The 109,800-nt window shown below is 56.0% G+C and overlaps 10 protein-coding genes across 26 annotated transcripts; 5 read left to right on the plus strand and 5 right to left on the minus strand.

Moving 5' to 3' along the window:
* Nucleotides 1-4,406: 4,406 nt before the first annotated feature.
* LOC106701534 (tigger transposable element-derived protein 1-like) lies at nt 4,407-10,505 on the minus strand. 5 transcript variants are annotated; one of them, XM_070386894.1, is made up of 5 exons: nt 9,913-10,505; nt 9,542-9,662; nt 8,582-9,038; nt 6,706-6,785; nt 4,407-6,335 (listed from the first exon to the last, which is right to left on the minus strand). In XM_070386894.1, exons 3-5 carry the CDS (start codon nt 8,979-8,981, stop codon nt 4,590-4,592), a joined length of 2,226 nt encoding a protein of 741 aa, XP_070242995.1. In that variant the 5' UTR covers nt 8,982-9,038; nt 9,542-9,662; nt 9,913-10,505; the 3' UTR covers nt 4,407-4,589. The 5 variants fall into 5 exon arrangements, with proteins under 5 accessions (XP_070242995.1, XP_070242994.1, XP_070242998.1 ...); XM_070386893.1 differs by having other exon boundaries at nt 9,519-9,662; XM_070386897.1 differs by having other exon boundaries at nt 4,407-6,320; nt 9,519-9,662; nt 9,913-10,500.
* Nucleotides 10,506-11,370: 865 nt separating this feature from the next.
* Nucleotides 11,371-23,156, minus strand: LOC102267942 (tigger transposable element-derived protein 1-like). Of its 5 annotated transcripts, XM_070386911.1 has the most exons (4): nt 23,019-23,155; nt 20,734-21,104; nt 17,235-17,439; nt 11,371-14,938 (listed from the first exon to the last, which is right to left on the minus strand). In XM_070386911.1, exons 3-4 carry the CDS (start codon nt 17,295-17,297, stop codon nt 13,103-13,105), a joined length of 1,899 nt encoding a protein of 632 aa, XP_070243012.1. In that variant the 5' UTR covers nt 17,298-17,439; nt 20,734-21,104; nt 23,019-23,155; the 3' UTR covers nt 11,371-13,102. The 5 variants fall into 5 exon arrangements, with proteins under 5 accessions (XP_070243012.1, XP_070243009.1, XP_070243010.1 ...); XM_070386908.1 differs by lacking the exon at nt 23,019-23,155 and having other exon boundaries at nt 20,734-22,631; XM_070386909.1 differs by lacking the exon at nt 23,019-23,155 and having other exon boundaries at nt 17,235-17,442; nt 20,734-22,631.
* A 622-nt stretch (nt 23,157-23,778) lies between these two features.
* Nucleotides 23,779-31,854, plus strand: MZF1 (myeloid zinc finger 1). The gene is made up of 5 exons (XM_070386899.1): nt 23,779-24,171; nt 24,515-24,698; nt 25,154-25,224; nt 25,323-25,443; nt 30,247-31,854. Exons 1-5 carry the CDS (start codon nt 23,779-23,781, stop codon nt 31,680-31,682), a joined length of 2,205 nt encoding a protein of 734 aa, XP_070243000.1. The 3' UTR covers nt 31,683-31,854.
* A 4,504-nt stretch (nt 31,855-36,358) lies between these two features.
* UBE2M (ubiquitin conjugating enzyme E2 M) lies at nt 36,359-39,173 on the plus strand. Its single transcript, XM_014480337.2, has 6 exons — nt 36,359-36,610; nt 37,715-37,809; nt 37,927-37,965; nt 38,078-38,181; nt 38,486-38,549; nt 38,651-39,173. The coding sequence occupies exons 1-6, from the start codon at nt 36,502-36,504 to the stop codon at nt 38,789-38,791; spliced, it is 552 nt and encodes a 183-aa protein (XP_014335823.2). The 5' UTR covers nt 36,359-36,501; the 3' UTR covers nt 38,792-39,173.
* Nucleotides 39,174-39,735: 562 nt separating this feature from the next.
* CHMP2A (charged multivesicular body protein 2A) lies at nt 39,736-42,467 on the plus strand. Of its 2 annotated transcripts, XM_014480342.2 has the most exons (7): nt 39,767-39,894; nt 40,375-40,434; nt 40,600-40,813; nt 41,627-41,806; nt 41,877-42,007; nt 42,087-42,148; nt 42,260-42,467. In XM_014480342.2, the coding sequence occupies exons 3-7, from the start codon at nt 40,646-40,648 to the stop codon at nt 42,385-42,387; spliced, it is 669 nt and encodes a 222-aa protein (XP_014335828.1). In that variant the 5' UTR covers nt 39,767-39,894; nt 40,375-40,434; nt 40,600-40,645; the 3' UTR covers nt 42,388-42,467. The 2 variants fall into 2 exon arrangements, with proteins under 2 accessions (XP_005902481.1, XP_014335828.1); XM_005902419.3 differs by lacking the exon at nt 40,375-40,434 and having other exon boundaries at nt 39,736-39,894.
* A 532-nt stretch (nt 42,468-42,999) lies between these two features.
* On the minus strand, nt 43,000-49,323 carry TRIM28 (tripartite motif containing 28). Its single transcript, XM_014480338.2, has 17 exons — nt 48,677-49,323; nt 48,232-48,344; nt 47,889-48,021; nt 46,115-46,250; nt 45,921-46,037; nt 45,724-45,838; nt 45,416-45,562; nt 45,200-45,314; nt 45,015-45,121; nt 44,890-44,926; nt 44,763-44,808; nt 44,428-44,680; nt 44,019-44,338; nt 43,818-43,941; nt 43,651-43,737; nt 43,435-43,572; nt 43,000-43,349 (listed from the first exon to the last, which is right to left on the minus strand). The coding sequence occupies exons 1-17, from the start codon at nt 49,023-49,025 to the stop codon at nt 43,173-43,175; spliced, it is 2,514 nt and encodes an 837-aa protein (XP_014335824.2). The 5' UTR covers nt 49,026-49,323; the 3' UTR covers nt 43,000-43,172.
* Nucleotides 49,324-70,576: 21,253 nt separating this feature from the next.
* Nucleotides 70,577-76,137, plus strand: ZBTB45 (zinc finger and BTB domain containing 45). Its single transcript, XM_070386923.1, is given in 5 exon segments — nt 70,577-70,736; nt 72,880-73,284; nt 73,287-73,385; nt 73,388-74,159; nt 74,756-76,137. Coding segments are annotated over 4 exon segments (1,533 nt in total). The 5' UTR covers nt 70,577-70,736; the 3' UTR covers nt 75,013-76,137.
* Nucleotides 76,138-76,199: 62 nt separating this feature from the next.
* Nucleotides 76,200-85,544, plus strand: SLC27A5 (solute carrier family 27 member 5). Of its 2 annotated transcripts, none has more exons than XM_070386900.1 (10): nt 76,200-77,446; nt 77,792-78,001; nt 78,325-78,483; nt 82,219-82,343; nt 83,391-83,585; nt 83,666-83,756; nt 84,330-84,528; nt 84,782-84,879; nt 84,991-85,121; nt 85,202-85,544. In XM_070386900.1, exons 1-10 carry the CDS (start codon nt 76,759-76,761, stop codon nt 85,376-85,378), a joined length of 2,073 nt encoding a protein of 690 aa, XP_070243001.1. In that variant the 5' UTR covers nt 76,200-76,758; the 3' UTR covers nt 85,379-85,544. The 2 variants fall into 2 exon arrangements, with proteins under 2 accessions (XP_070243001.1, XP_070243002.1); XM_070386901.1 differs by having other exon boundaries at nt 84,782-84,851; nt 85,202-85,372.
* Nucleotides 85,545-87,936: 2,392 nt separating this feature from the next.
* ZNF446 (zinc finger protein 446) lies at nt 87,937-97,898 on the minus strand. Of its 5 annotated transcripts, XR_011467567.1 has the most exons (8): nt 97,479-97,780; nt 96,169-96,536; nt 95,892-96,093; nt 95,489-95,583; nt 94,333-94,414; nt 94,112-94,204; nt 93,502-93,957; nt 87,937-93,273 (listed from the first exon to the last, which is right to left on the minus strand). XR_011467567.1 is itself a non-coding variant. In XM_070386928.1 (7 exons), the coding sequence occupies exons 1-7, from the start codon at nt 97,480-97,482 to the stop codon at nt 93,578-93,580; spliced, it is 1,224 nt and encodes a 407-aa protein (XP_070243029.1). In that variant the 5' UTR covers nt 97,483-97,780; the 3' UTR covers nt 87,937-93,577. The 5 variants fall into 5 exon arrangements, 4 of the variants coding, with proteins under 4 accessions (XP_070243029.1, XP_070243032.1, XP_070243031.1 ...); XM_070386928.1 differs by having other exon boundaries at nt 87,937-93,957; XM_070386931.1 differs by lacking the exon at nt 97,479-97,780 and adding an exon at nt 96,832-97,401 and having other exon boundaries at nt 87,937-93,957.
* Nucleotides 97,899-99,844: 1,946 nt separating this feature from the next.
* Nucleotides 99,845-105,563, minus strand: ZNF324 (zinc finger protein 324). 3 transcript variants are annotated; one of them, XM_070386914.1, is made up of 5 exons: nt 105,184-105,563; nt 105,011-105,073; nt 103,554-103,680; nt 103,153-103,269; nt 99,845-102,561 (listed from the first exon to the last, which is right to left on the minus strand). In XM_070386914.1, the coding sequence occupies exons 1-5, from the start codon at nt 105,217-105,219 to the stop codon at nt 101,168-101,170; spliced, it is 1,737 nt and encodes a 578-aa protein (XP_070243015.1). In that variant the 5' UTR covers nt 105,220-105,563; the 3' UTR covers nt 99,845-101,167. The 3 variants fall into 3 exon arrangements, with proteins under 3 accessions (XP_070243015.1, XP_070243017.1, XP_070243016.1); XM_070386916.1 differs by having other exon boundaries at nt 105,006-105,073; XM_070386915.1 differs by lacking the exon at nt 105,011-105,073 and having other exon boundaries at nt 105,184-105,562.
* Nucleotides 105,564-109,800: the final 4,237 nt, after the last annotated feature.

Raw genomic sequence — 109,800 nt, forward strand, 5'->3', positions numbered from 1 at the left:
AACCTCACCCTCACCCTAACCTCTTAACAGTACCCTGTCCTCTATGAACATCTGTAATCACAGAGTCCCTCACAGGTCTTTCTTTAAAGATTGAGATGGCAAATGCCGGTAAGTTTCCTGGCTCAAATCTAGGATTTGCCGTGAGCCACAATTACTTTCCTCTGCAGCCCGCGTGCTGCAACCACGGAAACCCGGGCGCCTGGGGCTTGCGCTCTGCAGGAACAGAAGCCGCCTCACCGAGAAACCTGTGCACGCAACTGAAGAGTGGCCCCTGCTCCCTGCAAATAAAGAAAGCCCGTGTACAGCAACAAAGACACACAGCACAGCCAGAAAAATAAATGAATACAATGTTTGCAAAGCTTCAAATTTTATGTAAGGTACTTTTATTCATCTCCTACTCACTGTATGAGGATGGCCGTTAGAACATACTTACTTTGCCTGCAGATAAGCAGAAAAACGATGGAATCTGACAATATTCTTTTTCCCACATGATTTCCAAAACCAAGAGGTAGGTGAGGACAGACCCAGTCCCTGTTTCTGGACGAGAGAGTGGTTTGTGGGAATTGTGGAGGAAGGGGCAATCGCTCCTCGTTTGGGACTATTTCTTCCAGGGCATTGGAAGCCATGGGATTTCAGGACGTCTAACCTCAGCAAATAAGGGCGAGGTGACCTGAGTCTGAATCCCCCCACTGGAAGCCCAGGCTCTGGGCGCTCCCTGGACAGAGGAGGCGGCATCTCCGCTGCCTGAGGGCCCAGCGAAGGCTCTCACGGCGCTGACACAAGGGAAGCACCAGGTCTGCGTGCCCTTCAAGGTCCACGTACCACGCCAAGCCCCTCTGTGACCCAGGGGCGGTGACGAGACAGCTGGGACCGTAAACATTGACGGAAGATCGTCCCTGTTGCCTCATTTTCTGAAAATTGTACCTTTAAGAAACACTTTTAGAAATGATGCAGGGAAGGACATGATTTCCTGAAAATGATGCAGTGTAACTCAGATTGAAGATGTGAGAGACACATCCAACCACAAGGAAGAGAGAAATAATAAGGAAATAAATACAAACACTCAGGCAGGCAAGTGTGCACACAGGACGTCATTCAGGGCCGGGCAGACGCTGGGGCTGTGCTCTGCCTGGGGGTCGTTGTCCCCGATGCCCCACAGACCAGAGTCCACCTGTGCTCGGGCCTTGACCAGGTGCCTGGAGAGCTGTCCTCGCCCTCCCCCGGCTGCCGCTGCCGCTCCAGCCCCGCCAGCTCCTCGCTGGACGGCTCTGCGCCCCTGGTCCTCGCCCGCGGGGCACGGAAGACCCTCCGCAGAGAGCAGGCCTTGAACGTGGCGAGCAAGCCGTGGGTGGGTGGCTGGCTGGCTGAGGGCTGGGGCATCCGTGGGCAGGTCCTCCACTCGCACGTCGTCGGAGAGGTCGTCCAGGTTGCCAGGGCGGCGGGGAGCGCGGTCCAGAACGAGCAGCGCTTTGAACGGGGGCGCGTGTGTGGCGCAGTACCTCTCCACCGGGGCAGGACAAGTCCCCGAGCCGCTCCTGGAAGAAGCTCCTGGTGACCCGGGCCCCCTGTGCGAGCGCCACAGCGCGGGCATGTTGGGCTTGGAGAAGCCCCCTGAGCGCACCCGGGTTCTCCGCGAGAAACACCAGCAGCGGCAGGGTCAGGAGATCGCGGGCGCCTGTGAGCCCAGCGTCCGGCGTCTCTGCCGCGGAAGGGCCCGTCCTGCTGGGCAGCCGCCTCCAGAACAACCGGGTCTCCTCCCCACGGAACACCTGCCGGGCCGCGTCGCCGCCGTCCGGGATCAGTCTCTGCAGCGGCGCCAGGCATCTGCGCGCAGTCGGTGCAGCGCCTTCAAGCGCGCGAACCAGCCGCAGCTGGTCTTGAAGGTCTCAGGCCCAGCCCCGCGCCTTGCGCCCGCTTGAGCTCCGCGAGCAGGCTGCGGGCCTTCTCCTGGCCCAGCACCGCGCTGCCGGGCGCCGCGCACCTCCTCGGGTCCTCGATCCACACGCTCAGCAGCCACTCCATGATCTCCATCACCAGGCTGCGGCCGTGCGTCAGCCTGGCGGTGGCGCGCGGTGTGGATGCTTGCGAACTCGCTCGGATCTTGTCCTTGTCGCGGATAGTAGCCACGGGGGTGGCGGACAGCCCTTGAGTCCTCCTGATCCCGCTGAACTTCTCTCCGGCTCCAAGAGCCGCAGCACCTCGAGCTTCACCTGCAGGTCAATGGCCTTGCAGTCCCCCTTCGCGCTCTGGCGCTGGCGCGCACGCGGCGGCCTCTCCAGGGCGGGCTTCAGGCCCACACCGCTCTCTCCAGCATATTTCTGCTCCCACCTTGTGGCTGCCGATTTCAGGACCGCTGCCGCCCCTGCCCCGGCCCGCTGCAAAACGGGTGACGGCATTTACTGGTGCTAAGTGCCCACGGGCCTGGGGGAAACCATCAGAGGTCACCAGCTGGTGTCTCGCTCTAGGTGGGAGATTTCAGGCCATATCTGGCCAGAGCTCGCTGCTCACTGGATGGATTTTTGCCCAACGGACCACAGAAACTTCACCAAAAACCCACTGCCACCTGCCCGGGCTCCCAGTACTCGCAGGCCTCAGTGAAGCCTCCAGGGTGGCAGGACACACCGCAAACTGATGTCAGACCAACCACAGAAATTACCAGAGGTCAGAGCTTGGCCCCAGGGACGGCAGCCACGGTGCACGACCCCAGCTCCCCGTTAGGCAGTGGCCAGGCAAAGGAGAGGAGCCAGCCAGCCAGCGGCGGCTGCCACGTCAGGGCCCTGACTTACCAGACGTGAGCCGTGTCGCTAAGGGTGTCAGGACTCAGGGATTTTGTTTCTGGGTGTGTTGTGGGTTTTTTTTTAATTCACTTATTTTGGGGCCATGCCACAGGGCATGTGGGATCTTAGTTTCCCCAACCAAGGTGGAACCCGAGCTCCCCGCTGTGGAAGAGCGGAGTCCTAGCCCCTGTACCACCATGGACATCCTGTGTTTGTTTCTATGGAGGCAATGTTTGTGCAGAGGAAAGCCGCCCAGACGGCGTACTGCAGGCCCTGCGTCCTTCCACAGCCCAGTGCTCAGAGGCAGCCCCGCAGTCAGGACGGGTGATGGGAGCCTGACCCGGGAGCACCCCAATTGGTCTCAGAGTTGCCGGCAGGACACCAACTGAGCCCGACTCGGGCAGGTCTGGCAAGGCTGCTGCAGATGCTCCCAGGCCCGGCAGTGTCTCAGGAACACCCAGGAATGGCAGTCGGCAGTGGGGAGGGCCGGGGTGGGTTCCCCTCTCCCCGCTCATCAGGCCACGCTCCTGGGCTGGTCTGCTCTCCTTCCTGCATGTGAACAGGTTCCTCTCATCATGGGGCAGACCCTGGGTTACCCACCAGGATCACAAACATGCAGGAGCCCCTGACAGAGAGAGATGTTCTGGTCCCATCCAGAGGACAGGCAGACCCGGAGTGAAGAAGAGCCCAAGAAGGCAGAGCCAAGATAATGGTGTGTGTCTCAGAATGACAGGCGAACAGCAGCCCTCGTGCCCCATCAGCCTGGGCAGACGACTCCAACAGAGCCACTAAAGGCTGGGGCTGCCTGCACCACTGGAGGGGAGCCCGGCACGAATGAAGTGACAGCAGTGGGCTGCAGAGTGTGGATGGGGCTTTCTTTTGAAACATCTATGTGGCCCACGTTCACGCACACATCCATGTGTGCACTGCCCGTGTGTACATGAGGGACGAAGGACACACAGTGGGTGACAGTGACCATCTCCAGGGAGGCAGACTGAGTGTGAGGCATAAACTTTATACACTTCTGCTGAGGTCTGAATTACTATAGAATGCACCTACATTTTACATTTTTCTTTAGAATCGGAAGACGTAAATAATCAGCACTGTATTTCTATCTTTGTCCAACAAAAACTGCTAAACTATAGTAAGTCCCCTACATAAGAACAAGTTCTATTCCAAAAGCACATCTGTAGGTCCAACAAAGTTAGCCTAGGGACCTAACTAACACAACTGGCTACACAGTACTGCAACAGTACTGTATTTAGTACGGCTACATAATACTATAATAGCACTGTATATAGTACTGGCTACAAAGCACTGCCATAGTACTGTATATAGTACTGGATACATAGTACTGCCATAGTACTGTATATAGTACTGGCTACACAGTACTGTGATAGTACTGATATAGTACTGGCTACATAGTACTGTGATAGTACTGTATATAGTACTGCCTACATAGTACTGTGATAGTACTGAATATAATACTGGCTACACAGTACTGCATAGCACTGTATACAGTACTGGTTACATAATACTACAATAGTACTGTATGTAGTATTGGCTACAGAGTACTATAATAGGTTTATAATACTTTTCACATAAATAATACATAAGAAACACATAAAATAAAGAAAGCATCTTTAATCTTACAGAATAATACCTTAGAAAGTATAGGAGTATAGCACAACACCTGATTAGAGGGACTGGCATGGGTGAACAGGCAAGAAGTTACTGGTGGAGCTGGGCGAGGAGGGGGAGCTGGCAGAGAGAAGGACCATCAGCAACGGAGACGGCGGGTGGGCTGTGACGTCACTCAGGCCTGACTTCGAGGCACAGGTTCTGGCTCCTTGCTGGATTCAATTCCATCTCCCTCTTTAAAAGCCGATCCAGGGATGTCTGGGCAGTGGCTCTTTTCTTCTCATCATAGATGACACGGTAGCACTGGATTGCGTTCTGAATGGCTGCCTCAACCTTCATGTACCGTTCTACATTTGGGTCCTGGGCCTCAAAAACGAACAGTGCCTCCTCAAACAGAGCGAACCCCCTGGCCATGTCCTGCATGGTGAATCTCTTCAGCTCTTCACCTCGTTCTTCCTCCTCCTGTCTCTCTTCGTCCTTTCTCTGGGCCTCAAGTTCCATCAGGTCTTCATTTGTGAGCTCCTCGTGTTGCACGGCAAGGAGTTCAATGAAGTCATCCTCCTGCAGATCCAGCTCCAGCTTCTCACTGAGGGTCACTAAGTTGCTGAAGACCTCTCTGGACTCCTCATCCACCTTCTCGAATTCACGAAAATCATGAACAAACTGTGGGCAAAGGTTCTTCCATACACCATTCATGGTGCCGGCTGTAACCTCACGCCAAGCAAAATCAATGTTTTTTATGGCTTTGTAGATGTTATAGTCCTTCCAAAATTGTCGCAAGGTTGTTCCTGACTCATCACTCGCCTTTACTGCCTGACGAAAAGTGTGACGTAAATAATATTTCTTGAAAGTTGATATAACTCCCTGGTCCATGGGTTGGATAAGGGGTGCAGTATCCGGTGGGAGACGCACTACTTTGACGTTGGGATGAAAATCGTCCATGAACGGGGGGTGGCCTGGAGCACTGTCAAGCAACAAAAGAATGTTGAATGGGATGTCCTTCTCCAAGCAGTATATCTCTACCTCTGGAATAAAGTGGTGGAAAAACCAGTCCTGGAAAATGGCCTGTGTAACCCAGGCTTTGGGGTTACTCTTCCACACAACAGGAAGAGAGCCCTTGGCTATATTTCTAAGGGCTTTTGGGCTCTCTGAATGGTAAACCAAGAGAGGCTTCAGCTTCATATCTCCAGAAGCATTGCCACCAAACAGCAGAGTCAGCCTGTCCTTTGCTGCTTTATAACCTGGCATCAACTTTTCCTCCTTACTGATGTAACTTCGGTCTGGCATTCTCTTCCAGTACAGTCCTGTCTCATCCACATTAAAAACCTGCTCTGGTAAATATGCCCCTTCATCAATAATTTCTCGAAGGATCTCAGGAAATTCCCGGGCAGCAGCCACATCTGCACTCACTGCCTCGTCACTTACTTTTACACTGTGAAGATTGGCTCTGGCCTTGAACCGATAAAACCAACCACAGCTGGCATTAAAAGATGGGCCGTCTGATTCTTCGCCGTATTTCTTCTTCAGGTCTTCATACAGGCTTTTAGCTTTCTCTTGAATCAGCATTATGTTGAGCGGGGCTCGACGCTGATGCTGGTCCTGCAACCACACACTGAGAAGTTTCTCCATCTCCTCCATCGCTTTCCCACGCCGCTTGGATATGATCGTCGACATCATCGACACAGCAGACTTCACGTGTTCCAGGATCTTGTCCTTGTTCTTGACAATCGTGCCAATGGTTGAACGGTTCAAGTTAAACGAACGAGCTACGTCTGTCATCTTCTCACCTCGCTCCACTCTCTCAATTATCTTCACTTTCGTTTCCATCGTTATCGCATGGCGCTTCTTAGCAGTACCAGCTACATCACCGCTGCTCTTACGCTTGCTTCCAGACATCCTGGGCTTGAAATAAAGATACTGTACTACTGTACTGTGAAGTACACAAAACACACAACCCCATGTAGAGGCTGCACACATGTGACAATGTACCCCAGACACATGAACTAACTTACGTGACGGGACATGCAAACACATGTTCACATCTTTAAAAGTCTGCAACTGGCAAATTCACATACAAGGGACTTACTGAACTCTGTATATGATGGTGTGAGCCTGGACCAGGGTGCCAGGCAGGGGCCAACCCAAGGGTGAGGGACCAGGGGCGGGGGGCCAGGGGGTGCTGGGCATAGCTGCTTACGGTGACCTTTCCAGGGCTGGGGTGAAGAAGGGTGGGGGGCAGAGTTCAGCAGGATATGGCATCTCTGACTGTGGAGGACTCACAGCTCACCTGAGCTCCATCCGAGAAGGGCTTAGCTGGCTCTGCGAGGTCTCCAGGCTGTTGGTCCTCAGGAGGGGCCTGGACCAGGGCTGAGGGGGAAGGGGAGTATTAGTGTCTGCAGCCCCGCCCCGCGGACACAGGGGTCGGACACCCAGAGGTCAATGTGCAGCTGGACACTGGCCGGGAACTCAAAGTTGGATGAGACCTCGCTGCCCTCAGACTCACAGAGGGTGGCAGCCCCTTCTGACCCGCACACGTGTGATCTCGAGAGCACACCCAAGGCCTTTGAAACCCAAGTCACTGAAATGCCAAAGAAACAGTCATCAGATGCTTCCTTCGGCTACAGCTGGGTAGTCGGTAAAGAGCTGTGTCAGCAGGCCTGAGCTGTCCAAGCCCTGCACACTCCCGGCAAAAGTCTGGCCCTTGATCTGCTCCCAGTAGGGGACCTCAAAGCCCTTGGAAGATTCTGCCTGGTAACATCAGGCAAGACCCCCGGGGGACAGCACCCTAGGCATGCTGCTGCACATGACTGCCTGGGGAACTAAGCATGACCCACACAGCTCCCACAGGACAGGACTCTGGAATCTCATGCCTGGTGTCTCACAGACTGGGCACCTGTTCCCATTGCTGACTTTAATCTGCATCCTTTCACTGTAATAAACGACAACCAAGACTATAACAGTCTTGTCGATTCCTGCAGCTCCTAGCAAATCACGAAGCCTAAGGGGTGGTCTTGGGGACCCTGAATAAAAACATCTGTCTGCACAAACAAAGTATACATAAGTTCACATGAGCATTAACCCTAATAGCCAAAAGGTACCAACAACCCAAACATCCATTAACAGTTAAAACAAAAACAGACTGTGCTATAACCATACAATTGGATATGACAAGGCATAAGAACGAATGAGATACTGACATACCATACCATGAACGCTGAAAACATTACGCTCAATGAAAGAAGCCCATCCTCTAAGCCACATACTGTATGACTCCATTTACTAAGACATCCAGAGTAAGAAAATACACAGAGACACCAAGCACGTTAGCGGCTGCCAAGGCACTGGGAGAGGGCAGAACAGGGAGTGACCGCTGCTGGGCACAGAGTTCATTTGAAGGTGATTACACTATGGTGTTAGACACGGGTAGTGGCTGTACAACCTCGTGAATGTACCAAAACCCATGAACTAGACGATTTTTTGACATGTGTGTTACAGCTTACTAAAGATGGGTTTTTGTTTGTTTGTTGAAGTGCTATGGTTTCCACCCCTTGATACAAGGGGCCAAGCAGGCAAAGGAGCTGCACAGACACTGAGTGAATGAGTACACAAAGCCCACGGGGACCTGATGGCTGTCACCAGCCATCTCTCCCGCCTGCTTCGTGGCTATCACCTCCTCAGGTGTGTAAGTGCACATCCAGACCAAGATGAAGACATTGTACAGCACAAACCGCAAAGCCACCCTTGGCCGGGCTTTCCCCACTCCCTCCAGAGAAACGAGGACACCCTACTTGTGACTGGAGGGTCTCATCATCCAACTCTCAAACCAGACTGGACTCCACCAGGCCAAGGACCTTGCTCTCTCCCTTCCCCACTGGACCCACAGGGCTGGCACATGCCATGCACTCAGTGAATTTTCCAGGAAGAAAAAGAAGAAGGCTCAGAGTACCCTCAGAGGGGGGAAATGCCACGGCAACTGCAGGCTCGCACCTCTGGGAGGCTCACAGGCTAGGAAAGTCTTCAAACAGGTCATGGCTTCTGAGCCTTCTTCCCAGCAATGAGGACACAGAGGGCCGGGGCACAGTGAGCAGGCACTCAGGACCTACAGTCATGGGCTGGGTCCCCCTGCACATTCCCCTGCCCCAAGCCCAGTCCCTGGGGCTCACCAGTCTCCTGAAACATCTGAGCGAGGTCCTCCACGAGCGCCACAGCCTCCTCGCCGCTCTCGGGGCACTGGGACTCCACCCAGACCCGGGTGTCGGGGGGCAGCACGCCCAGGAACTGCTCCAGCACCAGCAGCTCCAGCATCTGCTCCTTGGAGTGCACCTCGGGCCTCAGCCACTGGCGGCAGAGCTCCCGGAGCTGGATCAGCGCCTCGCGGGGCCCCGCGGCCTCCTCATAGCGGAAGCTGCGGAAGCACAGCCGGGGGTCCCAACCGAGAGCAGGCAGGGGGGTGTGGGGCTGAGGCTTGGAGAACGGTTCCGGATCCCACGGGACGTCCTCGTCCTCCTCCACCTTGATGATCACGAGCTCCTCCTGACCGAAGGGTGCCGGGTCAGCTGCCATGGTGAGGCGTGGGGAAGCTGGCCTCCCCGTCTTCACTCAGCCACACGCACCGTCTTCCTGGGAAACACACACACACACCCAATCAGGGCTGTGGACCACCCACACCCCTCCACCCACTTACACCCTGCAAGGCCACTTGCCGTGAGGGAGAGCATCCCCAAACCCGGCCACCTGGGCAGCTGGTGGAGGACACCTTGTACTGAGAACCTGGTTAGGACAGTGAGGGAGAGGGTCCTGGAGGGAAGCCTTCAGGAGTTCAGGCCAGACTGGGCCAAGGAGGAGGGCTGCTCCTGGGGAGGGAGCGTGGACATGTCCAGTGTCTCAGTGACAGAAAACCCGGTCAGCAGCCAGGCAGAGGTGTTAGCGGGAACTAGCGGAGGCCCAGTGACCAGGGAGGGTCCCAACCCAGGGACCAAGCGCACAAGTGCAGGATGCAGTCTGCGGGGCGCTGGAAGGAGTGACAGAAAGGAGAAGTCCACGACGGCAGCTGGGGACAATGAGAGCAGCCACACAGGCAGAGCAAGAGCGGGCGCCTACCCTGAGGGCCTTCCTTCCTTCACCTTAGGCTCCTTTGGGGCCCGGTCCTGTTGAATGGTAAAATTTCCAAACAGCAAACAGGAGCTACTGCTGTAAGTGTTCACCAAAAGATCCTGAAAACCAGCAATTCCTCAGCTGGCAACTCTGGGGAAAGGAATTGGAGGAAGACATCTGCTTTTCCTTTTGTAACGTCTGCAAAGCATCTGAATTTCTATCTTTCCACCGGTCATTTGCTACCACTGTAACTTAAGAACATAGATCATTTTCCGTGCCAACGCATGGCTTTAACAGGGTTTGTCAGGGATCCCCTGAGCCAGGCCGCTCAGTCCAACAACGCCCAAACACCCGGGTTCTGACCCCCGAGTACCCTGCCTAGACCCGCCTGCACTCTCACCTCAGGGGGGCACGCGCGCAGGTGCAGTGGGAGCAGGGAGGTGCCCTGAGCTGCAGAAATCCAGGAAGACTTCTCAGGAGAGGTGCGTTTAGGGGGAGCTAGGCGGAAAAGCTGACCCAGTGTGTCCACAGAACTGGGAACCGCCGGCCGGAGGCCCAGAAACTCCGCCAAGAAAGCGACCACCGCGGATGCACAAGAACTGACCCTGAAGCGCGGCGAGAGCCCAGCTCCTCGCGGATCACTTCCGGCCCGCGACTCGCTTCCGGGACAGGCCCAGTCCCACCGGACTCCATGTCCCAGCAGCCCCCGCGCTGCCGATCCGGGGAAATCGCTGAGGGACTCAGGAAGCGGGTGGTGCTCCTCCGCCCTCTTGTCCCGCGCCCTCTGGCCAGCTGCATACCCTGCCTCGGGCTTTTCCCCACGCGCCTGCTGTCTCCCGCGGACTCACTGCCCTCGGGAGCTACGCCGGCTGGCGTGGAACAACGTCACCGTGCAGAAAAGACGACCAAACACCCTGGGGTCCCAGGACCAGTTTTCTGGCTGCCCCACGGACTATTTCCGAAGCCTTGTTCCCACCCCCCCCTCGCCCCCTCTCCCGAGTCCCCAGCCACCTCCCCACGACGCTGCACGCTAGCCAGCGGAGGTGAGTTGAGGTAACCCGACGCTTCTGCAGCTCTGTGACAACCTCCCGCGCCGGGAAGTGGAATTGGCGCGAGTCCCGCTCCGCCTCTGAGGCCCGCTGGGAAATGTAGTCCTTGGCTTGTCACAAGACCCTCCCAGCCCAGCTGCGGATACTACATTTCCCAGGGGGCAGCTGGGGAATGCAGTTCTTCAGGGCCCCGAGACCGGTGCTCCACTGCTCTTTGGCTGAGGTCCGGTCCTGTCCCTGGTTCTGAGGAAAGGAGCCGATGGGTCGACGCGCGCACGGCCTGTCCACCATGGCCTGCCTCACGACCTCACCTGCGTCTCTACCCCTCCCTCCGTTAGGATGTGGCATCTCCTCGCACTGGGTCCTGTCTCTTCCAGCCGCTGGGCCACACTCTGGCTCCACCGGGGCTGCTTCTGCCTCCCCGTCCACAGGCATTTACCAGCCACACAATGCTGGGCCGCCTCAACACGTCCCTGTCTGATGCCTGGCATTTTGAAATGACCGGCTTCCAAAAGCTGGGCACCACCTCCCAGAAAACCTCCCCTATCGGTCCCGCTGGATTTGGGTCCCTCCCCGGTCACCCATCGTAGCCATTGTCACACAGAACGTAACCGCCTCTGGACTGGCAGCTCTGAAACCAATCTCTCCCACCCAGGTCTCCCCACACCCAACATGTTACAAATGCCCATAATTTGTGTAATTTATTAATATAGTCAGTCACCAGGCTCTTCAGCAAAGCGCCTTCTCTTCTTGCCATCCCTTTTGCTGCTCTTGCCAGGAAAGCAGGCCAGGGGCCACATCTGACCTTTCTCCCTGGAAGGCTGGACCCCTGCCGTGGCTCAGGCTGCTTTTATGTGCTGACAGCATGCCCACCACTGCAAGTGCTAGCTGAGTGACAGGAATGCTCTCTCCCAACTTCACTCTTGGTGTGTCTGCGTGTGCATGTGCACATGTGTGTACAAGTAGGTGTGTGAGCATGCACGTGCACCCACACAGGCACATGCAGATACCTGTGTTGAAAGGAGGCCAGACAGCCATGTCTCACCACCTGGGGCTCATCTAGTTGGGGTACAAGAACACCTTCCCTTGCAGACTTTGTGTTGATAATCCACATGGTATGTCTTCAGACTCAGGCGGATACCCCAGTGTCCGTCAGACATCACTTTGCTGATAAAGGTCCGTATGTCCATCTAGTCAAATTATCATCTTTTCATCTTTTCGGATGTGAGAGTTGGACCATAAAGAAGGCTGAGCGCCCAAGAATTGATGCTTTCGAATTGTGGTGCTGGAACAGACTCTTGAGAGTCCCTGGGACTGCAAGATCAAACCAGCCAATCCTAAAGGAAATCAACCCTGAATATTCATTGGAAGGACTGATGCCGAAGCTGAAGCTCCAATACTTTGGCCATCTGATGCAAAGAGCCGACACACTTGAAAATGACTGATGCTGGGAAAGACTGAAGGCAGGAGAAAGGGGGTGACAGAGGATGAGATGGTTGGATGGCATCACCGACTCAATGGACATGACTTTATGCAGACTCCAGGAGATAAAGGCATAGCAACCCACTCCAGTATTCTTGCCTGGAGAATCCCGTGGACAGAGGATGCCGGTGGGCTATAATCCATAGGCTGGCAAAGAGTCAGACATGACTGAAGTGACTTAGCATGCACAGCACCAGGAGATGATGGACAGAGAAGCCTGGTGTGCTGCAGCCCATGGGGTTGCAAAGAGTCAGACACAACAGAGACTGAACAGCAACAAGGGGACAGAACAACAAGCTGAACGTTGAGGCCACTGAACCCCCAGGAATGACTGAGTTTTTACAAAGAGCTCTAGATCTGGAAGACCATCAGAGTGACAAAAGTTCGGCCTCAGAGGCTAGAGGGAAGCCAAGATAACCACAGCACAGAAACCCAGGGAAGAAAAGATCTCCAAAGCAAGGAATGGTGCCTGGTATCAAAAGCCACACATGCCCATAGGCTCTGGCACAGTGCAGGCTCAGACAACACAAGTCATAGAAGCCCAAAGGGGTGAGGATGGCATGGAAGGTGAGCCAGAACAGTAGGAAACCCCCATCCAGAACTGGTGGGAAGTCACAATAGGGCACGGACAGTCAGGGCTCGCAAACAGGAGAGGCTCGTCTCAACCATGGCCCCTCACCACAAGGAAGGCTGCTCTGGTGGGCTGTACTTGGCAACTGCTGTTCTATAGGGTGTGTCTCTGACATGGATGGGCACTCCTGGGTCCCGCAGCTCATCTGCCAATCAGAAAACACTGCCCTCAAGCCTAGTGTTCTGTGTGCCACTGTACAAAGTTGGCCGTGCATGAGGTACGAAAACCATGAGTCAGACGTGGCAGGGTCTACCCTCCAGAAACAAAACTCATCAGACAAAGCACATCTGCAATCAGGCCCAAGCCTCAAATCACACAGGTCATTTAAAGAGGTCTGTCCTTCAGAGTCTGTGCCGTGGCCACTCACCCACCCTCTGTGGGCCCCACCTGGGCTGAGTGCAGGCTTCCTGACGCTTTTGTTGCCACCATCAGGGGGCCTCTGGAGGCCCTGCAGCAGCCCGAGCCTGTCGCCTCCTTTCCCGGAGCAGCTCCCGGAGGTGGGCAAGGGCACAGTGGACAGCCCGGGCCACCCACAGGCTGCGCTCCCGGTTGGGATCGTTCTCTGAGAGGACCTGCAGGCCAGCAGCGAAGTGGGACAAGGCCCGGGCCAGGTGCTCTGAGCACAACGCAACCACAAGTGTGTCCTCGGCCTCTGCACCCGCTGTGGCCTCTGACTCCGGTCTTCTAGAGGCCAGGCCCTTCCCACACTGGCAGGGCAGCCGAGGGCCACAGGCGTGCCCACCGTTCATGCCCAGGGGGGTGGGCATGGGCTCCCCGCGGGCCTGCAGCAGATGGCTAACATCGGCCTCAGCCACGTCGCCCAGGCCTATGCGGCTGGCTAGTGTCTCGATGCTGCGGGGGAGCTGGGGCACGGCGCTGGGCTCGGGAGCACCAGCCAGCACGCACTCGGGCCAGAGCTTCCTCCAGGCACTGTTCATGGCAGCGGGCTGCAACTCCGCCCAGGCCTCAGCGATGTTGTCCACAGCAGTCATGACAGTGTAGCTGCGCCAGAACTCCCAGATGGAGGGCCGGTCTGCACCGCCCATCTCCTGGGCCAGCTGGCTGAGCGTGCGGCGCAGATACTGGGCCTTGAAAGCAGTGATGACACCCTGGTTCATGGGCTGGATCAGGGTGGACGTGTTCTTGGGTAGGAACTCGACCCGCACATGGGCTGAGAGGCCACCCAAGTGGGCAGGGTGGCAGGGCGCACTGTCCAGCAGCAGCAGGGCACGGTGTGGGAGGCCATGGCTGGCACAGTAGCTTTCCACAGCAGGGCAGAAGCAGCTAGTAAACCACTCCTGGAAGATGACAGGCGTCAACCAGTCGTTGCGGTTGGAGCGCCAGACCACAGGCAGGCTGGCCTTGGAGCAGCCCCTGAGGGCACGCGGGTTCTCCGAGGGGTACACCAGCAGGGGCTTCAGCTTGAAGTCACCAGCCGCATTGCCACCGAGCAGCAGGGTCAGGTGGTCCTTAGAGGCCTTGGGCCCGGGCCCAGCTGTCCCCTCCAGCGCCAGAAGCATGCGCTCAGGGAGCCGCTTCCAGAACAGGCCCGTCTCGTCCACGTTGAAGACCTGCCGCGGTGAGTAGCAGCCCTCCTCCAGGATGGCGCGCAGCACTGCTGGGTAGCGAGCGGCAGCCTGGGCGTCGGCCACAGCGGGCTCCTCCGTCAGCAGCACGTTGTGGCGCACCTTAAACCGGGCAAACCAGCCGTTGCTGGCCCCAAAGGTCTTGGCCCGGCTGCCGCCGCCCTGCTCGTGCTGCAGCTGGGCGAAGAGCCGGCGTGCCTGGTCCTGGATGAGCAGTGTGCTGACCGGCAGGTTCTGCCGCTTCTGCTCCTCGATCCACAGGCTCAGCAGGCGCTCCATGTGGCCCATCAGTGCACCCCGGCAACGCGTGAGCTGCGTGGTGCAGACGGGCGTGGCTGCCTGAGAGCTGGCCCGGATCCTGTCCTTGTTGACACGGATGGAGGCGACCGTGGAGGTGGCCAGCCCCAGGGCCCGGGCAATCTGTGTCAGCTTCTCCCCCTCCTCAAAGCGCCGAAGTACCTCCAGCTTCACGTGCAGGGTGATGGATTTCCGGTCCCGCTTGGCACTGTGGCGGAGGCCAACCCCGAGGGGTGCCTTCCCCAACCTTTGCGGCTGGGGGGGCTTCAGGCTGCCTCCCTGAGCCATGCATCTCAACACACTCTCTTCCCTCTGCCCGTCGGCGGTACCCAGCGTCGTGCCACAGTGGCCCCTGGGCCTCTCCTGCCACTCCATCTCTGCCTGAAGAGGGGAACACACGGGAGTTACTGTGAGTCCGAGAGAGCCGAGACCAGCACCTGGCCCTCCCGTGCTATGACCTAGAGCCCACAGCCCTGTGGCCCACTGCCTTGAAGGCAGGTCCAGTCCCTTCTCTCCCTAATGCGAACCAAACTGCATACACACTTCTGAGCATTCTTTGCAACCAGAGAAGCATTTCACTTAGTTTTCGTTTATGAGGTCAAAAAGGTCTGCTGGAGGGCAGCAAAGGTGACACAGACATAAAGAACAGACTTTTGGACACAGTGGAGGAAGGAGAGAGTGGGATGATTTAAGAGAATAGCACTAAAGTATATACATTACCATACATAAAATGGATAGCCAGTGGGAGTTTGATGTAGACACAGGGAACCCAAAGCCAGTGCTTGGTGACAACCTAGAGGGATGTGATGGGGAGGGCATTCAAGAAGGAGGGGACATATGTATACCTATGGCCAATTCATGTTGCTGTTCAGCAAAAGCCATCACAATATTTAATTGTCCAGTAATTAAAAAATAAATGAAGAGGCTGAACACATCAAAAAAACAAAAACATCTGTCAGGTGACTTTGCTCTTCCCCCAGCAAAACTCTTGAAACCATAAGGGAATGCGAAGAGAGTCTAGAAATTCTGATCCACCTCCAAAACACTGATGAGCAGAAGCATCTCCATGCTTCTCTTGGTATGAGAAACTGAATAATGCCTCCTAAACACATCCACATTCTAATCCCAGGAAACAATGAGTAAATGACCTTTCAAGGCAAAAGGGACAGGTGTGATTAAGATAATAATCTTAAGAGGCAGAGATTATCCTGGGTCATCCAAGTGGGCCCTACACAAATCAGGGATCCGTGTAAGAGGACGCAAAAAATTTCACTCACTCAGAAGACAATGTGAGAAAAAAAAGAAAAGGCAATGTGACCACTGAAAACTAGAGCTTCAGAAGGAACCAGCCCTGCCAATACCCTGATGTTAGCCCTGAATCTGAATACTGCAGATTTCAGAGCTCCAAACTCTTAATAAACTTGTGTTGTTTGAAACCACCAAGTCTGTAGTAATATGGTACAGCCATGACTGGAAACTAACACAGAAGGGAACTTCCTTAAATCATGCCACCACTGTGGAGCACGTGGGGACAGAGAAGGTGGTTCTCCACACAGCAGCCAACTTCTCCACACAAGTCAGGGGGGAATTACCTGGCGGTCCAGTGGTTAAGACTCCACGCTTTCACTTCAGGAGGCACAGGTTTGATCCCTGGCTGGAGAACTAGGATCCCCACAAGTTGCAAAGTGCTGCCCTCCCCACCAAAAAACCAATGGCGCCTCTGCTCAGGGTCCTCCCAGGCCTCCCACCCCGAGTCAAAGCCACAATCATCACCAGCTGTGTCAAGGGCCTCTAAGCCTCCTTCTCTCCTTTGCTTACTCTGACCACATCCTTAGGGCAGGCTAAGGGCACCCCCAGCCCAGGGCCTTGGCTACTGTGGCTCTGGTGCACAGCAGGGCGCCCTTCCCTCTAATAGGCAGGGCTTATTCCCTCTTCTGCAGGCCTTTGCTCAAATGTAACCTGATCAGAGAAGCCCTCCCCACCTTTATCATGCATCCATCACACACTGCCTCAGGGCAGGAGCTGTACCTACAGAGTACTCCAGCTGAGTCCCCAGCGGGAGAGCCTGGCACTCTGGTGGCATTCTATGGTCATGTGCTAACTTATCAAATGAAGCACCCTGAAGGGATGCTTTGTCCCTTTTGCATTTCTCAGTTTGTCCCTTTTGCATTTCAAACCATGTGAAAGTAGCACCTGGTCAAAACAGTAAAAGTTTTTTGAAGGAAAACTTGTGAAAAACAAGGACAGGTACCTGACAGGTCTTTGTGTTTTGGAGAGTGCCTATGGCACCCACGAAGAGTACTTCCAGGGACCCAAAGGTTGCACCTGGGGTACAGAAGCGTAGGCACGGGGAAGGCTTCCAGGAAAAAGGCACCGAATTCCGAACAAGTCACGCGCCCATCCCTCTCTCTCCATATCGATGCCTTCGCCTCCTCACCCACAATTTTACACTCCTCCGTATATTCACACATTCTCTCCCTCGCCCTCTACAAAGTCCCCAAGCCCGCCGTGGAGGGAGGCGCGAGACTACATTTCCCAGAAGGCGGCGGGGCCGCCTAAGACTCCCATTGGCCCCTTTCCCGCGCGTCCGTTCCCTTCTCCCCACGAGAGCTGAGTGTATGGGCGCCTCGGCCCCTTGCCACGGAGCCCCGGCTTCCGCGCGGCCGACGGCCCTCACCTCCGGACCGCGACATGGGCCGGCTGCCTCAAATGGGCCGGCGGGGCTGCAGAGCCTCCTCATCTCCTGCCTAATTCGCCGCTTTCCAGAGGCGGACGAGCCCAACCTTCATCTTTAGCGGCGGAGGCGGAGGTTGCCGGGCGACGACCAGGATTGGAGGGGGCCGCGTTGGTCCCGCCTGCTGCTGTGTCCGGTCGCCCAGGGCCTGCTGGGAAATGTAGTTCTATGAGGAGCCCGCCCAGACCTAAGTCCGAGCGGGGGAGCTCAAAGCCCTGTCTATACAAGGGTGACTTTCTTGCCTATTAATTTCCTTCTCCTGTCTTTTCTGCCGTCTGCTTTCCATCACTTTCTTTTTTCCTTCCTCTTTCATGAAATTTTTAATAATCTACTTTTCTTATATGTATGCTAGTAACCTGTGAAATGCCAGGCTGGATAAATCATAAGTTGGAGTCAAGATTGCCTGGAGAAATATTAATAACTTCAGATATGCCAATGATACTACTGTAATGACAGAAAGCAAAGAGGAACTAAAGAGCTTCTTGATGAAAGTGAAAGAGGAGAGTGAAAAGCCTGTTTAAAATTTGACAAAGATCCGTATAGTCAAAGCTATGTTTTTTCCAGTATTCATGTATGGATGTGAACGTAGGACTATAAAGAAGGCTGAGCAACGAAGAATCGATACTTTCGAGTTCTGGTGTGGGAGAAGACTTGAAACGGAGCAGGATATGGTCCTTGCCCCACCACCACCACCACCACCAAGTCCTGTGCCTGCCTTTTTTTCTGTGGAAAACTTTAGTCAAAGAATAAGTTTAATCAGAGATGAGAGAAATGCTGAAACAAAACAAAGGAGACTAAATAATAATAATGTAGTCATTAAGCATAGTCATGGAGAAGGCAACGGCGACCCACTCCAGTACTCTTGCCTGGAAAATCCCATGGACGGGGGAGCCTGGTGGGCTGTGGTCCATGGGGTCGCTAAAAGTCGGACACGACTGAGTGACTTCACTTTCACTTTTCACTTTCATGCATTGGAGAAGGAAATGGCAACCCACTCCAGTGTTCTTGCCTGGAGAATCCCAGGGACGGAGGAGCCTGGTGGGCTGCCGTCTATGGGGTCGCACAGAGTCGGACATGACTGAAGCGACTTAGCAGCAGCAGCAGCAAGCATAGTCAAGGACCTTTAGTTTTTCCTCAAGGGCTATAGATAATATTCTGAGCCATATCCTGTGAGATGTCTTATAGATATCAAAACACCAGGTGGGAGAACTACATGATGACCAGACTACACCAATGATATGAGCTGCCACAGTTCCAAGAACTGGCTGCAAAGAAATGGGAACAAATGGACCCTAGAACTGAAGATTCACTATACCTAAAATAACCAAGATCATGTTGGTCAGACCACTGATAACCAATTTGAAGATCACTGTTAGAGGTGACCGGAGAAGGCAATGGCACCCCACTCCAGTACTCTTGCCTGGAAAATCCCATGGACGGAGGAACCTGGTGGGCTGCAGTTCATGGGGTCGCTAAGAGTCGGACACGACTGAGCGACTTCACTTTCACTTTTCACTTTCATGCATTGGAGAAGGAAATGGCAATCCACTCCAGTGTTCTTGCCTGGAGAATCCCAGGGACGGGGGAGCCTGGTGGGCTGCTGTCCATGAGGTCGCACAGAGTCGGACACGACTGAAGCGACTTAGCAGCAGCAGCAGTTAGAAATGACTGTGCCATTTCTGCATGTAGCCACCCCCCTCCTCTGTCTATAAAAGCTCTTGCCCCCTGCTTGTTGGGGGTGAGGGTGGGGGTGGGAGTCCGCCTTTGGACAGATGTCTGACACCCTCCACCCCCAGTTGCCAGCATCTGATATGAAGCAAACGTTCCTTTCAACCAAGCTGGCCTGTTTATTGGCTTTTGAGCGGTAAGGAGATGGACCCACCACACATTCTTCAGTAACAGATTTTTGAGAGTCCCTAGGACTGCAAGGAGATCAAACCAGTCAATTCTAAAGGAAATCGACCCTGAATATTAACTGGAAGGATTCATGCTGAAGCCGAAGCTCCAATACTTTGACCACCAGATGCAAAAACCCGACTCACTGGAAAAGACCCTGAGGCTGGGTAAGATTGAGAGCAGGAGAAAGGGGCGATAGAGGATGAGATGTTTGGCTGGCATCACTGACTCAGTGGATATGAGTTTGCACAAACTTCAGGAGACCACTTTGGGTTCCCCACCAACATCAACTTCCAAAGTTGATACATATTTTCAGCGCTTTGAAGTTCCAACTCTACTTCCTCATGGGACTCAACATCTTGTTTAATTTCTTCCCATTCTCCATATGGGTTTGATTTTTTTTTAAATTGTATTTATTTGGGCTGTGCTGGGTCTTCATTGCTGCACAGGCTTTTCTCTAGTTGCAGAGAACAGAGCCTACTTTCTAGTTGCAGTGCGTGGGCTTCTCGTTGAGGTGACTTCTGTTGTGGAGCATGGACTCCAGGGCTGTGGGCTTCAGTAGGTTTCCCAGGCTCTAGAGCACAGCCTCTATAGTTGCGGTGCATGGGCGTACCTGCTCTGTAGCATACGAGATCTTCCCAGACCAGGAATCGAACCCAGTCTTCTGCACTGGCAGGCAGATTATTTACCACTGATCCACTATATATTTTTTTTTCTTTTTTTTAATGAGTTTTGGATTTTCCTTCATTTGGACCTGATGAACTCTTCCTTTAGGTATTTGTTTTCTTTCTGGTTCAGTACCTTTATCACTATTTTTAGTTTCTTCTTTAAACTTTATTTTTAGCTTCTTCCTTAAACTATTTTTAGCTTTTACATTGCTATAGAGACCTTTCCTTCCCCTCTCCCTTTTTTGCTTCCTGTTCCACCATCAGTAACTATGTGACTCTGATAGTTTGGACTCTTCCAGGGTACCAAGAAACTTTTAATTGACTTTACTAGATAAGAGATCACCAGACTGTGGAATGAAATCTTCAGGATTTTTCCATCTGGATTCCCCTGATGGTTATAATAATATGTATAACCATCTTCACTTAATCCTTCTACCCAGTCTTCACTGCTGCTTTTTTAAGTTTCCTTGAAATCCTTCAGGTTTTTCCCACTGAGGTCCTCCTGTGATAAGATCATGATAGAAATGGTAACCCTCAGAGATAACTCATTCTGCCCATCTGGCCTTTGAAGGGTCTTTGTCCTCCTGCTGATTTTGATGCAGAGATGAATGGAATAGCACTGGTCACTAACGATATGCTTGGCTCTGAAATTTCTGACTCTGAGCCAAACCTTTTCAAATCCTGTTAGTATCCCTGCAGGGCAGCTACCTCCACTGCAGCAAACTCCTCTGATCCTTTTTCTTCTTCCTTTCCCTTCTCCAGGCTTTCCTGTTTAATCTCACATATCCTCCTTGACACATTTTCTTTATGATTCTTTCCTCTTTCAAGAAAGTAAACACTAGGCCTATTGTACACTATCAAGCACCTGCAGTACTCACAGAATTTCTTTGGTTGTGACTCCCAGTAGTCTTCCATGGACTGGACCAGCCGCTCTGAGGGTCATCCCCAAGCCTGGGTGAGGCTCACATTCCCTATGCGGGATGAGTTGGGGCCCAGCTCACCGAGAGGCCCACTGGAGCCTCTGAGCCGGGACCGGGTCTCTTTCTTTCCATCATCCTTCGTACCGCCTTCCTTCCCTGGGTCTTTCTCACTGTTTTCTTTCTTCCTATCTGTTCCACATTCGGGGAGAAATGGTTGCCTTCAGACTGTCAAAATTTTAATTTTTGAAACCGCTAAAAACAAACTCAGTGAGCACGTGTCAAAGAGGTATTTACCGCCGGTAGGAACTAGCAGGATGACACAGGTAGTTCTGGGAAGGTGAGAGAGAAGAAACAACAGAGAAGGTGAAAGAACAATCAAACACTGAAATAATAGCGCAAAGTCGGATTGTCGGTGTCCCACACAGGAGTGGGCAGGCATCTTAGTGTCCTACAGGGTGGTTAAAAAAAAAAAAAAAAAACTTGGGGTACCCTTCTCTCCTGGTCAGAAAGCATTTACAACCTATCAACCTTTTACAAGTTAGCATCTAACGTCACAGTATCTGAACTCTGATCAAAAGAGTTGCTTCGCTTAGGGAATCAGACAACCTGAAGCAGTCTTACTAGAGACGGTGCTAGGACTTCGAGCCATTTTTTCTCTTATCGGCAAGTTTTGGGTAAGTTTCCTTAACAAGTGTCCCTCCTGCTCCGTCTGTCTCTCTTCTTGCTGTCACCCTTCTCTGAGCCCTTGAAAACTCTCGACCCATTTCACTCTATCTCCAATTTCTGTCCACATCTTTCCTCTTCCTTCTGTACTCCTGATCCTCGTCTGTCCCTTGAATCTCGCGATCTGCACGTCTCGCTGTAAATTGATTCTCCCTTTGTCTCTCCTTTCCCTCACCATCCCGGCCCTGATTTCTCTACCTCTTGTTAACTGTTCTGACACACGTCTGACCAGCCCTGACTCTCTGATCTAGGTCTCTGAGAATAGAAAGCCCTCTCCGCTGTCTGTCCTGCCTGTGTCTCTGTCACTATGTGTTCACTTACTTTCACTCTCTCCTCGCTATCTCGCTCGCTCAACATCTCTACCCTCACCCCACCTCTCCCATCCTCTCAGACACCAGCCGGTACACGGGATTGCCCTGGAAACCACCTGCTCAGCCCACCGGTTACCGTGGAGACGCCTGGGGCCCGCCTACCGCCGATGACAACAAAAGAGCGTCAAGGGGCCGCGCACGCGCGCGGAAGGCCAACCGACCACACCGCTCGGGCCCGAGGCCCCTGCTCTCTGTAGGGCGGATGGAGGGATGGGGGGATGGGGGGATGGGGGGGGAGGGGGAAGCGAAAATGGCAGGCTCGCTTGCGGTCCCCAGGGCGGAGGAAGGGGTGACCCAGTCTCGGCAGGGAGTCTCCATGGAGACGGGGGCTGAGGGCGTCCTAGCGAGGGCCGTGATTGGTGCAGAGCCCTAACTCCCGGAAGCCCCGTAGAGAATTCGGGAAGCTTGCTGGGGAGCATGCGCTGCCCGGAAGGCGGTGCTGGGCGCATTTCCCCGAGAAGCTTGCTCGCGTCGACGGGTGCCGGGACGCCTGGAAGTGAGGCTGGGAGAGCGGGGAGACAGGGCCCCGAGAGTGGCCCAACCGTCCGGAAAAACACTGCCCGGCACCATAGCGGGAAGAGGGTGGAAACTGAGGCGAGCGTGAAAACAGGCGGGGGGCGGGGGCGCGAGGCGGCGCTGGCGCTGCTGCGCGGAGCACTCTGGGAGCTATAGTCTGGCCCGGAGGGGAGGTCGGCGAGTGCGCACGCTCGGGAGCGCGGTGCGGCCAGCTGAGCGCCAAGGTGAAGGCGGGGGCCCCTGGGCCGGGAAGGTTTGGACAGGGACCCGGACGGCAGCCCTGCGGGGCGCGGGCCACGGGGCAGGGGCCTGGCGCTCCCTGCGGACGGGCCCGGGGTTGTCGCGCGCCGAGCAGCAATCACCGCGGGTTGCCACGGCGACAGAGCCTGGAGTCCCCGCCCCGTTTCCATGGCGGCTCCGGGATCTGCCCCGGCTCCTTGAGGCAAGCGCCGCCCGCCCGGGCTGCTATTTGATGTAGTTCGGGAAGCTCGGCAGGGTCGCGGAGGCCCAGCCTTCCCCTGGGGTTTCAGGCCGACTTGGAGCCTTGAGGAGCCAAGGTCAGACTCACGGGATCAGGCGGCCTCGAAATCGAACGTAATAAACGCCGGTTTCTTCCCAAAGCTCGCACCGTACCTCCAGCTGCAGGAGCAACGCGAGTGGAGCGGGGGTCGCCCCGTTTGCAGACGGGGGAGCGGAGATTCACAGTGGCACAGCGACATGGCAGGATTACGTGGCAAATAGGCTGGGTCGGGATCTCCGGCTCTCCTCGCAGGCTCCGAGGCCAGCGGTCTCGGGCCCCTGACACCCCTCTCTGAAACGCCATCACCCGCTAGCCCCACCTGAGTCAGGAGGTCGAGGAGATAATGGGGCTCATAAAAGGGGGCTGGATAGGGGGAGGATGGCGTCAGAGTGCTGTGCCCTACAGTGGGCCTCGCACAGGTGTGGGCTGGGGCCGCTGGACGGGGGCTGCCCTGTGAAACCACGCTAGGGGGCAACAGTTGGAGAAACGGTTTACGCAGGAGAGTGGATGGCAGTGATGGGCCGGCGCTGGCTGGGGCGAGGTGGCGGTGGTGCGGACGCCCGGCGGTGGGGGTCGTAGGTGTAGGTTCCTCTCTTGCCGGCAGAGGGCTGAGGGCAGGGCTCAGGCGATGCGTGTAGACGGGTGGGATTTAGCGGGCAGAGGAGGTGCCTTCTGGGCCTGAGAACCAGCCCCGAAACAGGGGGTTACCAGAGACTGCACACGCCCAGCTAGAGGGGTTCAGCGAGGGCTGGCCGGCCCCACGCGCCAGCCTCTGGCCTGAGCGGCACGCCACTGTCCCCATCGCAGCGGCCTCCGTGCGCTCCTCCCTGGGGGTGGACACTGACCTCAAGAGCCCCAAGCCTGGTCTTTCCGATGAGGCCGGCGGCTTTGGGCTCCCCGGGCCGCGCATCCCTAGAAGATGAGGGGCCCGTCACGGTGAAGCTGGAGGACTCTGAGGAGGACGAACCCGCTGCCTGGGATCTGGGCCCAGAGGCGGCAAGGCAACGCTTCCGGCGCTTCCGCTATGAGGAGGCCGCGGGGCCTGGCCAGGCGCTGGCCCAGCTCCGGGAGCTCTGCCGCCAGTGGCTGCGGCCCGAGGCGCACTCCAAGGAGCAGATGCTGGAGCTGCTGGTGCTGGAGCAGTTCCTGGGCGTGCTGCCCCCCGAGATCCAGGCCCGCGTGCGGGGACAACAGCCAGGCAGCCCTGAGGAGGCCGCGGCCCTGGTGGAGGGCTTCCGCCGGGAGCCAGGAGGGCCCCGCAGATGGGTGAGTCAGCCAGAGGCCTGGGGTCTCTGCCTCATCCTGGGGGCGCCCTGCTCAGCAGGACGCTAGTCCCCCACGGTCTGGAAGGGGTCACCTATAGCAGAGCCTGTGCCAGGGCAGCCGCGGTTCCGACTCTAGCCCTCCATCAGCTGGAGTCAGGACTCATGGTGTGAGGGCGGGGTGGGCGATGTCGGCAGAGGAGAGCAACTGTAGGGCGTCCCTGCCCTCCTTGTCAGTCCCTGGGGACCGTGGGTCCTCAGAGGCCGAGTCAGGACCCCTGGGATCCCGAGAGGGTGGAGGCCAGGGAGCTCCCTTCCTGAGCTCCTGATGGGGGGCACCTACCCAGGTCACGGTCCAGGTGCAAGGTCAGGAGGTGCTCTCGGAGAGGACGGAGCCCCCCGACTTCCAGGCCCTCCCTCAGCCCATACCTGAGACTCCAGAACCTGGGCTGGAGATGCTCCCTGGGGCTACGGAGCAGTCAACACTGGGCCTGCGGGTGAAAGAAGAGTCCGAGGTTACCGAGGAGCCAGGTAAGGGCAGGCGGTGTGCCTCTGTTTCAGCGGCCCCCACATCCCGCCCAGCCAGTGGTGGCCATTCTCCCCTGTGGGCCAAGCCTGCCACAGCTGTGGTTCCTTCCATGTCCTCAGTCAGCATGGCGCTGGCTCCTGGGGTTTCCGTGTGTAGGAGACAGGAGTCCTCTCCCCGAGGACATCTGCAACAGTGGGGGCATTAGCCAACTGCTGCAGACCAGACAGCAGACCGTTGCGTGGGGGGGGGCCCCTAAGTGCTGGGGGGTGCCCTTCTCTCCTCCACCTCCCAGGCAGGTGCCAGACGCCCCCACACCGCGTTCCTGTGTGACCCCGAGAGCCCCCTGCCACGCCAGCTCCAGGTCCCACCCCACTGGATCCCAGCACCAGGCACAGCACTGAGGAGGGCGGCGGGGTGGAGTGCCCTGGAGCTTCCTGATCCCACCCTCCTTCTCCAGAGCCACTGCATCCTCGGCCTCTAAGCAGCCTGCAGGGGACCCCTTTCACTCTGCTCTCCGACCAGGCCCGGGTGAGTCCCTGCTCTGGGAGCCTCAGAAGGTGGGGCTGGGTGGGTCCCTCCTGGCTGGGCCTGGTCACACAGACCAGCAGTGACCGCTGTGGTTTCAGGACTGTGTCGTGGTGCTGGACCAGGCCTCCCCCCATAGTGAGCCTGGGCCTGAGGTTTCCTCCTGGAGGCAGCACCGTGGGGCCCTGTGGCAGGAGGAAGCTGGGGGCATCTTCTCCCCAGGTGAGTAACACAGGGCCCCCTTTCCTCCAGCGCCACCTACGCGCCCGCATTGCCTGGGCGGCCCCTGCAGTGTTCAGCCTGCTTCAACATCTGCCCTTCAAAGCCAGGCCCTCCATTAACCTCCCAGCCCCGTAAACCCTCCTGAGAGGAGGACTCATGTTCCTCACCTCCTCTCCCAGCCATCCTCGATGGCCCCCAGCTTCCAGGCCTTAGTCCCACCAACTGGACAGCAGGTCAGCAGGGTGGACAGACAGGAGGGACCTTCACACCTTCACACAGGTGGGGACTGGGCGGGACAATGCAGTGTCCCACCCAACCGCCCAGGTTCTCAAGCCAGACGCCTTGTGCGGTCCACCTCGGTCACATGCCTGCAATGGCCCACCATCGTCCAGGCCCCATCTCATCTTCATCACCATTCCCTGGGCCCCTCCACTTCTGGGTTTACTCCCATGTTCTGGTGGACATTCCTGTGAACTCTGGAGCGGGAGGTAAAGTTCTGAGAGGTGTTACATATCTAAAACACATTCGTCTAACACTCCCTGTTACACTGAATTTTGGCTGAGTGAAGAGTTCTTTTTATTGACTCAGTCTCCAAACATTTTTTTCTTAACTGCTGTAAAACTGGGTCAAAACATTTTTTATCATCACTGTTGGTGAGCCTCTTTAACTTTAAATTCAATTTCTCAATTGTGGGAAGCTGGCCTGAATTGTTTCTTTGAGTTCCTTCCCCTGCATTGTTCTATTCTCTTTCTAGAATGCCCGTTACTCGGTTACTGGACTCTAGGGCAAATGCTCCAGTGTTCTGTTCTCTGCAACTTCCCATCCCTTTCTTTCTGCTCTACCTTTCAGAAAATTTCTTCATATATCCTCCAGATTCTCCTTTTGAGATTTTCACATCTGCTAGTACAGTTTCAGTTCCCACCAGTGTCTTCTTTCCCTGAATACTTATTTAAGCCACTTTCTGTTCTTACAGTTGTAACATCTTTCCTTATTTCTCTGAGGATAATAATTTGTTGTTGTTCAATCGCTAAGTTGTGTCTGACTCTTCTCAACCCCATGGACTGCAGAACCCCAGGCTTTCCTGTCCTTCACTATCTCCAGGAGTTTTCACAAATTCATGTCCATTCAGTCAGTGATGCCATCCAACCATCTCATCCTCTGTCCTCCCCTTCTCTTCCCACCTTCCGTCTTTCCCAGCATCGGGGTCTTTTCCAGTGAGTCAGTTCTTCACATCAGGTGGCCAAAGTATTGGAACTTCAGTTTCAGCATCAGTCCTTCCAATGAATATTCAGGACCGATTTCCTTTAGGATGGACTGGTTTGATCTCCTTGCAGTCCCAGGGACTCGCCAAGAGTCTTCTCCAACACCACAGTTCAAAAGCATCAATTGTTCAGTGCTCAGCCTTCTTTACATTCCAACTCTCACATCCATACATGACTACTGGAAAAACCATAGCTTTGACTATATGGACCTTTGTCAGCAAAGTGGTTATCTCTGCTTTTTAATACGCTGCCTAGGTTGGTCATAACTTTCCTTCCAAGGAGCAAGTGTCTGTTAATTTCACAGCTGCAGTCACCATCCACGGTGATTTTGGAGCCCAACAAATGATGACTTGTCTTCAAGCTTTCTCCCAGTGTGCTCTCTGATGTCTCTGGCAGGTGAGAGAGGGCGGCTGGGAGAGATGAAGAGTTTGCTCCCCACAGAGACCCACTTCTTGGGAGACATGAGTGGGTGGGTGGAGCAACCATGGATGCCACTGAAGAAGTCATAGGGCACCCTGGCTGGGCTGCGTGGAAGCAGGCGCCCTTGCTGTGAGGGTCTTCAGTTCTTCGCTCTGAGTGTCCTAAGAAGGCATGTCTAGCCTCTTGCCTGCATCCTGGCTGGGAGACAGGTTGGCATCTCAGTCCCCTGGGTGGCTTCACTTACCCCTCGACTTCCTCAGTGTTGGTGCACACCCTCAACCCAGCCTTTTGCCAGGATGGGAGAAGAGATCCAGAAATCAGAGCTACTGCAGTGCCCACCCACATCCTCCATTTCCTCAGAATTGTGTGCAGAGAGGGCCCAGTGCTGTTCCCTGAGGTAGCCCAGCTTCAGCTTGAGTCAGCTTCCCCCGCCCGCCTGGTGTCCCTGCCCCTTTACCTGCATGGCCAGAGGGACCTGTTCCTTCCAAACCCTGAACTTTTCCAGCCTTTGAGATCAAACAGGTTGATTTCTTTCCATTTTCCCCACTGCTGCACAGTTACTGTTTGCTCGGTCTGCCATCCAGAGTAGAAATATCAGGGGTTGCTTTATTTCCTTTCCTCTTCATCTTTGTGGATTTTATACCTTGAAGAAAACCAAACAAAACCTTTATGGTGGTTTTTACTGCTGTTTCACAATGAAACCAATTTAAACAGATACTATTATTACCCAGAAGTCCCCATTTGCTGTTTTTATCAATAAAGGGCCCAAACTCATTCTTTCTTCATGGATGCTGACCCATCCTTTGAAAACCTGGACATACCTGATGTTATTTCTGGACTTGTTAGCTAGCTTGGTTTCCTGAGGTGCAAGTGCTCTCGCTGGTTGCACTGCGAAGAGCCTGCCCTTCACGGCTCGGGGACCTCCTCGTCTGTCCCTACACTAAGCATCATCCTGGGTGACAGGCTGCCACAGAGTCCATCATGACTCTAAACTGGAAGACTCACCTGGGCCCCCAGCCATTCAGTGGAGATCCCTCTGCAGGCTCACACACCAAAGGTGTGTGGGTGGACTGGGCTCACCCAGGCCAAGTCCTCAACGCCCTGCTTCACGGCAGAACCTGGCCTCGGCCACCTGGTCTTTACAGCCTTAGTACTTGCAAGCACAGTGCACAAGCTCTGGACAGTCCTTTCTTACTTTGGAGCTGCCCCAGGTATTTTTAAGGTTCTTCTCTTATGCTCTGTCAGTGCTGCATACTGAAGCTGAGAGGAGGTCTGGCAGCCACCCCTTCCGCTGTCCCAGCTTTCAGCTAGTGCCCTGCCTCTCTCAGCACAGTGCAGTCTCTGCTCTCTCCAGCCACACTGGCGCCTCTGCCTACGGCTCCTCGGCGGGTCTTTTCTCTGCAGCCCTGGTCTTTCCTTGGGCTGCACTCGCCCACAGACAACCACAGCCCCCGCTTCAAATACCGGTTCCCTCAGCCACCGTGGGCTCCACACCACAGGGTGTCCTGGCTGCTCCCTTTGCCCTCCACGGAACGTCTGTGCAGCCAGTGTTTTCATCAGGAGAACATTCTGAATAGGTAGCATTCATGTTAGAAAATTCAGAAGGCCCGAGGGCCTATACAGCAGAGCACCCCTCCCCTGCCTGAGTCACACGGTCCTGCACCCCAACAGCCAGCAGCACTGGTCTTTTGTGTGGACTTACAGAAAGATTCTGTGTGCAGGAAAGCAAATACAAATGTGGATGCATACTCATTTGCCGTCTTTAAAACACACGTCGAAGCTTAATTGTCACCCTGTTCCCCGCCTGACATTTTTCATGCATCTTCCCACTTGAACACACAGCAGCAAGCGCCCTCCTCTTTGGACAGCTCCCCACGACACACCTGTTTACCCATCCAGGCTCCCACTAACACTCTTGAGTTACTTTTTAGTGAGAACTGAGAACCCTCCTATAACAGTCATTTCACACAGGGAGGAACACAACTGGTGGAGAAGTACTTAGAAGTGGAATGGTTGGATTAGCCTACGGGAAATTTATCGTTTGATGTACTTGGCGACGCCAGCTTCTATCTGTGCTCACCAGCAATGCACACAGACACTTGGGTTCTGGAGTAAGATGTGGAACGGCAGATGAGTATGGCCCTAATGTGCAGTTTTCTTATGGGGGGAACTAAGCATGTTTTAGGGAATTTAAGCAACAGTGACATTTCCTTTCCTTTTCTAGTCTTCTGCCCACAATCTTTCCTGTTCACTGATTGCTGCTCTTATTTTGGTTAATTAGACCCTTGACTCTGGAGGGTTTCTCAGTTTGTCATTCATCTTTTGACTCTTCAGGGTTTTTGCTGAGCACAAATGATTTCCTTTGATGCAGTATAATTTATCTGCGTTTTCCATGGCAACTTAAAGATTTTCTGTCATCTCTGAAGCCCCTGCTCCTCTCTCTCTCCCTGATGTAACTCCCTCCTCCTCTGTGCCGGGCTCATATCTCCTCCCTCCTCCAGCATCTAAGGATGGAGTGCTCACAGCCTGGCTGGAACCTGCTCCTTTGAGCCAGACGCCCAGCCCTGTCCAATCGCAGGCAGGCCCAGGGCCCCGTGTGCCCTGTAAATGCCACGGCACTACATCCACATTTCCCTGCAGATGGGGCCAGACTCTCCAGTGGCTGCACAAGGTCTCAGTGGTGCCTCAGGAGCCGCGCGGTCATCACAGGCCTGGCACAGCAGACAAAAGTCCTGGTGCCTGCATTTCCCGCCTGTTCGCTCCACTTCCAGCCTCCCTCAAACCCACCCACTTCTCTGCATCTGTGGGAACCAACATCACCCACCTGCCCAGTGCAAGGGCCACTTTTGCACTACAGCCCTTCCAGAAAGGCGGTTTTGCAAACTTAAGCCACACATGAAAAGCCCATCGCCCGTTTTTAGTCTTCCACCTGTCTGTCCCATCCTTACCGCCTTCGGAAGCTTGCTCAGAAAGAACCCCTGCCCCTGCCCAGATGACTTCTGTCTGCCTCCTTGGGCAGTTTTAGGTCGCTCCATTTCACACCCTTTCCCCAGGGCTGGAGAGTCTCTGGGCACCAGCGGGTTCTCTGTCATGAATGAGTGGATCCCCTTGTGCCATGCAGGGTTTACACTCCAGATGGACAACGTCTCTGTGGACCCTGACATCATGAGTCCCCACGTCCACCTGCCCTGGGACCTCGGCGAGGCCAGCCTCACAGGCCGAGTCGAGTCAGCCTCCAGCGAAGGTGGCTTTTCACAAGCGCTAGTGCCCTCCAGCGACCTGGGAGGTGAGCCGGACCCCACGGAGGATACCTGCCAGGGCCTGAGCCACGGGCTGGGCGCGGCGAGCTGGCGTGCCCCCAGGGGTCGCAGCCGGGCTCGGGGGCGCCCCAGCACAGGGGCCGGAGCTGAGCGAGGGGGCCGCTGTGACGTGTGCGGGAAGGTGTTCAGCCAGCGCAGCAACCTGCTGCGGCACCAGAAGATCCATACCGGGGAGCGGCCCTTCGTGTGCGGCGAGTGCGGCCGCAGCTTCAGCCGCAGCTCACACCTGCTGCGCCACCAGCTCACGCACACAGAGGAGCGACCCTTCGTGTGCGCCGACTGCGGCCAGGGCTTCGTCCGCAGCGGGCGCCTGGAAGAGCACCGGCGCGTGCACACAGGCGAGCAGCCCTTCCGCTGCGCCGAGTGCGGCCAGAGCTTCCGCCAGCGCTCCAACCTGCTACAGCACCAGCGCATCCACGGCGACCCGCCGGGCCCCAGCGCCGCGCCCCCCGCCCCTCCCGGCGCGCCCGAGCCCCCCGGCCCCTTCCCGTGCAGCGAGTGCCGCCAGAGCTTCGCGCGGCGCGCCGTGCTGTTGGAGCACCAGGCGGTGCACACGGGCGACAAGTGCTTCGGCTGCGCCGAGTGCGGGGAGCGCTTCGGCCGCCGAACGGTGCTGCTGCAGCACCGGCGCGTGCACAGCGGCGAGCGGCCCTTCCGGTGCGCCGAGTGCGGCCAGAGCTTCCGCCAGCGTTCCAACCTCACGCAGCACCGGCGTATCCACACGGGCGAGCGGCCCTTCACCTGCGCAGAGTGCGGCAAGGCCTTCCGCCAGCGGCCCACGCTCACGCAGCACCTGCGCGTGCACACGGGCGAGACGCCCTTCGCCTGCCCCGAGTGCGGCCAGCGCTTCAGCCAGCGCCTGAAGCTCACGCGCCACCAGCGGACGCACACGGGCGAGAAGCCCTACCGCTGCCACGAGTGCGGCCTGGGCTTCACGCAGGTCTCCCGGCTCACCGAGCACCAGCGCATCCACACGGGCGAGCGGCCCTTCGCCTGCCCCGAGTGCGGCCAGCGCTTCCGGCAGCACGCCAACCTCACGCAGCACCGGCGCATCCACACGGGCGAGCGGCCGTACGCCTGCCCTGAGTGCGGCAAGGCCTTCCGCCAGCGGCCCACGCTCACACAGCACCTGCGCACCCACCGGCGCGAGAAGCCCTTCGCCTGCCAGGACTGCGGCCGCCGCTTCCACCAGAGCACCAAGCTCATTCAGCACCAGCGCGTGCACAGTGCAGAGTAGCCGAAGCAGGCGACCCCACCATTATCCACAGTTGGGGGGCGGGGTGTGTGTGGAACACCTACCTCATGGGGTTGCATGAGATCATGTGGGTACAAGCCAGCTCTCTTAGGGGCCGGCTCCCAGTAGGTGCTCAATAAACAATGCACAGAATCTCCTTCTGGGTCTGCACCCACTCAGTGTCTGCCTACCTGCCTGGACCCCTCTCAGCCCTCACTACAGGTCTACTACCTTCTCTGTAACCACGTGGCTCCTGCAAGACCCAGGGCTCCCGGCAGATGTGGCCCCTAGCAGGGCCTGCCCACGTCTGCAGGACGTCCCCTCACAGCGTGGCTCCTGTACTATTTGCTTTCGACCCACCACTCTGCCCGCCAAGTCAACGACCAGGAGAGAACCCCGGAGGGCACAGCCCTGCCAACCAGCCAAGATCATTGGGTGCTAAAGCATCAAATGGGTGCCCATTCGGCCACCGCCAGCCTGAGTTTATGTGTTTATAAAACCGAGGAGGCCATATCTTAGCTGTAAAAGCTGTAAGGTTTTAAGTGGGAATCTAGTCTTAGGAGACTTTCCTCTGTTCCCGCAGACTCCACCTGGTCTGAGAACCAAAGCTGGCAGCAAGGCCAGGCCAGTTCCCCAGCCCTCCAGGTGCTGTCGTAGGCTGTTCTCTTCCCTCCCTGGCCCCAGGCACAACCCCTAAGTACCCCCCAACTGGAAGGTCTCTATCATGTGTGTTTGGTAACTAGTCACAGGACACACCAGCTACTGACATACAGGTGGACAGACATTGGCAGCTCCAAGTCAGAGTTCTGCAGACTTTAGGGCAGGACCTCTGGACCCCTCCCTCCTTTTCCTGTGCCACTGCTGCTTTTGCCCTGTCCTCCCCTTCCATCCTACCGCTGGGGCCTTAACACAGCCCCCAACTCCTCCAATGAATGGCGGAAGTACCAGAGACCGTGGGTGAAAGGCAGTTCCAAAAAGGGGATCTTCATGCAGCAGGGTCTGGCTTGGGACTTAAACCTCACCCTAGGCTGGTGTCAGCCTGATCTTGGTCTAGAGGTCTCGAGGGTTCTAGGAACAGCCCTTCCAGAAGCGCACCTGCAATTTCACCTGCCACTTGAGTCACCCCAGTCCCTACAAGACTTGGGCCCTGGTATCAGGAAAAGACAAGCAGCCTGGGCCAGAGGCTTCCTATCAATATGGGAGAGAAGGCCTGCTCCAAGCCTCAGCCCCCCTCCTCCCCAACTCTACCCCTCTCCTTCCCCCTCCCTGCTAGTCTTGCCCCAGCCACAACCAGAGCCATTCTTGGCATCTACTACATCCGGCAAGGTCAGCCACTCCCCCAGGCAGGGGCACTCCTGTGTGGCATGATCAGGACTGAATGGGGTGGGGGGGGGGGTGGGGGGGGGTGTCCCTGGGCCCTTTGACAGCACTCAGTTCTCTGCTCACAAAGGGTTCTGAGTAACCTGGTGTGGGACATGTAGAATCAGAGGGAAGAGGAAGACAGGGAGGGGCTGAAGAATCAGATCAGGGAAGACACACAAATGAACACAAGTAGCCAGTAGCTAGTGGTCTCAGGTTGGAGTGTCCCAGGAACTTTATAAAATCCTGTAATGTGGGTTTTTTTTTTTTTTTACGACTTGTGTGACTTATAATCTGAAACAAAGAAAACTCATCTTTGGTCATCTTTGTGTTCATCATGAAATCTGTGCAAATACAACTACATAAAAACATGAAATTCCACACAGGAAAAATTACAACAAACGTGAAAAGCACAGAGACATCCGGATGGGACCTCACACCCAAATCCTTGAGAAGTCCAGGGATCCACCTCCCAAAACAGCCCTCTGGGAAGACGTCAACGTGAACAGCTATGTGAGGGCCACCCATGAAAGGTCATTTCTGCAGCTGACAAGGAACACCTCTGCAATCCAGTCACACGGCTACAGGTCAAGACCCAAGTGTTACCGCGCAATCAAGACTGAGGGCTTGGACAGAATGACCATTTGGCCAGAGCCATAGAAGAACCCAGGAGAGGAATACACAAGCACTGGTCATCTAAGAAAGTTACAACAGTGCCTAGCCAACCTGTCCCCAGACTGTCTGTATCCGAGTTCATACTGTCCACTCCCAAGCCCAGCTGGCTGCCCCATGCCACATCTATCTAGTTACTCTCATCAGCACCCCAGCCTCCCAAATTTATCCACTGTCTCCACCCATCAGCACTGCTCTGATTCCAACCATCCACCTCTAGCCTGGAGGCCCACAGCACTCAGCCTCCCTGCCCTGCCCACCCCTGCTCCCTCATTCCCTGGACAGACCCTTTCTTCCCAGCGTCAGGACCAGAGGCTAGGCTAACAATTGTAGGTGCACTTTCACCCTCACAACCCACTCACCAGGTTCTGCCCGGTCCTCTGCCTGGTCCCTCCACAGCACTGGCCCCAGCTTCCCTCAGGGCCTTTGCACGTATTAAGGCCTGTGCTGCCTACCAACAGGTGGCAGGACCAAGGGCCACAAGCACCTGTACCACCCAAACCACCTGTGCCTTTTTGCCACTTGAGTGAGCACGAAGGTGACAAGCTTAGCTGCACCACCTCCAACCCAGCTGCCTGCCTCACTTAGGCCATCCCCTCCTCCTTGGTCCAGACACTATGGCCCCCTTTGCTTAGCATTTTGTTTCATGATCAAGTCTTACTCACTGCACGGTGGGGAAGCCACAAGATCAAAGATCACACGAGTCTAGCTGTGGACTGTTACCTCTCCAGGGAATCAATACTCTATCCCGAGATGGGACCTTAGCTGAAGGGTCTCAGCAACTGGCCTGAGGGTGGACACATGAACCAGGCTGGCCAATAAAAACCATCCCTGAGACTTTGGTTGGAAACTGTAGGTTGGTCATCAACCCTCACGTCCTGTACAAAAATAATCACCAAGAGTACAGCGGATGAGAACAGAAAGAGAAAAACTGAGTTTGGAAGAGGCCTCCGCGTCCCAGGACCAGTCATGCCTGAAGCCTGAGAACACTAGGATGGTTGCAATCTCATCCGCCCCAATCCTGAGGTTTTCTGCAGCTTCCGATCGCTCAGCCTCACCCCAGCACCTCTCCAGCACACAGCTCTCAAGGAAATCAACAAAGCCGGCAGTGTGGGGCGAGGACGACCAGAGGGTTGAAGGGGGGGCTTCTGGAATGGCGGAAAGAGAATGCAAGCGGGAGAAAAAGCGAACGGCTGCACAGCCACGACTGGGATCTGACCACGGAGCCTAAGGACGCCAAGGGTACCCGGGAGGAGGCTGGGGTCGGCAGGGACGCCAAACCACGGCCCGAAAAGGTGGAGGTTACTTTCTGGGGTGAGGATCGGGCCGGGGTAGCCAAGAGGAGGCCATGGGCTGAGCCTGCCCACCACTAGCGCGGGCCCAACTGGGCCGCCGGACTACTCCCAATGTGCTCCAGAAGACTGCGGCACGCCGCCTCAGCGACGGGATGGGTCGTGCGGCAGGAGCCTCATTCGGACGCGGGAAGGCTGAGGGGCAGAGCCCCGGCCGCCCCGCGGGCCCGGACCCCCGCCCCGACCAGCCCTTGTGGCGCCGCTCACCGCCTGACGGTGTCCTTGGTGACAGCTTGAAGTCGCAGAGCCGCTCCGCACCGCCTGCTCCCGCCTTCCGACGCACGCTGAGCTGCGATTGGAGGGGAGGCTGGCTCCGCCCACCTCGCGTACGCAGACGGCGGAAGGCCGGGGGTCGCCTGCGGGGGAACTCTAGACCCTCGCAGAGGGCTGCCCCCAAGTGTGTGAGCCCGTGAAAACCTCCAGTGTTATACTACCCTGTTATATTACTCAATACACGTTTTATTTGTTAGTTTACCTCAACCAAACTCTCTGCGAGCGGGTTCTCTGGGCCTGAGATGGGACACCGAAGGTTCTGAGTCACGCACTCTAGGACTGGCTCCTGGCTCTGACCCTAACCCTGCCTCGGTCTGTGGCCCCTTGGAGACAAGCCCCTTGTTTGGCCCGCCTACACCGCCGTCCGCACGACTGCGAATGAGCATAGCGGCCCGCAAGTGACGCGGCCTGCATCTGCCCCACTTAAATATGGCGGTGACACCGCCACCCCCCACCCCCCCCTTCCTGGACTCGCGGGCGTCCCCGGAAGTGACCGGCCCGGCCTGCACGAACGGAAATACCCGAACCAAGCCGAAGGAGCCCGATCCCCAAGTCCCAGCCCGGAGCAACGTGGGGCGGTGGCGGCGGCTGCGCAAGCGCATAGCGCAGGCCGGGCGGGAAGAGCCGAAGCAGGCAGGCGACGGAAATAGCCGAAGCGGTGGGGCGCCCGAGGCCGTTGCGGACCTCCGCGCCGAAGCCGCTGCTGCCACGGAAGCCGGCCCTCCTATCTAGTACACGGCCACCGCAGCCCCCGCCTCCCCGTTCCGCCTCGAGCCGCAGCGCCCTCGCGAAGAGAGAGAGTGACCAGGCTCAGGGACACGGCCTGAGGACCCCGAGTCCGCAGCCGAGCCTGAGGACGCCGGAGCGGACGGCCGGGAGGAGGGAGCGGCGGGTGGGGGCGGGGCCGAGTGAGCCCGAGAACAGCCGAGCGGGCCCGAACGCCGCCGAGCGGGCCCGAGGCGCCGGGCCAGGCCAGAGCCGACTACGGGAGCCGACGCGGGCCGCGCGGTGGGCGCGGAGCAGCGCGGCAGGCCCGGCGGGCGGCGGCAGCAGCCAAAGAGGCCGCGGCGGCGGGTCCGAGTGGCGGAGGCGGCGCGGGCGGCGGCGGGGGGCCGGGTGGCCGGGGTCCCGGGCCCCGCAGCGGCGGCAGCGGCGGCGGCGGCAGGATGATCAAGCTGTTCTCGCTGAAGCAGCAGAAGAAGGAGGAGGAGTCGGCGGGCGGCACCAAGGGCAGCAGCAAGAAGGCGTCGGCGGCGCAGCTGCGGATCCAGAAGGGTAAGGGGAGTCGGGGGATGGGAGTGGAGGTCGGAGGTCAGAGCCTGGCTCGGGGTGATACGGGAGTCAGGTGTGGAGTAATGCGGCTGCCAGGGGTCAAAGGTGTCAGAAACGGGGAGGCCGCGGATGTGGGGATCGGAGACCAGGGCCTGGGGGCCGAGGGGCCGGGGGTGGGGTTACAATATAGTCACCAAAGTGGTCGGAGGTAGGGGGACCGAGCAGGGGGCACTGAGCGTATTCGGAAAGCTAGGCGTCTGATACTAGGGACCGAGAATCTGAGGGTGGCAGCGGAAGGGGGAGACGGGAACCTGGGCGACAGGAAGAGGAGATATGGACAGTGGGGCCGAGGATTGACGATCGGGGTGGGAGATTTAATGTATTAACGCTAGAGTCACTGGGAATCAGAGTCAGGCCTGATGAAGTGGGTTCTGGGGCCTGGATGTCGTGGGTCTGGGGCAGTCACATGTCAGTTTGGGGTGACAGGAGGAGGGAGGGATACTGGGTGCCGGGGATTATAGAGACAGGAGTAGGGTTGGGTTCAGACCACCCTGCTAGAGATGCTGGAAATCTTAGGCTCAGAATAGTATAGGGTAGGAGGCTTGGGAACTCACAGATCTGGAGGTCAGATGGGAGGATCCTGAGTTTAGGATGACAAGCAGAGAGGAGTGTATGGACAGTGGGGGCCAGGGATTGGGGGTGGTGGTGATTTAGGGTGAGGAAGGGGAATAAGATCCTTGCATCTGGGCAGACAAGTAGAGACTCCTCTAGAAAGCGGAGGTCATGGTCAGGATGCTGTGTTTGGGGTAGTCAGAGTCTCTTGGGGGGCACATAGGAGTGGGAACATGTATGACTGTGGATTCAGAAGAGTTGGAGCTTACCCTGGGCCAGGAGTTCAAGCATGTCTGCAATGTTCCATAGATACGGAAGAGTCTATCTGGAGACGCGAAGCAGGAGGAGCAGGGAGAGGGTGGGGGATGTGGCCCACTGCCCAGGACAGAACCGGGGTCCTGGGAGAGGCTGTGGAGGCTCTGCTGGCACCTGCTCTGAGCACCCCCTCTCTCTCCCTTTCCCGGCCTGTTTCCCTTTTCTGCTGTGAAAACCCAGACATAAACGAGCTGAATCTGCCCAAGACGTGTGACATCAGTTTCTCAGATCCAGACGACCTCCTCAACTTCAAGCTGGTTATCTGTCCTGATGAGGTGAGGGCACGCTTAACTGGATTCTCAGGCACGGCAGGTGACACCACCTCAAGTTGGCTGGTTAACCTGCCAGGCCTTGCAGAGTGGGGTTCTGACTCCTCTCCTCTTCCTTCACAGGGCTTCTACAAGAGCGGGAAGTTTGTGTTCAGTTTTAAGGTGAGTCTCAGGTGGGCAGGGGTGGCTCCCTGGGCTGAGGAAGCAACAGCTGAGGCCCCAGCCAGGCACTGCTGTGCACCTATCCACCTGCCCTCTCTTCTCCTGGAGCCAGGTGGGCCAGGGTTACCCGCATGACCCCCCCAAGGTGAAGTGTGAGACGATGGTTTATCACCCCAACATTGACCTCGAGGGCAACGTCTGCCTCAACATCCTCAGGTGAGGGCGCTGGCCCTCCACTACGCTGCCCAGCCCTGCCTGCCAGGCCCCCTTCGTGACCTTGCACTATACCAGTCTCTTTCCCTTCGCTCCTCCTTGTGGTCTGTGTGTCCCTGTCTCGTCAGCTCTGCATTTTCTTCCTCATGGCTTGACCTTGGCTTTCTGGCCTGTGCTTCTCTGCACCCTCCCGCTAGCATTTCCCGACTGTGCTGTCCCATGCCCTGGGCCTGACCTGTCTGGTCCCAGCAGGGCCTGTGGTGGCTGCCCGCTCACCAGCCCCTATCATGATGCTCTCTGCCCACAGAGAGGACTGGAAGCCAGTCCTTACGATAAACTCCATAATTTATGGCTTGCAGTATCTCTTCTTGGTGAGTAGGGGTCGGGGTGGGAGGGCAGCTGGGGAAGGTTGGCCCTCTGCCTTCTGGGCTTGTTGATCTCCCGCCCCCCCGCCCCCCCATACCGGCCACAGGAGCCCAACCCTGAAGACCCACTGAACAAGGAAGCCGCCGAGGTCCTGCAGAACAACCGGAGGCTGTTTGAGCAGAATGTCCAGCGCTCCATGCGGGGTGGCTATATCGGCTCCACTTACTTCGAGCGCTGCCTGAAATAGGGCTGGCGCATACCCACCCCTGCCAGGGCCACCAGCCCCGGCGTCCCCTGCAGATATTTATTGGGGGCCACAGGTGGGGGGACATGGGGCGGCCGGTGGGGGAATCCCATGCCCTGGCCGGCCACCCCTCCCTGCTACCCGCTCCTAGTTTTTTTTTTTTTAAACCACCATGTGATTAAGGTCGGCGCTGCCTCCCCCGACCCGCTCAGCGATGGGAAATGAATTGGCTTGTGTAGCCCCCCGCTGGGTGCTGTCCAGCCCCACCCCTTCCTCTGAGCTCTGGGGTGGGTGGCCATGGGGATTTGGGTGGCTGGGGACCCGGCACCCCACCCCCTCCACCACTGGAGGTCCCACCAGGCTATTAAAGGGGAATGTTACTGCATGGCTTCCGCCTCTTCCTTTTGTGGGGTGGGAGGGGCAGATGATGGCCGCCAGAGCTCCTGCAGCAAGAGTGGTGGGAGTTGTGTGCTCACCGGTGGTATGAGGGGACTCCCCCCTCGGGCAGGGTGAGATGAATCCCACTCTGCGACAAGGGAGGGGCAGGATCCAGTGACCACTGGCTTCCCGGCCAGTGAGCCGGCACAGGGTCTAAGTCCGCACTGTCTGCTGTTCTGCCCTCCTGCCGGAGGAGGAAAACTGCCTGGTGCCACTGGGTACCTGAGGTTCGGAAACATCAGCGCGAGTTCTGGGTCCCTCGGATGAGCAGGGCTCTACAGTGGGTGACGTGGTGGGGTGCAGGACCACCGGGTGGCTGGAAGGAAGGCGCCCGAAAGGGCACCAAGCCCACGGGGCCAAGAGGGGACAGGGCTCCGCTCCCTTAAGCTGGACTTGAACCCGCGGAATGCCAAGCTTGCGGCAGCGAGACGGAGCTGCGGCGCATGCGCTTGTGGCCGGCACGTTCCGCGGCGCGTGCGCACGCGCGTTCTTGTCCCCGCCCAGTATTCCGGGCGCCGGCGGGGCGTGTGACGTCAGGTGGTTTAATCCGGAAACGGCGGTGACGGCCGAGGCGACAGAACCGAGGGGCTGTCGTTGGTGGGCGCTCCAGGGCTCTGAACGAGAGAAGCGTGACCCGGAAACGGAAGCGAGTCCCCATCCCAACTCCGGTGAGTCGCCCCTACTGGGGTGCGGGCCCTGGGTGGGCGCGTGGGCGGCGGCGTTCGAGGGCCTCGCCCCTCCCTGTGACCCTCCCTTATCCTCTGGGTCCCCATGCTGTTTTGCCTTCGGTGCTCAAGGCCCCGAAAGGCCCCCAAGAGTTTACTGGGTGGACAAGGCACCCCATCACCTAAAATCCCGCCCTCTGTACAGGGGTCCCCAACATCCCCCAGCCTTATTCTCCGCACCCAGATTCCCTCAGCATTTAAGCCCTCCGCCCTAAACTGAATGCCATCCACGCGCTGTCAGCTTCGGAGCCCCCACATCGACCCTGTCTGTAGCACTTGCGGCCTCCAGCTTCTCATGTTAGGGACCCTGTCAACTGGCCTTCCTTGGCGCTCCGGGTTCTGAGCCCCCTCTCCCCGCGCCCGTCCCCCTGCTGTATGTGTGGAACATGGTTATCTCCAGCCTAGGTCCATTGGACATTCTAGGGTCTCATCCTAGAGTCAGGAGGAGATTGCAGCCCAGGACCTCTGTAGGGGCACTGTGGGGTAAGAGGAGCTGGGGTGGCTGTGGCTCCCCAAGTTCCAGGCTCCACTCTTTCGCCTTTCCGTTCATTCGTTTTCTCCCGGATCACCCTTTTCCGTTTTGTGAGTCCTCGTCTGTCCCCGCCCATACACAATGTGACCCCAGCTGTGCCTCACACCACCCTGCAGCCAGGTTTCACGCTAGCCCCAGGCTTACTGGTAGGCTCCTGCTGCCATGGACCTGTTGTTTGGGCGGCGCAAGACGCCAGAGGAGCTGCTGCGGCAGAACCAGCGCGCCCTGAACCGGGCCATGCGAGAGCTGGACCGTGAGCGACAGAAGCTCGAGACCCAGGAGAAGAAAATCATCGCGGACATCAAGAAAATGGCCAAGCAGGGCCAGATGGTAAGCTTGATTGGGAACAAGCTGGGACTCTAGGCCAGGTGCCGTCACTTGGTCAGACCCTGGAGCTGCAGCAAAACAGGACGTGTGTTCTAGGGAAATGGAATGAAGGGTTCGGGTGGGGCTTTCCTTAGTTTCAGAGTCCAAAACTGCTGCCTCTGTGGAGTTGATATTAGAGCCTTGAGTAATTAAGAGAGCGACCCTGCGAAAAGCAAGTGTCAAGTGTGTCAGAACAGCACATGTTCGGTGAGGGAGTGATAGGGAAACTCAAAAGAGTGGTCCATGCCAGACCACTTAGAATCTTGGTTAACAGTGGGAGCTGAGGGCTGAGTTAGAAGTAGTTACTTCAATAGATGTGGTCTGGGATCCACTTGCCCTGAGGGCCCAACTAGGAAGAGATGGCTGAGTTTTGGCCTGAGCAGCTTGTTTGAGGAGGTGCCATTTCCTGGGATGGGCAAAGCAAGGAGGAGCTTTGGGGAGGAAGTCACAGCTGAGGTTGGATACATTTGTATGTAAATCAGGATTTGGTTCTTGCCTGTGAGGTGGAGGGGGAGATCTTTGGCCAGGATTGAAATTCAGGAATGGGTGTTGACTAGACATGGAAGAAAAAAGATTCCTGAAGGGTGGGCCCTGCTTTTCTTCTGGATTCATGGACAAGAGAGATGAGAAGCCTACAGAGGAATCTGTGCAGCGGTGACTTGAGACACATGGGGGTAGAGGGGAGCAGTGAGCACTGGGGCAGGTCCCCAGGAGCCCCTGAACGCCTCAGTGGGCACACCCCCAGGTCTCCCTTCCTGGCCTCTGTCCCCTCCTCAGGACGCGGTCCGGATCATGGCGAAAGACCTGGTGCGCACCAGGCGGTACGTCCGAAAGTTTGTGTTGATGCGGGCCAACATCCAGGCTGTGTCCCTCAAGATCCAGACACTCAAGTCTAACAACTCAATGGCACAAGCCATGAAGGGCGTCACCAAAGCCATGGGCACCATGAACAGACAGGTTCGCCTCTCCCCATCCCCACTCCCCGCTGCTGACATTGGGCCCAGACTCACCCTCCTCCCACTTTCAGCTGAAGTTGCCCCAGATCCAGAAGATCATGATGGAGTTTGAGCGGCAGGCAGAGATCATGGACATGAAGGAGGAGATGATGAACGACGCCATCGATGACGCCATGGGGGACGAGGACGATGAAGAGGAGAGGTTCAGAGACGGCTGGCAGGAGGGTGGGGAGGGATGCCTGGCTCTGCCCGATTCTCACGAGCATTCTCTCCTTATCTAGTGATGCTGTTGTAGCCCAGGTCCTGGACGAACTGGGGTTGAGCCTGACAGATGAGCTGTCAAGTGAGTGTTTACACCTTGGGCCGTGTTAACCCTGTGACCCAGCCACCACCTCCCTCTCCCTGCATTATTCCCTTCTGCATGGGCGCTCTTCCTAACCCCCACTCTTTGCAGACCTCCCTTCCACCGGAGGCTCCCTCAGCGTGGCTGCCGGTGGAAAGAAAGCAGAGGCTACAGCCTCTGCCCTGGTGGACGCAGACGCAGACCTGGAGGAGAGGCTCAAGAACCTTCGAAGGGACTGACTGCCCGTGCTGCCCCAGGGAGCCAGTGGATGGCCTAGCGTTTTCATTGTACCTTCTGTAATAAAAGAGGTTGGACACTAGTTCTGGGCCTGTGCGACTGGCCTGACGTGAGCAAGGCTGGGTTAGGAAGTCATTCAGGAGGCTTGGTAATGTGCCAGTCACTCAGGGTGTGGGATAGAGGGCTGGAATGGTTTCACCTGGGCAAGCCTACCAGGTCCTCAGGAGGTGACGGTGAGCTGCGAACACTGGCCCAGCACCCCTCCCGCCTCAGCCTCAAGGCTAGCACTCCCAAAGATGGTAGGTCCCCCCAGATCTCTTGCCTATACCCCAGGGATACAGTACCCAACTTTATTAGCCCAGTGGAAGTCTCAGCCCACCCAGCTCGCTGTGATACCCCATCTGGTTATAAGAAATGTTCTGCCCCAGTCCAGGGTGCAGCATGCACCTGGGGATTCCCCTGCCTGCCCACCATGTAACCCTCCCCAGACACCAGGTGGCTAAAGACACGTGCCCCGCCCCCGCCAAGGTGTTTGGCACGAGGGCTTCAGTGAGGGACTGATGGCAGGCAGACAGCAGGCCCAGGACCACTGTCCCCACCAACCAAGACCTGACTAATTGGTGAAGTTTTTATTAAATCCACAGAAGTAAAAACCATATCGTGAGGGACTGGGGTATGGGCCACCAAGGAGCGGGAGCCAGGCCACTGGAGAGAAGACAAAGGAGAGGGGAGGAGTGACAGGACAAAGAACAGAGCCAGGCTGGGCTGGCTCAGGGGCTGCCCAGCCTCAGGGGCCCTCACCAGGGCCAGTAGAGAGGTCCTGGGCACTCAGGCCAGCACCAGGCAGGCTCAGCGGCGGGGGCTCCACCAGCACAGCGGAGAACTTGGTGTCCCCGAAGGCCTCATTCATGCGGGTCTCAAAGAAGCGCTGTAGGCCAATGATGGACTGCACGTCGGCCTTGTCCTGCCAGGCAGATTACAATGGATGGGTCCTAGCTCTGCCCCCCAGCCTCCCCTCCTCCAACTCACCCCCATCCCCACAGGCTCACCTCCGTCAGCTTGTTGAACTGCTTGAACATGCGGCCCACATCCTGGGCAAACTCCTGGGGGGAGCTGTAGGGGGGTGACAGCTTCTCCTGGAGGCGGGCTCGGATAAGGGTCAAGTCCAGGGTGTCACCAGGCTGATCCTGCAGGCAGAGGCCACAGGCTGAAGGTGAGGCCGAAGAGCCCCTGGACCTCCCACCCTCCCAAGCCCCAGAACTCACTGGGGAGAAGGTGGAGTCAGTAGCCAGCTGGTGCAGAGGCCGGCAGGGCTCGTGGCAAAAGAGGGCCAGCAGGACGCGCTCACACTTCTGCAGACGACACAGACGTCAGAGTCAAAGGGGAGTTGGGGGCTGCAGGAAAACCCAGCATATGGGTGCCCCCCCCTCACCTGCTGGTTGGCTGGTGAGAGCTTGGCCACCACTCCGGTACTATCCCCCCCATCCAGGTTCAGGCTGCCATCCTCCTCCTTCAGGTCAGGCAGCACGTGGCAAAGAGAGCAGCTCCACTCCTCCCTGGAGGAAACAGAGAGGTGAGGGGCTGCACAGGACCTGGCCCAGCCCTCCACCCTGCAGACATCACAGCCTCGCACCCTGGCACATCCTGCAGGGCAGGCAGGTGGCAGTCCAGGTGGAAGCAGAATTCGCACTGGTTGCACATGACCAGGTCACCTGGCTTCTGGCAGACACGGCAGATGGTGGCACTGTCATCCAGGGAACCTGGGCCACCAGCTGGGACTGAGGTGCCCTCTGGAGCCACCACCTCCAGACCTGAGCTGGTGCTGCCACTGGGTGAAGCCAGGCGGGGACCCTCCGCACCAGGGCCCTCCCCCAGGGCCATCAACACAGGTTTGGTCTCCGGGCCCTCGGTGGCAGCTGGTGGAGCTCCAATGGCAGCCTCTGTTTCTTCCTCCTGCGAGGAGGCGAGGGGTGGTTTAGTGGAATGCTAGCTGGGACAGCAGACCTCCACTCTCCAGCCACAGTAGCTTGAAGCAGGCTCACCTTGACAATGGCCATTCCAGGCAGGGGAGGGGCCCCAGGGACCCCCGAGGGCGCAGTCCCAGGCTGGCCAGCAGCTGCGGCGGCAGCACCTCGCTCGATGACGATGAGGTTGTAATCCTCAGTGGTGTTGCCTGGGAAGACCTTAAAGACTGGTGGCTGGCTGTCAGCCGTGAGATCCAAGTCCAGGCGTTCGAGGCTCACCCGAGGCACCTTGCGCATGAGGCCACTCACCTCGCCGTCACCTGAGCGGGGTCTGTGGGTGTGGCTTGGCGTTGAGCACCCCTGTCCCCATGACCACCCTGTCCCTACATGCACCAAAGGACAATCACACTCACCGCTTCACCCCTGACACATGGGGCTCAGCACTCGAGTAAGGGTCATCTGCTCAGGACACAGAAAAAGACAGGTTGGATGAACCTAGAACATTGGATTTCTCCCACCTACCGGGCAGAAACCACTCACCTGATCCGAAGCCGTAGCCTTCCTGCACCTCCATAGGCTGTAGGAAAAGCAAGACAACCTCACCAGGCCGGCCCCCAGCGGGCCTCAGGCCCCTCTCCTCCCCCATGGCCCCCTCCCCTACTCACCTGGCTGCTGCCAGAGCCCTGCTTGCCCAAAGGCCCCGGAGCCCGAGGAGGGGCCATTGGTGCTGGGCCCGTGGAGTTGGTTCCAGGACGCTCTGCAACAATCTTGCCTGCAGCAAGGAGGTAAAACAGCTTAAGGCGCAGTTCCTGGGAGAGCAAGCTTCAGTGAGAGCCAGACAAACACCCACCAAAGGCCTCTGCACTCTTGGTCCAGGCGTTGAGGTCCCACTGAAATTTCATCTCGCCGTGGGGCTCCACGGGGTCCACGATCATCTTAAGGGCCCGGTGCAGCTGGAAGTAGATCTGGGGGAGGGCGGTACATGAGCAGAGGCAGAGAACAGCATTCCAGGGCCTTGGGAGGTGCTGACCCAGAACCCACCACCTGGGTGCCCACCAGCACACACCAGCTTCTTGGAGAGCAGCAGAGCCGTGTTGTTATCACTCTCCAGAGCCCAAGAGGCAAAGCGTAAGATGTGTTCCTGGTGCTTCTGGATCTTGGTCATGGTCCAGTGCTGCCGTTCCAGGCGCTCCTGCTGCCCCTCTGTTACCTTCTGCAGGTTGAGAGCAGGAGAGGTCAGGGAGGAAACGGCACTAGAACCTCTCCCCCCACCCAAGGATGGCATCAGCGGCCAGCAGAGGGAGCCAAACCCCCAGGACGCCGCTACCAGAGCTAGGGCGAGCTGTCAGCAGACAAGCACCACACAGGAAGTACCTGGGCGTCGTTGACCAGCACACGGCCCCGCTTGTTCAGTTCCTTCATTATCTGCAGGATGGCCATCTTAACGTCCACTTGCACGCGCTTCTGTACGTCGGACACCTGGCGGATCCTGGGGGGTGGAGGGTGAGATCAGGGCCAGTCAGGCAGGTGCTCACCCCAGGACCTCCCCCATCACTCTGGCCTCCACTTACGAGCTGCGAACCTCCTTGGTGTTCTTCTGCAGTGTTGCATGCTTGTCCCCGAGGCGCTTCACCAATGAGGCCAGGAGCTTGCGCTGGTTTCTCACTGCATCCTCCAGGAACTGGTACCTGAGGACAGACAGAGGTGGGCCCGGGCGCCCAGCATGGGAATGGGCAGCACCCACCCACCATGCCTCAGGACTCACTGGTGGTCTTTGTGGGCGTTGAGCTGGCAATCCCGGCAGGTGAGGGTGTCGCAGCTCTCGCAGAACAGCACAAGGGGCTCGTGCTTGTGCACATTGCAATACACAGTGCGCTCACCGTCCCTCGACTTGGCCGGCCCTGAGGAATGGGGTCTATGAAGCAGGAGCTGGTCCTCACCACCTCAACTCAAGGAGCAGACAGACCGGGGCCTCACATCATGTCTGTCCTGCAGCCCTGGCTTAGCTGCTAAAAAACGCAGAGGGCCTACAGCAGTGGACAGGGAAGGGCCCAAATCCTTGCTCTGAACACCCTCTGCCCTAATCTTGACCAAGAGATCCGCACTCCCGCTCTTTCAGCTTCTGGGAATGACAACTTAAAAGTGTAAGGACGATGGCCTCTGACGACCACCCCACTGCTGCCTCCACTGAAAACTCCTCCAAGCAGACACTCAAGAGAGCTTCTCCGCCTCTGCAGCCCCCACTGCTGGGCTCCCTTTCTCCTCCATTCAAAAGACTCTGCCACAGGGGAGGGGACTCTGGCAACCATGGCATCCGGACACACGCAAGAGTTTTCTGGCTCAGACAGAAACCAAACGAGGACCTAAAGACATGTCAGGTACCTTTTCCTCCTGAGCCACGCCTGGAGACCTCTTCTCTCTTCTCTGGTAAAAGGAGACCACACCATCTTAACAACCCACAAGGAGCCTCGCAAAGCCTTCTCAGGCTGGACAAAGTTGATGTCAGACCAGGACCCTCTGAGAGGGGTCAGGCCTCCCACACAGGGAAAAGGGTCTGAAAGTGCTCAAAGCAACAGCCCCCAAAGACTAATACACCACAGTGACCCCCACCGCTTCCCAGAATCTGCTGCCATTAGATAACTGCTTGGGAACAGCCAGCCCCTTCCTCCCCAATCAAGTCTCAATGCTACACTGACCCAGCCTGAGACATAAAAACATCAAAATACAGATAAGGCAAATCTCAGTGCCCCCAATTCAGAGCCCTCCTGCACCCTGATCTTTGCTTAGAACCCAGGATCCCCTTGGAGACCCCTGCCCTTCCCTCCTGGCTCCTCATGACTCACAGCAACGACCTCCATCTGGATTTTCCCATCAAAACTGTCCTCTGGGCTGCAAGAGCCACAGCATGACTACCAAAACACCATTCACGGGCAGTTCTGGATAAAAAACCAAGCCCAAGCCCCTCTCCGAAGAACAGCCACCACGTTCACAGAAAAGTCTGAAGAAAGATATCTAGTTAAGACTTTGAAACATCTGCGATCTAACAATAAGAACATTTACAGCACTCACTGGTCAGTGCCAGTCTGAGGACACTCATGGCTTATGAGGACACAAGGCCCAAAGACCTCACTTTTCCTACGGAGCCTTAAACCACATTCCAGGGAATCTCAGGCCTAGGAGATCCCTCACACCATTCCCCAACAGCCTGCATTTCCCTATCGGTACATGTGATCCCTCCACCTCTGGAGGAATATCCCCTGCCTGGGGATTCCCTGAAGTGCTTCCTCAAAGCCTTGATACACCCTCTACTGCAGCATGAGATCCCCTGTGCACTCCACACATTTCCTGCCTGTGGCTTTTCCCCTTCTATCCGGAGGGGCAGAGGCAGCCTCCCCCTTTTTGAATTCCGCCCTCAGGCCTTTCACTTGGTACCCCCTCAGAAATTCCCTGACACTCCACTGCCATCTGCAACCAGCATCAAAAGCAGCTGGACAAACATATAGGGGAAGAATCAAGGCAGCCCCCTCCGTGTTGCATACCAGTGGAGCGCACGGTGTGGTCCTTGGTGTACTTCACCCGCTGGTGCGCCTCCACACACGTCTCACAGAGCGGCTCAGAGCACTCCACACAATAACTGGTGGCTGGGGCATTATCCTCACAGCTAGTGCAGCACTGCTGAGCAAAGGCAGAGTCAGAGGAGACAGCACCACCAGACACATCTGCATTCAGACCCAGAAAATACAACCTGGTAAGATGATGCCTTTACTTAGCCTAAACAACCTGCTAAAGCCGTAGTAAAGCCTGGAGCTAGTACTATGCTCTGCGCTGCAGATTCCTACCCACGTCCAGAGGCCTTCCAGGGATTGCTTGGGCAACACATACCTGATTAGCATCCTGGGAATCCGTGGCGGCCTTACCGCCACAGTCTCGCATGAAATAATTCTCCACGATATCTTTGGAGAAACATTGCTGCTTACATACTGGACAGTCCACCACTGTGAAGAACAGAGGAAAACAAGATCACCGCATTTTCACATCCAGAGTGCGATACCATCCTCCACAGGGACCAACTTCCACCCCATGCTAGGCCAACCCTCCGCTCCGGGAGAAGCAATCAAACCCTTCCTTGGCCTAACTTGAAACAGTCGCCCCATCCGAATACGAGACCCACAGCCCGCACCCGTTTTGGCCACTGTCCGGTCCCGACCCTCTCACCCAGATGACCCCTGCCATTGTGACGCTGGGGACCGACCCCCAATACCCGAGCCACCTCCGAACCTTGGCTGCAGGGCGGGGGAGGGGCCGCCCCTGGTCCGACCTCACTCACCAGAACCGTCGCCCGCTGCACCTCCATCCCCCGAGCTGTTGGCGGCTGCAGGCGCCGGGGGTCCGAGGCAGGCGCTGCAGGCCGAGTGCAGGCAAGGTAGCAGGCGCGGCTCCCTCTCCGGCCGCAGGCGCTCCCGACACACGCCGCAGTGCTCCAACAGTTCCAGCGCCTCGCCGCCGCCCCCCGCGGGTGACGACGCCGAGGCGGATGCCGCCGCCGAGCCCGACGCGGAGCCCGCGGCCGAGGAGGCGGCGGCGCGCTTCTCGGCGCCCGCCGAGCCCTCACTCGGGCCGGGGCTGCCGGAGGCGGCCGCCGCCGCCGCCGAGGCCGCCGCAGCCGAAGCCGCCATTCACACGCCGCCGGGGGCGCCCAAGGAGGGAGGAGGGGCGCGGGGCCCGCCACGCAGGCGCAGACGCGTTCGCAGCCAACGGCTGGGCCGCTGCAGCCGCGAGGCCTAGCGCCGCCAGGCAAAGCCTGGGGCGCCGCCCGCTGCGCGCGGGGCGCTACCGAGGCTCACCCGGCCGCTGCCCGCTCTCCCGCCGCCGCCGCCGCCGCCTGCGCCGCCGCCTCAGCGGCTGCTCAGATCAGCGCCACACGGCACGCGCACAACCGCTCGCCCGCGCGCCCGCTCGCAGAAAGAGCCACTGTCGGGGGGCGGGACAGAAATAACTGGCGCCGACGCCGTCGCGCACGCGCGTTGAGCACCTCGAGCCGGGAGGCGGGGCCGGAGCGCGCGAGGCCGCTAGTACGCACGCGCAGCCCCGGGCCCCTCCCAGCCCCGCCACCACCCCTCGCACCGCCTCTCCTGAGGCAGGGGCCGGGCAACTGTGTCTCCACCGCCTAAGCCTGACCCGTGGGCCGGGCGCGTGCCCGCTACTGTAGTGCCCGCTTCAGGCTGCTTGCTGCGCAGGCGCGCACGTGGTCGGCCCCCGCCTGGGTCCCCGCCTCTCGGGCGGTCGGGAGAGGTCGCCAGCAGCTACGTCACCAGGCGCTCTCAGGAGGGGGCGGGGTCGAGACCTAGCGGAGATGCTGGCCCGGGCGGAGGGGCCAAGCGTCCCCACCCCGTGGCCGGGCCGCTTACTGGCGTTCTAACCTTTTTATTGTTTAACGTGAGAAACACTGAAACCTAAGTCAGCTAGCTCCCAAGGGGCTCAGAGCAGCGAAACTGAAATTCCGCCTGGCCCCCAAGGCCCCTGGCCACCTTTTAGCCAGCCAGCCACTGCGCTGGCTTTGACACTCTTCGGGTGGGCGGACTGAAGAGGGGAGCGGAGTCTGTGGGGAGGTCCATCCGAGGATGGAGGCAGGATCTGTAGGGCGGGTAAGCCTGCCTCAGCCGGGAGCAGGATCTGCGTGGGAGGCGGGTATGCCTGTCTGAGGAAGCAGTGTCTGGGAGAGTTCTGTCAGGTGGGGGAAGCTAGGCCTGGAGGAGGAATCTTAGTTGAGACAAACATGGTCTTTCTGTGAGAATCCTGTCAGAAGCGGAGTCTGGGCGGAGAATCCTGTGGGTGGGGCGGAATCTGTGGGGGAAGAAGGGCCCTGTCGGCCCGCGCGGGCAAGGGAGCAGGGACTGCGGCTGGAGCTGGGGGAGGAGGGGTCCTGAGAGGAAAGCAAGGTCGTCGGGAGGGCATCTGTCTGGAGTCACCGGGCAGAGAAAACCAGAGGCACGGGCGCCCTGGAGCTGTGCGTGGGGTGGGCCTCCGTCCCTGCGCGGGGCTCCCGGCCCTGCGGCCTCCAGTCCGGCAGGAGGCTCGGTGGCTACTCTGCGAGGACTCAGAGAACCTAAAGGGCCGTCACGTCCGGCGTCCAGACCCGACTCTGCCTGGCGCGGGCTCCACCGATCCCCAAAAAGCTCCAGGGAAGCGGGGCGCGGCCTCCCCAAACCGACTCCCCAGGAGCCCGCACGCGGAGGCGGTGCTCGAGATGCCTCCGGCGCGGCCCGGCCGCCGGGATCTTTGGCCCCCGCAGAGCCTGGGGGCCGCGGGGCTTTGTCTCGACGCCGGCCTTTGTTTCGGCTCGGGCGCGGCCCCCAATCCCGGCCCCGCCCGCCGCAGCGCCCGCCCCTCCCCCGCCGCGGGCCTTGCCCTCCCCCGCGGCCTGGGCCTAGACCCCGCTTCCCTCCTAGGAAGAGGGAGAAGGAAAGTTGGTGGCTGGCCGTGAGCTGCCTGAGGCGCGGAATCCTTTAGTAATTATTTGCTGAGCACTTTCCATGACCCCAATCCAGCACTCTGTGCTGGGCCCCAAAATCACCGGGTTGCGTGGGGTAGGGATGAGCCATACCTATCCTGGCCCAACAGTCAAAATACGTAGGTGATGGTCAAGAGTGTGGGACTCAGGGCTGGCCCTAACAGTTAGGGGAAGAACAGTTCAGTCACTCAGTCGTGTCCGACTCGTTGGACCCCATGAAACGCAGCATGTCAGGCCTCCCTGTCCATCACCAACTCCCGCAGTTCACCCAAACTCATGTCCATTGAGTCGGTGATGCCATCCAACCATCTCATCCTCTGTGGTCGCCTTCTTCTCCTGCCTTCAATCTTTCCCAGCATCAGGGTCTTTTCAAATGAGTCAGCTCTTCTCATCAGGTGGCCAAAGTATTGGAGTCTCAGCTTCAACATCAGTCCCTCCAATGAACACTCAGGACTGATCTCCTTTAAGATGGACTGGTTGGATCTCCTTGCAGTCCAAGGTACTCTCAAGAGTCTCCTCCAACAGCACAGAACAGTTCAGGCAGAAGCAAGTGCACAGGCCCTGAGGCAGGCAGGCACTAAGGCAGCAGTGACCAGAGAGGTGGGAAGTGCCTAGAAATTGCTGGACAGGTTGGGTCCTGCGGTGGCCCCGGTTACTGTCCCTTCACTAGACTCCGGCAAGGCAATTCTTTCAGAATAGCATCAGTGGAGGCAAGTTCGAGTGGAAATCAGGCTCAGACAAACTGGGGGAAGCGTGATGGTGGAGACAAGTGGGCTTGCAGGAGGGCAAGGCCAGGCCAGAACCTGCCTTTGAGTCCTCCCTGAGGAGCCAGCCTGTCCAGAAGAGTACGGCAGGGCATGATCTTACTCCCCAGTAAGCTGGTGTCACATTATACCCTTAACCCCTGTGTTCTTTGCCACCCTCTACAGCATCTCACCCTTTCCAATCCTGGACCACTAGAAATTGTCTATATTCCGGCTTTGCAGACAGTGTACCTGCCTGCAAACAGCCATCCTTACTGCCTCTTCACTTGCCAAACTCCATGCTTGCACAGGACTCAACCTCCAACCTTCAGGTATTACCCCCAAAGCCACTTCCTGGGGAAGTCTTGTAGCAGGATCACTCTGATCTCTTTCTCCATCTTCACAGGTTCCATTTGGGAACAAGACAGTTGTAATAATTGCACATCATCAATGTACTTTATGCCACTGAATCATATACATAAAAAGAGTGGAAATGGCAATTTTATGTATTTTACCATGCATATAACAATCACACTTTGATGAGTCTGTCCCTTCTGACCTCTGATCTCAACACTCAGCTCCAACCACACAGGCTTACCCATTTGTTCCCACCTCATAGCCTTTGCACTTGCTTTTCCTTCTGCCCAAAACGTTCTCCTACCTCTCTTTCTGACTCCTCTTCTTTCACGTTTCAACATAAGAGAATCACAAAGACATGAGGTCCAAACTGTTTACATCACTGCCCTGTCTGCTGCATCTCACCTGGGGCCTGCTACACAGAGGGCACTCAGTCAGTGAGTAAAAGGACAACTGCTTGAAGATGATACCAGTTCTGTAGGCTACAAGATGAGATTTGAGGTCTATTACTTTTTAAAACGGAGAGGGCAATGGCACCCCACTCCGGTACTCTTGCCTGGAAAATCCCATGGACGGAGGAGCCTGGTGGGCTGCAGTCTATGGGGTCGCTAAACTTACCTATTTATTTTTGGCTGTACTGAGTCTTCATTGCTGTGTAGGGAGTTTTTTAGTTGCTGCAAGCAGGGACTACTCTCCCGTTGTGACACTCGGCTTTTCAGTGCTGTGACTTTTATTCCAGAGCACAGTCTCAATAGTTGTGGCACACAGGCTAAGTTGCTCCATAGGATGTGGGATCATCCAGGACCAGGGATCAAACCAGTGTCTTCTGCATTGGCAGGCGGATTCTTTACCACTGAGCCACCAGGGAAGCCCCTTCTATTACTTTTTAAACCTTTAAAAAAAAAAAAAAACACTTAAAATTCACATATCACACCCATCAATTTATCTATTTTGAAGAGTGAAATCAATGCCATTTCATACATTCACAATGTTGTACAATCACCACTTCATCTAATTCCAGAACAGTTTCATCACCCCAAAAGGCAACTCTGAATCCGTCAGCACTCTCTCCGTTCCTGCTTCAACCAGCCAGTGGCAACAGCTGATCTGTTTTCTGTTTCTGTGAACTTTTAAACCTTTTCATGGAGCCTTATGATATGTAGAGAAAAGCATACACATCACATGTACAGTGAGCATCCATGGTAACCAGCTCTGATAGCAAAATACAAAAGGGTCTTTTCCAATGAGTTGGCTCTTACAATCAGGTGGCCAAAGTATGGGAGCTTCAGCTTCAGCACTGGTCCTTCCAATGAATATTCAGGGTTGATTTCCTTGAGAATTGGCTGGTTTGATCTCCTTGCAGTCCAAGGGACTCAAGAGACTTCCCCAACCCTAGAATTTCAAAGCACCAATTCTTTGGCACTCAGCCTTCTTTATGGTCCAAATCTCTCGCTGTCTAGCTTTGTCATAGCTTTTCCCCCAAGGAGCAAGGATTTTTTAACTTCATCCACAGTGATTTTGGAGCCCACGAAAATAAAGTCTGTCACTGTTTCCAGTTTTTCCCCTTCTATTTGTCATGAAGTGATGGGACTGGATGCCATGATCTTAGTTTTTTGAATGTTGAGTTTCAAGCCTGCTTTTTCATTCCCCTCTTTCATCCTCATCAAGAAGCTTTTAAGTTCCTCTTCACTTTGTGCCATTAAGAGCTGTATCACTGTATTGTTATGTAGGAAGTTCGGCATCAGCAACTAGGAGTGGCCTAGCCAAAAACCATGCAAGCTGATCGATAAACCCCATCCCAGACACACCCAGGAGATCTCACAGATATGTTACAAAAATAACCACATGTATGGCAAAACCAATACAATATTGTAAAGTAAAAAAAAGAAATTTTAAAAAAAGAGATTTTAAACAAAAAAATTAAATAAATAAAAATAAATAACAGAAAAAAAAAAAATAGTAATAACCACAGGCTTTTCCAGCTCCTGCACAGGGGCCATCAGCACACAGTGAGTGGATACAAACTAACCACAGAGGTTTCTCCCACTCTGGCAAAAGCACCCTTGATGCACAGCTGTGTCCTCAAGTAACCTTAGGCAGCTAGGAGCCCATTATGGGCTCATAAATATTCTACACATACATACATCTGATTATAACAGACTGAATTATGGGAAAGACATGTGCAATAGAGCCTGTGAGTGCTCAGTACACTCCCACCTATATGAATATGTAAAAAGCTCTATTTTGCATGAGCCCAGACACGCCCCCTTCCCTGATTGGCCTTGAGCATATGCCTCTTTGCATTTTTGCACAGGGGAGAACCAAGAGGAGAAGATAAGGGATATAAAAAGGAGAAAGACAGAATCAAGTTTTCTCTTGGGCCCCAAAATCATTGTGGATGGTGACTGCAGCCATGAAATTAAATGACAGTTGCTTCTTGGAAGAAAAGCTATGACAAACCTGAAAATGAAAGTGTAAAAGTATCAGTCACTCAGTCGTGTCCAACTCTGAGACAGCATGGACTGTAGCCCTCCAGGCTTCTTTGTCCACGGGGATTCTTCAGGCAAGAACACTGGAGTGGGTTGCCATGCCTTCTTCCAGGGGATCCTCCCAACCCAGGGATTGAACCCAGATCTCCCGCATTGCAGGCAGATTCTTTCTGGTCTGAGCCACCAGGGAAGCCCAAGAATACTGGAGTGGGTAGTATACCCCTTCTCCAGGGGATCTTCCTGACCCAGGAATCCAACCGGGGTCTCCTGCATTACAGGTGAATCCTTTACCAACTGAGGTCCAGGGAAGCCCATGACAAACCTAGACAGCTTATTAAAAGCAGAGACAACACTTTGCTGACAAAGGTCCATATAGGCAAAGCTATGGTTTTCCCGGTTTTCCCAGTAGTCATGTACAGATGTTGGACCATAAAGAAGGCTGGGCTATGAAGAACTAATGTTTTGAATTATGGTGCTGGAGAAGACTCTTGAGAATCCCTTGGACTGCAAGATCAAACCAGGCAATTCTAAAGGAAATCAATCCTGAATATTCATTGGAAGGACTGAGGCTGAAACTGAAGCTCCAATACTTGGTCACCTGATGCAAAGAGCCGACTCACTGGAAAAGACCTTGATGCTGGGAAAAATTGAGGGCAGGAGAAGGGCGCAACAGAAGATGAGCTGGTTGGATATCATCACTGACTCAAGGGACATGAGTTTGAGCAAACTCCCGGAGATGGTGAAGGACAGGGAAGCCTGGAGTGCTACAGTTCATGGGATCGCAGAGTTAGACCCGACTTAGCAACTGAACAACAAAAAAGGGATCATGGTCAGTCCTTCAGTGTCAGTCAGCTCCCATGTCTCAGAAGTGTCCTACCTGCTGCCTGTTTAAGAAAGGATCTGTCTGCTTGAGCTGTAATTAGTCTGTCATTCCAAATATCATCTCCATACCTGAAGTTGTTGATATTTGTCCCAGCAATCTTGATTCCAGCTTGTAATTCATCCAGCCTGGCATTTCGCATGATGTACTCTGCATATAAGTTAAATAAGCAGAGTGACAATATACAGCCTTGTCATACTCCTTTCCTAATTTGGAAAGTCTATTGTCCCATGTCTGGCTCTTACTGTTTCTTCTTGACCTGCAAACATGTTTCTCAGGATACAGGTACAGTGGTCTGATAGTCCCATCTTTTTAAGAATTTTCCACTGTTTGTTGTGATCCACACAGTCAAAGGCTTTAGCATAGTCAATGAAGCAGGTATTTTTCTGGAACTGTCTTACCTTCTCAATGATCCAACGAATGTTGGCAATTTGATCTCTGGTTCCTCTACCTTTTCCAAACCCAGTTTGTACATCTGGAAGTTCTAGATTCACGTACTGCTGAAACCTAGCCTGAAGGATTTTGAACATTACCTTGTGAGCATTTGAAATAAGCGCAGTCATGCAGTAGTTTGAACATTCTTTGGCATTGCTCTTCTTTGGGAATGGAATGAAAACTGACCTTTTCTAGCTCTATGGCCACTGCTGAGTTTCCCAAATTTGCTGACATATTGAGTGAAGTACTTCAACAGCACCATCTTTTAGGATTTGAAATAGCTCAGCTGGAATTCCATCACCTCCATTAGCTTTGTTTGTGGTAATTCTTCCTAAGGCCCACTTGACTTCACACTCCAGGATGTCTGGCTCTAGGTGAGTGACCACACCATCATGGTTATCTGTATCATTGAGATTTTTTTCAGATAGTTCTGTGTTATCTTGCCACCTCTCCTTTTTCTCTTCTGCTTGTTAGGTCCATACCATTTCTGTCCTTTATCGTGCCCATCCTTGCATGAAATGTTCCCTTGATTATCTCCAATTTTCCTGAAGAGATCTTTAGTCTTTACCATTCTATTGTTTTCCTCTATTTTTTTGAATTATTATTCACTTAAGAAGGCTTTCTTATCTCTCCTTGCTATTCTCTGGAACTCTGCATTCATTTGGGTATATCTTTCCCTGTCTCCCTTGCCTTTCGCTTCCCTTCTTTTCTCAGCTATTTGTAAAGCCTCTTCAGACAACAACTTTAACTTCTTGCATTTATTTTTTAGGGATGATTTTGGTCACTGCCTTCTGTACAATGTTATGGACCTCCATCCTTTTAAGTGTCCAGTTAAGAAGACACACCAGGGAGTTCCCTGGTGTCATAGTGGTTAGAATTCTGGGCTTCCACTGCCGTGGTCCCAGTTCAATTCTTGGTCAGGGCACTGAGATCTTACAAGCCACAAGGAGTGGCCAAAAACAATTTTTTTTTAAAAGGTGGGGGGAAAGACACCAGACAGCTTGCTGTGATCACAGTGAAGAGGTCATGTGACCATAAAGCCATACAGCAGCCTCCTTCAAGCCAAGAGAAGGGGCCTCAGAATGAAACCTACCTTGTGGGCATCTTGTTCTTCAATTTCTCAGCCTCCAGAATTGTGAGAAACAAATTTATGGCCTTGGTCTATAGTATTACTATTTTGTTTTTGTACCTAGAACCGACTAAGACAGATGACAAACTTCCCTCTGCCTCACTCTCATAAAAGTGTATGTGAATTAATATTTAGAGTCCACCCAAATAACTCAAAATAATTTCCCCAATCCCAGGTCCCTAATCACAATTCCTAAGATCCTCTTTCCTGATGAGGTAACACTTATGGTTTCCGAGGATTACGTCATATAGATCTTTGGGGGCACCCTTCTGCCTACTGCAGCCCCCATTTCACAGATGGAAAAACCGATCCCAGCGCGTAGACCATGTCGTCCAGGCTCCCACAGTCCTGGGGAATCTCTGGCCCCCAGGGAGGGCAGGGAGGGAAAGGACAGGAGATATCCAGAGCCCAGAGCTTTAGCTCTTTCTCTGCAGTTAGGAACCAGGGGTCCTGGGACAAAGGATTTCAGGGAAAGCTCCAGGTGAGCTTGGAGCACTTGGTTATGTGTATTTATTTATTTTTCTCTATTTTTTGGCCATGTCATGGGACATGAGGGAACTTAGTTCCCCAACCAGAGAAGGAATCTGTGCCCCTGCAGTGGAAGCGCACGTGTGGAGCGCCCAGAGGATGACTGGAACCTGTTAAGATGACACAGAAGCCAAACCTAATGATAGGACTCGCGCATCAAAACAACCAACCACTGTCATTGACTGACACACAATGAATCCACCCTATCCACAGTTAAGTGAAAGTCACTTAGTCACGTCTGACTCTTTGCGACTCCATGGACTATACGGTCCATGGAATTCCCCAGGCCAGAATACTGGAGTGGGCAGCCATTCCCTTCTCCAGGGGATCTTCCCAGCCCAGGGATTGAACCCAGGTCTCCCACATTGCAGGTGGATTCTTTACCAGCTGAGCCACAAGGGAAGCCCAAGAACACTGGAGTGGGTAGCCTATCCCTTCTCCAGCAGATCTTCCAGAACCCAGGAATCGGACCAGGGTCTCCTGCATTGCAGGCAGAGTCTTTACCAGCTGAGCTACCAGGGAAGCCCAAGGGTTCTCAAAAAGAAGAGTCCCCTGGAGAAGAAATGGCAACACAGTCCATTATTCTTGCCTGAAGAATCCCATGGACAAAGGACCCTGGTCGGCTATAGTCCATGGAGGTCACAAAGAGTTGGACACGACTTAGCAACTAAAACAACGATGTGTGTAATGTATACTTTTTACTGTTGTGCGTGGCACCCCACTCCAGTACTCTTGCCTGGAAAATCCCATGGACGGAGGAGCCTGGTAGGCTGCAGTCCGTGGGGTCACAAAGAGTCGGACACGACTGAGCGACTTCATTTTCACTTTTCATTTTCATGCATTGGAGAAGGAAATGGCAACCCACTCCAGTGTTTTTGCCTGGAGAATCCCAAGGACGGGGGAGCCTGGTGGGCTGCCGTCTATGGGGTCGCACAGAGTCAGACACGACTGAAGCGACTTAGCAGCAGCAGCAGCAAAGCGAATAAAAGTCTTTCTGAAAATGTTATAGCTTAAAATTTTTTAAAAAAAGAGTCAGAAAAATAGAGCCATCTGCCACCACATGGTGCTGCTTCTACAGCATCTCCTCACTGAGAATGCAGACTGATGCTGTCTTCCTAAAGGAAACTGTGTTTCAGGGCAACACATGGTCCCAGTCCTTGATGAGATAATTAAATGCTAGAATTCAGAAAACATCATTTCCCAGGCGATAATGAGTCTGGAGCAGGCCCCAATACATGCCGTATACACTGCAAGGTGAACAGCGGTGGGGACGTGACTGAGAGGAGCCAGCCACCACTGCGCCCCCTTAGGAGCAGCAGCAGAAGAACCTACATGGGACGCGATAGCACTCATATCCTGCCAGCTGTGAGGGGTTCCAGCCAACGACATTTGGCCCAAAGCCCAGCAAGTCTTTAGATCACATTTTCCATCCATGGGAGCTGAAGGGGGTGTTGGAGGCAGGGAGAGAGGCCATCTGGATGGGGCAGGTCCTGCCAGAAGCCAGGATCCACTGTCCCCCACCCATCCTCATTGAGGGGGCTGTAAACCTCCAGCCAGACGCCAGAGCAGTGACTAGCTGGGGCTGGAGCAGAAATGGACACAGACTGCACAAAGGAAGTTTCTCCTGTTATCTACTTTTTTTTAGCCGCACAGTGAGGCACGCTGATCTTAGTTCCCTGACCAGGGATTGAACCCATGACCCCTGCAGTGGAAGTAGGGTATCTTAATCACAGGACTGCCAGGGAATTCCCGTGAAAGAAGCTTCTAGGTAGAGAGAAATGTTATAAAACTGGATTGTGGCAATGGCTGCACAATATGAAGTATATCTGCTATGGGTGTACTTTATGGCATATAAATTATACTTCAATACAACTGTTGAAAAAGGAGAGAAGGTCCAAAGAAGATATACAAATGGGCTTGGAGAATAAGCACATGAAAAGACATTCAACATCATTAGTCATTAGAGAACCACGAGTCAAACCATGGTGAGATACTGATTCACACCCACTTGGGATGGTTTAAAAAAACAATTAAAATAAGAGCTTCCCTGGTAGGCCAGTGGCTAACACTCCGAACTTCCAATGCACGCAGCCTGGGTTCAACCTCTGGTCAGGGAACTAGATCCCACATGCCCCAACTAACACCCAGTGCTGCCAAATAAATAATGAATAAAACAAACATTTCTTTCTCTGAAAATAACAGTATTGGCAGGGATATGGAGAAATTGGAACCCTCCTACCTTGCTGGTGGGAATGTAAAGTAGTGTAGTCATCCTGGAAAAAAATTTGGCATTTCTTCAAATGGCTAAAGATTGACTTACCACTTTGATCCAGCAGTGAACTACGTATGCATCCGAAGGAACTGAAAACGCTGTTCAAACAAATCCTGGTAAAGCACTGGCCACAGCAGCATGATTCACAATGGTCAGAGGTGGAAACAACCCAAATGTCCACCGAATTATGAATGGATAGATAAACGTGGTATTTTCATACAATGGAGTCATAACCATAAAAAGAAACAACAAGGTACTAGTATGTGCTCCAGCAAACATGAACCTTGAAAACATTATGCTAAGTGAAAAAACTCAGATACAAAAGACAACATATAATATGATGTCATTTACGTGAAATATCCAGAATATGCAAATTCACAGAAACATACAGCAGAGATTATTCATTGTCAGGGGCTGGAGAGAGGGGAAAATTGAGAGCTATTGGAGGAAAATATTCTGGAATTAAATGGAGGTGTGATTATGCAACACTGCAACTATATTAAAATCCACTGAATTGTTCACTCTAAAATGGTTACTTTTTGTGTTATGTGAATCACCTTTATTTCAAAAGAAGAGGTGAGGCTTCCAGGTCAGTAGGGAGCAAAGGACCTAAGCAATCCTGAGTGGGTCCCAGGCAGGGACAAGCCAGCCTTCAGGGCTGTCTGTGGACTAACGGTGATGTGGGGATGTGGAGGAGACACGCTAAGGAGTAAGGAAGCTTCCGAAGACAGGCAGCAAGGAAACCATCCTCGTTTTTAAAAGATGAATCCTAAAGTTAAAAGAATTAACCAAAGACATACAGATGGCGGGCAGGCACAGGAAGATGCTCAACATGGCTAATTATTAGAGAACTGCAAATGAAAACTACAGTGAGGTATCACCTCACAGCAGCAGAATGGCCATCATTAGAAAGTCTGCAAATAATAAACGCTGGAGAGGGTGAGGAGAAAAGGAAACTCTCCTACACTGTTGGTTGAAATGCAAGTTGCTGCAGCCACTATGGAGAACAGTATGAAGGTCCCATAAAAAACTAAAAACAGAGTTGCCATGTGATCCAGCAGTCTCACTCTTGGGCATATATCCGAACAAAACCATAAATCAAAAAGACATACACAGGTATCTTCTGGTTGCCCAGTGGTTACGATTCCACGCTTCCACTGCAGGGGGCAAGGTTTGATCCCACATGCCACACAGCCGAAAAAAAAAAAAAAAAACAGATATATGCACTCTAGAGGTCACAGAAGCACTATTTACAATAGCTGAGACATGGAAACAATCTAAATGGCTATTGACATAAATGGCTAAAGAAGATGTGATACATATATATAATGGAATATTACTTGACCATAAAAAAGGAATGGAATAATACCATTTGCAGCAACATGAATGGACCTAGGAATTCTAGTAATAAGTGAATTAAACCAGAGAAAGACAAATACCATAAGATATCATTTATATGTGGAAGCTAAAACATGACACAATGAACCTATCTATGAACAGAAACAGATACACAGACACAGAGGACAGACTTGCGGTTGCCAACGGTAGGAGAGGCAAGGACCAAACTTGTGTCTCCTGCACTGGCAGACACAAACTAGTACGTATAGGATGGATAAACAACAAGGTGAGCTTCCCAGGTGGCTCACTGGTAAAGAATCCACCTGCCAATGCAGGAGACGTGAGTGCGGTCCCTGGGTCGGGAAGATCCATGGAGAAGAAAATGGCAACTCACTTCAGTATTCTTGCCTGGGGAATCCTACAGACAGAGGAGCCTGGTGGGCTACAGTCCATGGGGTTGCAAAGAGTCAGAAATGACTGAGCAACTAAATCAGCAATCAGCAGCAAACAACAAGGTCCTACACAGGGAACTATATTCTATATCCTGCGATTAAACCTTAATGGAAAAGATTATTTTAAAAATGTATACATGTGTAACTGAATCACTGGGCTGAACACCAGAAATTAACACATTATGAACCAACTATACTTCAAGAAAACTAAAATGAAGATAAAACAAAAAGAGAAGAGTTAGCCAGCATCTTAAACACGAAATGGGCAGAGTGGAGGGGAGGAGGGCTCGTGGGCTTCAGCCTCCATGGACATAGCAGGAAGATAGGCTGGAAGTGCAAGCCTGGGGGTTCAGCAGCAGTCACCCATGTTAGCAGGGAAGTGCTCCTCAGACCTGAGGCCAAGGGCACAGCTTCTGTAAGGAAAACAAGGAACAATCCAACAAGACAAAATTCACAACATCTTGGTGGTGGGCACAGCAGCCCAACCAAAGCTGTGGCAACCTCATATGGTGCGGTTTCACTGCTATGAAATGTCCAGCACAGGCAAGTCTACAGTGATGTTAGATCTGCAGTTGCCTGGAACAGAGGTGAGATCAGAGACTCACATGCAAGGACAGAGGGATCTCAGTGGAGGTGAGAGAAATGTTCTAAAGCAGGAGGATGCTAAAGAAAGTGCAAGTGAAAGTCGCTCAACTGTGTACTCTTTGCGACCCCATGGACTATACAGTTCATGGAATTCTCCAGGCCAGAATACTGGAGTGGGTAGTATTTCCCTTCTCCAGGGGATCTTCCCAACCCAGGGATCGAACCCAGGTCTCCCGCATTTCAGGTGGATTCTTTACCAGCTGAGCCACAGAACGGTAAATTGACTAAAAATGACTGGGTCATATGTGCACATGACATGGAGAATTTATCAGAGACTGGTGTTCAGAGGTAGGAAAGGTTGTATAGGGTGCGAGGAACTTCCAGCCCCACGTCAAGGAGGAGCAATGGAAGGGAGGGGAAGTCACTGAGGAACATTGGTTAAAACAAGCATTTTAACCTAGCCTCAAGGGATGCGCTAACCCAAGGGTGGAACAGGAGGCCATCAGGACAGATTTACCTAGGTGTGACAAGTCCAGTGGCTTTCCCATTACCTACAAGCTTTATTTTAAACGCTTCCCTCATAACTCTTTGTAGGGCTTCCCTTGTGGCTCAGCTGGTAAAAAATCCACCTGCCATGCAGGAGACCTGGGTTCAATCCCTGGGTTGGGAAGATCCCCTGGAGAAGGGAAATACTACCCACTCCAGTATTCTGGCCTGGAGAATTCCACGGACTGTATAATCCATGGGGTCACAAAGAATCAGACACAACTGAGAAACTTTCAGTTTACTTTAAAAAAATTTTTATTTTTACTTGAAAAAAGTTTTTTAGTTTATTAAAAATAGAACAAAAAAAGAGAAGTCAAGAATACTTGGTAGCTTGAGAATGTGAGTGCTTCACTGTGTGTTCTATTGTTTTCTGTGCTTCTTGTTTCCTTTTTTTAACTTTGGAAATTAATCCAAGGGCCCAGTAGGGGACCCAGTTGCGTTGACCTTGGGGAAGCAACAGTGGTGAAACTGGAGGGAAGGGGAAAGGGCACAACTATTGAAAGAGTAACATAGCCCGAGGGCAGAACTTAAACTGGTTAGAACAAAATGAATGTGTCCAAAATGGCAGACAAGGCAACTTGACTAGTTCCTGATGCTTAGTATATTATTCAGTGTAACACATGAGTATTGTAACACATTAGTATTGCAACAGATGAGTATTATAACACATTAGCAAGCTGACATACCCAGAGACACCATGACAGTTCCAAGGGGATCATCAAGAACCAAAAAGTGGGCCTTGACACAATTCCAGATGTTCAAGCTGGATTTAGAAAAGGCAGAGGGACCAGAGGTCAAATTGCCAACATCCCTTGGATCATCAAAAAAGCAAGAGAGTTCCAGAAAAACATCTACTTCTGCTTTATGAACTATATCAAAGCCTTTGACTGTGCGGATAACAATAAAATGTGGGAAATTCTTCAAGAGATGGGAATACCAGACCCCCTGACCTGTTTCCTGAGAAATCTGTATGTAGGTCAAGAAGCAACAATTAGAACCGGACATGGAAAAATAGACTGGTTCTATTTTCTAAATTGGAAAAGGAGTACATCAGGGCCGTATATTGTCATGCTGTTTATTTAACTTATATGCAGAGTATATCGTGAGAAATGCCAGGCTGGATAAAGCACAAGTTGGAATGAAGATTGCCAGGAGAAATATCAACAACCTCAAATACGCTGATGACACCACCCTTATGGCAGAAAGTGAAGAACTGAAGAGCCTCTTGATGAAAGTGAAAGAGGAGAGCGAAAAAGTTGGCTTAAAACTCAACATTCAGAAAACTAAGATCATGGCATCCGGTCCCATCACTTCATGGGAAATAGATGGGGAAACTGTGAGAGACTTTATTTTCTTGGACTCCAAAATCACTGCAGATGGTGACTGCAGTCATGAAATGAAAAGATGCTTGCTTCTTGGAAGAAAAGCTATGAACAACCTAGACAGCATATTGAAAAACAGAGACTTGACTTTACCAACAAAGGTCCATCTAGTCAAAGCTATAGTCTTTCCAGTAGTCATGTATGGATGTGAGAGTTGGACTACAAAGAAAGCTGAGTGCTGAACAATAGATGCTTTTGAACTGTGGTGTTGGAGAAGACTCTTGAGAGTCTCTTGGACTGCAAGGAAATCCAACCAGTCCATCCTAAAGGAAACCAGTCCTAGATATTCATTGGAAGGACTGATGCTGAAGTGAAACTCCAATACTTTGGCCACCAGATAAGAACTGACTCAATGGAAAAGACCCTGATGCTGGGAAAGATTGAAGGCAGGAGAAGGGGATGACAGAGGATGAGATGTTTGGATGACATCACCAACTCAATGCACATGAGTTTGAGTAAACTCTGAGTGTTGGTGATGGACAGGGAGGCCTGGTGTGCTGCAGTCCATGGGGTCGCAAAGACTTGGACACAAATGAGCAACTGAACTGACACGATTCCTGGAAATCTCTGCCCCTTCCCCAAAATAGTTGGAATAATCCTCCTACTCATTAGCCTATAAAATTACCCAACCCATAAAAGCTAACCACATACATTTCGATGCTGCACTCACCCTCTGCCATGATCCACACTCTATGGACTGTGTTTCTCTCTGAATAAATCCACTTCTTACCTACCTCCTTGTCTCCCACTGAATTCTTCCTGTCATGAGACACAAAGAACCTGAGCCTCAGAAAGTCCAGACACCTGGTAAGTGATTCTAATTAAAAGATCATGGGTTCAAGTCCCAATCCTCAGTGCTCAGCTTTCTTTGTAGTTCAACTCTCACATTCACACATGACTACTGGAAAAACCATAGCTTTGACTGGATGGACCTTTGTTGGCAAAGTAATGTTTCTGTTTTTTAATATGCTGTCTAGGTTGGTCATAGCTTTTCTTCCAAGGAGGAAGCATCCTTTCATTTCATGGCTGCAGTCACCATCTGCAGTGATTTTGGAGTCCAAGAAAATAAAGACTCTCACTGTTTCCTTTGTTTCCCCATCTATTTCCCATGAAGTGATGGGACCAGATGCCATGATCTTCGTTTTCTTAATGTTGAGTTTTAAGCCAACTTTTTCACTCTCCTCTTTCACTTTCATCAAGAGGCTCTTCAGTTCTTCTTCACTTTCTGCCATAAGGGTGGCGTCATCTGCATATCTGAGGTTGTTGATATTTCTCCTGGCAATCTTGATTCCAACTTGTGCTTCATCCAACCCGACATGTGGCATGATGTACTCTGCATAAAAGTTAAATATGCAGGGTGACAATATACAGCCTTGAGGTACTCCTTTCCCAATTTGGAACCAGTCTGTTGTTCCATGTCTGGTTCTAACTGTTGCTTCTTGACCTGCATACAGATTTCTCAGGAGGCAGGTCAGGGGGTCTAGTATTCCCGTCTCTTGAAGAATTCCCCACAGTTTGTTGTGATCCACATAGTCAAAGGCTTTAACTTTGTAGTCCATAAAGCAAAGGTAGGTGTTTTTCTGGAACTCTCCTGCTTTTTTGATGATCCAATGGATGTTGACGATTTGAACTCTGGTTCCTCTGTCTTTTCTAAATCCAGCTTGAACATCTGGAAGTTCATGGTTCACATACCGTTGAAGCCTGGCTTGGAGAATTTTGAGCATTACTTTGCAAGCGTGTGAGATCCCACACCGGGCACAGCCCATGTCCACCAGGATAGGGCTGGGCTTGGAGACCTGAACGCTGGGCTATCTACTACTGTGGGCAGGAATTCCTCAGAAGAAATGGAGTAGCCATTTTGGTCAACAAAAGAGTTAGAAATGCAGTACTTGGAAAAAAAAAAGAAATGCAGTACTTGGATGCAATCTCAAAAATGACAGAATGATCTCTGTTCGTTTCCAAGGCAAACCATTCAATATCACAGTAATCCAAGTCTATGCCCCAATCAGTAATGCTGAAGAAGCTGAAGTTGAACGGTTCTATGAAGACCTACAAGACCTTTTAGAACTAACACCCAAAAAAGATGTCCTTTTCATTACAGGCGACTGGAATGCAAAAGTAGGAAGTCAAGAAACACCTGGAGTAACAGGCAAATTTGGCCTTGGAATACGGAATGAAGCAGGGCAAAGACTAATAGAGTTTTGCCAAGAAAATACACTGGTCATAGCAAACACCCTCTTCCAACAACACAAGAGAAGACTCTACACATGGACATCACCAGATGGTCAACACCAAAATCAGATTGATTATATTCTTTGCAGCCAAAGATGGAGAAGCTCTATACAGTCAACAAAAACAAGACCAGGAGCTGACTGTGGCTCAGATCATGAACTCCTTATTGCCAAATTCAGACTGAAATTGAAGAAAGAAGGGAAAACCACTAGACCATTCAGATATGACCTAAATCAAATCCCTTATGATTATACAGTGGAAGTGAGAAATAGATTTAAGGGACTAGATCTGATAGAGTGCCTGATGAACTATGGACGGAGGTTAGTGACATTGTACAGGAGACAGGGATCAAGATCATCCCCATGGAAAAGAAATGCAAAACAGCAAAATGACTGTCTGGGGAGGCCTTACAAAAAGCTGTGAAAAGAAGAGAAGCAAAAAGCAAAGGAGAAAAGGAAAGATATAAGCATCTGAATGCAGAGTTCCAAAGAATAGCAAGAAGAGAGAAGAAAGCCTTCCTCAGCAATCAATGCAAAGAAACAGAGGAAAACAACAGAATGGGAAAGACTAGAGATCTCTTCAATAAAATTAGAGATACCAAGGGAACATTTCATGCAAAGATGGGCTCGATAAAGGACAGAAATGGTATGGACCTAACAAGCAGAAGATATTAAGAAGAGGTGGCAAGAATACACAGAAGAACTGTACAAAAAAGATCTTCACAACCCAGATAATCACGATGGTGTGATCACTCACCTGAAGCCAGACATGCTAGAATGTGAAGTCAAGTGGGCCTTAGGAAGCATCACTATGAACAAAGCTAGTGGAGGTGATGGAATTCCAGTTGAGCTATTTCAAATCCTGAAAAATGACGCTGTGAAAGTGCTGCACTCAATATGCCAGAAAATTTGGAAAACTCAGCAGTGGCCACAGGACTGGAAACGGTCAGTTTTCATTCCAATCCCAAAGAAAGGCAATGCCAAAGAATGCTCAAACTACCACACAATTGCACTCATCTCACACGCTAGTAAAGTAATGCTCAAAATTCTCTAAGCCAGGCTTCAGCAAAACGTGAACCGTGAACTTCCAGATGTTCAAGCTGGTTTTAGAAAAGGCAGAGGAATGAGAGACCAAATTGCCAACATCCGCTGGATCATGGAAAAAGCAAGAGAGTTCCAGAAAAACATCTATTTCTGCTTTATTGACTATGCCAAAGCCTTTGACTGTGTGGATCACAATAAACTGTGGAAAGTTCTGAAAGAGATGGGAATACCAGACCACCTGACCTGCCTCTTGAGAAATCTGTATGCAGGTCAGGGCGCAACAGTTAGAACTGGACATGGAACAGACTGGTTCCAAATAGGCAAAGGAGTACGTCAAGGCTGTATGTTGCCACCCTGCTTATTTCGCTTATATGCAGAGTACATTATGAGAAACGCTGGGCTGGAAGAAGCACAAGCTGGAATCAAGATTGCCAGGAGAAATATCAATAACCTCAGATATGCAGATGACACCACCCTTATGGCAGAAAGTGAAGAGGAACTAAAAAGCCTCTTGATGAAGGTGAAAGAGGAGAGTGGAAAATGTTGGCTTAAAACTCAACATTCAGAAAACTAAGATCATGGCATCTGGTCCCATCACTTCATGGGAAATAGATGGGGAAACAGTGGAAACAGTGCCAGACTTTATTTTCGGGGGCTCCAAAATCACTGCAGATAGTGACTGCAGCCATGAAATTAAAAGACACTTACTCCTTGGAAGGAAAGTTATGACCAACCTAGATAGCACATTGAAAAGCAGAGACATTACTTTGCCAACAAAGGTCCGTCTAGTCAAGGCTATGGTTTTTCCTGTGGTCATGTATGGATGTGAGAGTTGGACTGTGAAGAAAGCTGAGCACCGAAGAATTGATGCTTTTGAACTGTGGTGTTGGAGAAGACTCTTGAGAGTCTCTTGGCCTGCAAGGAGATCCAACCAGTCCATTCTGAAGTCCATTCAGCCCTGGGATTTCTTTGGAAGGAATGATGCTAAAGCTGAAACTCCAATACTTTGGCCACCTCATGGGAAGAGTTGATTCATTGGAAAAGACTCTGATGCTGGGAGGGATTGGGGGAAGGAGGAGAAGGGGACGACAGAGGATGAGATGGCTGGATGGCATCACTGACTTGATGGATGTGAGTCTGAGTGAACTCTGGGAGTTGGTGATGGACAGGGAGGCCTGGCGTGCTGCAATTCATGAGGTCGCAAAGAGTCGGACATGACTGAGCGACTGAACTGAACTGAAAACAAAAATTGTAGGAGTGTGTTGGGTTGGGGGGAAGAGTCTGCTTCCCAGCTCAGTCAGGTTGCTAGAAAAGCCAGCTCCATGAAGCTGTAGGACGAAGTCCCTGTTCTCTTGTTGGCTGTCTCCCAGGGTTCTTCTGAAATTCAAGAGTCCACTACCACCACCCACACGTTCCTCACCACACGGCCCTCTGCCTTCAAAACCTTGGAGTCCTCCTACTTCGAGTATTCTTCTACCTTTAAGAACCCTTTTGACAAACTATGACAAACCTAGACAGCGTGTTAAAAAAAAACAGATAAATCACTTTGCTGACAAAGGTCTGTATAGTCAAAGCTTTAGTTTTTCCAGCATTCATGTATGGATGTGAGATTTTCACCATAAAGAAGGCTGCATGCCAAAGAATTGATTTTGAACGGTGGTGCTGGAGAAGACTCTTGAGAGTCCCTTAGACTGCAAGGAGATCCAACCAGTCAGTGCCAAAGGAAATCAACCCTGAATATTCACTGAAAGGACTGATGCTGAAGTTGAAGCTCCAATACTTTGGCCACCTGATGCGAAAAGCCAACTCATTGGAAAGGACTCAGATGCCAGGAAAGATTGAAGGCAGGAGGAGATGGGGATGTCAGAGGACAAGATGGTTGGATGACATCACCGACTGAATGGACATGAGTTTGAGCAAGCTCCAGGAGATAGTGAAGGACAGGGAAGCCTGGCGTGCTACAGTCCATGGGGTCATAAAGAGTCACAACTTAGCCACTGAACAACAACAAAGAACCCTTATGATTCCCTAGGGCCCATCCAAACAATCCAGGACTATCTCCTTATCTAGTCAGCTGATTAGTAACCTTAATTATACCTGCTATGTACTATGAACTATTAGAATTCTCACTTAATGCCCCCAAATCCTGTGGAATCAGGCCAGTCCAGGGCAGCTTTGGCAGTTCCACTCCTGTTTAGGTTGCAGTGGCAACAGCTGTCAAGACACAGGATATAGGTGAGCCACTGGTCTCACAGGTCTCGAGGTGGGCACAGCAAGGGGCCTGTGAAGCCAGTGAAGCATGATCAGTGATAAAAACTGGGGACGAGAGGTTGGACAGAAGAGATCCAGGGAGTTGGGCAGGCCATTGTTGAAGGACTCAGATTCTTAACAGGGACAATGAGGCCTAGAGACTGGGATTTTAATTAGCTTCCTTGGGGCCTGGGCCACGGAATGCTCCCTTCCCTGCTTTGAACACAGCCGCTCAGTAGCTGCCTAAGGCAGGAGGCAGGGTCTCTGATCTTATCCTCAAACTGGAGCTGAGAAGTCGGCCCCTTCCACTCTGGACTCCGAACCTGCTGCACAAAGCATGGGGTCCACTGCGCATCACCTCCCTCTTCCTTCAGCCTCCATGAGTAGAGCCTAAGGCCCAGCCAGTCCACATCCAGTGGGCCTGGCTCCCCCGGGGCCCTGGACAGCCAGGCCCAACTCAAGGTCCTCGGGGGTCCAGGCTGTTTCTCTGCCCGGACAGTTCTTCCAACAGATTTTGGGCTCTAAAGTGCCTCTTTGGATTCTGACTGCTCGCCACCTCCCAGCTAGACGCAAGACCCGTCTCATCGCCTCTACCGCCTTTATTTTCTGAGCGTTGGCGCGGAGTGTGGCCTGCTGAAAGCACTCTGAACAGTCCCTCCTCACACCCCTCCCTGGGGCAGGTGCGCCTCCTGTAGGGGCATGGAGTCCGGGTGCCTCACCTTCTCCCTGGGCCAAGGCAAGGTGGTGCCCGTCTGTTCCCACATTCCACTCGCAGCCCCCAGGCCCACATAGGTGGAGGCCTTGGGTGTCCTCATCTACAAGAGGGATTTTGACCTGCCGGGACCCGCCCCGGGCTTGGGAGTCCACCGCCCTCCCGCCCTCACCCGGCCTCACCCGGCCTCACCTTCTCCCGCCCGACAGCACATGCGAGGAGCGTGGCCTACAGATTGACAGCGCAGGCCCCGCCCCCGCCCCGTCGCTAGGGCGAAACTGCGTGGTTGCCCCGGCCCCCTGCGACTTTGGCCGGAAGTGCGACCTGGCGGCGGCGACTAGTCTCCATGGAAACGCCGGAAACGTGCTCTGACCGAGTGGTTCGCCGCGTCGCGGCATCTGCGGACTTCAGTTCCGCCGGCGTCGCTGCCCGGAAGTGCGGCTTCGGAGGTGGTGAGCTGGAGGCGGCCACCGCCCGGCCTGGTGCCTGAGGAGGAGCCGGAGGTGGGGTCAGGCGAGCATCCCCCTGCCGCAGGGCCGGCGGGGAGGCCGAGGCGTGACAGGGGAGGGGCGCCCGCGCTAGGCTTGGCGCGCTCGTCGCAGACGTGAGGGGGCGCTGCAGGACGGGGGCATGTCGCGGGCCGGGGCGCGGAGGCGGGAACCCAGGTCGGCCAGGGCCGGAGCGGGCGCAGCCGGAGCCGATCGGAGAACGAGTTGCTGGGGTCGGGGGGGCGCGAGGCATGGCGCAGGGGACTCAAGAGGGTGCTCGGACCAGAGGGCACGGCGTGGGTCAAGGGGCGGCGGCGAGGATGCCTGGGAGCCGCGGCTCAAGGTGGGCCTTTGTTCCGAACCGCCCGAGGCTCCGCTGCACCTGCAGAGACAGGAGCCTGCCGGGGCGCGGGGCGGAAAAGGAAGGGCCAGTCCCCACGGACTGGGGCGCGGGCTTTTGCCCGCGTCGCCCGGGCACAGGCTGGAAGTCCTTTAGGCGCGGGCGAATAAAGCCAGTGCAGGGGGCTTGCGGCAGAGGTAACGGCACATGTAGACTTGGCCTGCGTAAGGAATTGCCACGAAGACCCCAGAGCTAAGGAGAGTCCCGATCTGTTCTTAATAGATCTCAACAGGCTCCCTCTGGCTGTCGGGTGGGGAATAGACCGGAAGGTGGGGGAACCTGGTAGAGGTGTGCAAAGTGGTCCGAGGGGTCAGATACGGAGCATGAACGGCCCCCAGCAAAGGAAAGTCGATTTGGACGTAAGGAGCCAGAGGGGATGAGTCTGAGACCCCAGCAGGCTCCGAGGATTTCGAGGCCTCACCTAAACCAGACTGGTGCAGAGTGGGACCGTCTCAGGGTATCTCATACGTTTGATAAAGGGGAAATTGAGGCCCAGCAAGCATGCTTCCTGTTTGACGGTGAAGTAGCTGAGCTTCTCAGATTCCCAGAGATCCCTGGGAATCCCTTCCCCTTTTCGGTGCCTGAGGGTGGGCAGTGCTGGGATTTCCAGGCTATAGTTGGACAAGAAGTGTCCATATTGCTCAGCCATGCTGAACCTGATGTCTCTGCTACTCCACCTGCACCCAACCAATCACACAGCCCTGGGCAGTCCACAGGCCCATCTCGATGCCACACCCACACCCTGGGTCCCATAGGTGCCCCATAGGTCACATCAAGATTCCAGGAAACACAGGCTGCAAGACATGTCTCCCACTAGACCATGTATTTCCCTCCCTTCCAGCGGCACCTGCCAGGCTTCCCAGGTGGCGCTAGTGGTAAAGAACCTGCCTGCCAATACAGGAGACATAAGAGACCCGGGTGTCATCCCTGGGCTGGGAAGATCCCCTGGAGGAGGACATGGCAACCCACTCCAGTATTCTTGCCTGGAGAATCTTCCCATGGATAGAGGAGCCTGGTGGGCAGCAGTCCATAGGGTCGCAAAGAGTCAGACACGACTGAATCCACTTAGTGCGCACTCAGGACACCTGCCAGGCTACTGCCCAACCTCCTCTCAACACTTTGTGACTATGAGCACCCTTCGACCCAGAGGCCATTCATGCCAGCCCCACCCCATCGAAGACCTGCGCATACACTCGATATAACCAGGTTCTGAGGCAGCAGACCTCTGGGTCTGGGTCTGCAAGGGTCTTGGATGCTCCAAGGTTGAAGGCCCTGCCAAGAGGAGATGAAAAAGAAGTCCCTAGTGGTGGGAGTCTTAGCTGGCAGGGTGGGGAAGGGGGTGTTCTATATAGGGGCTCCTGCCCTCTTCTCCACCCTATTGGAGGAGAAGGTGCGGGAGGCATGGATGGGAGTTAGTGGAAGAGGGGGTCGGTAGGACAAAATAGGTGAGGCGGGCCCTGGGTCTCCCCACTCTGGCAGTAAGCACGACCGGGAGGGCCGCAAAGCTGGAGGTGCTGGGGGTGGGGGGCGGCCACAGAAGTCCTGGAGGCGGGGAGTGGAGTCCTGCTGGGTTGGGAACCAGGACTTGGAGGGGCCAGGGGCACTGGAGAGGGCTGGGGCTCCTGAGGCCTGGGCGTGTGCGGCCCCCCTGCCCGCTGAAGGGATGGCTGACCGCCCCCCCACCCCCACCCCCACCACAGCCCCGTCCAGTGCAGATTGAGGGGAGGTCCCCCGGCTCACACCGCCCGTCCCGCGCAGATGGCGGCGGCGGCGGCGGAGGCGGTGCACCACATCCACCTGCAGAACTTCTCGCGGTCCCTGCTCGAGACCCTCAACGGGCAGCGGCTGGGCGGGCACTTCTGTGACGTGACGGTCCGCATCCGAGAGGCCTCGCTGCGTGCCCACCGCTGCGTGCTGGCCGCCGGCTCGCCCTTCTTCCAGGACAAGCTGCTGCTCGGCCACTCGGAGATCCGCGTGCCACCGGTGGTGCCCGCGCAGACGGTGCGCCAGCTCGTCGAGTTCCTCTACAGCGGCTCGCTGGTGGTGGCGCAGGGCGAGGCGCTGCAGGTGCTCACCGCCGCGTCGGTGCTGCGCATCCAGACGGTCATAGACGAGTGCACACAGATCATCGCCCGAGCCCGCGCCCCCGCGCCGGGCGCTCCCGCGCCCCCCGCCCGCGCCCGATGCCGCCGCCGCTGGCGCCAGCGCAATTGCGCCACCGCCTGCGGCACCTGCTGGCGGCTCGGCCCCGGGCCCCCGGCGCCCGCGCACCCGGCGCAAGCAGCGCCAACCGGCGCGCCTGCAGCTGCCCGCGCCCCCCGCGCCCGCCAAGGCGGAGAGCGCGGCCTCCGACCCCGCGCTGACCGCGGACGACGGCGCGGACGATGACGACGACGAGGCCGACGACGAGACCGACGGCGAGGACGGCGAGGGCAGCGGCCCCGGGGAGATCCAGGCGCCCCCCGCCTTCCCCGACTGCGCCGCGGGCTTCCTGCCCGCCGCGGCGGATGGCACGCGGGAGGAGCCGTCTGTGCCCGCCGGCCTCTCGGATTACAGCGGGCCCGGCAGGGACTTCCTCCGGGGGACCTCGGCCACCGAAGACGTGTTCCCCGACGGCTACGTCTCCGCCTGGCAAGAGGGCGATCAGGCTGCCCCCGAAGGCTGTCCGGTCGAGACCCCTGCCCCTCCCGACTGCGTCCTGTCGGGGCCCCGCCCACCTGGCGTGAAGACCCCCGGGCCGCCCGTGGCGCTTTTCCCCTTCCACCTGGGAGCCCCCGGGCCGCCGGCGCAACCCTCTCCCGCGCCCTCGGGGCCGGCCCCTGCGCCCCCGCCCGCCTTCTACCCAGCGCTGCAGTCGGACGCAGCTCCCAGCGCGCCACTAGGGGAGGCCCCGGCCCCAGCGGCTGCGCCCCCCGTGGCCCCCTCGATCACTCCCGCGCGCGCCCCAGGCGCCGAGCCGCCCGCCTACGAGTGCAGCCACTGCCACAAGACGTTCAGCTCTCGAAAAAACTACACCAAGCACATGTTCATCCACTCGGGTGAGCCGGGGTGGGTCTCTGGGCCCCTCGATTTGGAGTTAGGCCTTTCGTGAACTGTCAATGACCCAAGGGTCATCACAGCCTGGTTCCCCTCTCGGATTCGGGTGATGGGGCGGCCTGCCCTGTAACCCCGGGGGTTCTGTGCCGGCCAGCAGGGAGGGGCACGTATACCTCGGTTTTTCCCAGTGTGAGGCCGCTGGGCCTGAACGGCGGCCAGTGACCAGAGTTCAGAAGGCTCTCTGGGCGCGGCAGGGATGGAGGAGGGGCAGCCCGGCCCTGGGCCCGACACCAGGAAGTTTGAGGGGGGAGGTATCGTCCCTGGAGGTGGGGGTAGACCTGAGTGGTCAGCCTCGATGGGCAACGATGTCCTAGACCTGCGGGCTTCCCTGCTAGGAGCTACCTGTTGGAGTCGTGAGTCACTGACAGGTAGTGACCCTGGTGTCACCATTAGGGTCTGGGAAAGGGGCGTCCCTGCCAGGTGGAGGGATTCCAGGTTAATGACACTTCTGGGTGCGGAGGGGAGTCGTGGTCCGGCACAGCGCCCCAAAGCCCCTTCCCAGCTAACCTGAGCGCGCTTCCCGCCCTGTCGCCCGCAGGGGAGAAGCCCCATCAGTGCGCCGTGTGCTGGAGATCCTTCTCGCTGCGTGACTACCTGCTCAAGCACATGGTCACGCACACTGGCGTGCGCGCCTTCCAGTGCGCCGTCTGCGCCAAGCGCTTCACGCAGAAAAGCTCGTTGAACGTGCACATGCGCACCCACCGGCCGGAGCGCGCGCCCTGCCCCGCCTGCGGCAAGGTCTTCTCGCACCGCGCGCTGCTGGAGCGCCACCTGGCCGCGCACCCTGCGCCCTGATGCGGGCCTGGGCCCTGGCCACGCCCCGTGGGGTTGGCCTCTCCGCTCCGCTGGCGGCCGCGTCCACGGCCGACGTCACACCTGTCGCGGCCTCTTGGCCGCTTTCCCGCCGCCGGCCCGCGCTGTCCCCGAGCGCAGGCCCTGCTCCTGCCCACCCTGTTCCCCAGCCCCGCCTGCTTCGTTCCTCCCTTCCTGCGTACTCGGCCCTCCAGGTGGGGGCCGGCTGGGGGTGATCAGGAATTCCACCGCCTCCGAGAACTGGATCATCTCCATGCTGACCTAGGGCTCGGCCATGGAGCCGGGCCCAGGATTCACGGTCCCGACTCCAGTTCACGCCTCCCCGGCTCCAGGGAGTGGGGTGGGAGCTGCTCCTCTGATCCCGTGCCAGGCTACGAGGTCCCCAGCGCCCCGACCCGAGCCACCCCTCCCTCATCTGGCACCTAGGGCATCGCCACGGACTAAGGCCCGGCCTTGGGAGCCCTGCTCTGTAATAAAGGACTGGGGGCCGTGGGGTCCAAACCCAGAAGCGCGAGCCCCAGCCCATGTGTGCCTCACCGTCTGTGACCGCCGTGGGTGTTGGGGTGCAGTGCGCCTGGGCAGCACCCCGCTGGGCAGCGCTCCCTTGGGCGGCGCGCGGCAGGATGGGTCGCTTTGCCATCTCGTGCCTCTGTTCTCTTGTAGGAGACGCCTGGCTCCCTAGAGCCCTCGCTCCTGTTGGGGAGTGGGGTGCGGACAGCCCTCTCTGACAAGGGTCTGGAAGCCGCAACCCACCCCACCCCTCCTCCCAAGCCCCGCCCAAGATGAAGATTTCGAGGCCCCTCCTCCGAGATCATCCAGGCAGATTCTCTGGCCTTCAGGCTTCCCCTCCTGATGGCCTTGATGGTTTAACCACTCACTTTGAGGGGCAGGGGATCTTTGGGGCCTGAGTCCCAGAATTACTGTCCTGGCCTTCAGGGTCGCGAGTGCCCCGCTGGCCTAGGGGCGGCACAGACACCAGCAGCCGGCCTCTCAGGCTGCCTACCGGGGTTGCTGAAGATACCAGCCAGGGTCAGCTAGAGGCTCCTCCTCGCAGGCCTCCTTCACATCGCTGGCGCAAGGCCCGCGCACCGCCTGCAAAGTATCCCGAGCCGGGGGCAGGGGTGTGGGGCGGGGGTGTGGGGGGTGGGGTGGGGCCTGCGGGCCCACGTTGAAATCCTAGGCCCCCGGCTCGTTTCCACGCTCCCCTGCTGAGGCTTTCCCGCCATACCCATATTCCAGACAAAGTTCAGCCTCCTGAACCCTGAGCCTGGTCCCCACAGATGCCAGGGGTACAGCAGAGTCAGAGCGGGGCCTGGGTAGGGGGGTCAGGATCAGGTTTGAACTCAGGCTCTGCGACTTTCAGAGCTTACTGCCCATCTGCTGTGTCCCTGGCCCCCACCCAGCTCCCGCGGAGTCAGGTTAGGTCGGTGCACAGGGAGCCTCCCGGGAGGCCTGCTAGCGTCGGAGCTGCCTTGCTATCCTGCCTGGCTGGAAGTTCAGAGGACTGTTTCCCAAGAGACTGGCACCCAGTGGCAGGAAAGGGGGCAGAGGGGCCAGCGACACACAGAAGAGCAGGCAGGGCCAAACAAACACCTGGGGTTAGGAAGGCGGGAGGGCAGAGTCCTGGGGCCCACACCTTGGTCAACAGTCCATGAGTCACTGCACAGGGGCGGGTCGCCGGCGGAGGTGGGCACTCCTGGACATTTCCCGGAGTTAGGAGCAGGTGCCATGGGGCTCTGGAGGCGACTGGCCTTCTCGTTGTTGCTGCTGCTGCTGCTGTGGGGCCTGGGGCAGTCGCCATGGGCGGCGGCAGCGGCCCCAGCTCTGCGCTGGCTCCTGGGCGACCCGGCCTGCGGCCTGCTGCTGGGCCTGGCCGTGCTGGCAGGGCCCTGGCTGGGCCCCTGGACACCACACTGGCTGAGCCTGGCTGCTGCGGCCCTGCTACTGACCCTGCTACCCGCACGGCCGCCGCCCGGGCTCCTCTGGCTGCCGGCCGACCTGGCCTACACCTTCCTGATGCTCCGCCTGGGCCTCCGCACCTGGGCACGCTTGCGGCGCCAGCCGCCGGACACCTTCGTGGACTCCTTTGAGCGGCGTGCACGGGCGCAGCCAGGCCGCACGATCCTGGTGTGCACCGGTCCGGGGGGCCGCGCGGTCACCTTCCAAGAGCTGGACACCAGGGCCTGCCAGGCGGCCTGGGCCCTGAAGGCTGAGCTGGCCGGCGTCGCGGGCCTGCGCGACCGGGAGCCCACCGCCCTGCTGGTGCTGCCCTCGCAGATGCTCCCCGCCCTGAGCCTGTGGCTGGGGCTGGCCAAGCTGGGCTGCCCGGTGGTCTGGATCAACCCTCACGGCCGCGGGCCACCCCTGGTGCACGCGGTGCTGAGCTCCGGGGCCCGCGTGCTGGTGGTGGACCCAGGTGAGAACCCCTGGACAAGGGGGTCGGAGGGGCTGGGCAGCAGGCGGGAGAGGGCGGCGGAGTACTGCTGTCCAGGGGGTCCCAGTCGGGGCTGGCTCTTAAAACAGCCCACAGCCCGCTGGCTCTTAGGACCCAAACCCAGTTGCTGGACAGAAATGCTGAAGGTCCCAGAGTTGTGTTGATTTTTTTTTCACCGTGGCTATTTGCGGGCGTTTCGCACCCCAATACTCATTACAGGTAAGGCAGGTGCGCTTCGCGGCTGCGGGGGGCGGGCCTCGGCACGTCTCGCCCCTCCCACCGCAGGGCACCCCGCCCCCCTGAAGCTTCCTCTGACCCCTCCCGCAGAGCTCCGGGCAAACCTGGAGGAGGTCCTGCCCAAGCTGCAGGCGGAGAAGGTGCACTGTCTCTACCTGGGCCGCAGCTCCCCCACGCCCGGGGTGGGGGCCCTGGGCGCCGCCCTGGCCGCCGCCCCCTCAGACCCCGTGCCCGCCGACCTGCGGGCGGACATCAAGCTGCGAAGCCCAGCCCTGTTCATCTACACCTCGGGGACCACCGGTGAGCGTGCCCGATGTCCAGGCCCGACCTCTGAACTCTCCTGCTGACCTGATCTCAAGCCTGATTTGTGCCCTCAACTTGGCCTCTGAAACCCTCCTTGCCCCTGGATTGTGACCCCTGGCCCCAACGTTGACAGCCAGTGTTATCTGAATGGTCAGTGCCAGAACCTTGCCTCTGGCCGGTAAACAGCCGCTGAAACCCTGACCTTTGGAATTCATCCGCTGAACCCCGATGAAAACCCACCCACGCTGGCCATCTTTCCAGAGCCTCAAACCCCTGAGCTTGCGGGCCTGCCCTACCCTCCTCTCCCCTCTTCTCCCCAGGGCTCCCCAAGCCCGCCATCCTCACCTACGAGCGGGTGCTGCAGGTTGCAGGGATGCTGACTCTGTGTGGGGTCACAGCCGACGACGTGGTCTACACGGTCTTGCCTTTGTACCACACCATGGGGCTTGTCCTTGGAGTCCTCAGTTGCCTGGACCTTGGTAAGCCTTTCTTTCTTTGAGGTCCCCATTCAATCCACAGGACTCCCAGCCTGGATGTCAGGGTGGCAAGCCCAATAGGTTACCCAGAACCCCAGGTTCCCATCTTTGACAAGGGACAGAGAAGCCCAGGGCCACCTGGATAGAGGGACGGACACCCGGGGAGTCCTTCGTGGCTGTGCCGCGGGCAGGAAGAGAGCGGCACTGCTGTGGGTGTTGGGTATTCCTGGCAGTCAGGGTCCCAGGTGGAGCCAGTGAAGGAACCGGCAGCAACCCTTCCTTCCGGTTGTCTCCCTAGACACCTGGCCACGAATTCAGTGAACAGAGCGCCTGGTCGGTTTTGTTGCCATTGTTGTCGTTTCTGAAATTTTAACATGGAATATATTGAAATACCAAAATTTCTAAAGTTTTCTACATGAATCCTCAGGTACTCACCACCCAGCTGCAGCCGTTAGCAGCATTTTGCTCTTCTGTGTTTTGATTATCACCTCCCCTTTACTCTCACTTTTTACTCTCATTATTTCTTCAAAAATCTTAAAATCATGGGCCATTTCAAACATACAGGAAAGCAGAGCAGATAGTTTGATGAAGTCTCTGAAATCCTCACCCAGCCTCAACAATTGTTAACGTTGCCAATTTTATTTAATAGGAACTCTCTTCTTTCTGGATTATTTTGGACCAGATTCTAGATACTATCTTTCTCTTTGTAAATACTGCAGTATGTATCTCTAATATGTAAGAACTTAAAACACCTGTGACCACTGTGATTATCACACCTACCTGAAAAATTAACAGTAACTCTTGAATAATATCTGATGCTCACCTCATGTTAAAAACTTCCCAGGAGTTCCCTAGTAGTCCAGTGTCTAAGCCTGTGTGCTCCCACTGCAGGGGCCACAGGTTCGATCTCTGGTCAGGAAGCTAGAGCCCACATGCTGCAACTAAGACCCAGGGCAGCCAAATAAATGATTACATATATATTTTTTTTAATTAGCCCAATTATCTGTCTTTTTGCAGTTCAAGTGTTCTTTGTACTTGCTTGCTTGGTCTCTGTTCCTCTCCCTCCCACATTCCTGTTAAAACTAGACAGTCTTTCTAGAGATGTTTTCATTTATTTTTAAAAGTTTTTATTTCTTTGGCCGCACCAGGTCTTTGTTGTGGCATGCAGGACCCAGTTCCCTGACCAAGGATCAAACCGGGGCGCCTGCATCGGGAGCATACAGTCTTAGCCACTAGACCACCAGGGAAGTCCCTGTTTTATTTTTACTTTTTTTTTTTTTTGCTCTTTACAAGAGACTCGCTTTTTAAAAATTTTTAACTGAAGGATAATTGCTTTACCATATTGTGTTTGTCTCTGCCATACATCAACATGAATCAGCCACGGGTATACATGTGTCCCCTCCCTCCTGAACCTCCCTCCCACCTCCCACCGCATCCCATTCCAGGTTGTCATAGTGTTTTCATTTATTTTAAAACAATCTTTATTTATTTATCTGGCTGCAATGGGTCTGAGTTGTGTCCTTCAGGGCCTTCAATGTGGTGCCTGGACTCTACTGTGGCCCGAGGCCTTAGTTGCTCTGTGGCAGGTGGGATCCCCAACCACGGATCAAACTTGTGTCTGATGCATTGCAAAGTGGATTCTTAACCATTGGACAACCCGAGAAGAATCCCCACGATGTTTTTCAGTTCAGTTCAGTCGCTCAGTCGTGTCCGACTCTTTGTGACCCCATGAAGCGCAGCACGCCAGGCCTCCCTGTCCATCACCACTCCCAGAGTTCACTCAGACTCACGTCCATCGAGTCAGTGATGCCGTCTAGCCATCTCATCCTCTGTCGTCCCCTTCTCCTCCTGCCCCCAATCCCTCCCAGCATCAGAGTCTTTTCCAATGAGTCAACTCTTTGCGTGAGGTGGCCAAAGTACTGGAGTTTCAGCTTTAACATCATTCCTTCCAAAGAAATCCCAGGGCTGAATGGACTTCAGAATGGACTGGTTGGATCTCCTTGCAGTCCAAGGGACTCTCAAGAGTCTTCTCCAACACCACAGTTCAAAAGCATCTATTCTTTGGCACTCAGCCGTCTTCACAGTCCAACTCTCACATCCATACATGACCACAGGAAAAACCATAGCCTTGACTAGACGGACCTTTGTTGGCAAAGTAATGTCTCTGCTTTTCAATGTGCTATCTAGGTTGGTCATAACTTTTCTTCCCAGGAGTAAGCGTCTTTTAATTTCATGGCTGCAATCACCATCTGCAGTGATTGTGGAGCCCCCAAAAATAAAGTCTGACACTGTTTCCCCATCTATTTCCCATGAAGTGATGGGACCAGATGCCATGATCTTCATTTTCTGAATGTTGAGTTTTAAGCCAACTTTTTCACTCTCCTCTTTCACCTTCATCAAGAGGCTTTTTAGTTCCTCTTCACTTTCTGCCATAAGGGTGGTGTCATCTGCATATCTGAGGTTATTGATACTTCTCCTGGCAATCTTGATTCCAGCTTGTGCTTCTTCCAGCCCAGCGTTTTTCATGAGGTACTCTGCATATAAGTGAAATAAGCAGGGTGACAATATACAGCCTTGACGTACTCCTTTTCCTATTTGGAACCAGTCTGCTGTTCCATGTCCAGTTCAAACTGTTGCTTCCTGACCTGCATACATATTTCTCAAGAGGCAGATCAGGTGATCTGGTATTCCCATCTCTTTCAGAATTTTCCAGTTTATTTAAATTCAGTTTAATTATTCTTGGGAAGAACTTGGTGCAGTGCATATTGCTTCCTAATTTGTCACACCAGAGACTTCTTAAAACTGGGATCCCATCTTAGGCAAAGAAGAATTGGGACATTTTCATTGGAAAAATCCTTATCAACCTCCCCCCTGGTCTTAGCAGCTCTTGAAGCCCTTTCCAGAATCCAGGCATTTCACTTGGGGTTGCCAACAGAGCTGTTGCTTTCAAGGACCCAGCATCCATTTTCACAGAGAGGACATCATACTTCACCTCCGCCAAGATACAGCTTCGAAGAAGACACACACCTGCTCCCTTCCCAAGCACAGGAGCAGTCGTCCCTCTGGGTGCAGGGCTGATGATATTAGCTTGTGGGGTTTTCTGAGGATTAGAGCTGAGGTAGGGAGAGTGCCATCCACAGGGCCAGCTGCAGAGGAGGGGATCAGAAAAAGAGGGAGCACTTTCCTGGAGTGACTGTGCATGCTAAGTTGCTTCAGTTGTGTCCAACTCTTTGCGACCCCATGGACTGTAGCCCACCAGGCTCCTCTGTCCATGGGATTCTCCAGGCAAGAATACTGGAGTGGGGTGCCATGCCCTTCTCCACGGAGTGACTGTAGTGGCCCCTAAGATGTACTGATCCACATGTCCATCCTTCACAACATCCATATATCCATCCAGCAACCCAGCCCCCATCACCCATCCATCCTTCTACCCGCTATCCATTTGCCCAGCTAGATAGGCATTCCTAAGACATTTATCACAATCATGAATGACTCCTGCTCACAGCCCTCATTCAGCAGGGCTTTGTACCAGGCACTGAGCTTTCCACACATTCTGAACAGGATTTGGACTCAGGTCGGGCTGTGCTCTTCTCTTGGGGACAGTCCTGGCTGGGCCAGTGACACAGAGATGAGTGTGATGCCATTTTGGGCTTCATGGGCCAGAGCCAGCTGGTCAGAGCAGCTTCTTACAGCAGCTCAGAGGCCTGACCTGAAACCCCTTCCTCTCCTCCCTTCCAGGGGTGACCTGTGTCCTGGCCCCCAAGTTCTCTGCCTCCGGCTTCTGGGATGACTGTCGGCAGCATGGTGTGACTGTGATCCAGTACGTGGGCGAGATCCTGCGGTACCTGTGCAACACACCCCAGGTGAGATGCTCAGAGAGCCCCCGAGTCATCCCAGTGAAGGTCTCAGGGAGATTCGGGCCAGGACTCACACAGTGGCCCTCAGGACAGGGGGTCCCACGCAAGGTTTCCCATCACAGCTGCTTTGAGGATCAGCTGTGCTATTTTGTGGTGGGGGGCGGTGGGGGGGGTGACTTCACCTCTCTCAGCCTCAGTGTCCTCTTTGGGGAAACAGAATAATACCTCACAGGGGTGCAGCAAGAATCAAACATGTAAAGTACTGAGAGCAGGCTGTGGCTCGGGATAAAGTCACTAGACCTGAGCAGGTCTCATCCTATGGATTAGTGACACGTGGACCCCAGGTGATTCTCTCAAGGAGTGTGTGTTAGTCCCTCAGGTGTGCCCAACTCTTTGCGACCCCATGGACTGTAGCCCACCAGGCTCCTCTGTCCATGGAATTTCCAAGCAAGAATAGTGGAGTGGGTGGCCATTTCCTTTTCCAGGGGGGTCTTCCCAACCCAGGGATCAAACCGTGGTCTCCTGCATTGCAGGCCGACTCTTAACCATCTGATCCACCAGGGGGGCCCTAACGTCCCTCCAAATAAAATCTCAAGGTAACCACTCAGGAAAAGGTTCCTGGTAACTAACCCAAGTAAGGCCCCGGGATAACTCCTCAAAATTAACCTTCAAGTCAGTCCCCCAGGTTACCTTCAGGTAAAAGCCCCCCAAGTAACTCCTCCTGCTAAGGCCTCCAGTAAACACCCCCAGGTAAAAGCTTCAGATAACCATCCCTGTATAACACCCCAGAGGTCTCCCTTAGGTCAGACCCTATAGAAGCCCTCTGGCCACCCCTACATATTCCTCCAGGTAAGGTTCCCAGGTATCCTCCACAGGTAAGCCCTGCAAGTAACTCTCTCCAGGTATAGACTCCAGGTAACTACTCTAAAGTTAAGAACTCAGATCCCCTAGATACAGGCCCCCGTCACCTCCCAGGACAGCTCTCCTGGGTAAGGGCTACTGGGGCACACCAAAGGGCAGCCCCTCCTCACCCTTCTCGGGGTGTCCCTGCAGCGGCCAGAGGACCGGACACATAAAGTCCGCCTGGCGATTGGCAATGGACTCCGGGCAGAAGTGTGGGAGACCTTCCAGCGGCGCTTCGGCCCCATTCGGATTTGGGAGATGTACGGCTCCACCGAGGGCAACGTCGGCTTCATCAACTATCCGGGGCGCTGTGGGGCCCAGGGCAAGACCAGCTGCTTCCTCCGAGTGAGTTGCTGGGCATGACGGAGCCCTGACTGGGGCTGAGCCCATCGGACCTCTGCTGATGCCTCCCACCATCTACCCAGATGCTGTCCCCCTTCGAGCTGGTGCAGTACAGCCTGGAGACAGAGGAGCCTCTGAGGGACGGTCAGGGCCTCTGCATCCCTGCGAGGCCAGGTACGGGGCTGGGGAACCTCCCCAGGTGTGCGAAGGGGTGAGAGCTGTGGGCTTCTCTGTGGCTGGAACAAGCCACCCGAAGCCTCGAGGTGGCTGACGCCCAGTGGTGGCGCCTGCAGTCCTCAGCCAGGCCCTGCATCCCTGGTCTGTCTGCCCACAGTCTGGGGCCTCCCTCTCAGCTGGTCGGTTCTGCCCAGCTCCTCTGCTTCAACCTCTGGCTCTGCTGCGTCTCTGGGTGTCCATCTGAGGTGTTCGCTTGCGCTTTCTGTGGAAGTCCCATCCTCCCAGGGATCCAGCTCCCGCCCTGAACCTTTTCCGAGGGTCTGCTCTCCTGGGGGCTGGCAAGCTCACAGCGGAATCTCTCTTCCCATCACCATTTGTGTCTCTCCCTTGTCCATCCTTGTTGGCCTTTTCCTCTTCTGAGGGGACTCTCTGATACCACCCTCATTTCCTGTCTCTGTCTCTGGATCCGTTTCTGGGTCTTTCTCTTCTCTGGCAGAGTCCGGGCCGTGGCCTGGGGGGCTCCTGACGCGCTCGGCCATGGCTAATGCCCGACTCCCGCTCCTACCCCAGGGGAGGCGGGACTCCTGCTGACCCAGGTGTTGCGTCACCAACCTTTCCTGGGCTACCGCGGGCCCCGGGAGCTGTCAGAGAAGAAGCTGGTGAAGAACGTGCGGCGCCCAAACGACCTTTACTACAACACCGGGGACGTGCTGGCCATGGACCACGAAGGCTTCCTCTACTTCCGCGACCGCCTTGGGGACACCTTCCGGTACCGCGGGGCTCCTCAGGGCCGGACGTGTGGATTCGGGGAGGGGCGGGGCTTGGGGAGTGGGCGGGGCCTCTCCTACCAGGGGGCGGGGCTCGATGGTGAGGAGGCGGGGGCTATCCTTTCCAGGGGTGGGCCCCTCGTACATATTCAGGACGGGACAGGCCAGGGGCCCAGGGGCCAGGAGGCGGCGCTTGGTCAGGGGTGGAACCTCCTTTCCCGCGCCCTGATCCCAGGCACCTGCTCCACCCCGCAGGTGGAAGGGTGAGAATGTGTCCACGCGGGAGGTGGAGGGAGTGCTGTCAGCCGTGGACTTCCTGCAGGAGGTGAACGTGTACGGCGTGCCTGTGCCCGGTGCGGAGGAGTGCACAGCCCTGTGGGAGGGGTGGGGGCTTGTTCCAGGTGGGGAGCCGCCAGGACCCGGGAGAGGGCAGCTGTGGTGCTGAGGTTGCACGTGCTCCCCAGGGTGTGAGGGCAAGGTGGGCATGGCCGCCGTGCAGCTGGTGCCCGGCCAGGCCTTCGACGGGCAGAGGCTGTACCAGCACGTGCGCACTTCTCTCCCGGGCTACGCCGCTCCCCATTTCATTCGTATCCAGGTGAGCTCGGGTGGCTGGAGGGGTGGATGGGAGGCCCGGCAGGGCGGTTGCAGTCGAGATTACAGTCGCTCCCCACGCAGGACGCCTTGGAGATCACAGGCACGTTCAAACTGGTGAAGTCCCGGTTGGTGCGCGAGGGCTTCAATGTGAGCGTCGTTGCTGATCCCCTGTTCGTGCTGGACAACCAGGCCCAAGCCTTCCGGCCCCTGACTCCAGATATATACCGGGCAGTGTGTGAGGGAGCCTGGAGACTCTGACCTCCCATCAGCTCACAGGACATCCGAAGGCGCTCCACCCAACGCTGTTCCCTCCTCCCCTTGTCCCCTCACCCACTCCCCAAACCCGACGAGCCTGGCCTTATCCCCAGCTTCACAGGCTGGGGTGACCCTGGCCCGCACCAGAGCGAGAATAAACCCGGATGTGTACACGGATGTCTGTGTCGATGGGGAGCGAGCCAGAGGTGCGGGGTCCCCCTGAGGGGCAGCCCTGTCTGGACAAGGCCAGGGGAATGGCTGGAGCCAGCGCCACTCCAGGAGGAGACAACACTCCGAGTCTGCCTGTGGCCTCTGTCGGGGCTGGGCCGGGCTGCAGACGAGGATGTGGTCTGGAGAGTGTGGGGAGAAGCGCCGTGAGGGGAGGTCTGACAAGGGCCAGAGGCGAGGCTTCTGGAGAATGGAGGCCATGGTGTCTTGGGGCTAGAAGTGCCCTCGGGGGCATTGCGGGAGCCGCAGGCCGGCTGACGTCAGCAAGAGCAGCTGTGCTAGTAACGGCCCTGCTGTGGTCAGCTGCTCCTGCCATGTCTTGTGCTGGACTCTGCTCTCCAGGCGTCCCTGGGCTCCTGTGCCAAACAGCCCCTGCCAGCTGATACGTCCACTTCTCGAGCACGTGCCGTGCTGCAAGTGGGGTTGAGCTGTGGCCACACACACACCCCCACCCCACCCCCCCACCCCGTGAGGCCCGGTTCAAGGGGCCCTGGCCGATGAGGCTGTCACTGTATTTCCTCTTGACAGAAGAGGTTAGCACCCATTCCGTCAACAGAAGAGCGTATGCTGGGAGCCCAGAGAGCCACGTGGCGGGAGGGGGTGCGTGCTGGACAGGAACCTGGGTTTATGGGTCCCCGAGCCTGCAGCATGGATTGACAGCTGTCCACTTCCAGGCTGGGTGGCCTGGGCAATGCCTAGAACCACTTGCCTCGCGAGCACTGGTTTCCTTCATTGTAAAATGGGCCTGAGGATCGTGTCCACCTCAACAGATGTTTGTGGATGTTAAAAAAACAAAGATGGAGGGCTTCCCTGGTGGCTCAGTGGTAAGGAATCCACCTGCCAATGCAGGGGTTTGATCCCTAGTTGGCGATCTAAGATCCCACACCATGTGCCTTGGGAGCAACACACATGCCATGACTACTGAGTCCAGGTGCCACAACTAGAGAGAAACTCACACACCGTAACAGAGTCCCAGAGCAAAACAGAAAAAAAGTCATCTCAAGGTTACATGTGGAGTTAGCATAAGGTCAATTATCACCGTTACCAGGGGCGGCTGCAACGGCGCACATAGCGCGGGCAAATGCACCGGTCATAGCAAACAAGCTCTTCCAACAACACAAGAGAAGATGCAACACAAGGACATCACCAGATGGTCAACACCGAAATCAGGTTGATTATATTCTTTGCAGCCAAAGATGGAGAAGCTCTATACAGTCAGCAAAAACAAGACTGGGAGGTAACTGTGGCTCAGACCATGAACTCCTTATTGCCAAATTCAGACTGAAATTGAAGAAAGAGGGGAAAACCACTCAGGTATGACCTAAATCAAATCCCTTATGATTATACAGTGGAAGTGAGAAATAGATTTAAGGGACTAGATCTGATAGATAGAGTGCCTGATGAACTATGGATGGAGGTTTGTGACATTGTACAGGAGATAGGGATCAAGACCATCCCCATGGAAAAGAAATGCAAAAAAGCAAAATGGCTGTCTGGGGAGGCCTTACAAATAGCTGTGAAAAGAAGAGAAGCGAAAAGCAAAGGAGAAAAGGAAAGATATAAGCATCTGAATGCAGAGTTCCAAAGAATAGCAAGAAGAGAGAAGAAAGCCTTCCTCAGCGATCAATGCAAAGAAACAGAGGAAAACAACAGAATGGGAAAGACTAGAGATCTCTTCAATAAAATTAGAGATACCAAGGGAACATTTCATGCAAAGATGGGCTCGATAAAGGACAGAAATGGTATGGACCTAACAGAAGCAGAAGATATTAAGAAGAGGTGGCAAGAATACACAGAAGAACTGTACAAAGAAGATCTTCACAACCCAGATAATCATGCTGGTGTAATCACTCACCTGAAGCCAGACATGCTGGAATGTGAAGTCAAGTGGGCCTTAGGAAGCATCACTATGAACAAAGCTAGTGGAGGTGATGGAATTCCAGTTGAGCTATTTCAAATCCTGAAAGATGACACTGTGAAAGTGCTGCACTCAATATGCCAGCAAATTTGGAAAACTCAGCAGTGGCCACAGGACTGGGAAAGGTCAGTTTTCATTCCAGTCCCAAAGAAAGGCAATGCCAAAGAATGCTCAAACGACCGCACAATTGCATTCATCTCACACACTAGTAAAGTAATGCTCAAAATTCTCCAAGCCAGGCTTCAGCAATACGTGAACCATGAACTTGCAGATGTTCAAGCTGGTTTTAGAAAAGACAGAGGAACCAGAGATCAAATTGCCAACATCCGCTGGATCATGGAAAAAGCAAGAGAGTTCCAGAAAAACATCTATTTCTGCTTTATTGACTATGCCAAAGCCTTTGACTGTGTGGATCACAATAAACTGTGGAAAATTCTGAAAGAGATGGGAATACCAGATCACCTGACCTGCCTCTTGAGAAATCTGTATGCAGGTCAGGAAGCAACAGTTAGAACTGGACATGGAACAACAGACTGGTTCCAAATAGGAAAAGGAGTACGTCAAGGCTGTATATTGTCACCCTGCTTATTTCACTTATATGCAGAGTACATCATGAAAAACGCTGGGCTGGAAGAAGCACAAGCTGGAATCAAGATTGCCAGGAGAAATATCAATAACCTCAGATATGCAGATGACACCACCCTTATGGCAGAAAGTGAAGAGGAACTAAAAGGCCTCTTGATGAAGGTGAAAGAGGAGAGTGAAAAAGTTGGCTTAAAACTCAACATTCAGAAAATGAAGATCATGGCATCCGGTCCCATCACTTCACGGCAAATAGATGGGGAAACAGTGGAAACAGTGTCAGACTTTATTTTGGGGAGCTCCACAATCACTGCAGATGGTGATTGCAGCCATGAAATTAAAAGACGCTTACTCCTTGGAAGGAAAGTTATGACCAACCTAGATAGCATATTGAAAAGCAGAGACATTACTTTGCCAACAAAGGTTTGTCTAGTCAAGGCTATGGTTTTTCCTGTGGTCATGTATGGATGTGAGAGTTGGACTGTGAAGATGGCTGAGTGCCGAAGAATAGATGCTTTGGAACTGTGGTGTTGGAGAAGACTCTTGAGAGTCTCTTGGCCTGCAAGGAGATCCAACCAGTCCATTCTGAAGGAGATCAGCCCTGGGATTTCTTTGGAAGGAATGATGCTAAAGCTGAAACTCCAGTACTTTGGCCACTTCATGAGAAGAGTTGACTTATTGGAAAAGACTCTGATGCTGGGAGGGACTGGGGGCAGGAGGAGAAGGGGACGACAGAGGATGAGATGGCTAGATGGCATCACTGACTCGATGGACGTGAGTCTGAGTGAACTCTGGGAATTGGTGATGGACAGGGAGGCCTGGCGTGCTGCGATTCATGGGGTCACAAAGAGTCTGACACGACTGAGCGACTGAACTGAACTGAGATAAACACATATATCCACACCAACTCTTGCACATCAATGTTCATAGCTGCATTATTCCCAGTCCCCAAGCCTGCAAACAACCCAGTGCCCAGAGAACTTAGGAATGGATAAAACAAATGTGCTAAATGTGTAAATGGCGTATTATTATCGGCAGCAAAAAAAAAAAAAAGCAGCTCTGATAGATCCAGAGACAGAAAAGAGACCGGTGATTGCCAGGGGCAGGGGGAAGACGACTTGGGGGACTGCCAATAGGGGTGCATGCTTTGTGTAATGAGAAATTTTTCTAAACCTGTGATGACTGAGACACAGCTCTGAGAGTACACTAAAAACCACTGCATCGTATACCTGCAAGGAGTGAATTGCATGGCATATGGCTGTCTCCATAAAGCTGCTAAGAAATCTCAACACTGCAATTTAACATTTTACGATGTGTGCATTTTTATTTTTTAGAATATTAAGCCTTTACCTACTTTGCTGGCTGAGTTTGTGGCGTCCCTTCAAAGTCGTGACCCAGGCCAGCGTCCTGCTCTCCTGCCCCACTCTCCCCGCCCGCCCCAGCCTTGCTCAGCAGCTCTGGGGTGCGGTACCCTACCTGCCTCTGGTGCATCTTCATCGAGTGCAGGGGCAGGCAGCCTGCTCCTGGGCCCAGCGTTGTAACCATCTCCTGCTCAACCAGCCCTAGAGCTACCAAGATGGCTGAACACACAACACGTGGAGGTGAGCACCTCCCACCACGCAGGGTCACGTGCCCACCGGACCAGGGGGGGGTAGGCTTTGTAGTCAGGAGAGGCTAGGGGGGCCCTGACTCCTGCTGAGGGTGTGACTGGCTCATTGGGGTGACTGCCGGCTTTGAGGGGGAATCAGTCACTCTGGGGGGGAAACAGCACCCAGGGAGCTGTTTGACTCGGGGATCTTACCAGGAACAGCATGGGGAGCAAGGGAAGGGGATTTGCTAATTGCCCTTTGAGGCTCTCCTGGTTTCTGGTGTTACGGAGGCAACAGAATCAGGCCTTACTTTTAGCCTCCTTCCTACACCCGCTGGTGCAGATGTCAGATAGACCCGCGTCAGATTGCGGTTCGGCCAACCACTAGGTCGCCTCCAGCAGGCTTAATTCGGGAGCAACGGCAGAGGAAAGAGACGGAGCTGGAGGGAGGCCCAGCTGAGGACAGAGGCTCTCGGTGGCCTCGAGGACCAGATGAGACGGGGTGGGAAGCGAGCAACTGGGACCAGGCGGGAAGACGCCGACGCCGCCCACGGTCTTGGCCCAGAGGCAGCCCGGGCGATGCTGGGGTGCGGGGTGCCCGGGAGGCTGGCCGAGGAGGCTTGGCTCAGTTACAACGGCAAGAGGCAGGGTGACCGTGCTGCGGGAGCTGGCTGGGGCAAGCGGTCTAAAGCCGATGGAAAACAGTGACGGATGTGACCCCGTGATGCGCGAGGCCGCGCCAACAGGGCAACAGGCACACCCGAGCACGTGGGTGGGGCGGAGCCTGCCTGCTGTCCGCAGAGACGCAGAGCTCGTGGGCTTCGCCCGAAGGATGGAAAAGGAAGGTTGGAAAAGCAAGTCCACGACGTTCTGGGGCCTCTGCCGCTGGAAGCCTTTCCTTCCCGGGAAGGCGGGCGGGGGCCATGTGTCCGGAAGACGCTGATGAGTCCGCGGAGAATTTAAAAACCCCTTACCCCACCAGCTGATCGTGAGACAGGGGGACTGTTCGAGATGATGCAGGTGGGCCCAGCGTCATCACGAGGGTCCTCAGAGGTGGAAAAGGAGGGCAGAGGAGAGTGTCGGGCGAGCCCCCTTGAGCACTGAGTGGCCACTGCCAGCCTAGAAGGTTTGGGGAAGGGCGGTGAGCGTGGCACACAGGCCTCCTCTAGGGTGGAAAAGTATAGCGATGGTTCTCCCAGAGATCAGAGAAGGAAAGCAGGCCTGCAGGACCTGGACTTTAGCGCAGTGAGACTTATGCCTGCCTCCTGACCTCAGAACTGCAATCTGTTTTGTTTCTTAAAACAATTAGAAAAAGAAAATAAGAACAGAAATCCCACGCTCGAGAAAACTTGCCACTCCCACTCTGTGGGAGTCTGTTTTGAGGAAACACGCAGGTTGCCCCCCGAGGGTCTGCTCAGGTGTGTCCTCAGGGCACGGAGAGCTGTGAGGGAGAGGCAGACAGGGAACTGCCGGGGCCTGGTGGAAACCCAGGAAGTGGAATCGCCACCTAGGCATCATGACACGTCCCATTTTTAGCAACACAGGGAGGTGGGCGGGAAGAGCAGGGCTCAGAACAACACGCTGGGGCCTCGCCCGCTGTAAAACCCCACCCCGTTTGAACACGGAGAAAAACAGTGCCATCCAGGACCACTTTTGTGACCTTTGTCCTCTGGTACATTTCAGACTTTCCTAAGTAAACAGAAACTACTTTTAAACATGGAAAATCTCCCAGGAAGGCTGCCTGCCTGCCCCCGCCCACCCCTCACTACCTGTGTGCGGCTGGGCCCTGCCCGGCACCTTCCTCTGTGACCCCAGCTCAGACCTCACCTCTGGCTGCCAGCCAGACTGTGTTATAATGAGGAAGAACCTTTGAATTCTGTCACCTGAGTCCATCACTAAGTCACTAAGTGATGCTGCTTAGTCACTAAGAATGCTGCTTCTAAGCTTAAATTATACATAATAGCCCGCCTCTGGGAGCCCTGACTCACAGGTAGTGAGCATTTAAGCTAGAATTCCTTTGTTTAGCTCACAGGAGACCTCCTGACCACACCACCTGTGAGTGTCTACAGGAAGGAGGAAATGAACACATCCCCTCTGAAGCAGGAAATGTTTCACCTGACTCCATCACCTCTCAGTGTAAGAGCAGCCTGGATTTTAACTCAGATGAGATGGTTCTTTGGGGCACAAGTCTCCTACCGTCTCAGTTTGCTGGCTTTTTGAATACACGCACTACTCCTTGCCCTAACCACTCAGGCTCTCAGTTCATCAGCCTGTCATGCACCAAGCAACACAAGCTTGGATGCGGTAACGAGATCACCGGTGCCCAGTTCCACCTGCAGGCTGGCTGTACTTCCCCCGGCCTGAGTATGGTCAACAGCTCAAAGGTCCCTGGGCATTTGGGGGGCATGGAGGATTGGGCATGGAGGAGGTGGGTCCCTGGGATGAAGGCTTCTCCCTCCCGGTTTCAGGCTGCAGTAAGCCCCCCAACCCCCGTCCAGGTGTCCTCCACCTTGCCCAGTAACGATGGTTACTGCAGCACTCAACACCCTCCTGCAACCCCTGCATGTGCCCAAGGCTGCAGGGGGCTCAATTCTTGGGCGCACGTGTTTCCCTGAAATCACCTCCCACAAAATGCTCGTTTTAGAGCAGAATGGAGACCGAAGCGCACCGAGTAACAGCCCCCAAGACGTCCACGTCCTAACCCCTGGAGCCTTGAATGTCACCTCACATGCAAAGGGCTTGTGCAGATGAGAGCAGGAGGGTGGGTGGACGTGGAAGCCGTGCAGTCCTGAGACTAGGACCACCACGGTTACTGGGGACTCTGGACGCAGCCCCGAGGGCCTGACGAGGAGGAGGCAGCGTGGGACCGCACCGTCCACAGCGAGCATTGCAGATGGAGTGAAGAGCCACCAACCAAGGGGTGCAGCGGCCTCTACACGTCAGAAAAACTCTTGCAGTGGATTCCCCCTTAGAGACTTCAGGGGGAACCAGCCCTGCTGACACCGTGACTGGGCCCAGGGAGACCCAATCCAGAGTCCCAAGAGGACACACGTGTTGTGTTAAGCCATCGCAGCAGTAGGAAAGTACCACAGAATGCTGGCTGAGACCTGAACGACTGCCCAGGACCCAGATGGGCCGCCAGGGGTGACCCACTGTGCAGGCTGTGGGGACACAGCCCTGAGCCGCCGGCCTACAGGCCTAAGTGACATCTGTTCTCGGAGCCCATCCTTGTCCAGAAATCCTTGGAGAGAAATTCCCTTCACGTCCACTCAGGCGGGGACAACAATGCCAGCAGTTGGGTGTGCGGCCAAGGAGCAGGTGGGCTGGACGCTGGCCCGGCTCGGGGGCCGGCTGCTCGGCAGCTCCAGGGGCTAGGCGGGAGGGCAGTTGCTCTGATCCGATCAGCAGAGACCATACACCAGGATTCTTCTGCAGAAACGTCTCCAGTTTAAAACTGGAATCTGTTAAAACTCTAAAACGCACAGCGGATAAACTTCAACTTTGCAGCTGGCTGCTGACGGAAGCAGGCCGTGCTCTCCTGGGGTTCCTGGCCCGTCCACACTCAAACCTCAGGCCCAGCTTCTGCAGGAGGAGTGGGAGGGGCCTGGTCACCAAGCCAAGTGGTCCCAGAGGTCAGACGAGCCTGCACTAGGTCACCGGTGGGAGCTTCCAAGTCCCCTGGCTGCGCTGGGCTGGCGGAGGCCTGGAGCCCAGGTCTCTCAGAAAGCTGGGGTGGGGGAGGCAGGAGACGGGGAGCACTGACTCCGGGGAGAGACTGAGGGGGGGCGAGGGATCCCCTGGGACTCTGACCTGCTCCAGGGTCCTGGGCGGCCTCCAGGTCTCCAGGCCTTGCTGGCGCAGGGACGGGAGACCGCCCTTCCCACGCTCAAGGGGCCTCGGGCCGGTGACTCTTGCGGTGGATGACCAGCTGGGACTTCCAGTCGAAGCTGTGGCCGCAGTCAGCACAGAGGTGGCGCCGCTGGCCGGCATGGCCCTTGCGGTGGATGACCAGCTGCGACTTCCAGCTGAAGCTGTGGCCGCACTCCTCACAGGCGTAGCCGCGCGGGCCCGGGAGCGCGCGTTGGGGCGGGCCGGCCGGTGGCTTCTCCGTGCACGGGCCGCCGGCATGCGCGCGGCGGTGGATGACGAACACCGACTTCCAGTCGAAGGCGCCGCCGCACTGAGTGCACGTGTAGGGCTTGCTCCTCGGCGGCGGCGGTGGTGGCGGGGCCTCGGGGCCACCGGGCCGGCCCTCGCTCTCATCTCCTGGGGAGTGAAGGAGGCCAGGTCACCTGGGGCCCCAGCACTGTCCAGCCGAGGCCTCCTGGGCACCCCGCCCGCCCCCATTCTCCACCCCCGCCCCTGCCCCACCCGCACCTGCACCCCAACCCCCACCGAGGGACCTTGAGAGGCCACTCACCCGGGCGGAGGCGTCTCCGCCCCTCGGATCCGGTGCTCAGCACCTCCGGCTGAGACTCCGCGCGGGACTCAGGCAGGGGGTGCGGCAACCCTGCTTGAGGTGGGGGGCCCATCAGGTGAGGGGTTCGCACGAATGAAGGGCCGGGGGCGGGGGGGCAGCCCTTGGGAAGCGCTGGGAGGCAAGGTGCGCCCAAGGGCCCGGACAAGGAGAGGGGGCCTCACCCAGGGAGACCACCGTGCCGTACTTCTCCAGCATCGCGTCCCAGTACAGCTCCTTCTGGGATGGTTCCAGGAGCCCCCACTCCTGCAGGGACACAACCCATCACCCACATAACTATCTACCCTGCACCCACCAGGCCGATCCTGGCCAGAGCCCTGCTCGTCCCCTGAGGGGTGGCAGGTTACCAGAGCCTCACCTGCTGAGATGGGAACCAGTGAGCACTGAAGATGTAGGCCCGGGAAGGGAGCTGCCTCTTGGCTCACCAGTCACCCTCAGCTGCCCCACCCCTGGTTCTGGCCGCAAAGAAGGAAGCTGAGGACACCTGGATGGCCCTGGGACTGCGTGTGCTGCGTGGAGCAAAAGGCCAGGGAATGGCGAGGACCCCAACCACCTCTCCCCTGCCTCTGGTTTCAAGGGTAATAGAGATCCTCAGGGAAAGTGCCCAGCACCTCAGCAAACTTGCAGGGAGGCTGGGGCGCCAGAGGGCAGGCACAGCCTCGCACCTCCGGGCACAGCTGGGCCGGCTGTGGATGATGCAACCAGGCCTTCAGGCTGCGGCTGGGTCCTTGCGAGCTTCTCAGTGCAGAGAGGGTTAGGAACAGTGTCACTGGGAAAGGACAAGACCCTGCTGCCTGCACTCAGGACCCAAGCCCTCCAGTGACAGGGGCTTCCACGCCCAGTTGGTTGCAGCTGAGGGCTGACTGGCCTTGGATGAAGGCCCTGGGCCATTTCCTGGTAAAAGTGTCTCTATTCTGACCTCAGGTGTGCAAGGGAGGCCAGACTACTGGGTGGCACTCAGGCTTTCCTGCCACACTGGGGACCCTGTCCCCTCTGCACAAGCCCATGAGGGTTCACCCCGGGTGCCGGCTCAGGACTCCTGCCAATCTCCGTCTCACGTCTGTAAGTGCGAAACCTACCTCTGCCAGTTCCCATCACTCTAAACCAGGTTCCCAGTTCCCTGAGAGCAGATTCTTTCCAAGCACTGTTCTGTCCCCCAGGCCCTGCCAGGGGTACCCTGACACCAACTCCACTTCAGGGCAGCAAAGAGGACAAGAAGCACTGGCCAAGGAGCCTGGACATCCGGCAGGACAGAGAGCAGCCCCTGAGGACACCCTCTTCCTGCAGCAGGGCTGTACTCGCCAACCAGGGGCTGCTCACCTGAAGCCGGGGTGGCTGGAAGGGTGCGGAGGTCGGTTCCTGTTGTTCGACGTGCTCCTTGTGGGACTGGGCTGGAGGTGGGGGGCTGGAGGATGCTAGGAAGCCAGGCAGGCAGGGGTCAGGGACTGTCCCTGCGAGCCAGTGCAGGCAAGGAGCTGGCATTGGTGCTGTAGCCTGGGCCCTCCTCTGGCAACAGGAGGTGTGCTCTTTGTGTGCCAGGCACACGGCAGGTAGGCAGCCAGCCCTTCCCTCCAGCCTCTGGGGGGCCCAGTCCTTGTGGGGCCCGCCTCCCAGCTGGAGACGCCAGACCCACTCCAGGAGCCCCCAGTCTCTGCACAACCACTCCTGGACTCCCCCACCTTGACTCTCAAGGGGCTCCAGCCCTCGTGCACCCGCACCTCACCTATCTCCTGCATGTAGCCATCAGGCTCCTCCTTCACGCTGCAGCTGAGCTGGGCATTGCCCTCCATCTGGGCATCCTTTGGCCCCTCCCCAGAGGCTGCCCTGAGGGGCTCCACTGTCCCTGAGGGGTGGACACCCCCCACCAACTCCTCTGTCTTCTGCGTGGCTGGGAGCACAGCTTGCTGTAGGACATGTGCTGTAATCTGAGGGGGGAGGGAGGGTCATTGGGGTGCTAGTTTCACTCTGTCCCTCAGAGAAGCCACCACCACCACACTCACCCAGCCCAGCAGCTGCCCAGGGTCACGCTGCAGGTCTTCGACCAGGATAACCGCCTCCTCAGGGCTGCCTGGCTGCTGGCCCCGCACCCAGGCCTGAATCTCAGGGGGCAGCGCCCCCAGGAACTGCTCCAGCACCAGCAGGTCTAGTATCTGCTCCTTGGAGTGCGCCTCGGGCTGTAACCACTGGTGGCACAGAAACTGCAGCCGGGCCAGAGCCACCCGGGGACCAGCCACCTCCTGGTAGCAGAAGCCCCGGAAGCGCTGGCGTGCCGTCTCAGGATTCTCTGGGATGGCCTCCGGGTCCAGAGAAGGCAGATTTGGGGGACCCAGTGGGGATGGCATTGTGCGGGGAATCTTCCTGGAGCCACCTGCAGGAAAGAGGGGTCGGAGTGTCAGCCACAAGGCCACAGCCAAGGTGAGGCAGCTGCGTGCAGACAGCCCCAGCCCAGGGGTGGTGGTGGTGGTGCTGATGTCTGGACAGAGAGGACCCTAGTGTGGGGACGCTCGAGGCTGAACTGGGGAAAGTTTAGTGGAAGGAAAGGTCACGAGAGCTGGAACTAAGAGCAGAAGGAAATCTTGTGAACCACTTGGAGTCGGATGGAGCTTCCAGGGAACAGCTAGATGATGCTGAACCCAAGGCCAGGGGAATTACCCCAGGCTTACCAGGGTCAGGCCGAGGAGCCGAGGGTGGGGGAGCCAGGGTGAGAACAGGCTACCCGTCCCCTCCATCTCTGGGTGACGTTGATTCAAGAGGGGCACCCCGAGGGGCTGGTCTGCGCCACGGGCGAGGCAGGGGCCGACGTGCACCCCGAGACACCGTGCTCGCTGACACTAGACAGCTGTGCGTGACTCACACCGTGTGGACCGTACTTGTGAAAGGCGGAAGCCAAGCAAAACAGAGCCTAGGGCTGTATGGGGCGCTCCGCGGACAACCGTGTCCCGGCCCTGAGGGTCCGCAGGGAGACGCGTCCACATGGGGGGGCCTGTCCGACAGGTTGGACAGGGCCCGACCCCCAGAGCTGGCCTTCCACAGACGGAGGGGAGACGGGGGTCCTCCGCGAGGAAGGGACGGCGCCCCAGACGGAGGAGGGGCCAGACGAAGGCTCGGGGGCGGGGCGCTCCGCACGCGTCGGGTGGCAGCGGGAGGGCCCACGCGCATAGGGCGGCGGCGGGAGGGGCCCGTGCGCCGCGCCGGCCGGCGCTCACTCCGCCACCCCGAGCCACTGCGGTGAGCGGCCCCGCCCCCTTCCGCGGGCCACCCCTCCCATGGGCCCGCCCCTCGCGCGTTGCCCCGGCGACGCAGCCCTGACCCATCACGCGTCGGCTTTGAAGCCCCGTCCCTTCCGCAGCCCCCGTCGGCCTGCCCTTCGCGCGTTGCCTCGGCGACGCAGCCCTGGCGAATCACACGTCTGCTCCGAGACCCCGCCCCCCTCCCGTCGGACTACGTTTCCCATGAGCCTCAGCACGCGAGCACGGGAGCGGCCTCAGAGCAGGTGCTCTTTCTCGGAGGCCTCGCATGACTGAGGGGCGCCCCGTTCCTCCGAGCGGCATCTGCGGCGCCGCGGGCTTCGGGGGTCTCCCGCCCCGTCCCGGCAGCCGCTCTCCCTTTGCACCCGCCCCCGAAGACTCACCAACTGCAGAGATGGACGAGACCTCCGGACGTTGTGCATGCGCACAGCAGGCCGGCACCTATTGGCCGAGAGGTGAGGCGGGGCGGGGCGTGACCTCTCGGCCAATCAGGCTAGCGCTCCGCCCTGGTGCTCTCCCTGCAGCCTCCTTCTGGGCGCCGGCGGTCGCCGTGGTTACCGCGGGAGCACAGCGGCCCGCCTCCCGCTATTTCCAAGGCGACCGCCGGAGCGTGGCCCTGCCCTCCCAGGCGGCCGGAAGTTTCCCAGAGACTCGCCTCTCGGGGTCCCAGGAGGAAGCAGGGACCTGCCGGGAAGGCTGGCCTAACCCATGAGCGTTCTCCGCCTTCCCCAGGAATTTCTCCAGCGAGGGTGGCGCTGGGGTCCGTCATTCGACTACCACTGAGCGCCCTGCGGGGGTGCAGGGACAGCAGGCACTCATCTACTGATGAGGAAACTGTCCCGTAATCTATATCCTCAGACTCTCAGACGTGCCTTCAGCTAGATGAGTCCTGCAAAAAAAGGTCTCTTCCACCATCTACCATGTGGGGAGAGCTGGAGCTCTAACAGCCTATTCAGGAGATTTCCCTCAGTCATGTTTATTTTGGGTCTACCCTTCCAGAGAGCTGCTGGTTTTCAAGCCTTCTGAATTTCTACAGCGTGAGCCTGGTTGGACCACCCCGCACGTCCACCAGCGCCAACTCAGTATTTGGCTTTTCCCTAAATCGGTACTAGCTCCTCGATTTCCACCCACTTCTAGCTTTCGTATGCCATTGCCTCCTCTTTCACGATCCTACTTGTGGTTTTGTGTTTTATTTACTTATTGGCCACACCACGCAGAATGTGGGATCCTAGTTCCCCAATTAGGGATCGAACCCTGGGCCCCCAGCAATGGAAGCTTGGAGTCCTAACCACCGGACTGCCAGGGAATTCCCAAGGGTTAGTGTTTCAAACGCTCCCTGTGGTTTCAGTGGGTTTCTGGACCAAGTAAGATGCATGTGTTCAGTCCTTCATCTTGACCTAGAAAACCCACAAAAACTTAGTCATAACACATTCGGGGTTAAGCAGAGGGGTCAGCCTGGCAGGACACAGCCCAACATGACCACAAAAGTTTGGAGGACAACTCTGGGGCCAAGACATGGGGGCAGGGGGATACTTATGGTTGCTGTTCCTACCCCTTGGTACTGGGAGGGTGGACTTGAGGAGGGTGGAGGAACTGGGGTAGTAGGAGCCAACCACATGGCAAGAAAAGCTCAGTGAAGCAGGAAGGAGGCTGGACAGGGCACCAGGCCTAGCCTGAGGGGTCAGTAGGGCTCAGGGTGGAAACCAGGTTCCAGGAGCTCCTTCTGAGATGCAACAAAGGTTGCATGTGACTGATTCTCTGGGAACCTGTTTGATATGCAACAGGCTCCTTTGCTCTTGAGTCCCACGGGCTCCTACCACAGCGCTCTGTAAGCTGTGGGGTTTGCCTGCATCTCACAGCCACACCAACAGACCCTGATATAACCTGCTCAATGCTCCCTCATGGAGGCCTGCCTAGGGGAAGACAAGACAGAGCCAGGCCAAGGCAAGGACCAGGGCAGAGAGGTTGGGCCCAAGACGGCTGGACACTGGCTCAGAGGACCTGCCTCTGAGGAGTCTTGGAGAGCCTGACCCTGTGTGACCCCTCTCCCTACCCCCAAGTCTCCTTTCCTTCAAAGACTTGTGAGGTTTCAGGGGCGGCAGCCTGCCGGCAGGTTTAAACCTAAGAATGTGAGGTCTTGAGGTGATGGAGCTGGAGCACTCACTGGGCTGGGGTCAACCTTCTGGGTCACCACACGTGGCCACAGCCTCAGATTCCAGGGTCTGGACCCACAAGGGCTCATGTCCCAGCAGAGCTGCAGCGTGGGGCAGCCCCACCCCATCCGGGTCCCCGACTGCTCAGGGGACAGACAGGCTGCACCTCTACCCTGCAGCCCCTCACAGGGACCAGGCCTGAAGCCAGGGCCCTGCAGCTGTGTGACAACACGTGTGCATCACGCTGAGATGAAACCCGCTTCAGGCCAGCTATGTTCATGTTTCTAAAAAGAAACCTTTATTAGGGAGTCTCTCTGGACTCTGTCTTATCAAAACCTCCTGAACCACGACCTGGAGGCTGAGGCCTCGGACCTGCACAGTGCCGTGCAGAGTTTAAAACGTACCTCCAAGCCGCAATTTCTAGTCTTTTCCCCTCCAATAAATGCACCGTTAACTTCCCTGGAGATGAGACCCCGGGTGGAGATGCCCCAGGTGGAAGGCCACAAGAAGCCAACCGGGCCCCCAGCCCATTTGTCTGCCTCAGTGCCCCTACCGGGTGGGCTGTGGCACCCTGGGAAGGGGTCTCAGAAGAGCGCCACACACAGCTTCAGGTGGTGTCAAGTCCTCCACCCCATGAGGGGAGCACAGGCAGGCACATGGACACTGGATCCCACAGAAGCAAGTGGCCAATCCGCCTCCTCTGAACCTGTTGCTGTGGTCACCTTCCGTCAGGGCAGTGGGGCTGGAGAGGCTCGGATGGCGCTGACTTTAGGGAGGGCAGGACACAGGAGCTAAGCCGGGACCACAATCTGAGTGAACAAGCATAGCCAGGGAACCGGCACTCTGCACCTTGCCCCCCAGCTCCCTGAGGACTCCCCTCCTCCTGAGGGTCGGCCTCGTGCAGGGAGCCAGGCAGGCTTCACCTTCCGAGCTGGCAGGCTAAGTGTGGGGTGAAGGGGCGAGCTCTCTGCGCCTCAGCCTCCTCTGGGGAGTGGAGACCCCAGCCACACTAGCCCCTCAGCGCTGTCAGGAGAAGCCGCCGCAGGCAGAGGCGGAGCTGGCGGGAGCCTGCGGGGATTGCAGATTGCCGTCTGCAGCCTCAATGTTTTCTCTTCCCCGGAGGTGGGAGCTGAGGCTCAGAGCCCAGCCACTGGTTCTAAAGCCAACAGCCACCTCCCACAAGGCCTCCTGTCCACGGGCCCGCTCCCAGGAAGCCTGAGCTGAACTGAGGCCTGGGGTGGGGGATCTCTCGGCAGCGGGGGTGCAGCGGTTCTCTACGAAGCCTCGTTTGGGTGGAAACCTCGGAAATGTCTCCGGACCACCTCTACGCCCTCCAGCACCTCCCGTTCTGGTGGTACCACAGGGAAGACACGCGTGAACCGGCAGCACCCTGCCGGCCTCCCCCGTCCTTTCTGCAGCCAGACCGCTTGAGGCTGGAGGGGTGAGCTGTGGCCGACAAGCGGCAGATCTCGTCACCAGGTGCAGGAGGAACCCCAGTGCCCGCGCCGAGCTCCTCCAGAGTGGAGGCCTCTGCGGAGGAGGGGGCTTGTGTGCGCGGAAGGGCCCAACCACCCGCCGGGGAAGGTCGGGCCGCACCCTCAGGCCTCAGTGGTTCTCAGGATGGTGGCTGGCCCCGAGGTGGCGGGGAGCCCGGCTTCCCGCCCCAGCGCGCCCTCGGGCGATGCCCCCGAAGGCGGCCTGGACGGGGGGCGCGGGCCAGCCCGGGGCCGCCGTGCCGGCTTCTCGCCGGTGTGGAGCCTCTGGTGGTGGAAGAGGGCCGGGCGCTCGCGGAAGGCGCGTCCGCAGTGCGCACACACGAACGGCTTCTCGCCCGTGTGGATGCGCCGGTGGCTGAGCAGAACGGCGCCCTTGGCGAAGGCCTTGCCGCAGTCCGCGCAGCGGAAGGGCCGCTCGCCCGTGTGCAGCAGCCGGTGCTGCCGCAGGTTGGAGCTGTGGCTGAAGGCGCGGCCGCACTGCGCGCAGGCGAAGGGTTTCTCGCCCGTGTGCACGCGCCGGTGCTTGAAGAGCGACGAGCCCTGGCTGAAGGCAGCCCCACAGAGCGCGCAGGCGAAGGGCTTCTCGCCCGTGTGCGTGCGCTCGTGCTGGATGAGGTGCGAGTTGCGGCAGAAGCTGCGGCCACAGCGCGCGCACGCGTAGGGCCGGCCGCCCGCATGGATCTTGCGGTGCTGGCTGAGGTTGGAGCGGTGGCTGAAGGCCTTGCCGCACTCGGCGCATCGGAAGGCCTTCTCGGCCGTGTGGATGCGCTGGTGCCGCACCAGCGACGAGCTGTGCCGGAAGGCCTGCCCGCAAGCCAGGCAGCTGTAGGGTGTCTCCCCGCTGTGGATGCGCTGGTGCTGCGTCAGGTGCGACGTCTGGCTGAAGGCTTTGCCGCACTGCGTGCACTCGTACGGCCGCTCCCCGGTGTGTGTGCGCAGGTGCTTGAGCAGGTCGGAGCTCTTCACGAACACCTTGCTGCACGCCCTGCACTCGAAGGGCTTCTCCCCAGAGAGGAGGCCAGGCCCGGGCTGCAGTGCCTCACTCAGCTCGGCCCAGCCGGGAGGCTCGCGCCAGGCCGGGCCCATCCCTCGCGCTCCTAGAGCCCCGGGAGCACTCGAGAAGGCTCCCCCGGGGGCCTCGCGTGCCCAGGGCTTCCGCCGCTCTGACACCCGGGGTGGCTGGCTGGGCGTGGGGTGCTCTGCGAGGGCCTTGTCCCCAGGTGGCGGCCGCAGAGAAGAGGTCAGCCGGAGGCTCACGCTGGCGTCGCCCCTGCCCGGCCCCAGCCGGAGCCTCTCCCAGTAGATCACGGACACCCCGGTGGGTCTCCTCTCCCGGGAAGGGGAGATGCTGCGCCGACCCTCCGGGATCTTCCCGCGCTCACAGGCATCCGCGGTGGGGAGGACCCTGGCAGGCGCCAGAGGGGAGCCATCCCCGAAGGCCCCTGGGAATGGGGCTTCTCCAGAAACACAACCGTCCTCCACCAGAGGAGGGGAGCCTGCAGGCACAGAAACGGTGGACAACTGGGTCATCCTGGGCGAGCCGTGGGGGTGGGCGAGGGGACCCCAGACCCAGCGTGGATGAGGGGGACAGGGGCCTGACTACCTTCAGGTGCAGAGCTGACCCCGGGGTTCTCCTCTCTGCTCCTCCCTCACCAACTCTGGTACTGACCGCCTGGGCCCTAGCACCTACTGACTGCCTCTCCCCCGTAAGACCCCACCAAGGCAAGACCACAAGTGATCTGGGCAAGACTGTGTCCCCAGGGCCTGGAATGGAGCTGGCCACCCCAAGTGCTCAAGAAACCATGCACCCATAAATAAATGGCCTCAGGGATGAGGTGGCGAGGGAAGACTGGAAGGGTCTGAGGCCACACACACTGGCCGAGGGTGGAACTCTGGGCAGGTCTCCCCATGGCCTGGAGGCGGCCCCGAAGCCACCTTCAAAGGGTGGCCAAAGTCGGAGCCTCTAGAAGAGGCTGAAAGTGAACAGTCAGGAGGGTGGGAAGCCATAAAGGACCACGTCCGGAAAGGGAGGCGTACGAAGCCAGCTCAAAGACTGGCCTCCAGCTCACACCCCGAGCCCCACTCACCGTGGTGGGGCCTCCTCTGGGCATCCCAGGCCAAGGTCACGTCCGCCCCACTGAGAACCCAGGGCTCGTTGCCGCGCTCCAGCTGCGTGACCACACGGGGCCGGGACACAGACAGGCCTGCAGGAGAAGACGGGCGAGTGAGGGGCAGACGGAGGGGCTGGGGCTTCATGGGACGCAGATAGCACCGTCTGTGAGGATGAGGAGGCCAAGGGCATACCCCAGGGCAGGGTCACACCTCCTCCCACGAGTGAGGAAAACCATGCTGGCAGCACCAGCAGGGGACTGAGTGCTGAGACACCACAGCTAACAGGGATGCTTGGCCAGTGGGCACGTGGCTGCCAGGCAATGAGAGGTTAGTGCTGGCAGCCCAGCCTGGCTTCGCGTGGGGACCCAGCACTTACCCAGCGAGGCCAGGAGGGCGAAGTTCTCCAGCATCACCCGGCGGTACAGAGCCCTCTGCGCTGTATCCAGGAGCCCCCACTCCTCCTGGGAGAAATGCACGGCCACATCCTCAAAGGCCATTAGGCCCTGCCAGAGTCGGAAGGTGGACACAATGAAGCTACGGCTGTGTGACCCAAGACCCAGCTCTCTGCCCCAAAAGCTACCTCTGCGCACGTCTCTCAGCTGCTACCCGCCCCCCCAACAAGTCTCTGCAGGTGGAACGCCCCTGACCTGGTTGAGCCCCTCCGCCTTCCTTATCTAGGCCGTAGATGCCTCTTTAACCCCGCCTGACCATCTACATGAGGAAGCCCCAAGGGAAGCCCCTGGTGCCCACCCATTCTCCAGCCTTTGCAAATGCTGACCCACCCAAAGGTGCCCTCACTGCTCCTGCACAAGTAACAGCAAGTGATGGCAGCAGAGCCCCCGGGACACGCCCATCCCTGCAGGGACGCCCTCTCCTGCTGAACTCGCCCAACATTTCGAGGCTGCTCTTTGAACCAGAGGGCTGGCTGATCCCCTGCAGTCGCCACAGGCAAGATCCCAAGGACCTGGCGGGCACACAGAAGCCACTTCCCTCCTCCAACAGTCAGACCTCCTCTATTTCCTCCTCATTCGGCTGCCGCCTCCTTTCCCTCAGCCACCTGCCAGACTTCCCCCAAGAGCCCCAGGACTGCCAGCCATTTCCATCTCCCTAGAACCCTAAGTATCTATGCATGTCCCTGGCTGACTCCATGAGATCCCCTCCTCCTACGTTTGATTCCCAGGCTCAGCCTCACTCAGAACACCAGGACACTGTCGTTGGACAGCTACAATTCCAGGTCCATGTGACACCTCCACTCTAAGATACCATAGACTCTTACCAATTTCCCCTTAAACCTACTTTCCCTTCAAATGCCTAATTTTGTCTACAGCACCTTCTTCCCCCTCCCCCACTCTGTCCCACTGAGTGATAGTTGTCACTGACACAGTCCCAGGGCAAGGATGTAATCAAGGGTTTTCGATTTCAGGCCAAGCTCCCAAATCCTGGCCCCACACCTGCATCCTGTTGGGTGCTCCGCGGAAAACCTTAGAATGGTCCTTCCATTGGGCACTCACGCACATCCCACTTGCTACACCAGCGTATCTACACAGAATTCTCTTCTCCACTGCCCGGACTCTGGCCGCAGCCTGCTCCCTGCACAGCGCCACCCCCTCTGCTGCCCTCCATCCAGAAAACGATAGGATACGTAATACCTCGTGACTTAAAGCATGTCCAGTCTCCAGTGCCCTGGGATAGTCTTAATTCCTCGGCCTGTCCTTTAGGACATACCCTGTCCTGGTCCCGCAGTTTCGGTTTCGGAAGCGCCTACACTCAGGCTTCCCTCCCAGCTTTTGTACACGGGGCAACGTCCCCTGGGAAGTTCTACTCACACCTCACCCCCTTAGCTGCAAGAAGTGGGGATCCCACGAGTGCACGCCCAACCGGCCGGAACACCAGGGCCTAGGACGAAGCGCGAGGGGAAGACATCAGGTGAACTGCCTCCCCGGCTTGGGGCTCTGGTCCCTGGAAGAGGCAAAGTGGGGTGGGGCGCCCGGGCTCTAGCTACTCACCTGTTCCTGGTCGGGCTGCGCCGCCGCCGCCGCCATTGGAACCTGCAGAAAGGGCGGGCGCCCAGACGCGGGCCTCACTCTCCCCGTCCGTCAAGGGCGCCGCGTCGGGGCTGCGTGGAAACCAGAGAGCGCGCGGCTCGGCGGCAGCCCAAGCGGCACCCGGGGAAACTGAGACCGGCTATGAGTCGTGGGCCTCCTGGCTCCGCCGCCCGCGCCTCGAGTCTCCTCCCGCGCGTCCTCGCTGCCCGCGCCTCGGGTCACAAGACCCTCCAGCCAAGCCGGCCGCGACCCTGCCCTCTCCGGCCGTCACCGGCGTGGCCCGACACCGGTAGCCAAGTGACAGTCCCAGGCGCCGGAAGTCCAATCTCGTGAGCTCTCATTGGCCCGTGGCGCGTTGCGGACGCACGCGCAGAGACTTCGGGGAGGCGTGGCTTCTGCCTGCCTGCAGGCAGGGCGGACTGGGGTGGCGCGGGGGGGGGGGGGCCCTCCTGTCTCCACGGCAACGGCAAAGCGTCACCGCGAGAGACGCTGGGAAGTGGAGTAGCCGGCCTTCCAGATGTCTGTACTATTAATACTGTATGTAAATCTTTGTATTGTAAGAGATAGCATCCATTTTGGCGTTCACTTCAGTTCAGTCGCTCAGTTCGTGCCCGACTCTTTAAGACTCCATGGACTGCAGCATACCAGGCTTCCCTGTCCATCACCATCTCCCGGATCTTGCTCAAACTCACGTCCATCGAGTTAGTGATGCCATCCAACCATCTCATCCTCTGTCGTCCCCTTCTCCTCCTGCCTTCACTCTTTCCCAGCACCAGGGTCTTTTCCAGTGAGTCAGTTCTTCGCATCATATGGCCAAAGTATTGGAGCTTCAGCTTCAAAATCAGTCCTTCCAATGAATATTCAGGACTGATTTCCTTAATACTACAATTAGTATTTGTGATTAAATTTTGCTCACCTTGAAACTGAAGAAAATCTAATGCATATCTCTGTAGGACATGTTTCCTGCCATTCTTGTACACAAAGAATATTCAAGTCCCATCTGGGGTGCACCTTGAACCCACGTCTGGACTACAAACCCAGCCTAAACCTATATATTGGGACTCAAACACAAGGTGTTTTTCTATTGTTCTGGCTTCATGGCATAGCACGAGGGATCCCTTCAACCAGGGATCAAACCTGCACCCCCTGTAGTGAAAGCATGGAGTCTTAACCACTGGACTGCCAAGTAAGTCCCAACCCATGGTCATTTAATTGAGATCACACACCGGGTCTCCGGATTTAACGAAGTTCAGGTTCTTTATGTCTCATCGCAGAAAGAATTCAGTGAGATACAAAAATGATAGGTAAGAAGTAGATTTATTTAGAAACACATTCCATAGATAGAATGCAGTCAGCCTCAAAAGGCCAGAACGACCATGGGAGAAACACTCCACAGTGTGGGCCATCTCAGAAAGCGAGAGGCCCCAAAACATGGGGTGATTAGTTTGTATGGGCTGGGTAACTTCATAGACTTAATGAGTGGAAGGGCTTTTCCGACTATTTGGGGAAAGAAGTGAAGATTCTCAGGAATTGGGCCACTGCCCACTTTTTGACCTTTTACCATTGGCCTCAGCACTGTCAAGGTGCTGGTGCGTGTGTCATGTAACTTCTCTGGGGCTTCTCTGCACTGGGGAGGGGCTCTACATGTACCCCCACTTCAGCTGCCTTTGGTGTTGGTGGAGGCTGGGGCTGAACTGGGAGCCTCCCCGCCACGTCCCCGGGTACATGGCTTCCACCTACTACAACCAGGTGTCTTTGAAGATGTGTACACAGGTGTCACAGGGGTGGGCTCTCCAGCTTTCTGGGTCTGCGTGGTGGTCCTGGACTGTGAGCCTGACCGCACTGGTACAGATGGCAACCCTCCTCGACTCCAGGCCTCGTGGTGGCCCTCGGGCAGGTTAGGAGTCTGTGGACATCTTTGGTGGGGGACATGATTCTGCTGACCAGGAAGGGGCAGCTGAACCAAAGGGCCTTGCCGGAATGTGTCACATGTGGAGGCTCAAGAGGGCCCATCCCCCCGCCCTTCACCCAGTCCCCCTCCCTTCTCCACGTGGATGTCAAACGGATGTTCTTTTTTTAAATGTATTTATTTGGCTATGTCAGGTCTTACTTGAGGCATAGGGGATTTTCCCTGTGGCTTGTGGGCTCCAGAGCATGTGGGCTCAGCAGTTGTGGCACTCGGGCTTATTTGCATCTCGGCACAAGGGGTCGTATTTTCCCATCCAAGGATCAAACTTGCATCCCCCACACTACAAGGTGGGCGCTTAACCACTGGACCACTGGGGAAGTCCCAAAAGGGATTCTTGTCAGATCGAGTCACTCCTCCAATCATGTCTCCCCAACTCATGCCCCACCCCGTCCCCCCCAGGATAAAGGCCTAACATGAATCCTTCTCCCTTGGGACTTTGTGGTAAAGGACTTCAGGTGTCCTGCATACCCTCCTCCAAGCCTCTGCACATGCTGATCCCTCTGAAGCAGGACAGAGAAGTTGTTTTTTTTTTTTTAATATATGTATTTTTAATTTTTAACTTTACGATATTGTATACAGAGAGGTTCTTTTAAACAGAACCTTTAAAAGAAAGACATAGCTATGGAACACGAACGATATGGGGCTTCCCAGGTGGCTCAGTGGTAAAGAATCTGCCTGCCAGTACAGAAGGCACTGTTTCAATCCCTGGGTTAGGAAGATCCCCTGGAGAAGGAAATGGCAACCCACTCTAGTGTTCTGCCTGAAAAATTCCATGGACATGGGGTGGCAGAGTCAGAACTTGTTAGGCCCTAACTAAACAGGGGCTGGGAACTGACCCTCTCTGGCCGAGGGCCCCATGGAGGGTCTGCTGGCAGTGCCAGGGGAGCTTCCCTGCTTCCTGAACAGGCTCACTCTGCTGGGGGCAACTGGAATGTCCTGGGAGCAACTCCCTTCCGACTGCTCCAGACTCTGTGACAATAAAGCCGGAAGGGTTACATCACCTTGGAGCCAGGGCTGTGGCCCAGGAGGCAGAATAGAAATGGGTCGTGGCCAGGGTGCTGAGGGGGCAGATTCTCGATGACAGCGATGTCCACGTGCCTCTGGGGACAGAGTAGGAGGGCAGGGGAGGCACCCTGTCCTCTTGTGGTCCAGAGGGTCTTGTGACTTCCAGCCCTCCAGGGAAAGCACTGTGGCCAGGTTCTCAGTCACCTGTGTGCCCAGAGCTTACCTGAGGTGGAATCATAGGACTTGAGGGGTACAGCGGTCTGAGAATAAGGAAGCAGGTCCCTCAAACCAGCGCAGCTTCGTGTGGCCACCAGCTGGAGATGAGCCATCTTTCTGTGCCAGGCCAGAAAAACCAGATCCCTGTAATCACCACTCCAGGCAGACAGGGGCAGGTCCCCTCTACGTAGATGGGGAATGGTGGGGCACAGGGAACAGGCAACAGGGGACGCCAGAGCCCAGTACGCAAGGGCACAGGCTGTGAGATCTACAGGGGCCAAACTCATATCTATTAACACCACGCATAAGGTCACTGAGCAGCTGAAGTTGTCCTGAATCCTGCAGTCTTCTGAGCCATATTCCTGAGAGCTGTCACCCCACCAGCAAAAGCCAGGGAGGCTCCTGTTGCCCAAGCTGGGTTGCTGGTGACTTCAGCAGTCATGACCTTCATGGCTGTCCAGCCTCAGGGCGCAGAGGCACAGCTGTGAAGAAAGGAAAGCGGGAAAACGGGAAAGCAGTTTCAGGATCTTCTGTTGGGTGTGTACTTCCTGAAGGAGCTAGACGTTAGGATTTCTTTGTGGAACTTCTGCTTTTATAATTTTTGTATCTGTTTTATTTTTTGGCTGCCTTGCATGGCATGAGGGAATCTTATTTCCCTAACCAGGGATGGAACCCAGACCCCCTGCAGTGGAAAGTGCAGAGTTTTAACCACTGGACTGCCAGAGAAGGCGCAGCACTTATTTTACAATATCTAATACCATGAGAATCTAGAAATCTTCCCCAATGGCTCAGTAGTAAAGAATCCGCTGCAGTACAGGAGATGCAGATGGGTTCAACCCCTGGGTCAGGAAGACAGCTGGGAGGAGATGGCAACCCACCCCAGTATTCTTACTTGGAGACTCCCATGGACAGAGGAGACTGGAGGGCTGCAGTCCACAGGGTCGCAAAGAGTCAGACACGACTGAGTGACTGAGCACGCTCAATAGCCATGTGAGTTCAGTGTGGTAGGCAGAACCACGGTTCTCCAAGAACGTCCACACCCTAATGCCTGGAACCTATTAACACGTTACCTGACGTGGCCATAGATGGGAATATTATCCACAATTGCCCGGGTTAGTCTAGTATAATCACATGAGCCCTTGAAAGCAGAAAAGCACAACACAGATATTTTAAATCTAAGAATGTCCTAGGTCTGACACTCATGTCAGCTGCTCTAAAACCAAGGCCTCAGCAAGGCTGCATTGCTTCTGGGGGTAAAAGGGCTGTCCTTGCCTGTTCCAGACTGCCAGCATTCCTTGGTTCCTGGCTTTTTCTGTCTTAAAGCCAGCAAAGGCACCTTGAGTTTTTCTCACATGACATCACTCTGATTTGGTCTCTCTCCATCTCTA

The sequence above is a fragment of the Bos mutus genome, chromosome 18 (genome assembly GCF_027580195.1).
Source record: "Bos mutus isolate GX-2022 chromosome 18, NWIPB_WYAK_1.1, whole genome shotgun sequence".
NCBI classification, from domain to species: Eukaryota; Metazoa; Chordata; class Mammalia; order Artiodactyla; family Bovidae; genus Bos; species Bos mutus.

Bases quoted from the DNA above. Each gene is read 5' to 3' on its own strand.
- ZNF446 (XM_070386928.1), bottom strand. The intron at 94,205-94,332 runs GTGAGGCCCCCT...CCCCACCTCAAG, and splicing joins CGGCACGGTGGTCTCCCTGG to CAGGGTTGCCGCACCCCCTG. The intron at 93,958-94,111 runs GTGAGTGGCCTC...TTCACTCCCCAG, and splicing joins GCGGAGACGCCTCCGCCCGG to GAGATGAGAGCGAGGGCCGG.
- MZF1 (XM_070386899.1), top strand. From the start codon at position 23,779: ATGAGGCCGGCGGCTTTGGGCTCCCCGGGCCGCGCATCCCTAGAAGAT. The intron at 25,225-25,322 runs GTGAGTCCCTGC...CTGTGGTTTCAG, and splicing joins TGCTCTCCGACCAGGCCCGG to GACTGTGTCGTGGTGCTGGA. The intron at 25,444-30,246 runs GTGAGTAACACA...TGTGCCATGCAG, and splicing joins TGGGGGCATCTTCTCCCCAG to GGTTTACACTCCAGATGGAC.
- SLC27A5 (XM_070386900.1), top strand. From the start codon at position 76,759: ATGGGGCTCTGGAGGCGACTGGCCTTCTCGTTGTTGCTGCTGCTGCTG. The intron at 77,447-77,791 runs GTGAGAACCCCT...CCCCTCCCGCAG, and splicing joins CGTGCTGGTGGTGGACCCAG to AGCTCCGGGCAAACCTGGAG. The intron at 84,880-84,990 runs GTGCGGAGGAGT...CGTGCTCCCCAG, and splicing joins GTACGGCGTGCCTGTGCCCG to GGTGTGAGGGCAAGGTGGGC.
- LOC106701534 (XM_070386896.1), bottom strand. From the start codon at position 8,981: ATGGCAGCTGACCCGGCACCCTTCGGTCAGGAGGAGCTCGTGATCATC. The intron at 6,786-8,581 runs GTGAGCCCCAGG...CTTCCCCCTCAG, and splicing joins TCAGATGTTTCAGGAGACTG to CCCTGGTCCAGGCCCCTCCT. The intron at 6,336-6,705 runs GTGAGCTGTGAG...ACAGTAGTACAG, and splicing joins CCTTCTCGGATGGAGCTCAG to TATCTTTATTTCAAGCCCAG.
- TRIM28 (XM_014480338.2), bottom strand. From the start codon at position 49,025: ATGGCGGCTTCGGCTGCGGCGGCCTCGGCGGCGGCGGCGGCCGCCTCC. The intron at 43,738-43,817 runs GTGAGGGGGGGG...TGTCGTCTGCAG, and splicing joins TCTCACCAGCCAACCAGCAG to AAGTGTGAGCGCGTCCTGCT. The intron at 43,573-43,650 runs GTGAGTTCTGGG...CTCTGCCTGCAG, and splicing joins CTGACTCCACCTTCTCCCCA to GATCAGCCTGGTGACACCCT.
- ZNF324 (XM_070386914.1), bottom strand. From the start codon at position 105,219: ATGGCGGCGGCGGCGGCGCAGCCCGACCAGGAACAG. The intron at 105,074-105,183 runs GTGAGTAGCTAG...GCTTCGTCCTAG, and splicing joins CGCAGCCCGACCAGGAACAG to GCCCTGGTGTTCCGGCCGGT. The intron at 102,562-103,152 runs GTGAGTGGGGCT...CTGTGCCTGCAG, and splicing joins CCAGAGGAGGCCCCACCACG to GCTCCCCTCCTCTGGTGGAG.
- UBE2M (XM_014480337.2), top strand. From the start codon at position 36,502: ATGATCAAGCTGTTCTCGCTGAAGCAGCAGAAGAAGGAGGAGGAGTCG. The intron at 37,966-38,077 runs GTGAGTCTCAGG...TCCTGGAGCCAG, and splicing joins AGTTTGTGTTCAGTTTTAAG to GTGGGCCAGGGTTACCCGCA. The intron at 38,182-38,485 runs GTGAGGGCGCTG...CTCTGCCCACAG, and splicing joins GTCTGCCTCAACATCCTCAG to AGAGGACTGGAAGCCAGTCC.
- LOC102267942 (XM_070386911.1), bottom strand. From the start codon at position 17,297: ATGAGGAGGCTCTGCAGCCCCGCCGGCCCATTTGAGGCAGCCGGCCCA. The intron at 14,939-17,234 runs GTGAGGGCCGTC...TCCCCTCTTCAG, and splicing joins GCCCATGTCGCGGTCCGGAG to GCAGAGATGGAGTGGCAGGA.
- CHMP2A (XM_005902419.3), top strand. From the start codon at position 40,646: ATGGACCTGTTGTTTGGGCGGCGCAAGACGCCAGAGGAGCTGCTGCGG. The intron at 40,814-41,626 runs GTAAGCTTGATT...TCCCCTCCTCAG, and splicing joins TGGCCAAGCAGGGCCAGATG to GACGCGGTCCGGATCATGGC. The intron at 42,149-42,259 runs GTGAGTGTTTAC...CACTCTTTGCAG, and splicing joins CCTGACAGATGAGCTGTCAA to ACCTCCCTTCCACCGGAGGC.